The sequence below is a fragment of the Haliotis rubra genome, unplaced genomic scaffold (genome assembly GCF_003918875.1).
Source record: "Haliotis rubra isolate DU_JTF1 unplaced genomic scaffold, ASM391887v1 Scf43, whole genome shotgun sequence".
Lineage (NCBI taxonomy): Eukaryota > Metazoa > Mollusca > Gastropoda > Lepetellida > Haliotidae > Haliotis > Haliotis rubra.
Window position 1 is genome coordinate 2265037 of NW_025767113.1, and position 121896 is coordinate 2386932.

General features: G+C 40.2%; 4 protein-coding genes across 6 annotated transcripts; 3 read left to right on the forward strand and 1 right to left on the reverse strand.

The window, feature by feature from the left end:
* The first annotated feature begins 40907 nt into the window (after positions 1 to 40907).
* On the forward strand, positions 40908 to 51495 carry LOC124288954 (serine/threonine-protein kinase RIO2-like). The gene is made up of 10 exons (XM_046725546.1): positions 40908 to 41043; positions 43419 to 43563; positions 44124 to 44237; positions 44620 to 44674; positions 45040 to 45160; positions 48126 to 48214; positions 48484 to 48675; positions 48943 to 49035; positions 49526 to 49598; positions 49930 to 51495. Exons 1-10 carry the CDS (start codon positions 40978 to 40980, stop codon positions 50590 to 50592), a joined length of 1611 nt encoding a protein of 536 aa, XP_046581502.1. The 5' UTR covers positions 40908 to 40977; the 3' UTR covers positions 50593 to 51495.
* Positions 51496 to 53953: 2458 nt separating this feature from the next.
* Positions 53954 to 62210, forward strand: LOC124288955 (lysM and putative peptidoglycan-binding domain-containing protein 3-like). Its single transcript, XM_046725547.1, has 2 exons — positions 53954 to 54904; positions 58635 to 62210. The coding sequence occupies exons 1-2, from the start codon at positions 54602 to 54604 to the stop codon at positions 59196 to 59198; spliced, it is 867 nt and encodes a 288-aa protein (XP_046581503.1). The 5' UTR covers positions 53954 to 54601; the 3' UTR covers positions 59199 to 62210.
* A 5883-nt stretch (positions 62211 to 68093) lies between these two features.
* LOC124288956 (DNA-directed RNA polymerase III subunit RPC7-like) lies at positions 68094 to 93980 on the reverse strand. The gene is made up of 5 exons (XM_046725548.1): positions 93672 to 93980; positions 81191 to 81386; positions 70196 to 70326; positions 69895 to 70014; positions 68094 to 69076 (listed from the first exon to the last, which is right to left on the reverse strand). Exons 1-5 carry the CDS (start codon positions 93786 to 93788, stop codon positions 68990 to 68992), a joined length of 651 nt encoding a protein of 216 aa, XP_046581504.1. The 5' UTR covers positions 93789 to 93980; the 3' UTR covers positions 68094 to 68989.
* On the forward strand, positions 87824 to 116434 carry LOC124288953 (ATP-dependent Clp protease ATP-binding subunit clpX-like, mitochondrial). 3 transcript variants are annotated; one of them, XM_046725545.1, is made up of 12 exons: positions 87824 to 88150; positions 94360 to 94513; positions 98292 to 98525; positions 100015 to 100154; positions 101688 to 101871; positions 106286 to 106465; positions 107130 to 107294; positions 107550 to 107638; positions 108992 to 109156; positions 109874 to 110173; positions 110590 to 110682; positions 113045 to 116434. In XM_046725545.1, exons 2-12 carry the CDS (start codon positions 94453 to 94455, stop codon positions 113228 to 113230), a joined length of 1797 nt encoding a protein of 598 aa, XP_046581501.1. In that variant the 5' UTR covers positions 87824 to 88150; positions 94360 to 94452; the 3' UTR covers positions 113231 to 116434. The 3 variants fall into 3 exon arrangements, with proteins under 3 accessions (XP_046581501.1, XP_046581500.1, XP_046581499.1); XM_046725544.1 differs by lacking the exon at positions 87824 to 88150 and adding an exon at positions 94086 to 94149; XM_046725543.1 differs by lacking the exon at positions 87824 to 88150 and adding an exon at positions 94114 to 94235.
* The last annotated feature ends 5462 nt before the right edge of the window (positions 116435 to 121896 follow it).

The following is a 121896-nucleotide window of genomic DNA, read 5'->3' on the forward strand; positions in this document are numbered from 1 at the left end:
ACTTGAGTTCCACATCACAACTATCATAGCGGTATCGGATAAACCATATTCAGACGGACAGACAGTTTTTTATTCCGTATATAAGGCCATGGCCCACATTACAATACATTTGCACATTTTTGTTTGATGCTAGTTAACCAGTAGCAATCATGCAATAACAATCAGCGTTCGTAAAATACCAAACATTTTCGCACAATGTATAGGCATAATATATCCTTCTAAAGATAACATATGAATCTTAGCATGCAAAATATCGACTGACATTTATGCATTTCCGATTTCTACGAGCTTTTATCAGAAATTCAGCAATACATATCAAAACATTTACATCTGACACAAGTCTTACAAAAACTTTCCCTACACGGGTTACTGATATAGGTATGGTGAAGACATTTACATCTTTACATGACACAAGTCTTGCAAATACTTTCCCTACACGGGTTACTAATATAGGTATGGTGAAAACATTCAATTCTTGCATCTTTATAGTGTTGATAAACCATCAATAAGTGCTACTCATCTTCAACTAATTACATGCCTTTGCTATGACAATATAAACAGAGTCTATTACGATAAAGTGTGTTTTCAGGCCCGACTGCTTCAATTGCAAGATTGGCGTAATTAAATCTGAACTGGCTTAAAACATGTTTGTAATACCATGTCTAAGGAAATATTGACAGTATGTTGTGAAACAATATATATCTTGGCTCAAACAATCAAACGTTGTCTGCTTAAGAAGTGAGATAAACATTTTTACATTTCCCATTCGAAAACTGGTAATCATTTCTCGTTTTTCGTTTTCAACTTCACTTCCATCAAACATGGGTGTATACTTGTTTTGCCCTGCGGTCAATAAGTTATTATGACGGAGACAAACCTATTTCAGTATACTTTACTCAATTCTGTTTGTGATCTATCCACTTTGAACTAATGTTATAGACAGACGTGTATCCAACCTACACCAACAATCACAAACAAAGGACATACACATGGAGAACGTGTATATGTATATGCAAGCAACTAAAGGACCTGGTTGTGCTAGAAAATAAAGGATTTAGATATAAAAGCAGTAAAAATGATCTTGATACGCAAGCAAATCAAAGACCTGGATATGCAAGCATACAAAGGACCTGGATATACAATCAAAAAGAGGATCTTTACATTACAACAAATAAATGACCGGGATATACAAGCAAATAAAGGACCGGGATATACAAGCAAATAAAGGACCGGGATATACAAGCAAATAAAGGACCGGGATATACAAGCATACAAAGGACCGGGATATACAATCAAAAAGAGGATCTTTACATTACAACAAATAAATGACCGGGATATACAAGCAAATAAAGGACCGGGATATACAAGCAAATAAAGGACCGGGATATACAAGCAAATAAAGGACCGGGATATACAAGCAAATAAAGGACCGGGATATACAAGCAAATAAAGGACCGGGATATACAAACAAATAAAGGACCGGGATATACATGCAAATTTAAGACATGTATATGCAAGAAACTAAGCGAAGTGTAAATAAAAGTAATGCGGCATGCAACAACATGCATCTTGTACAGCTTGTACTCCATTCTAACATCAATGAGTTGCTATATCACATTATAAAAAATGATTGTAGAACTGTTATGTATTATACGATAAGAAAAGAACTTTCAACAAATACTTTCAGTCGTTCAGCTGTTTGAGACTGCAGGAAGACTGCGACTCCAGGGCGACTATGTCAGTGCTCGTCTCATCACACCAACGGAAACTTATTTACCAAAATAAACCCAAATATATTCTGTTACCCGGTGTATAGTACAGACTACAATTTAATGTCATGTATATTTTAGATGTTGCTATATAATCACTGACGTAGCATAGTTTTTAATTCATTTCTAATTTTTACAGCAGACAAATGAATTAGTTTGGCTCGAAAAATATTAATTTGATTCTTTAACATCGTTAAGACTTAAAGTTGAAAATTTATAAAAAAATTAATCCTGCTTAAATTTTATTATTTCATTGGTCAAAAATATTCCATGGATCGGTGTGATTCAGTCCCAGTGGGGCAGAGCGACACCAGTCTACGTGAGCGGGTATTTGCTGCAACTGTGTTGGTTCAGTTAGAAACGCCACTGTTCACCATACTGTCAGCTCACGTAACACAAACTTTGTGAATTGTCATTTTGGTGTATTTAAATGAGGATGGATATTTTTCTTCTTTGTTTCTGTTTCACCTTTCAATAAATTCTCACAGATTTAAAGACACTACAGCCAACACTACAAAAGACACTATGAAAAGCACTTTAGTGCCATTTGTTGTGTCTGTTTAATTTGTAGTGTGTTGTATGGTGAGTAGTGCTGTTCGCTGTTTTGGTTGTAGTGTTGTACCGAGTGCGGTGCTACTTGACAGATATCCTCTAGTGTTGTGTCCACTGTTTTGGTTGTAGTGTTGTACCGAGTACGGTGCTAGTTGACATATCCTCTCGTGTTGTGTCGGATATAGTACCCATCGCTATGGGGCAACGTGAGACAGCGTGCTCATGATATCACCCCGTCGCTGAGGGAAAGGCGGCTCACAGTAGCTTGAAATGAAACAAACTAACTTGTTATTCGGTGATGATGTTTTTCATACGGATATAACATGCATCATACCAATAATTATATAACATGCGTCTATTTTGCACTCTAGTAAAGTTTGTAATGCTTTTCAAATCCATTTTGATCTGGAACGTGATGCGTTATATAACATACAAGCAATACATGGGTTTAGTGGCTGGACTACATATAAAGACAGATATACAAGTACATCCAGCCTAGTGGTTTAAAGTATCTCCATGCCCCAATGGAGCCAGCTGATTACTGTTGTCACAGGTACCAACTGAAAACACTTTACGTTTCGTTTACATTTGCCGATACATGTGTGTTTAACACGTTTTTACCTCGTTAATATAGTTGTTGAACGCCATGTTAAAATTTTATATTCATAGTGAATCATGTTTTCTAACTGGTGCTTGAAAGGGCACGTTTATGTCAAGTTGTAGCACATTTCTAGAAGGAAACCCTTCTAATATGGTTTAATCTGCCTTTATCTTCGTTATCTCTGTATATGTTGCACTTACATATATACAGCTCCAGTAGAAGTACAGTTTAAGAACTAGATGAAGGAAATCATGGGCATCTGAAATCATTTTATTTGTTTGAATTGAAAACAACCCATTTGATTGCACATAATACAAAAATTAAAACAAAATTGTTTCTATATAATCTTACTAAGCTGGCAAAGCTGGGCAGCCAGGACAAAAGGTTCAGTGCATACAACCAAACTGTCTGACTACACGTGCACTTGATCGTCATAGACGTGAGATTCGATTTTTTTCTACAGACTTTTACATCGTTCAGTCCGTGTCCGCAACCTGAAATTAAAATTATTTGAGAATAGTCTTTAATGACAGTCTTTCAATGGAGTTTTAGGAAACGACAAAACCCAGACCATCTGTCACCAGGGGGACCAGAGAGGGCTACAAGAGGGTTTGCGCGCGGGGATTTTACGTCACTTCGATCAGCAGTAGCACCAAGCTATCGTCTTCAGCTGTGGTGCACACAGTACGCGAGATATGTTGATACTTTCATCTTAATGGTTATCATCATATATTTGAGGAACGAACATTAAAAAGCAGAATACATGTATAAGCCTAGCTTGCCTTCCCTCTAATAAATGATCAAATTACATAAATAGTTTCCAATGTTCGATACAGAACAGTACTAACAGTTCCTTCCATGCCCATTGTTCCCATCCTCGTTAACGTCACAATTACTTAGCAGGTACATTTTACAATTAGACCTTAAATACACCCGTAGCATAATGCATTCATTTTAAACAGTTCATAAAAATATTCAGCAGTACCTTTGAAGTAAAACAACACAACTGTGAATTTATCCTCAACACTATAGATTTATTGTTGGACACAAAACCATTCATCCACTTTCAGGACCACGGGTTGAAACGTTTATTCACTAATATTTATGCAGAACGCATATTTCTTATTAAGGTAAACAAATGGTAAATCACTTCCTTGGAAACGAAAGGCGTTGCCAACCCTGTTTTCATTTTGCTATTTCTTCATATCACGCTCACAATTGATACTGAAATATCCCATGTAAGAATGGTTCGTGTCATACATTTCCTCCAGATAAATATTTCTTAAACAATAAACACATCCAGAAACTCTCTCCATAGTTAACTATGATTGCACAGTCCTCTATTCACCATGTACGGAGGTTGTTTGGCAGGATTCTTTGTCCCTTTCCTTGCAAATGGCCTGCATCCTTTTCTACAGAAAAATCCTCTCTCGTTATACAAAAAATGTAGTCATTTAAACCAACCCAAACACCAAGAAATGTAGTCATTTAAACCAACCCAAACACCAAGAAATGTAGTCATTTAAACCAACCCAAACACCAAGAAATGTAATCATTTAAACCAACCCAAACACCAAGAAATGTAAATATAGTCATTTCAAAACCAATCATTTAAACCAACCCAAACACCAAGAAATGTAATCATTTAAACCAACCCAAACACCAAGAAATGTAATCATTTAAACCAACCCAAACACCAAGAAATGTAATCATTTAAACCGACCCAAACAACAAGAAATGTAGTCATTTAATGCAATCATTTAAACCAACCCAAACACCAAGAAATGTAATCATTTAACCCATCCCAAGCAGGAACGTGTTACATTAACACAGCGGAGATGCGTTGCTCCGTGAAGAAATCTCGCTGTGTGCCACACGATTATGAACAGAAACTGGATATTGTCATCTGGTTGTGAACTTTATAATACAACGATAAAAACACTAACGATAAAAGCTGTGACTATGCAAAATATCTGGCGAGTATGCAAATTATTTAAGTGACATTTTACTTCCAACAGATAAATTACTTCAAATTCAATTTGCTTTTTGTAAACGTTTAATTGAATTGTGAACGACATAATCGACAATCTATCTTAAAACGTGAAGCAAACTAAATTAAATTCATTTTGTTAATATCAATTTAAAATTATTGTCGTCCCTGAATCACGCCTTTGTGTATTTGTAAAGAAATTCCGCTTGCATCAGTCGTGTAATTGCCATGTCATTGTTCTGATCGTGGTGCTTGATCTGGAAAACATAGGTGTTTGTGTTCATTCTTGTATCAAAGAGGTAAATTCAACGCTCCTTGAATTCAATATTTTCATTGTCAGTCGAATTGTTGAGTGTTATTTACACCACTATATTCCCGTTCTCAGGCCAAGTCTAATTGTCGAGTGTTATTTACACCACTATATTCCCGTTCTCAGGCCAAGTCTAATTAATTTGTCCAATTATATATTGGTAATAACCCGTCAAAAATAACAGTACACATGACTGACTTCTATTTGCGTCATGCTAAAGGTCACAACATAAACCCAGTCAAAGGACAGGGTCGTTATAAACATGTAACCGATGCGGCTGGGAATACTACACTCTGATCATGTGTGATATATGATACTACCTACACAACCACATCGTACACCACACTACTGTATGTGTATGTCGGAATAATATACATACACCATAAACAGAATAAAACACAAACAATTAACATACATATCACAACATTGATCAATGTCCGAACTGTCTATCAGTTCAATGTAATGTAATTACTAAATCAGTAACGCGATCGATGCTAGTTTCCATACGACTTATTTTGATGTGACACGCTAAGAACCAATAGTTAGCTCGACCAAAGAGTGCGGTAAGTCGTGTCAAGTAGGTTTAGGCCTTCCCGAGACAACTTAATGACTGGGACACAACCCAAGTTGGATTTCTTTGTATGAATGTAACAAAATTGGCGAATAAACACCATGAGGCCGCGACTAGTCCTCCTCGTATTATTGTATTGAGGTTTAATGAGCCCTCCATGATTTGTTCAACGTATATATTGTGGGATGTGTACAAATCCCCGAACAATGGCGAGAGGTTTATGTGAACCGTCTTTCCTTCTAATAACCTCAGGTCAAGTTTATACTTGACTGGCGGAAATGGCCGCAAAACGACTTGAACTGACGGCTTAATGATAGGCTGTTCGTATCTTAAGTTTGATCACATTTAACCATCGAGCTCTATAAACACGAGTTATCTCCCCTTATATTGGATCTCATTTGCGTGTCACTATCCTCGTGCCCATATCGCCTTCTGCTCGTGAGAGGCCCGAGCGTTCCAACCCCCTCAAACTAGGAACCACCCAAGGCCCGGGGGATGAAAATGATAGGTGGACTGAGATTTCCATTGAATGGGCTGGCATAAGAAAGTCTTAAATGAAATGTTATTAAAGTTATCGGCGAGTTGAGGTGTGCTGTTTGGCAGTGCTGAAGGGGTAATGATGACTGATTAAACGCTGCGACGTGACTATAATGATCTTTTCGATAGCTCGTCCATTTTCAGGCAGCACCTTGGGAGTGGAATCGCTTTACAGACGCTATAAAACATGGACTTCGCCAGAATAAGGTGACAAAATATGACTAACAACCTTATATACAATCAGAAATTTGTTCTCAAACGCTGTAAATCAAGTGCAGCTTGACAGGCCCGCAATGAATTTGGACTCTCTTGCGAGATTCCCACCACTGATTGCAATATTGCCACACCGAGCCGAATCCAGGGCTGCATCCAGAACCAACTGCTCATATCTACAAAAGTGACAATTGCCGCAGGATAAATTGTCAAATTCTTTTTTGTTATGACTTAAGATATAAACATTATATCTTCGTGTTTTTATCGATTGGTACAACCCTTTGACAAGGTGCCATCGATGTACGTTACTCTTGTCATGTTTCCCTTTGGAAATTATATAAAAAAACGTTATGATGTTTCTTATGTTGCTGCTTCTGCTGACGACATACTGAAGGCGCGTATTTGTCTCACACAGCCTACAGGTCCTCCAACAAACACTGTTGTCCCCGAAACACACGAATAGTTCCTATAATCCCTGTGTGTGGCATTGCAATGAAGCAAAACGTACGTCAAGACCAACTCACCTCCACCATGATCAAATTAACGCAAACCTTGACTTGCCCCGACCTCCACGTGACGGCTTGGACTGAGGTCATGCTAGCATTACACCTAATCCAGGCGCTATTGCTGACATAATAGAAATAGGTCGACATAATGAAAAACAAGAGAAGAAAGAGTTGTAAAGGGTGTAATTATGATTATCATAAAATGAAAATCATGTCTTGCTCGTTTGCGAGGTCTATGCAGATCTGAATCAAATTTATCTTCACAAGAAATACTATGTACATCCCACTTCTACAAAAATATCATTTACGTATATCTGTTGATAACATTGAACATGTTAGATATAAGGGACTGTTTGGATTTTATGCAATACAGTTAGGAACAATAGCTATTATATCTAATGGGAAGAGTATGGGGTTTTAGCCGGATCGATGATGATGACGACGATGATGACGACGATGATGATGATGATGATGATGGTTTTGGTGGTGGTGGTGATAGGGTTGAGATGCCGATGCTACTTACTGCTGCGACAAAACAACAAACATATTAGCTCCCGCATCGAGCAGCAGAATGAGACAAGACAATGATCGAGAAACAGTCCAGTAATTTTACCCAACATGACACCAAGCATTTTTGACAAGCTACAACACGTGTTACTTCATCGTCTAACATCACTTCTCTCATCCTATACAATATCCATTCTCTCTACATCCACACACTATAAGCTGATAACCATATGTCCTGCTTGTTGTAGGTGTACCTTGTACAGGAACTGACATCCCACTCAAGGATTCTATCATGGACGACCCAGCCTAGAGCTAACACTAATTTCATCAGGCAATAAATCGCTTCAGAAAGTTGCATGAAGCATTTTTATAGAATTTTTTAAAATTAACTGTACAATGTTGTTAAAATGTGCAACACCATTTCGGCATATTATGGTACCTTTTAGAAGTGAAGGTGTATGCCCTTCTATCCTCAGAGTATCATACATATGTATGGATATATGTCAGGACATACTTATCGATATCGATTGATTTTCGTTCAGTATCTCTGTACAAGTCACCTTCACTCTTTAAGTCTTGGGAAATTCAAAACCCTAAACTTTACTGAATATACATTTAATGATAAGAAAATTGGCATTTCCAAATGTACCATACTGACTAAATATGTTCTATATAGACAAGGCATCCCACTTAGGGTAGGCATAACGCATTGTGTTGACGCCCTAATACTGCACGAACATTCATCACCTTAAATACCACTTAAACCAGTCTACTTCTAGTTAACATGCAAATGGGCTATGATATAATCAGGAAAACATATTCAATATATATTTAGATTTATTTTCTTTAGTATTCATATGATATGAGCACATCCAACATACAGCTGTCATACTAAACACTAGTTGGTGTATAGTAAACCTAACATAGAAATATCCATGGTGTTTTCTGCTGTAAGCTGAACGTACTCAACCCGCGTGCTCTACAGCATCTCGTATTCCTTTAAGACAAGGCTGGGGAGGCCGTATGAGTGTACATTTTACTGTATGAACGCTAACAAAGTTTACATGTGAGAAAAGGCTTGGGAATTCAGATATTTGATAATTAGTTTTTACCCAATTCACTTGGTGTTTCTGTTAATGTTATCCGGGGGAAAAAGATGACTGGAAGGAAGGATTACGGGAGTGTTCTCCCGAGATCAAAGAGCTTTTTTCTAGGTCGCGGAGATGGGCTGATTTCTCTAGGGCAGTGACCATCAACAAGACCTGTCGCCTGTATTTCGTTATTGAGACAGTGTTCTGGCGATTCCAAGCTAAATAAGCTAAAACACGCTTGAAGACCAGACAAACAGCAGCTTCAAAGATTCTGACAATTTCATTCCCAAAGAATTTTGATGAAGCTTTCATCCCGGAGTGTCTGCAAACGAAGACCAGCGTAGACAGAAAATTGCATAAGAGAGGATGATGGGTTAATTATAGCATAATTATAACTACTGGAGTTTCCCAATCTGCAAAGGGTTCGACCATATGTTGGGTGATATGGTGTGTCGTTATGAAATTGATATAATTAATTTAAACAAAACCTTATGACATGTATAAACCACAAAGCCACATTCAGCAAAATATCTTTGATCGACAACTGTCTAAAAAACTATATTAGCATGAATCCTTGCAGACTCAGAAAGGAGCTCAAAACACGTATGTGCCAACACGTGAATCTGTGACTTGGTACACCAGTATCCCATACGACAAACCAGGGAAGAAACTTCATTCTTTAATTCATGGATCACTAGTAATGATCCATATACAGATATTAGCATAATAACTGAGATCGGCAGCAAAATATCCCCACAAGCATTTGGCAGTCGGTCACTAAAAGGACACAGTGTCACTAAGATGAGATAGTACACGTGACAGTTCGTCACTAAGATATGGTAGTACACGTGACAGTTCGTCACCAAGATGAGATAGTACACGTGACAGTTCGTCACCAAGATGAGATAGTACATGTGACAGTTTGTCACTAAGGTATGGTAGTGCACGTGACAGTTTGTCACCAAGATGAGATAGTACACGTGACAGTTCGTCACAAAGATATGGTAGTACATGTGACAATTCGTCACCAAGATGGGATAGTACATGTGACAGTTCGTAACTAAGATGAGATAGTACACGTGACAGTTCGTCACTAAGATATGGTAGTACATGTGACAGTTCGACACCAAGATGAGATAGTATATGTGACAGTTTGTCACTAAGATGAGATAGTACACGTGACAGTTCGTCACTAAGATATGGTAGTACATGTGACAGTTCGTCACCAAGATGAGATAGTACACGTGACAGTTCGTCACTAAGATATGGTAGTACATGTGACAGTTCGTCACCAAGATGAGATAGTACACGTGACAGTTCGTCACTAAGATATGGTAGTACATGTGACAGGAGATGAGATAGTACACGTGACAGTTCGTCACTAAGATATGGTAGTACACGTGACAGTTCGTCACTAAGATGAGATAGTACACGTGACAGTTCGTCACTAAGATATGGTAGTACATGTGACAGGCTATCACTAAGATGAGATAGTACACGTGACAGTTCGTCACTAAGATATGGTAGTACATGTGACAGGCGTCACTAAGATAAGATAGTACAAGTGACAGTTCGTCACTAAGATATGGTAGTACATGTGACAGTTCGTCACTAAGATGAGATAGTACACGTGACAATTCGTCACTAAGATATGGTAGTACATGTGACAGCCTATCACTAAGATGAGGTAATAGACGCGATAGGCTATCACGAAGGTTAGTACATGTTACATGCTATCACTATGATGGTTTTGGTACTTCTCAAAATCGCAGCAATCCGTATTTTGTCAATAGCAAATATCAGAAGATTATTATATAAAGTCAACCAGCGCCAAGGGACGTTTCGGTCACTCCCACTCCCTGGATCGGCAAGGTGTTCTGGGAACACGATCATATGTGCGTAAGGGCAGTTTAAAGAATCGAATTTAGCTGTAATCAAACGTCATCTAGTGCACAAGGTGTTTTGTTTGACCAAGAGGACTTCATCCGATATACAGAAGATCAAGTGCATGTAATTCTATATGTAGTGTGTTCTTGCGTTAGAATGTACCGAGGACACTTCTGCAGAGAGTAAATATCATTTTTGTGTTTAGTGTTATTCTACATCAACTTGATGCTTCACAGTTCTGATCCTACCAAACTCAAGATTTGTTCCAGATGACTAGGGAAAGTGAAGGTTATTGATCGTTTCAAGGTTAATGGTTTTCCGGTCGCAAGGAGGAAGATTGACGTTTAAGTGACATGTTATAATTTTATTTACAAATTATTAATTTCGGCGTTAATTGACCCTTGTGATTACAAGTTGACATGTGGAACAATGGCTACTTCTCCATGGCACTGGTCAAGTGCATCTTGTCGAAGCATGCGTGTTGAAGGGGTTTGTTTTAAAACTTCATAGATACCTTTCTGTCATACTCAAACTTCATTAGTGACTTCGAGAAACCTTGTCCGTACCGAGAGAGCTGGTAATTGCTCGATCAAAGCTCTTTGTCCGATAATTACAGACAATAAAGCTGTTTTAGGCCCGAACAAGTGTGTCGGGGTTTTGAGTTGTTTCGTGTACACAATCAAGTGTTTCTGTCAAAGCTTACACAATGCGCAAGAAGCAAAACAACTTCCTCGCACAACACCACGCTCAGCTTTGTGGTCACGTGACGCGCGGAGGCGGTCTTTGTTTCCAGGCAACTGTAAGTTCAATACAGCCAAAATTCCAGATGAAGTTCTAATGTGCGCATTATGAAACAAATTACAGAGATTTGATTACGTTAATAAACTTTGGATTAATACGAAAAATATTGAACTATTGTAACGATGAAACAAGATACCAGAGGGAGCAGAGTTTTAAGTGAACTAATTTTAATGAAAGCATAAGCACAACACAGAACCCCTACAGACCCACAATTTCCATAGACGCACAAGTGCCACATTGCGGAACGAGACCTTTGTCATGTTTTGTTCATTTAACAAAATGGCATCGCCCGGGCTTCCAATCAAACCACATTTATCATATTAAATGAAAATACTGAAATGATCATCATACCGCGTGATAGCAACAATGTGTTGGTGTTGAATGAAATTATGTTTTTATATACCGCTGGAATTTCGGGGCACTTGATTTCTCCTGTAACCCATGTCTATCTCCAGTAACCCGTGTCTGTCTCCAGTAACCCATGTCTGTCTCCAATAACCCGTGTCTGTCTCCAGTAACCCGTGTCAGTCTCCAGTAACCCGTGTCAGTCTCCAGTAACCCGTGTCTGTCTCCAGTCTGTCCCCATGTCTGTCTGTCATGTCCCCAGCGTGTGGACTGACTGGTTTGCATGTCCATGACTCTTGTGGCCTTTGAAACGGGCCTTGACCTCCTTACTGGGACGTACAATGACTTCACACAATAGTTAGGGATATATGTAAATTTTGAACTTAATTTTGAATTTTGAATAATGATCTATTTATTCATTGACACAATGGTAACATATCAATCATAAAATACCAATATCCCTAACTTATTTTGTCTAGTATATTTAAGCCCACTGTGTAGGTCCCTATTTTTCTTAACACCACATATATACTAGTCAAAAGACTGGTCAAATAAGATCACATTACTATGCCAAAACAGATATCTTAAATATCTTAATGAAAGAATTGGGTTTTCTTTAACCTTTTTTGGAGCAGCATATGTGTACGCTTTGAAATTTGTCTCATGATTCAGTGTCCCTCATGATAAAACACAGATAGGATTCATGCTTCGATTGTTTCTGGGGAGTTATTTCCCTTGAAAACCAATCCACCGCAGCCCTGCGAATTCCCCTTTCCCTACAAATCATCTAGTTATATGGTTTGTTATTTTCCTCACAGTCCATAAAGGATATGTAAAATAATTGTGTTCTCTGTTATGGCGTGCTCCCTGTTTAGTGAGCATATATTCTTTCCTTTCAACTGTTTCTGACTAGACTAAAATGGAGCATCTCGGCATAAGCTTCTCATTGCGCCTGTACCCTAACTTGTGTCAAAACCACTCGTTTCCAAAATGTTTAAGCTGCTTTTACATGCACACATTTACTTATGGTAAGTAATCTGACCATGTAAACGTCACAAAACGAATTTATACTCCTGGAGTAAATTTACACCTGCTCCGGGGAAAAGTAAAAGTATATTTACTCCAGGAGCAAATTGATCTTGTAAATGACACTTTGATTTGCTCCTGTAACTAGATTTATTGCATCATATCTTCAAATGGGCTAGTATTTTCTAATTTTCGCAACACATCGTAAGCTGCCTCAAGTCGTTACGACAAAGGGGTTTACACGTTTCCATATAGAATTGAATCAGGTCGCTGCTACAAGTCCTTACACTTGAGGGTTCCAGTTCATCACACAATACAGCGAACGTTTCTTTAGTCATTCGAAAATACTCTACCCACTGGTCATCATCAAAGGTGCCTTGCATAATGTCTGTTCTTCAGGTTCTTGAACAGGTCTTTGCCCAATCATTCTTGTCCTTTGTTAGACCTAGGACAAGTCCTGTAGTCAAAAACAAATACTGCAGGTCTGCGTTTTAAAATCAACAGCCTACTCATTTTGTGTCTGAAGCTTAAAATTCTTCAAAACCATATGTCTGGGTGGTATGCAAATCAGATATACTCCTATTGGTTAAATATCCATGTGAACAGAAAGTAAATATACTTTTACTCCTGTGAATAAATTTACTCCATTAGTAAGTATTAGCCTCTTTTACATGCACACATTTACTCCTGTAAGTATACCAGACATCTGGTTTTGAAGAAGTTTGGTCATTTTATCTTCAGACACAAAATGAGTAGGCTGTTGATTTTAAAACGCACGGAGATCTGCAGTATTCGTTAACTACAGGACTTGTCCTAGGTCTAACAAAGGACAAGAAAGATTGGAAAAAGACCCGTTCAAGAACCTGGTGGACAGATGATGATGACCAGTAGTTAGAGAATTTTCGACTGACTAAAGAAACGTTTGCTGAACCGGGACCTTCATTAGTAAGGACTTGCAGCAGCGGCCTCAATCAGTTCAATATCGAAACGTTTAAACCCCCTTGTCGTAACGATTTGAAAAATAGCTTACGATGTGTCGCGAAAATTAGAACATACCCTATTTGTCACGACTGATCACATGCTACAAGTTCTTTACTACAGATCGTACCATGTAAAGCCACCTTTATCATTGTATCTTTACAGTGGTACTTGTTATTTTATGGCTATTATTATCCTTGTAACATCTTCAACGCAATGGTGTAGTGGATACGGCATCTGTCTTGCACATCAAAGACCCGGGTTTGACACCCGGGCTGGAATATCTGAGTGGTATCCATGAACAAGGTACCTCCGTCCCAGTCCACCCAGCTGTAAATGGATACCCATGAGACTGACAATGTGAGCCATTAGTTCTCCAAGCACCTAACACGCAGCGAGGCTGTATGGTCCCCAAAGAGTTGAAAAAGTATCGGAAGGTAAAATGGTGTCCAATGACAGGGATAGTAATGTACGTAGCACCTTGTGCGTGCATAAAGCACGGATATGACATATAAGCGACTATTTCGTACTGATGTGCGATATTTTATGCATGAATCGTGATAGATATGAATCATAACCTCTTACGGCACTAGTCGAATTGTTTTCAAACGAGGAGACTGTACAATCCACAGGGCTTTTACAAACTACATGTAGAAGAGGAAAGAAAAACAATTTGAACAATTGAGATAAAATGTAAAATCTTTAAATGAACTCCTGAAACTGACACTGCTGTCAAATTGACTTAATGCTAGGGTTACACCATGTTCCCGTCGGCCACGACAGCCCCGTTTCGCCGAAACGTCGTAAAAAAGGGGACAAAACGGGATGGACGTGAGACAGCGTAGGGAGACAGTCCGTGATTGCCGTGGATGCCGTGCCAGATTTTTAAACTGTTCAAAAATTTGCAACGGCAGTCACGGTACTAACGAGAAACCTAGTAGGCTGCTAATGAGAAACCTAGTAGGCTGCTAATGAGAAACCTAGTAGGCTGCTAATGAGAAACCTAGTAGGCTGCTAATGAGAAACCTAGTAGGCTGCTAATGAGAGACCTAGTAGGCTGCTAATGAGAAACCTAGTAGGCTGCTAATGAGAGACCTAGTAGGCTGCTAATGAGAAACCTAGTAGGCTGCTAATGTGGAACCTAATACATGGAGTAGACTGTAGTAAAACGGAGGGAACGCAACAAAACGTGACAGCACGTAATAGGCCGTAACAATATTTGTAGACGGTCCGTAGTGGGACGGGAGGCATGTGTATTCTCCGGCATCTCACGGTCCTTTAAAGTTTTGTCACGTTCGGCCACGTTTGTTTGGTGTTTTGTCACGGTTGTTTCACCCTTGCTGCCCATTTTGTTCCGGTTCTCAAGCTAGGTTCGTCCCGTTCTATCACGATGCATCCAGGCGTGTGACGGTTTACAGGGCAAGCGAGATACGGCACGTTGTGTTCTCTGGCATTCTCTCTCTGCAGCTGTTGCTGGCCTTCTTGCTGACGCAAGGACTCGATTTATGCCCCCAGCAAACATACAAACACAAAATCTTCTTCATCTTGGGGTTTCATGCTGCTCTTGTCTCTCGGGATACAATGGCTGCTATTGCTTGGGTGGCCTTACTTTTATACCGTGGGCACAACCGTGCTTCAAAGCTGATGTTCATCCGTAGAAAGTCTTGACAGAACGTGTCTAAACCTTGATTAAAACGTGAGAAACGTGACGGAACCCATCAGAACGCGACAGGCCGGAAGGAAACGTAATGGCATCCGTAGTGGACTGCGGGCCGAGCCGTTGTGCGCCTTTGAGCTTCCGGACTCTAGCAGCCCGTTATCCCAACGGCCCATCACGGATACCGTCATAGACCGCGAGAAAGCTTAGCAGGACCGAAGAAAACTTGACTTTGGAGGGAAAAGATGGCCAAACTCCCACGGCGCACTTCGTTTCGGGGAAACGGGGCTGTCGTGGCCGCCGGGAACGTAGTGTAACCCTAGCATAAATGAAGTAACATCCATGTCATGTAACATGGTCGTACAAAAAGAAATTGAAAAAAGCAACAAAGACGTATTATGAAAACATATCGATTTCAAGGAAACTTATGTCTTTTGATGAAACATTGATAAAACATAATCATAATGGAATAAAAGTACATTTGAAGATATGATGCAATTCATTTACTTACAGGAGTAAATCAAAAGTGTCATTTACAAGGTCAATTTGCTCCAGGAGTAAATATACTTTTACTTTACCTCCGGAGCAGGTGTAAATTTACTCCAGGAGTATAAATACTTACGTGAGTAAATTCGTTTTGTGACATCATTTACTTACCATAAGTAAATTTACTTACATAAGCAAATATACTCCTGTAAGTAAATGTGTGCATATAAAAGCGGTTTAAATTACACGAGCAAATGTGTGCATGTAAAAGAAGTTTAGAAGTTACTATTATGAGATCATTTAATGATGATGATGATGATAGCAATAATCCCTCACAACGCATTCAATAAGACACATTATGTATTCATAAGCGAGGTATGTTTCAAGAGCCTCCGGCCTTCCACCTGAACGATGCCGTCACTGCACCCTCCCCTTTCCCCGTTAATCAGGTGTCACTCACGGATCTCCGCCAGGATCGCCACGTGGCTCTCACTTCCAATCTTCACTTCTATTTTCGAGTGGCACGTACAATCACAGTGTGGAACCTTAGTGTACACAGCTCCTACCAATCCTGTAACAGAATTCGGTCCAGCGTTACAATTACAAAAAAGATTGCCTATTTTCATTAGAAATTTCTCCGCCCTGAACAGAATTGAGACAATCAAATTAAAGAAACACATGATTTGAAGAATATTCAAATTTCAAAGATATAATTTTGTCGACAGACAGTCTTATTGCATTAAGGACAGAAAAAGAGGACATACTTGTAAAAAGCACACGTAGCACGACCTCCAACGATTATTGCCAATTCCGTTATGTCTGATAATTATTCTGGATGAAAACGCTGCACGGGATAATCGTATAATGCGCATAGATGATGGATAGTCGCCGTAAGATATTCAATCTATTTGACCTCAGACTTGACCTGCTATCACAGACTTCCAATAACAGGAGGCGAACAACAAAAAATCAGACCCGTAGAAAAAAACGTTCCGTCGCAAGGTGCTGAGCAAAGTCGAGTAATTTTCGCATCCATGTTCCGTTTTCATGCACGGCTGAAACATGCGTAAAAATTGGAGGAGTGTTTTATAGAAGGTAGAGAATATGTCGAGCGGAGGGATATGAGTGCGTCGCCTCGGCCGGGGTGTTATTTCTCATTAAGGCAACGGTCGACGCTGCGCGCAGTAGAGGTGGCAGGCCGCGGCCAACTTGCACAAATCACTATATCAAACTCGATCAAAGTTTCGCGCCATTTCGCGCGTGAGGGACGGTGGTGAAATATTAACCAATGTTAATTGGATTATTCGGGAAAGTTTATTAAGTTTTTCCACCTTCAGTACCCCATTAATTAGGGTTTCATTACGGCATCGCGCCCTTACACGACCGTCAATTAGATTGTCCAGAATTTATAAACTGTTTAGAAATCACAGAGGGGCTATCAGGCTAGGGTGATCGATGGCTATATGTCGCTGGTGGCACCGGCGTGAGGAACGCTGCCGAAGAAATCTAATTTCATCTGCTATTGTTGTGGGAAACGAAGGCGTAAACAAAGCCGCTATGTAGAACAACGCTATGTCACAATCGGTAAATAAGACGATGGGGAAAATTGGGCCGTGGCGTCCGATCCGTGTACACGGTGGCCAGTGAGTGATAGAACTCGGGGGACCACTCGCTTACAAACAGCTCACTTTTTCCCATATCATCAGCTTGCAAAGGAAGTCTTATTAGATTTTCAAGCTTTCGAGACAAAAAGTAATATTTTTTAAATTATACTGGGAAATTCAAATAAAGTTAACTCGTATCTACCAGAGCGGCCGGGGCCTGGAGGGTTCAGAAGAGGACGGCCTGTTGTTTGAAATCACCAGCCCGATTGTCATTACCTAACGACAGCTCGCGTTTCATTGCCGCGGCGTTCGGTCACTAATGCCCGACTGTTGTTGACAAGGTTTAGCTTATGTGTGTTTTTGCCCTGACAAGTCACTTTGAATATATCCAATACTTGTCAACCTGATCTGCGGGACTGGCGTGGAGGCAAGCTTTTGTAAAACATTTAATACTGGGAATTGCAGAAAACAAGTTATTCTGTCTTGGGTGGATAAATCTTTCGTGTCTAATTTTTATAATACGATTTTAACTTGATTTTTAACTGTCAGGTCGATAGTGTTCGCTTGCGATAAGAACAAGGGGACAAAGATGAACGCCTATTACAGACACGTGTACAGCCAAGTGGTGGTAACACTTCCAACCGTGACCTAATTGTGTGAGTGGCGTTATGGGTACATGGTAATGATTCCTGTAAATGATTGTTTAGTGCGGGAAGAAGCGCCAGAGCAACTTACATTGAAAACATTCATTGTAAACCTATGCCCGCGTACGTACACACATATACACACACGCACGAGCGCGCGCGCGCACACACACACACACATACACAGTTACACGCACTTTTCAATCTAGGTTAGCTGGAATACAATGTGGCTGTTGCTAAGGTCGGTGATGTTTTATGGGATGTGTTGGTACAAGAATTGAGGTGCAATATGGCGTTGCGTCATAATGGTGATATTTTTAACATTTCAAATATACACCTTTATGTATACACAATTTCCTTTAGAAAGCGTTAAAAATACCATATGCTATATTTGGATTTACGCTATCTTATATAGTACCTGTTTGGCGGGGGTCCTTTGTTTTTTTCTTTTTTTTTCTCTTTTTTGTTTTGGTTGTTCTTTTTTATTGGTTCCCAAGATTACAATGTCATACACGCAAAACAAAACATACAGATAAAAGATGTACAGGTATTATATCTGTTTGGAGTTGGGTCCAACCCCAACCCACACTCGCAAAGTGAGCCACATTATGGCTGCACACCACTCCAAAAACGGGCTAGAATTTCGACTTTACTAAAAGAAAGTGTAAGCGCAAATATAACATATGTTGTATAGTTGTATTTTATTAATAGTTGAATAAAATCAAGTTGTCATTGTCCATCAACATTAGATCTTAAGAACCCATTGAGAGTGATTAATAAATAATTAGAGCTATGGGAAAAGAGAAAACATGTTTTTATTAAACACCGTCCTGCGTGGCATGCTCTCATCGATCGTTTCGGACGCATATACATATATACTTACTATTTGTCACCGTTCTACCACTGACGGTGTTTGGGGCTAAATAGACAATTCTGTGGAGTTGGAAGTGTAATATACCCATATCCAGGCGTAACAGTTATATGTATGTACCAAATTAAATCTGATATATGTATATAAAGACTTAGTCAAATATAAGTACCATAAATACTTATGTCAAAATACATAAATAAAAAGTAAACACATTTTAGCATATGGCATCCAAACCTTAGCATAAATACCGTTTTCTTAACAACGATATATAAATAACAACAATATTCACGTACACGTATCAATGTATAAACAGCGTTGCATGGAGAACGATATGTGACAAAAGTTGTGTATACCGGTATGTGTAAATGACGATTTGCGTATACCGGTATGTGTAAATGACGATTTGTGTATACCGGTATGTGTAAATGACGATTTATGTATACCGGTATGTGTAAATGACGATTTGTGTATACCGGTATGTGTAAATGACGATTTGTGTATACCGGTATGTGTAAATGACGATTTGTGTATACCGGTATGTGTAAATGACGATTTGTGTATACCGGTATGTGTAAACGACGATTTGTGTATACTGGTATGTGTAAATGACGATTTATGTATACCGGTATGTGTAAATGACGATTTATGAATAACGTTCGTATAACGTTATGTACATAAGTTAAATAACTATGTAAAAATAATGTTGTATAAATATGGATTCATACAAAACACTGTAAACATTGTACAAAATAACAATAAACGAATAACATTCATAAATAGTTGTATAATAATCGATGTATAATAACGATGAGTAAATAACGTTGTGTAAATGCAGTTTAAGAATCACAAGTGACGTCTACGCTCTACTGCGTTATTTTCAACCTTGAGCATCCGTCCCTAAGTTAATGGGTACACTTTTGATGCAATACAAATAATATGTCTTATATTATATAAGTCTGTCAGCAGGTTAACACAATGGGAAGATGCTTAATGAGACAAAAATTAAACTTGCTGTCTGAAGGTTCTTGCAGAATCAAGTGAACTGGGCTTCGCCTCGCAAGCTCTCTCTCCCTTCGACTGTACACCAACCTGCCTTTCTCCTCTTCTACCCCATCCTTGCCATAGAGCTACTAACATATTGGGGTCGGGGTGTTATACTGAGTGATCTGCTTGGTTCAGTGTCTTCTTGGTAAGACATGGCTAAAAAACGCTGGTTTGCCTGGCTCGATACAGCCCGCCGAGATATTGGTGGTACTGATTCACTCTTCACTAGACGGAACAGTTATAAAACGTCCAGGTATATTTTGACTAGAAGTACAGGCATAACACGCCCGGGTATATTCTGACTAGACGGAACAGTTATAAAACACCCAGGTATATTTTGACTAGATGAAACAGTTATAGGAACAGTTATAAAACATCCAGGTATATTTTGACTAGATGGAACAGTTATAAAACACCCAGGTATATTTTGACTAGATGGAACAGTTATAAAACACCCAGGTATATTTTGACTAGATGAAACAGTTATAGGAACAGTTATAAAACATCCAGGTATATTTTGACTAGATGGAACAGTTATAAAACACCCAGGTATATTTTGACTAGATGAAACAGTTATAGGAACAGTTATAAAACATCCAGGTATATTTTGACTAGATGGAACAGTTATAAAACACCCAGGTATATTTTGACTAGATGAAACAGTTATAGGAACAGTTATAAAACATCCAGGTATATTTTGACTAGATGAAACAGTTATGGAACAGTTATAAAACATCCAGGTATATTTTGACTAGATGGAACAGTTATAAAACACCCAGGTATATTTTGACTAGATGAAACAGTTATAGGAACAGTTATAAAACACCCAGGTATATTTTGACTAGATGGAACAGTTATAAAACATCCAGGTATATTTTGACTAGATGGAACAGTTATAAAACACCCAGGTATATTTTGACTAGATGAAACAGTTATAGGAACAGTTATAAAACATCCAGGTATATTTTGACTAGATGAAACAGTTATAGGAACAGTTATAAAACATCCAGGTATATTTTGACTAGATGGAACAGTTATAAAACACCCAGGTATATTTTGACTAGATGAAACAGTTATAGGAACAGTTATAAAACATCCAGGTATATTTTGACTAGATGGAACAGTTATAAAACACCCAGGTATATTTTGACTGGATGAAACAGTTATAGGAACAGTTATAAAACATCCAGGTATATTTTGACTAGATGGAACAGTTATAAAACACCCAGGTATATTTTGACTAGATGAAACAGTTATAGGAACAGTTATAAAACACCCAGGTATATTTTGACTAGATGGAACAGTTATAAAACACCCAGGTATATTTTGACTAGATGAAACAGTTATTGGAACAGTTATAAAACACCCAGGTATATTTTGACTAGATGGAACAGTTATAAAACACCCAGGTATATTTTGACTAGATGAAACAGTTATAAGAACAGTTATAAAACATCCAGGTATATTTTGACTAAATGGATCAGTTATAAAACATCCAGGTACACTTTTGATGCAATACAAATAATATGTCTTATATTATATAAGTCTGTCAGCAGGGTAACACAATGGGAAGATGCTTAATGAGACAAAAATGAAACATGCTGTCTGAAGGTTCTTGCAGAGACAAGTGAACTGAGCTTCGCCTCGCACGCTCTCTCTCCCTTCGACTGTACACCAACCTGCCTTTCTCCTCTTCTACCCCATCCTTGCCATAGAGCTACTAACATATTGGGGTCGGGTCGTTGTACTGAGTGATCTGCTTGGTTCAGTGTCTTCTTGGTAAGACATGGCTAAAAAACGCTGGTTTGCCTGGCTCGATACAGCCCGCCGAGATATTGGTGGTACTTATTCTCTCTTCACTAGGCGGAACAGTTATAAAACGTCCAGGTATATTTTGACTAGAAGTACAGGCATAACACGCCCAGGTATATTCTGACTAGATGGAACAGTTATAAAACGTCCAGGTATATTTTGACTAGAGGTACAGGCATAACACGCCCAGGTATATTTTGACTAGATGGAACATTTATATAACGTCCAGGTATATTTTGACTAGATGGAACAGTTATAAAACGTACAGGTATGCTTTGCTCAACTAACCCCACCCAAATACCATACCTGTCTTCCTCGTATATAGTCAGCCGATTTCCGTATCCCATGATATCAAGCTGCAATACCCCCGAAAATACTCACCACTGAAAACTGAATCTGCGTTTACGAACAGTTGTGAAGCTGGACGAGTATAATCTGCCAGCCTTGCCTGTTTCATGGTATGATGAAAAATGTATGGTTCGTTTGCACCAAGTCTGTGAAAAAACCGTTTGAAAACAGCCGTTGTTTGATTAAGAAAAACATCACTATGCCCCGCATAGTGAAATTTATGTGCCCTTTACTTTTAGACTGTAATGTAGTGTATAATGTGTTTAAACGATAGCTGACCTCAAACCAGTAATGTCTTTCATCGTGTTTACTGTTGGCACTGTGGTCACTCTGGGACGCTCCTTGCCCCCTCAGTATCGTCACTGAGAGGCCGCGTGTCTCCTAGGCCAGAACTAAAGCTGCGTGTTCATTAAAAGTATGTTGCTGTACATACCGGTATGACAGAATGTGTGTGTGTACATCAAACCTCAGAACCCATACACTAATTGTCATAACGGTGAAACCCCCATTCAAGGCCCCGGGCTAATGCTGACCTTCGTCACGGCATTTACCTGCACGACGCGGCGTCTTTTGACAAGCCGCAGAAGCTCAGTTACAGTAGGTCGCTGTCTGAGTTGCTGGGCCCAGTGATGGGACATGCCTTCCCTCCACATACACAGCCTGATGGAGTGCCCCCCTCAGCTTCTGTTATGACAAACATGTGTATATTGTTGTACTAGTTGTGTCTACCTGTCTGCGGGTGACATGATCACCTGATTGTCACATCACACAGCCGTCTCATCCACGCGGTTTGCTCAAGCTTTTCATTACACAGCCGCCGTTTATCATTCCCTAGATGTGAAATTGATAGATAGAACTCCAGAATTATATTTGATATGAGTTGAGATGCGAGTGATACAAGTGTCACGGTGGAGAGTCTATCGTGATATCTGGGGACGAAACTGACATATCTGCAAGTGAAATCGTCACACACCTGCCCACGTCTCGTGATGCAGCTAAGGGGTTGTCACAAATCGCTAAACGTGTTTTTTCTAAAAACTATGCACGCTGTTTGTTGTCAGTATGTCAGACCACTAAAGTTGTACACTACCATCACTAACAGGTCGTATAACCTTCATAAGGTTCCTGATACACAATCGTTGTTGGTCTACTGTTGGTTGTTGGTCTAATGTTGGTCTACTGTTAGTTGTTGGTCTAATGTTGGTCTACTGTTAGTTGTTGGTCTACTGTTGGTCTACTGTTAGTTGTTAGTCTAATGTTGGTCTACTGTTAGTCTACTGTTGGTCTACTGTTAGTTGTTAGTCTAATGTTGGTCTACTGTTAGTTGTTGGTCTACTGTTAGTTGTTAGTCTAATGTTGGTCTACTGTTAGTCTACTGTTGGTCTACTGTTAGTTGTTAGTCTAATGTTGGTCTACTGTTAGTTGTTGGTCTAATGTTGGTCTTCTGTTAGTTGTTGGTCTAATGTTGGTCTACTGTTAGTTGTTGGTCTAATGTTGGTCTACTGTTAGTTGTTGGTCTACTCGTTCGTTGTTTAACCCCTTATATGTGTTGTATATCAACATATAAACAGTGTGTTGGTGTATTATGAAAATGTCTCATATTCTAAAATATAATCGTTTTGTTCGAATTCATCTACGTATCTTAATCCTCATGTATCAAGTAATCTTTATTAACTATCTTGATAGAATCCTAATATAGTGATGACCTATACTGGACAAGGGTGGGTGGTGGTGTCTGCCACAATGGCCAGCATTCACATTATTTTCAACATTTCCTATCCTCGAGCGTCTTGGTCATCCTAAATAAAATTGATCTACATATATCCATTTACACTCGTGAATTCCCCGGGGAAGGTTTTGGTGTTATCTCAGGAATCCGTGTTTACGTCTATTCTGTAGACAACATAGTCTTGAGAAAATGGCGGTTATGTGTGAACATCAGTTTTGTGGTCATGTGACTGCTTCTCATCCGACAGAATAGACGTATATGATGTCAACGTCACAACCTCAAAATATGTAAACAAGAATGTGTAACATCAGTCAGCCTATGGGTGAGTGAGTGGGTTATGTTTTACGTCACGGTCAGCTGTATCACAGTGGTCAGTATGTGTTGTAATGACCTCTCATGCAGCCATCCGCCTTCACGTTTACTGATGCCGGACTAGCCAAGTCACTGGCTTTAACAGCGCCCATCCGAGTCAGCTCACACACCAACATTGAGGGGGGTGGGGACCTGCCTCGGAACCCCCACGGGGAACGAATCCCATATCCTAGATATCGTGGTACTTACCATCTACATGAGTATCCTCAATAATCACCATGGAAATGTTTATACGCTCCCCACAACGTACAATCAACGGCTCCTTTGATGTTGCGGTGACCTACCGCGTCTGTGCTCTATGAGCTTATATTATGATATGACTGTGTTTGTAATGAATATTATACAAATACGATGATTGAAGTCAGCTTCTATCTTCTCCTAGGGTGGCAAAGTCGCGTCAACGTGCCGACCTCTCCGCCGTGTGATTTCCTGTTAACTTGTTTTGCAAACAGAACGTTGCAGATTTTTTTTAAACCGTTCGAACTTGTTCGAAGAAAGTTATATTTGTGAAAACGATACGTTTCAAAACATTATCCTATGACAGACAGTTTTACCGAGTGTATAACAAACCAAGTTTGTTTCTTGGTGTAAGCGAACCCCGAATCAGGTCAATATGTTGGGGGTGTTGCTGACGCTGATGTACGTCCCAGATCTGAACAACCTTCTCTCGTCTCCTCGCCATTATATTCGAGGGAGGCCAGTAAAACATTCTAGTCTAACCAGCAAAGGGTGGAATCGCCTTTCAGTAGCACGAAGGTTAACCAAGGAATTGGTGCGTACAGAACCGGGCTGTGAAATCAGAGACTAACCCAACAAGATCCATAATAAACCAACCAAACAATTAAGAAAACAGACAAACGTTGTACCTTCTAGGTCCTGATCGAAGTGTCTGGAATCGCACTGTGAATCAACAACTGTAAACAGGCTCCTCACACTGGTTGTCCTCTTTACCGGGAGAGGGTCGATGGTGCCGAGTTTGGAGTTTGAGCACTCTCAACAAAGGGAAGTAATCCCAAATTATCTGCTGTTAAAGTCACTACTATTATACGAGCGCCTCAATCATTTTGCCGCCACTTAGAATCATCAGAAATTAAATCACAATATACACTATCATACAACAATATACACTATCATACAGCAACATACACTATCATACAACAATATACACTATCAATATATACTATCATACAACAATATACACTATCCTACAACAATATACACTATCCTACAACAATATACACCATCATACAACAATATACACTATCATACAACAATATACACTATCATACAGCAATATACACTATCATACAACAATATACACTATCATACAACAATATCCACTATCCTACAACAATATCCACTATCCTACAACAATATACACTATCATACAACAATATACACTATCCTACAAGTATATCCACTATCCTACAACAATATACACTATCATACAACAATATACACTGTCATACAACAATATACACTATCATACAACTATACACTATCATACAACAATATACACTATCATACAACAATATACTGACTGACTGACTGAGTTTAGTTTTACGCCGCTTTTAGCAATATTCCAGCAATATCACGGCGGGGGGCACCAGAAATGGGCTTCACACATTGTGCCCATGTGGGGATTCGAACCCGGGTCTTCGGCGTGACGAGCCAACGCTTTAACCACTAGGCTACCCCACCGCCCCTACAACAATATACACTATCATACAACAATATACACTATCATACAACTATACACTATCATACAACAATATACACTATCATACAACAATATACACTATCATACAGCAATATACACAATCATACAACAATATACACTATCATACAACAATATACACTATCATACAACAAAATCCACTATCATACAACAATATACATTATCATACAACTATACACTATCATACAACAATATACACTATCATACAACAATATACACTATCATACAACAATATACACTATCATACAACAATATACACTATCATACAACAATGCTTCAAGTTAAGAAAGAAGCAAAGGATAACAGGGTTTTTTTATCAAAAGAGTTCAGTTTCGTCAATCAACTTCTCAAGAAGAGATCAGTACACACAAAAGTGGAAACCACGTGAAGATTGCGTAATCGTATATGTTTGGATATATACGATATGAAATGCTGGTTGCGTGGACAGTTCCCCAGTTGCTCGAAAATACTTTAATAACCAAGTTTGTAACGATGTCACGTCAAACGTATGTTTTTGTTACCACAGAACACACTTCAAACAGTCGGCCGCTATTTCAGAGTGCAAATGTATTAATCTAAAGTTGATAAAAACTGCACAAACGAATCTCGGAGCTTTGAGACTCCAATGTTAGTTTGACAAAGTGTAGTCTTTTTTATCAAATAATCTGATGTACATTGTCAAATGTGATCTCACAACTCATCGAATTCCAGATGAAGAAACACCGCCTGGTTTCGTGACAGGTACGCGCCAACGCGATGCCCATTATGCAAAACTAATTCCCCCAAAAGACGATAGAATATTTTTCTATGGTGTGAATTTGGATAGGAACAAGCTTTACACAATGCAATAAAGCACATTTTACTTCTAAATGGGCACAATCGCTCCCTAGTGGCCTTACATTAATCACGGGCCATTGCAAAACTCGAGTCTAAACATAAATACGCTTTCTTATGGTATTCAAATGCGATCCAATGTAGTTCAAATCTTTACAAAACCAAATAAAATTTATTTAATGCCAAATTAACGCTCCTTGGGACATCAATCAATCGCGGCGAGTTTTTTCACCATGTGCGTGTTTGCCTGTGCTTGGCCATTACGCCTGAATCTAGAGCTGGAAAAGTCGCAACTTTTGATCGACTAGTACTGACTACAGAGGTGCCGGGCTGCTTCAACACTGTTCTCGGCATTGCTAAACGCTTTTTTAATGATATGTTTTTTAGATAGGTTTATTGTTGTCGTTGAAATATTTCGCGTTAGTCAGTGTTTTATGTAGAGTTTTTATTAACATTTGGTAAAACGGGAAAAACATGAATAGAAATTGACGTTATAGGATGAGGATATGCATCCATCTATGGGTAGTTGTAATTTACTTTGGAAGTTTGTGTGACTCGACCAGTATTTGTGTCGTGCACAGTGTACAAGTCGGTAGTACGCCGTCGACTTTCATGCGGTGACTGAGTGACGGGGTGGGGGGAGTTTGGGCAGTATTCTCAATTAGTTACATGACATCACGTCAACGTGACGTGGGCGCCGGATGCCGATAAAATGGTGACATTGAATTTCTGAGTCCATATCGACTGAAACACCTGCCCCTTGTGAGTGAGTGAGGGAATGGCGTTTAACTCTCTATTATTCTTCATCATAGTGCTTGATTTAGGTTGGGCTGCTTTCATTTAGTGAGTGAGTGAGTGAGTATGGTTTTACGCCGCATTTAGCAATATTCCAACAATATCACAGCGGGGGACACCAAAAATGGGCTTCACACATGCCGAAGATTTCACAACCATGTTCAAACACAGTAATGGGTCGACCCATATAATATCTCCAAATAGACAATCTGCTCAAATCACCTTTATGCATCAGTGACCCTGGTCCTTTGGCCAATCCTAGAAACAGTCAAGTTGTAAACGACAGTCCTCCATCCTTTTATAAGAACACTCTGAAATAGTTCAACAATCGGTTTACGTAGAGATGGGTCACATACAGAAAATTCACCGAATTGATTGACACAAATACCTTCTCGGTGCAGTGTAGGGCTGATTTGGGATTCGGTAAGCTGACCAAGACGTATAGCTCACTGTCCAACCAGCCAATCACAAATACCTATATCCTGACAGTCACATAAATTATGACGTCACTGAATGATATTCGGTCTGTAAAGTATGTTCAGTTGCCAGCAGTCATAACTTCCTGATGCCAGGACCAATCTACAACTTGATGTTCTGGGGTCAGATCATACAGGACGTGTGTTTCACAACCATCACACTCGGCGCCAGTCAAACATCATGTCTGGTCTGGATACACTCAAAACCAGAATGTTTTCAAATATGTACATATCTATATCTCTCAAACAAAACGTTTTCTCAGTTAAAACCTGTTGTACATATCCTAGCCTATGTCTGTCACTTGTGTACTTTGTTGTAAGGTGAATTGTGTAACTATCGGGAGAGGGGTTTTCTTAGTTGGATAACTTGTGCCCAATCCTTTTCTTGAATGAATAAAATGTTTATAATAACTCAAACCTTGTCTCATGCTTGTCTTCAGAACCCTTGCACGCGCAGGTCAAGTGTGTCGTTTCTTGCAAACATGTCTCATTTGGAAAACTCCTCCTTTCAATCTGTCATTCTTGTAACGCTCGGATGCCAGAATATTTTGACTTTAACCCTATTCCTGATGGAAAGCCATGTTCTCGTGATGTGATTTTGGCACACTGCCAGTACTTTTGTAAGGCAGCCAGTGCCATATCATTTATCGTCTAAACTCATGAACCCTATGTCACAGGCACGCAATACAGAGAAATGATAATCTTTGGCCCTGGCGAAATCTGGTAGAAACAGCGAACATCACCAGGTTCTTTAGTGAAGAAGTGTGGACTCGTGATGTGTGGTTCCCTGCACTGTGACATCCTGGTAAACTCAGGACGAATGACTCCTGGGGCTCCTTTCACGAAGCAACCTTTACTAAGGTTAACCTTAACTCCCATAGTTTAACATTGCACTAAGGTTACCTTAGTGACTTACGATCACCTTAGCGCTTTGTGAAAGGAGCCCCTTGGCCCCGTTCCACAAAGCGATCGTAGCGCTAAGATGATCGTAACTCCCATTCTTTAACATAGACTTACGACAGTCGTAGCGTTACGATCGCTTTGAGGAACAGGGCCCTGGACTCCAGCGAAGGTTTGACTGGGTTAGCGTCGGTCACAATCTTTCACCAGTACTGCCAGCCTTTTTCTTTATGTATTCATTCTTCAATTCCAATGGGCAAGATTGTGCAATAAGGAACTTCAAGTTTCTTCTGGTTTCACGCCTTTTACTGGAGCCTAAGCTTCCGATGCCAGATCCTCCTCACATTTGACAATTCCTCTCCATCCTGGTACTTTGATTCAAGACTTCAAACCATCTGCGTTTTGTCTCCAAGAAACCTACCTAAAAGGACCGATAAATTTGACATCCGTCGGTACAGTTCCTACCACTCCTTTCTCCTCCCCGATGTAAAAGCTACAGGAGGCACTTCTATCCTGGTGAGGGCAGGGCACCCTCCATAGCCCTGTCCCACTTAACACCAACCTACAAACTGTTGCTGTCCGCATAACGCTGAACATAGGGTTTACACTATGATCCCTCTATCTCCCTCCCACCTCAACTGTCCGCCTATCAGATCTTCAGAACTTATACGATCAACTCCCAAAGCCCTGCATAATCATGGGCGACTTCAACGGCCATAACCCCCTATGGGGGAGTAATGATACAAATAGTAAGGGAAAGATCCTTGAAGAGTTTCTCTCCAATAATGATGTATGCATCTTCAACGATGGATCAAACACCTACCTCCATCCTGCCACTGGATCATACTCTGCTCTCGATCTATCACTTACAGATTCTAATCTTTTAAATGAGTTCGAATGGTCGGTCCATGACGACCTTTGCGGAAGCGACCACTTCCCAACAATTCTTACTCCTATCAACCCCACGGATGAACCACCATCAACAAGATGGAATTTTACTAAGGCCAACTGGCCTTTATTCCAAACCCTATGTTCAGAAAAACTTAAGCCGGACAACTTCAGGAATGTTCCTGACCCCATGGAACTATTTTCAGACGTCCTAAATGCCATCGGAGACAAAACTATTCCTAAGTCCTCTGCAAACCCGCACATACGTAAACCATGGTTTGATACAAACTGCAAACAAGCTAGGAAAAATAGGAAGAAGGCGGAAAATATTTCCGACAACATCCGACAGTGCATAACCTGAATGCTGTTAAAATGACAAATGCCAGAGCAAAACGTACCTTCAAACAAACTAAACGCCGCTCATGGAGGAAAATATGTGTCCAAAATCAACTCCCCACACACCCATGTCCAAGGTGTGGAACATGATTCAAAAAGATCAAGGGCAAGGGTCAAAATCAGGAGTTCACCACCTGAAAGATGGCGACTCCCTTCTAACAAATAAATCTGAAATTGCAAACAAACTTGGCGAAACTTTGGCAAACCACTCCTCCTCATCAAATTATAACCCTCAGTTCCAGAAATATCAAACCCAACAAGAAAAGAAACCAGTCAATTTTAACTCTGATAATGGGGAGGATTACAACAAAACGTTTTCCCTCCATGAATTACGTACTGCCCTAGGACAGGCTCACGACACTGCGGCAGGAGCTGATGAAATCCATTATCAGCTTCTGAAACACCTCCCTGACATAGGCTTGGAAACACTCCTAAATATATTTGATGACATCTGGACATCCGGACACTTCCCCCCTTCGTGGCACAATGCCATCATCATCCCTATACCAAAACCAGGTCGCGACCATACTGATCCCTCAAACTACCGTCCTATATCACTAACTAGCTGTGTTTGCAAAACCATGGAGCGCATGGTCAACAATCGATTAATCTGGTACTTGGAGACCAATAACCTCCTCAGTGACCTCCAATGTGGTTTCCGAAAAAACCGAAGTACCATTGACCATCTGGTGCGTCTGGAAGCATTCATCAAAAACTCCATTGTCAACAAACAACATGCAGTATCTATCTTTTCGACTTAGAAAAGCATATGATACAACATGGAAACATGGTATCCTAAAAGATTTACACGAGTTTGGATTGAGGGGTAGACTACCTCAATTCATATCTCGGTTTCTAAATAACAGACAATTCCAAGTTCGGGTGGGTTCCACACTGTCTGACTACTTCCACCAAGATCAGGGCGTCCCCCAAGGCAGCATCCTGTCTGTCACACTTTTTAGCATCAAAATTAACAGCCTCACCAACGTTCTGAACAGTTGCGTTGATGGGTCCCTTTCGTCGATGACTTCAATATTTCATGTCGTGGTAAGAACATGCACGCAATAGAAAGGCAGCTACAACTCTGCCTTAACAAAATCCAAAAATGGGCCAATGAAAATGGTTTTAGGTTTTCAAAATCCAAAACGAATTGTATTCACTTTTGTCGTAAATACAAAACCACACAAGGATCCAGACCCTAACTTTTAGATGGTACTCCCATCAAAGTAGTAGAAGAGAGCCAAATTCCTTGGACTCATATTCGACCGCCACCTGACATTCTTACCACACATAAAATATGTGAAAACAAAGTGCCTGAAGGCTTTAGACTTGCTAAAAGTAGTTTCAAATACAGAGTGGGAGGGGATCAGACCACCCTCCCTTCACCTGTACAGATCATTAGTCCGCAGTAAACTGGATTATGGCTCCATTGTCTATGGTGGAGCCTGCAAAAGCAATTTAGAAAAATTAGACTCTATCCACCGCCAAGGACTAAGGCTCTGCCTGGGAGCTTTTAGGACCTCTCCGGTAGACAGTCTATATGCGGAGGCCAATGAACCTTCCCTTGAACAACGCCGCATTAAACTCTCACTGCAGTATATCACTAAATTACGTTCAAATGAGTCAATCCAGCATACAACTGTGTTTTCAACCCGCTCTATGAAAACTTATTTCCTAAACTGCCAAGCCTGGTTCCACCACTTGGAATAAGGATCAAACCACACATATCTGCAGCTAAAATTGATCTCAACATCATTGCGCCTTACCGACTTCTGTCCTCACCACCATGGCAAATGGGTGAAACCACAGGTCGATCTTACCCTCACCAAACTCAAAAGTCTGAAACAAATCCCTTGGTGTTCCATCAGGAATACAACCAGTTACGTTCGAAGTATAACACTCCACAGATCCATCTTCACAGACGGATCCAAGGACGATGGCCAAGTTGCCAGCGCTACAGTCATTGGAGCCAAGACTGTCTCCTCTAGGATCCCCGACAACAGTTCCATTTTCACCGCTGAAGCCAAAGCTATCTTCTCAGCTCTGACCTACATTCAACAGCAAAATCAGTCCAAAAACTTCATCGTATTTACAGATTCATTATCCTGCCTTCAAGCACTTCTAAACGTGACTTCAAGTCACCCAATCATCCTGGACATATTAGAACTGTACAACGACCTTTCTACTAGCCAATATGACATCATCCTCTGCTGGTTGCCGGGTCACGTCGGCATAGCAGGTAACACTAAGGCCGATGCTGCAGCAAAAGCAGCTCTTGAGAGCCCCTATCTCCACTGCTAATCCCGTACAGTGATTTCAAACCCACTATCAAAGCTATACTCGGGACTTGATGCAAAAGGTGGGACACCCAAGTAGGAAGAAACAAACTCCATGAATTGAAGCCAACAGTCAGTTTATACCTGCTTGGGTTTGCCAGTCAAGACGTGATGAAGTAATTTTACGACGATGTCGTATTGGCCATAGTCGGTTTTACACATGACTATCTGCTAAAACAGATGGGGATGGACCCCCATATGTCTCCTCCTGCGATGAGGCTCTCACCGTCAAGCATATTCTGCTTGACTGTGTGGATTAGCAACTATCTGTTGTAGGTAAGCAAGTATCACTGACTAGGCATGTTGAAGTCAGTACTTTGGCTAGGGCTGGATATTGCCCTGATTCTCATATTGTGATATATTGACTGGAAGGTTTCTGTCCAAGTGCGTACATCATACATTCATAATAGCTCTCTGTGTGCGACATCATCTTCTTAGTTGCTGTTACACCATCTGTTCTGGCTTCCTGTCCCCATTGTGTATGGGTGTATGCCAGTGGTGTACAGATAAATGATATAGAGCCTTAATGTGGAATGTTTCATTGAAGTAAGTGTATTGCAACAAAGTTTTGCGAACATAATGATAAAGGTAATAGTATAATATGATTTTCATGGTCAGTGTTGTTTGCTTCAACAGAATGCACTTCAATGCAGAATGTAATTATTGTTACTGTATATCAGTGATTCATTCAGATTCAACTCCAGTATAAACATGTGCTAACATGAGCTGTTGTAAAATGAAACAAAAACATGATTTAGGTGAACTACTAGAGCTTAAATCTCATGTGACCTCCAATAACTAAGATCCTTCACTAGAATGTCATTATACAGTCCTACAAAATTTATAAGACTTTGGTCTTTATCATAAATTGAAAACATATGTCCCATTATGAAACAAAACAAAAATAACAAAATAATGTGAATTGTGAAATGGTCACTCAGAGCCAGTAGCTCTACTTATAAGTCCAAATAAAAGTTTGGTCAACTTTTTGTAGGGCATTTAGAAGTGGAATGCCTAAGAAAAGCAAGATTTATGGATGTCAACTTTTTTATTGTGAATATTCATGACCTGATGAAGGAGCAAGCATACACTGCGAAACGTTGTGTTATTCACAACAATAAGTTGACATCCATAAATCTTGCTTTTCGTAAAAGATTGGTCCATTTGAGGCCACTTAATTCCTCCAAACCGTCACATATGAAACCATTCAAACCCCAAAACGTAAAGCATTTGGAAGAATATTTGGCACTTTTGCAGCCACTTATAAAGACACTTCCACTTGTAAAATGTTACATGGAACAGAATAGAAACAAAAGTATATTTGGCACTTTTAGAGCTCATTTTGTTGCTGTGGAAATCAAGGGCAGATAATTCAAAGGGAGATAACCCTGGATGACCCAATATATTGCAGAATCTGAACAACTGAGATACTTAACCGGTATATACCGGTTTACCGGTAATATTGCACAGCCCTAGACTACTGGCAGTACCGATGGTCGTGCAATAAGCCCCTGCAAAATGCAGTAGACATACACACTGAATGTCGTCTGTCACAATCTTCTTCAGAGCACATCGCCGAAGTACGATATATCGTGTCACTGCCCCTTCGCCGAAGAAACACAAGAAGTATCTCTGTTTTACTGAGAAACGGGTCTATGCGTAAGGAATAATTTGCCCATCTCTTTTTCACCCGGTAAACCAAAAACGCAGCTAGGCACACATTGAAAGCAGATCTTGAGTATATTGTGAATAGGGAAACATTATGTTTTTTGTATACGGCGTCATATCACGCGGGTCATTTGCAAAATGTATCTTAAACACAATAAACGTGTCTGACTCACAAGTGTTTATGTGATCCACAGATGCCAGAGAAACATACTCCTTCCACAGTCTTGCCAGGTGTAGTGCTCACGGGAATCTTTACATGGGATTCGAACATGTTTACATGTGAGGCTGCAGGGTAGCCTAGAGGTTGAAGCGTTCAATCTGAACCTACGTTACATTTCTCGTCGTTGTTGGAACTTTGTTTAAATAGGTCACATTAACATTCATTACTGAATAGAAGAACACACATTACTGGTATCAAACTAATGACAGCAGCGGTTGATGAGATTCATTGTGTTCTGCTTAAAGATCATTGACAAGCTCGAACAAAAACAGCGCTCTGGTCAAAGGGAGACAACCTATGAGTGACAAGGATTTCGTATATCAACGTACAGCAGCGTCTCTGTCAATCAGGGCTCGAAAATGATAATAAAAAATAGAACTGCTTACAATGAGAACAAAACAAAAAGCGGACTGCTGTAGTATAACTATATTAATATTCGCATTCATAAATCTTCCCAAGAAGAACAAGTTGTTGTAAACAATCGCATCATCAAAGAGGCAGCGCGTGGAGAAGCGTATCTCGTTACAAAGCAAAGAGCCATGACTATACACAACCGAGTAGCTGTCACCCTGCAGGCGCCATATGCAGACACGAGCAGTTTACACACCATCCCAGTCTGTTGTTGACGGGCCGAGCGTGATTTACATCGTTAACGGACATCCTAACACATCGGCCGCAGTCAGCGGAGACAGTTTGCTGTTTCAGATGTAAAATAACCTCAACACGCATGTAGGTGATGGCGAGCGTGTTTGTCCGAGACAAGAAAATTACCCCCACCCATGGGACTGAACTCCTTGATAGTAGCAGATCGATACCGCCAGTCATTGCTTTTCGCTGAATGGGAATAATGGTTTTAAATGTTTCTGATCACGTATGTGTGTATTTCAGCGGACATGCTGGATAAATATCGGGGGCGACTTAAGAAGGAGGTGGATTTAGCACTGATGACACTGAGTCGGTTCACTGGTGTCCGGAGGCGATCTCCAGTCACCTGCTTAATTGTGTAATTTGACTGTGAAATACATTGTAAAACAGTGTTGCAGTTGTATGAAATTGATACAGTAGTAGGCTAGTTGCCATGTTCAGACTGGGACTCGAGACTGGTCTGGAAGCTTCTACAGCACACGGAATATTCCAGCTTAATCTGACCCTGTGTGTTACAGAGAGTTCCAGAACAGAAACATCTGAAAATAATCATCACTGCCTTCATATCATATTGCCCTTACATATTGTTCTTCCACTGAAATCCATTTGTAGTAAGAAGTATGGGTTTGTAAATTTAGGGGGCGGTGGGGTAGCCTTATGGTTAAAGCGTTGGCTCGTCACGCCGAAGACCCGGGTTCGAATCCCCACATGGGCACAATGTGTGAAGCCCATTTCTGGTGTCCCCGCCGTGATGTTGCTGGAATATTGCTAAAAGCGGCGTAAAACCAAAACTCAGTCAGTCAGTCAGTTGTAAATTTAGGTCATTTCCGAATACAAGTATGAACTATATAACATATCTGTGTTGTGTTGGTTTCACACCTAATTCTCTTACGCTCAGATTTCCTTTTATCTTATTGTTTCAACTTGGAAATCGAAGAAGAGGTAGACAATGCAAAACCGTTCAAATTAGGCTTACCCTTATTACTGGCCACCGTCAAAATCCCGCACATGTTAGACTCATTTATGGAATATATATGGTCAATGAAATTATAATATACAAAGTAGCAAAGTTGGCAGGTTGACAGAGGAGTGGTTGGGCTGGGTATAGTGCCGCATTGAACAGTATTCCAGGTACATCAACCTGTCAGGTCAGTGTAGGAGGGAGGCGCCTAGTGGTGCACCAATATGGTTGGGCTGGGTATAGTGCCGCATTGAACAGTATTCCAGTTACATCAGCCTGTCAGGTCAGTGTAGGAGGGAGGCGCCAAGTGGTGCACCAATATGGTTGGGCTGGGTATAGTGCCGCATTGAACAGTATTCCAGTTGCATCAGCCTGTCAGTGTGCACCAATATGGTTGGGCTGTATAGTGCCGCATTGAACAGTATTCCAGGAGCCTGTCAGGTCAGTGTAGGAGGGAGGCGCCAAGTGGTGCACCAATATGGTTGGGCTGGGTATAGTGCCGCATTGAACAGTATTCCAGTTGCATCAGCCTGTCAGGTCAGTGTAGGAGGGAGGCGCCAAGTGATGCACCAATATGGTTGGGCTGGGTATAGTGCCGCATTGAACAGTATTCCAGTTGCATCAGCCTGTCAGGTCAGTGTAGGAGGGAGGCGCCTAGTGGTGCACCAATATGGTTGGGCTGGGTATAGTGCCGCATTGAACAGTATTCCAGTTGCATCAGCCTGTCAGGTCAGTGTAGGAGGGAGGCGCCTAGTGGTGCACCAATATGGTTGGGCTGGGTATAGTGCCGCATTGAACAGTATTCCAGTTGCATCAGCCTGTCAGGTCAGTGTAGGAGGGAGGCGCCTAGTGGTGCACCAATATGGTTGGGCTGGGTATAGTGCCGCATTGAACAGTATTCCAGTTGCATCAGCCTGTCAGGTCAGTGTAGGAGGGAGGCGCCTAGTGGTGCACCAATATGGTTCCTGCGTGCCCAATGTATCGCAACCATGCACAGCGAACTGCGGCGCCTCGGACACAGGGGCTTGGAACGCTAAAAACTTCGTGAGAAATCACGATTTTTTTTCGAGCTTCCGAATACCCTAGCTCCCAAAGTACTGCTTCGATTTTTGTGCTCTATGTTTTATTCTGTAGGTAAATCTATTGGCTTGAAATGTGTGCATACTTTACATGGGACAGATACAGTGAGCATTGTTGAATTCGCCCTGAAACGAACTTGGTGTGTTGACCTCGGTACATCCCTTTCCTTCCATAGTGCTGAGACCCCGTTAGTGACAGTACATACCTTGATGGCAGTTTTAGCGTTACAAGCCCCTGTGGCCTCGGGCGTGATGCCCCTGTCCCCGCAAGCAGAGGAAGTGTCATTAGCATTTGAAAAATATTGGATTCGAACCAGCCACATACAGCTTCTTATACAGGATTGAATTACCGGCAGATTGAATGGATCACGGACGGTTAAGAGTTATTTCGGGAGTCTGTGATCGGAGTTTCCTGCACTGGCGGTTTCCGTTTCCTGTCAATTGTCCCAGTTGATCTGTAGGTCACGTGGAGAGGGCGATCCGTAGCTGGTGGGAACCGACACTTTACTTTGTAAAGTACTGTAGGAAGACAATGGCTTTATGCAAATTAGTGTGCGATGATATTGTATTACAAACGACACTTTTTAAATGCCCATTTTGAAATAAGACTTAGCTTCATTATAAATGATAGCTGACGTAAAAAATAATAACTTTAATGCTGAAACTGTTGAGGATGTAGCTACCATGGAGTCTCACTATCACTATCACAACAAACAGGTAGGACGGGTCTTCTCAAAAGCAAAACCAGGACAGGTGTCCCAGACAGTGGTTGGGATCGGGATGGGGATAGAGATATCAGCGAAGATAAGATAATCCTTCAGGGGAATTAAACTGGGGAAGTAAACGGTATGTCGTAACAATTTACAAATAATATCTAGTCCTGTCGATCTTCGGGTGGTCATGTCACCTATATATTTTGAGACAATTAATGACCCCTGAAGATCCGGGGTAGAATAGGTCTTCAGCAGCCCATGCTTGCCACAAAAGGCGACTATGCTTGTCGTAAGAGTCGACTAACGGGATCGGGTGGTCAGGCTCGCTGACTTGGTTGACACATGTCATCGGTTCCCAATTGCGCAGATCGATGCTCATGCTGTTGATCACTGGATTGTCTCGTCCAGACTCGATTATTTACAGACCGCCACCATATAGCTGGAATATTGCTGAGTGCGGTGAAAAACTAGACTCACACACTGAGACATTTAATACGATGTCTGATTTAAGCTTTTTTATGGGTATAATGTTCTTTTACATATCTCAACATAAACTTTATGAAAGAAAGACACGTTAGATGTTAATCAATAGATGAGACATAGTCAAATCACATGAAAAAGCATATAATATCTTTGAGATGACCCCTTGTGCCTGTAGGCAGCACATGCATACATGCCAGGTGAGTCCACAGTCCATCGTTTTTATACCAGTTGTGCACCCATATGCAGACACGAATTTGTTGTCGGCTTTTTCAACAGATGTTTTGTGTTCTTTGAGTCGTATCAACAAAGCCGACAACAAATCAGCCCTTTCAGAGCGTATAAATAACAACCCCACCCACTCCAGTGACTGGCAACAGACTAGCATCCTGGCTACCAATGTTCACGATTGGCGCAAAAGGAAAATACTAGGAGCCATCAACATCAGGAGATTAACCCCAGAGATTAATAGAGATCAAGGTGTATACCTCCCTAGTGCCTGGAACATCACGAAAGCCGCCTCTATTGTCATTTAATTAGCTGTATATCACTCTGTTGTGTACACATCTCCTTATCATTGTTTTTTTATAACTTCTAATTGATATGTCGTCATTGATTGATTGTATAGATAGATGTACATCTCTGGCTTCCTGTAAATCTAATTATCATTTCATTAGCTGTATTCACATCTCCTTATCCTCATTGTTTGTGTCAACTGGCTTTACTTTATCCCTATTATCATTGTTTTAATAACTACTTTTCATCGGTCCTCTCATTCATTGTATATGCATGTACTTCTCTGGCTTCCTGTAAATTCTGGTATATATACTGTAGTATGTTTTGTATATAGTATGTCTTTATATCACCTGAAGAAGGGGCAAGAAGTAGCCTAGAAATGTCGTGTTATACAATAAAGAAGAAGTTGTCATCCATATACTGTAAATTATGAAATTAATGCGAAAAATGCGTCTGTACTCTACTCGCATTATTATAATGACGCATTTCAGTCTGACCATGTCTACTTTTGAGAACTTAATAAAAGACAGAAAACGTCAATCTCTTGTCGTCTTTATTGTCTTCAGGTTAGCATTGATCATAACAATACAGAATATAACAACAATTCAGACATCTCTCATAAATTAATTGACAAATGAGCACTAATGTCCGTGACACTAATTGATATCATGATTTACAGTAATCGTCTTATACCTGCACTATGGGTGCGTTATATCATCTGCAGTGAGTACCGGGCATATGATCCACGGCTGTCGATATAATCATTAGCACTGAAAATATTATACATTATTTATCCATATTGCAAGTACAAATATAAACATTTTTTTTAGATTTTGTGTTTGTACATGGGCGAGTCCATTACTAGAGGGTTTAGTAGTTCTGCTGTACACTCAAGCAGACTTCTGTTGATCACTGGATTGTCGTAAAACTAAAATTCACTCGCTCACTCACTCAACCAGACTTCATGTTATTTGTGTTTTGTATATAACTTTCTGACAACTGCCTGTCTGTCAAACGGGAGGTTATGGAAGGGACACGCATCTCCTATTGCAGAATACACAAAGCAAACTTACGACGTGTTCTTCACGGGGATATTTGGATTACGAAATAATTATCCTGACATAGTTAACAAAAGTTCATTACATTTATATCAGAGTCATCCCGAAAAGATTCAATAAGTAACAGAATCATTAGTGTCCCACATTCACATGTTCCTGGAAGATTTAGAAGACAACCAGTCACCTTACATCGAGTGAACAAAACATCTAGAGGACCTGACAAGCAGGATGTATATTTTGGGCTGTCCATTTGTGCATATAGCTTTACACTTCACCTCATTTATACTCGGATAGAATGAGTCTGAATATGTAGAAATGCGATGTGTGTGTGTGTGTGTGTGTGTGTGTGTGTGTGTGTGTGTGTTTGTACACATACACACACACATCGCATTTCTACATATTCTGACTCCTTCATTCCGAGTATAAATGAGGTGAAGTGTAAAGATATATACTCCTGTGTACCTGTCTGGTAATAAAGAAGCTAACACTCGTAAATCTCGCATGAATGTGAATGGTATTCAAAGACTTGCCCAAGTTGTTTCCAAGACACTGTATATTTTAATCTATAAGACCCCAAAATGTCTTTGTGAAGTTATGTCATGCTTGGGGAGAGAAAGTTTATTTAGGAGCTACATGAACTTGACAAAAATAGTATTGTTGTGTGATCGCGCGTTTGTTCCTGACGCTTTAAACATCATTCGAACGTTCATGTAATGACGTCTCCGGCATGATTTTATGCACGCTTTATATTTTGAACTATTTTGAAAAGTTATCGATTAGTATAGCCTTCTGGTAGACGCCACGCAAAGTACTCTGTGTTCGATATTATCGCTGAAATAATTATAAAAACCTGTAAATAAACACACGATTCCAATGTGTATTTAAAACGCATGTGACAACGTCTGGTGTAATAAATATTTGTACGAAACTGTAGCCAGGCAATGTCGTTTAGCTTTATAAGCTGTGCCTGTCACTTCCGGTAATAACACGTGTGGATGGATTGACATATTTCACAACCAAAACATGGGAAAGCTCAACGTTGCACTTCTCCGATATTTGGCTAGAGAAGACTTTCGAGTTCTTACAGCGGTGAGTATTTTATGTACCAAATAATCTGCCGACAGAACCACATCTACACTTTGTGGTGATATGTCTGATGTCCATGGCATGTAGCTTTGGTGTTCGGAAAGTCGCAGGAAAAAGGTAACGGATAAAAGTAACAATTTTGGCTAGGAAAAATTCACAGGAAAAAAAGTCACAATAACTGTTTATTATCTGTTTAATATGTTTAATTATGATCATAAATTGCAGGATCAATCACAGAATCAATCATAAGTCACAAGTCCTCACAGAGGATCAATCAAAATTCTTTGTTAAATCAAATGTTCCACCCACCCCCATACAGGAACTCTGGGATTGATTTGCACTTATTAACTTGATCCCTGCACAAGTTCTGAAGATGTGTAGTTCAGAAGATGTTTCTGCAATCTGATGTATTTGGTCTTTTTCTTCTTCTTTGGGGGATTGCCTACAGCATCTTGAGCAATCATGGTTTTCACTGTAGCCTGTTCTTTCTTGAATGATTCTACAACTCTCCACACAGAAGGGTGGTTCTTAGCAACCAAGTTGTGGAACTTGTTGTTCCAGCCTACACAAATGTTATTGGTGTGAGGACCACCTTTCACTGTAGCGTCATGGACATTCTAGAGCTGTGGAGGAAACATGGGGGAACTCATCTCAAGTTGACGGACAGACCCTGACCAGGACGTTGGCGGCAGGACCCACTGATGTACACCCGATCAAAGTATGTCACCAGGTCATTGATTGCATCAGGTCCTTCATGTTTGATGGAGCGCAGGTATTCCATGCCCTCTTTCACTTGATCTATTGGAAGGAATGCCAGGCAATCGAGCATACCACAGTAAAGTCGGAATTCTTCATTGGCTTCGTAGTGTGGCACTAATCCCAAGTCTTGTATGTGGTGCCAGGTTGCTTGAGTGAGGTGACAGAAGCATCCATGAGATTGGACATCTCGGCCGAATACTAACACTACAGAAAGCAATATGCTGTCCTCAAAGTCTGTGACAACAGTTTCAACAAATACATCCAGTCAAAGTTCTTCACATTTATCTACTACAGCCTGGAAGAGCTCTTCATATGCAGCACAGGTCTTGTTTGGTAGTAAGGCGTACACTGCAGTGACTGAAGTGTCCTTGAATGCCAGCCTCATAGTAATACAGGTTGGCAGTTACAAATGGCCTGTGCTGTTTGTGTAGTGACCATCCGAGTCTGTTCACCAGGCCCTGGTCTGTCTTCAGTATAGGCATTGTAATGGCAACAATACACTTTGGCACAACGTACAGTAGCCGTCGGTTCACAGGTCACGATCCTACGGGTTAGTTGTGTTAGGGTGGGTTACACCCAACTCTGTCCTTGGCCCATAGATCCCCTTTCTGATCATTGTCATTGATGATTGTAATTCGTGCTGAATAATTAGCTGAAACTGTGACATTGTCCAGATGTTGTTGTGGTAATCATTTGTTCGTTTCTTGTTGGAGGGATATACACATGAGTTGAACGTACTTATTGGTGGGAGAAAGGCTTGAATAAAGCTGAAGGGTCATTCTTAGTTAGGGTACTACAAATATGTACCCATGCTACGTTTAAGGGTACAGAACACCCCAACTAAAATTTGAATACAAAACAGAGCCCTAACACTGAAAACTGTTTCATGTTGTAGTTTCAGCTGATAAGCAGTGATAAGTGCATGCTGGATCATGTCATGAAGAGTATAAGAGTTACTGTGTATCTTTGGGTGTTTTAATAAAGCATGTTGGATGCATGTTATGCAATATGTCATTCATGCATGCCCTGAACCACATGCCTTCAGCTGTTTTCAGTTTGACATATTAACCCGTTCCTCACTGCTCAGTACCTTACACTAAGTTACAGATTTATTGTGACCGCTCTTAACTGTCATGAGAAACCATGCCTACCCCAACCCTCTGTAAATATCTTTGTCCCATTCTACCTTTTCTATTCACTCTTAAACTTTTGTACTAAGTTTTAGCTTAGTCAGTTAGTTGTGAGGATAAGATTTCAACAGTTGCGACTTCACGTCTCATAAGATATAGATTCTAACAAAACCACGTGCCTTGCCTTAGTGATACCTGTCCTCGGGCAAGGATCGTCTTGTGGTTTTGTATTTTAAAGGTTCCCCAGAATTAGACCTGCCTAAGGCTTGGTCCCAATTGTTTGTAAGAATCAGTTAAATAACTTAAAATGTGAAACCCAGTTATGAAAACAGTAATTATAATTTCCATCGTTTGTCAAGGTATGTATGGGCCATATTTTTTATACTTGTTGACCATGGTTGTTTTCATTGACCAAAGTATTGTACATGCAGTAAAGCATCGAACACAGTTTCAAGAAATCCACCTATAATGTTATTGTTTTAACCACAGGTTGAGATGGGGATGAAGAATCATGAGATGGTGCCGTCTCCCCTCATCGCATCCATCGCCCGTCTCCATGGGGGAGGATGTCATAAGGTCCTGCGAGAACTTTCCAAACACAAGTTGGTTGCATATGAAAGGGGAGGGAAGCGTTGTAAGTTTATCAATGAAAATGTGTTTAACATGCTTATAGCTCACAAGTGGAGATGATGTGTGAAGAATGACTAGTGAATGTTCAAGCTCTTGTGACTGCATGTATAGTCTGGGAGAGGCAAACAATCAATGGTACGTTGACAATCATCCTGCTTAAAAAACATTGCAAGCACCCAGGCATGACAAGCATGGGATAGTGCAGACATATTCTGCTCTAGAAATTGAATCTGTTGTACCTATCTGAACGTTTCCTAAAAGAAAATGTGTTTGGAATAGGAGGCTCTCAAATTATGGGTAGGTAGAAAGACACCTCAGACAGTGGTGACTGGATCAACACAACATTGATAGAAATGTGTCAGACTTTGTACAGATTGGATAAGCAACTCAAATGTTTTTGGTGGTACTTCTAGGTCGAAATATATGATCACCTGAAAATCCTCTAGAGAGATGTTTTATAATGATCAGTGCTATTGCTGTTCAAAGGTTCATTAGTTCCTCAAAGAAGCCAATGATTCATATGGTACTGTAAGATGTTAATCAGGTTCTTCTATTATATTCCAGTTGAAGGCTACAGACTGACCAACTCGGGCTATGACTACTTAGCACTAAAAGCTCTTGCAAGTCGGAACATAGTCTTCTCTCTTGGCAATCAAATCGGTGTTGGAAAAGAATCAGGTATCATCAAGCTGTTGAAACTCTAACTATTCATCAATAACTCTGTGAATGTTTGTTAATCAGCCAAGTCAAGTAAGCATGTTTACAGGTAGCATGGATATAAAACCAAGGCAGTTTTGACAACATCAGGTGTTGTCTTTGAAAGGCACTTAGAAGTCAGAAGAACATGAATACATGAGACATTTTTATGGCTTAGCTTCTTTTTCTTCCTTGTCACAATGTTTCAGAGCTTTTTGCTCCATCATCAGGTGAATGCAGTGTTAAGTTTTTTCTTGATACCCGATATAAATTAATGATCAGTGCTTTGCTGCAGAAAAGTAGTTTTGAAATAAGATGGAGAGGCTTACATGAGATGTTAAGAGGAAACTGTTATTATTGTCAGATGTGTACATTGTGGCTGATGAAGAGGAAGTACAGATGGCTTTGAAGTTTCACAGGTGGGAGTTGACATTATATATATCAGTAGCAGTCAGGGCAGAGAGAAGAGATCTTCCTTTTCCAGAAATATATCTCAAATGTTGGAAGATGGATTGTTGATGCTACTAAAGTACTGTTGTTTAAAATGTCCATAGAAGGAACTTTTTGAGGAATTTCAGAAATTGTTGACCAACTTCACTCTCCAATGAAATAGTAGTTAAATGTTGTGTCTCAGATCTATGGTAAATTGCTCTGCAGAGTTGTTGCCCTTTGTGCTGCTGTTAAGATCCTATGAGCATGGCTTCCATTTTGTGATATTGACAAGATCCACTTAATTCCATTATCAATAATAATATGCACTCTAAGAAGATTTGGTTTCTTACAGACTTGGAAGAACATCTTTCCGCCAACTGAAAAATAAACGTGATTATCATAAACATCGGAAGTTCACATCGTGGTTGTATCTTGCCAGACTGGCAGCTATGAAGGAGTTTGCCTACATGAAGGTAAGGAGCATTGTCAGTACTTCAGTCATGTAACCATCCATGCTAGTCTGCTAACATGAAACTACTACATTGTGTTGAAGACAACACATGAGTGTCGATATACACATGACCGTCTGGTGTAGTGGTTAGAGCATTCGCCCGGAGAGCAGGAGGTCGCGGGTTCGATCCCCGACCGCGTCATACCAAAAGCCGTTAAAATATGGTACTTGTTGGTAGTGCTGGGAATTGGTTAAAATCTCATAATTGATGATTGGTTCATTACAACCGATCAATCATCGAAAATAATTTGTTAGCGTCATTTATGAAAAACATGTAGTTCTTTGGTGTTTTTGCAAATTGCACAAAATGCATTTGCAAATTTCACATCTTTGAAGGATGACTAGTAGGTTAGGAACATTAATTTCTTGGAGTCTTTAAGATAAATTCAATCATGACTTGGAACGAGCTTGTAGTGGTCATTAAATGTAACAGACAAAACCATCCTTGTGAAAAATATTGTTAATGCAAACAAGTGTTCCAGAATTGTTTGTGTTCGATGATGAGATAACATGTTCGATTGTTTGGTGGTTTAGTCACTGCAACCAATCTTCGATTATTTCAATTAATCGGACCACCACTAATTGTTGGTCCTTGCCTGGCGCTCAGCATTAATGGGTACATTAAGGACTGGTCAGCTCGGAGTCAGTATAATGTGTCTGAGTGGGGTATTCATGCTTCACTGCGGCATAGTATCTCAGTGGGCTAGCACTATAAAACCAGCTTCAGTCTGGGCTAGTACAAGCAGCCGCACATACACATACACGCATGCACATCGTCATATGAGCGAAATATTCTCAAGCACAACGTTAAACCCAATTTCACCTCACCTCACCGATATTGGTCTTCAGTAACTCATGCTTGTCGTAAAATGAGCCTAATGGACTTGAGTGGTCAGACTTGCTGATTTGCTTGATGTATGTCATTGTATCCTAAATGTGTATTCTCAATGACAAGCTAAAATCAATGGAAGGCTTCATTGAATTGAAGCATTTGGGGTCTGTAATCAGATCCAGTCCTCAATGCTTCAGTTTTGCTGGAAGTGAATAAAACTGACTAAAGATATAGATATAGTACACATTTTTGTGTCATTCAAGCAGAACCAGCAACAAGGATGAGAGAAATAAGGTTTCCCATAGTCTTTGGACAAGTCTATGAAGAAATCAAACTTCTACCTGTGTATTTGTACACTGTGAGATTCTGTATATGTACATTATACACAGGGGTGCAGTTATAGCGATGACCTGGTTACAGTTAGTTCTCAGACCAATGCATACTTTACATGCTTTATGGGTCATAAAACAGTACTGTTTCTGAACTGACAGTCTGTGCCAAATGTGCCGTGGCATTGTGGTATGTGCTCCATACATTTCTTCAGTGTCAAACAGTTGTAGGGCGGGTTTTTTTATTTCGCTTTTTTCAGGTATACATACAGGTTGACATATGAAAAGTATACAGTTCAATACATATGTACATACATGTAAGGTTGATAATACTTCAGTATAACTGTCGATAACATTGTTACATGTACATCGAAATAATTTACCTACTCAACGGTTCTAAACAGCATGTGTAAACTGAACCATGGTTGTAGGAAGTAGGGTTCCTGGTCAAGATTAATGTATCCATATTTTGTGGTATTATAATATTTTATGATTTTTCTCTTGATATATGAAATATTTGGAATGAAACCTTTCTTACTACAGTTGTATATGATATTCTTGACTAAAATTGTTATCGCATTTAATGCATAGTTATGCTTTCCTTTAATCCCAAACATTACCTGGGAATTTGTAATACGACAGTTGTAGTGTTGATACACCCATCATACATGGAGAAGGGCTCATACAACTTCACAGTCTCATGACGATACCGGTGAAGGTCCAGGTTAGAATTGATCTTCAGTAACCTATGCTTGTCGTAAGAGGCAACTAACAGGATTGGGTGGTCAGGCTTGCTGACTTGGTTGACACGTCATCATATCCCAATTACGTAGATTAATGCTCATGCTATTGAACGTGGGATTATTTACAGACTGCCACCGTATAGCTGGAATATTGTTGAGTGTGACATAAAACTAAACACACTCACTCACTGGTTGATGAAAACTTGACACACACCACCACCACCACACAATGTATCAGCCCAACATATTCACGAGTGATGTTGGAATATATTGGATGTGGATCCAGGTACTCACAATGGATAAGGAGTGGCCTGTGTAACACACATCCCATCCTAGACATAAATGTTAGGCATTGTAACAGCAGTACAAATGTACGTAACTATATTGTACTTCATTGTATTGTTTGTATTGTGTTAATGATATTGTGTGTAGGGTATCTGTATTCTGCATACTAGTATATGTTAGTATTGAATGTATGATTATAATACATGTATATTTATGTGTGTGTATGTATGTATATATGTGTGTATGTATGTATGTGTGTGTGTGTATGCGTGCGTGCGTATATTGGGTGTGTGTGCATGCATGCATGCGTGTGTGTGTGTGTGTGTATACGTGTATTAGGTCTGTCTGTATGTGTGTATGTATGTATGTGTGTATGCGTATATTATGTGCGGTTGTATGCTGTTTTGTATATGTGATTATATGTTTGTTTGTATGTATGTTTGCTGTATATATGTTATGTATGTATGCATACCTGTACGTGTTAACTTTAAATGTATACGATTATACGTGTGCTGATATTTGTTGGTTCACAATGTTTTTATTGATTTAATATAGTCTCCCATAACCCAACGGGTGGTTTCTGTACTATTAACTTTTGTACAAAACGCATGCATTCTATGACAATGTACAGAAAGTGAGACTCAAATAAACATTATCTCTCTCTCTCTAATAAAGGCGTTGAACAGAAAGCTGCTGCGATGATGAACCTTCTACTAACACAAGTCCTCTATTCCACAGGCTCTGTTTGAAAGGGGATTTCCTGTACCAAAGCCTGTGGACTTCAACCGTCATGCAGTTGTAATGGAGCTGTTGGCCGCTCACCCCATGTAAGACTATTATTGAAAGCTAGTTCCATCTCGCCCTGTGGGGCTTAAATGTCATGATTTTAGTATTTGTTGATTCAGGCAACTTACAAGTATTTTGGAAAATGCAAGATAAGAAAGAGTGAATCCAGACAGTCACACTATCTTATAGTAGTTTTTATTTTTCCAAACTGACATCTGTGAAAGAAGATGCCAAGATGCTCATTAGAGGTAGTAGATGTAATTAATTCATCAGAGTGATTGTTCCCCTAATGTACTGCCATCTCCTCCAGGTGCCAGGTCCACCAGCTCCAAGACCCCGCCACGGTGTACAGTGACTGCATGGAACTCATTGTTAGGCTGGGAAACTGTGGCGTCATACATGGCGACTTCAATGAGTTTAATCTGATGGTGGACAGTGAGGATCGAGTCACAATGATCGACTTCCCGCAGATGGTATCCATCAACCATCCAAATGCTGAATGGTGAGATTGTTGATGTCAGGAAACCCTGGGCCAGAAAGTTTGTCATTTGCTTGTATCTCTTATCAAAAGTGTTGAATTTATTCAATGTTTAACCTAAGTTTGTTCATCAATAATTGATCTCTGAAAACAAATCTAACCCTATTGTCTAGACTACAAAGACACTTATTATGGTGAGGCTGGTACATGTGAGCTGTTGCAGTGGGTAGGGTATAGACATGGCTTCTTGGGTGGTCGCAATGCTGTATGTCTTCTGTGTTCCACTTTCAGGTACTTTAATCGTGATGTTCAGTGCATCCGAGACTTCTTCCTCAAAAGATTCACTTACGAGAGTGAACTTTACCCAACATTTAAAGATGTCAAGTAAGTACAATGTACCAAGCTGACAATTACTCGTGTATCGTGTGTCATGTTACGGGAGAGATGGCCCTGTTGTAGGAGAACTTTACCCAACATTTAAAGATGTCAAGTAAGTACCAAGCTGACAATTACTTGTGTATCGTGTGTCATGTTACGGGAGAGATGGCCCTGTCGTAGGAGACACAATAGCTCAGGACTTCGAATTCCAAAATTATTGCAAGTGGTGATAACAATTTCCTATATTATTATCACATACTTCACTTTGAAGAATGCACAAGTTCAGTATGTTGTGTCATCTGCAAATTTTTGTGTGGATATTTCATGATATACTGTTGTAATTTAGTGTTTGCTCCAACAGAAGCTTAGCTTTAACTTTGTCTGATACTCAGTGAGTGTATCAACCTGGCAACCAGAAGTATCTGACCTTTGTCTCTGAAGTTACTTGAGTTATAACACTCTACCAAACACAAGTACAATCCCTCATTTGTTTCAGACGGGAAGACAATTTGGATGTTGAAGTATCTGCTAGTGGCTTCACGAAAGAGATGGCTGCTTCATTTGATGAGGTACAGAAGCACATTTAAGACGAGAAGGATCAGATCAAAATAACTGAACAAATATAGGATATCAATTTTCAAAATTAAGAAAGGATGGAAATCAGACTACAGAGGGGTAGCATATGATTCAATGTACAGATATAGGGATGCCATTAGTGTAGTGAACTGGGAATATCCTGCACCTACAGCATTTGTGTCTAGTCTCAAATAATTTGATTATTGTTTTTGTCTGTTGGTTGGACAGTGCAAGTGACGTGTTTTAAGGATGATGGTTAAGTAAGCTGTTTCTTTGAAGTGTCATGTTCAAGTATTATGTTGGAGTTTGGCATTTCTTTTGCAGGCTGCAGATGACCTGGGCATTCTCGGGGGACCGGATTGTGGAAGAGCTCGAGATATGGATGGAGATGAAGACACAGAAGAGGATGTTGATGAAGAAGCAGAAACTCAAGCCCCGGTCAAGGAAGAAGGTGCTGTTGCCATGGAAACTAATCCCCGAGTTTCGGCATGGTTGGCAGGATGTTCCCAGGATGTGGGTGCAGATGATGGGAGTACTGAGGCAACAGTTTCAGAGGGCTGTGCAGACATTGTCAGCAGTATGTCAGGGACCAAGTTGAGTTGTGACCAATCTGAAGGAGCGGATCAACCAAGGACAGAACCTGCAGACTTGTGTCAGCAGGAAAGTGCAGACAGCGGCTGTGACGAAGAGGAGGATGTTGAGGATTTGAGAGAGGTCAATAGGTCATATCGGCCATTCAGAACTGAAGACAGCATGGCACACACAAACCTTCACCTGAGGCAGTCAGATCGAGATAATGTCAGTGTGGCCAGTTCCACAATACATCCTGACCTCATCAAGAGGAAGGTGAAAGGTCAGATGATGAGGAAAAAGATGAAACAGAATGCCCGACGGATAAGGAAGAGTGGCGAGTCGTCCATCATGACCAAGCTGAGGCGTGAAAACCAGGATGATGTAAAACAGAGCTTATCAGCTGAGTGGTACTGAGTGGTATGGGAGCACACAGAGATGTACCTGTGAATGTGATGGACAAGATGATGTGTGGCCAAGTGGTTATCACGGACTGTAGTAATGTTCACCATGATGAAAGTGCAGTCCAGTTGACCAGAGTTGGTTGTTGCTGGTGTTGTGTGAATAGGCTTGGGAAGACTGGTCGGAAAATGCCATGTTCCTATTTGTGTGATTGATCCCAATGGGATTCCAAGTTAGATACATCCACCATCCCCTGTGCTTGTTTAAAAAGGTTACAGAGAAGAATATATGGATGAGCTCATTGATTTATTGGTTTATTGTTGTGTCATTGTATCCACATGGCATGGATGTTTTCTGTCTGGCCTGGCTACTTGCAGGCACCTATCCCACTGGTGGAATGTTGTTATGTTAATCCACCAACAAAATAAAGCATGTGTTAGATATATTACAGTAAAAGATTTAGATGAGACCGCTCCATCAGATAATGCTAAGAACTGAGATAACTGCATGTGGTGTTTCACAAGAGGAAGAATTAAGCCTGGCCATGTGTCTATTGACTGGTTGCTCAGGGAATTCCAGGATCTTGACGCTGATGATGGATCTCCACAGACACGCCACAGGAAACATACAAGATACACAAATTGCTATACAGAGAATAAGTGTACAGGGCTACAGATCTTTCCCAGAATATTTCTAGTTTGAATTAATAGTTTCTAATATCCCACAAATATTTACAAGTAAAACTACTTGGATTTTATCAGAGCACAACATAATCACAGTAATGATAATGATCAGAAAACATCAGAAACAAGAGTGCTCGTGGGAACATTAATTTTGGTACACACGGTAGAGGGCCAAATATTTCCCCTGTATCATCCTTATAAATACACCTTCAATAAAAGCAAAATAATACAATTACATTTTTGTTCTTGAATACTTTCCATAATATCCATCACTCTTAGAGACTAAAGGTGACCCTATACCATTCTACTTCAAGTATTCTGGTGGTCATTCTCTTTGACTTGATTTATAGCATGTCATGACATGGATTATTGTTCAGATTATGAATCACTGTATTGTCTGGTTCAAACTTAATCATTTATGGACCTCCCCCCATGCAGCTAAATTATTGCCAAGAGCAGCATTAAACAAGCAACATACTCTTCTATCCATCATGTCCACAAAACTGTTTCTGGATTTTAGCCCCATTCCAAAGTGGGGCTTGCTGTGGACATAGTTACAACGAAGGACTAGTATTCTTAAGAGGTTTTATTTTACAATCGTTATTAACATGATTATAAATAAGACAAACATGTTAATATTGAAACTTAGTTCAGACATTTTCTGTATCACAGCCATCATTTTGGTCATAGGCAAACCAAGTCTGAAGCTTTACTCGCTCTAGAATGAACAATACAAGAGATATAGGAACTAGAACTCGAATTTCACACACCAACAACATTTGTTGGACAATAATAACATAATCTGCTTCAAATTTGTGACTGGGATAATCATATTTAAAATAGTTAAAACATTTAGTAATAAAACCTACCAACAATTACCATGGTTACCCCTGCAAAAAGATATCCAGAATGGCATATTAGATAATGAAAACATTACATCAATATCATGATAATGGTGAAACCAGTAAAATATACCTGATCTGAAGCAAGTTGCACAAAGCCGTCTTTGCAGTATTATTTTCTTAAGAGTGGGGACTTGAGTCTCGGCACACAGACAACAATGTGTAATTGGTTCTTGTACACAATATATATGCCTCAATTACTTGAAATGTGCCACCATGGAAGTGATGTAAAATTGTTTCATATTTCTTGTTATTAAACCAAAAGAAAGTGGTCACACCAGTCGTGTACTATGTATACAGGTAACCATTTTGAAATACAACACACCTTACATGTTAACCACATCCAAATAAACATGATAAATAAAGAAAGATGGAAATTCAATGTTTGCTATTACCATCTTGGATATTAAGATACCTGTGGTTCTAATACAAATGAAGTGTTGAACTTAAAATTGATCAGTGGAATACTAAAGATGCTGTCCTTGAACAAGCTGCACAATCAAATGTTTCAATATTCAGAATGAAAGTGTTCACTTTTGAGCAAGAGAGATTCAGTTTGACAAAGTTTTGACAAGTCTGACTCTTGTATGTTAAAATATCTGTATAAACAATGAAGGTCTTTTTTTTTTAGGAAACCATCATATCTTCTCTCTTTTTCCTCATGCCCATTCTTCTTGAAAGTAATTGTCTTGAAATATCATCTTGGGAATTCTGTCAGTCATCTTTCTTACTGGAACCACCAACTGTCACCCCTCCATTTGCAATGCCATTCTGTATACCATTTTCATGGGATTTTAAAACTCCATTTTGCTCTGTTGGTGACTGAAACAATAAGAATATAACAGATGTTTCACTGAAAACAATTAGCAGTATTTGTATTACATCTTGTTCAGAGGAAGACTAGAATTCACAATTACAGTTGAAATATCTCGAATTTCATGGTTAACAAAAGGTAAAGTTGATGATCAGTCATGAAAATGTATTCTCAAAGAGGTGTATTTGACACTTCATCTTAATCATGTCAATATGACCTAAGAGTAATCAAATGGGAAAGCAAAAGAGCAATTCATGCCTGCCACCTTTTGGTGGACAGGCTTTTAGAATTGGTGTTACCTAACCCTGATTAAATTCATAGCTAATTCTCTTTCATATTGGTTTTAGATATAATATGTATGCTTAATCGGTAAAAATATTATAGTAAGTGTAATGCTTAAAATACATGCTCTCAGCACAGACCAATCAACTTGACAGCATGAATAGAGCATGTTTCAAAGAAATTAACATGATTTGATTAACATGTTGATATGATAAGTGAGTCTTTAAGAGGGCTGAGTCTTGACCTATACATACCAGGTATCTGGTATAATGCATGTGTACCCAGCTGAATCTTAATCGTATTATTAGGATATAGTAAATCATGGTTATGCCTGTTTATGCGATGAATTTTGTTAGGATGTTAGGGGTTGGGGTTATTTTCATCTCAGTATTATATTTCTTCACCTTTCCGCGCTCGCATCACATGACCTAATTAAATATGGCAGGCAGGTATCCGGTATAATGCATGTGAACCTATGGAAGATATAAGGGCTATGGTTATGTTATAACCACAGCCCTTTTATCTTCCATATTTTCATTCATTTCATAGCACTTGATTTTAACCATTGGTGAGTGGCTGATTGTCTTAAAAATGCAGAACGTTAGTTAGACTGTGTCTTAATTCCCAAGTGAATTGTACAGGGATAGATTATGCTTCAAGCTGGTACAATCACAGAAGGGAAAACTAACCTTTTGGTTTTCGTCTTGTGCCGATTTGTCAGTTTGTGTGTCTTCTTTACCCAGTATACCGAATGGATTCCATATTTTGATAAGAACAGGTCGGATATATTTGTGGAAAACCCACAGTACAAATGGAATAACGATACAGGGAACGCACACCATCTCGGTTGAGCAATTTCTAATTCGAAATTTCCAGTAGTTTGTCTCTTTGGAACTTTAATCCGGAAGTGAGGTGTGAACTTAACTTTACCTGTAAACCAAGACGCCGATTCGTTCTTTTAGTAAGTGAATTCCAATCGATAAAGATTATTAGTATCGTGTAAAACAATAATGCGATAAAACGAATGACTGGATTGGAGTATATGTTCTTGAAATCTGATGACAGTGGTCATTTAATATTATTTTCACCAGACATTAATATTGTTTTCACATAACATGTTTCAGATTGTAGATTCTGTCAGAGTTGTCGTTCTTTAGTATTTCACATGCGCAGACTTACTACTTCCTGTTTGCCATGCAGTTCCTCTACGTGGAGACGAAACTTCTGTCAAGTTGTTGACTGATTGCAATGGCTAAAGTTATAGGTTTTATCTCCTGTCACTGAATACATAGGGAGCATGTCTGGTCCTTGGAAGTTTATTGTGGAAGAAAAAAATCGTTGTTATGAGTAGAGGGTATACGAGAGGGGCCAGCCGGGATTCACTGCTGTCAAAGAAAACTGACATCCAGTTCTCATCCGGCCAGATTCAAAATGTCAAGTCTTCGAAAGTTTATGTGTTTGGGAACGACGCAGTTGTTCAGGACGATGAGGAGGAGTATGAATTGGAAATGTCCGAAATCAGATCGAGGCGTGGAATATCACAACCTTCACGCGAAATGGTTACGGAAAGTGAACCTTCATTCTTCGACAAGGAGCTCGCTGAAGGCGACACGCTGCAGAAAATTGCCCTACAGTATTCTTGTCCAGTGAGTGCCAGTGTAGTCTGTTTTCAAACAGGAGATTAGGCAGTACTTTTTGTGTCAAATGGTGCAGTTTCTTTGAAGAGAGAGCAAGGTGGCATAGTTGTCCCAAATCCCCCAATTTGCTGCATAGTGACTAATAGTGTCACTTGGGCAAGCCAGAAGTCTATGGTGGTTTGAATCGAAGTTCACACGTTTTGTATTTCTAGGTTTGTCAGCACCACCCATTGGATTCACCACATCTGTAAATGCCAGAGACATGCATCACTCCCGCATTAAGCTGACACACCATGATTAAAACAAATGCACTCTGTCACTAATATAAAGCGAGACTAGATTCAAATTGCTGCTTCCTCAACATGCTCAATGTCAACCTGTAAACCTATCAATCCAAACAACTCAAATTGGATATGTCATTCAAGTAGTAACAGTTGTAATAGATTACTGTTGATATGTATTTGCATTTTCACAAATTCAACCAAATTTACTATCTAACCTCAACTTATATCAGCACCAATCGATCAGCTTAATCCCTCTTTGAAGTCTTTTAGCATGTTTAGAGGTGCTTAAATGACCCTGCCAAGCTGCACTTTGGAAACAAGTCGTGCTGGTATCTAATGATCATGGGTTTGATTCTGACACTGGGCCATTTAATGATCTTTGTATGCACCATATACATTTCCTGGGTTTCAACAAGATGGCATTGGTAAATCTCAATGCAATCTAACTCGAAAACTAATAAACATAAAATACTCAATGAAACACTGATCATAATCAAAACCTCAGACCAACTCTGTGAGGTTTTTGCAGAATTTATGTCCTAAAAATAAAAACGTTTAACAAACTATCATTAAAATATCGACACAATTCACTCTCTGTTACGAGTGCAGAGAAAGGGACAGCCAGGTGTGCGAGAAAGGATGGAGTTGGCACAGCACAAGTTAATGAATCAATAACGTTGTCGGCACTTGTGCACGTTCTTCTCTAACACCTGGCTGTCCCTTTCTCTGCACTCCTCACTGGTAACAAATGGTGAACTGTGTCAAAATTTTAATGATAGTTTGTTAAACAACTTTTTTAATTTTAGAACATAAATTCTGCAAACAAATCACAGAGTTGGTCTGATGTTTTGATTATGATCAGTGTTTCATTGAGTATTATATGTTTATTAGTTTTCGAGTTATATTGCAATTCATCGGTCTGCTTTTGAGCCAAACGGACTATAGGTGTTAATATTTTACAGGCTGAACCAGTGTAGCTAAGCATAACATTTACATTTTTAAAATGCTAATAGACATTTTTAGCCTAGAACAGCAAGTTAAATACTTTATAACCTGACAACTTTATAAAGAATTTGTACAACCAAACATAAACTAACCTTGTGACAACTCTGGCTTGGCCTCACATGTTTGGCACTCAGAACACAATGACAACCACCAGAAACCACGAGGTATCATCTTACTGAAACAGATGATCCAACCAGCCAATCAAATCCTCAATATTATCACAAAGATTCCCACCAACATGAAATGCATGTGATATGCATGTTCATCAACCTGGCCTAACCAGACAACAGGCAAAGAGAATATCATGAATACTATTACCCACAAAACTTAGTCTCTCGTACAGACCCTGAAGCAAATATATCCAAGAAAGCCCACGCAAGTCTAGAAAATGTGGCAAGTCTAGATTTCCTCAGCTTCAGGATGAAGAAAGTCTCAGGGCTCCTTTTCATTATATTATTTTTTTTTTTGACTATGAACATTTTTCAGTAAAATGTGTTCATTTCAGAGACTAGTTGTTAGTCTACCACAAAACTGTACAACACCAAAAAAGGAAATGTTTTTTTGTGCCGACGCCATATATGGCTGGGGGCATATAGGGTTACCCTCCGTGTCCGTCCATCCGTCCGTCCGAAACAGGGAATGTACTCTATCCACTTCTCCACAAAAAGCGCTCTGTGGAATTCAATAAACTTATACATGGGCTTTCTTGGGATTCAGATGGTGTGCATCTCATATTTTGTTTTTGTATTTTATTGTGGTTTTGCTTGTAAGATTAGAGACATTTGAACTTGGGTACATTTTGCTGAATTTCTCTCTGATGATAGTGTAATAGGGGATGAAGTCTATCCACTTCTCCACAAAAACTGCTCAACAGAATTGAATGAACTTCTACATGTCTTTCGTAGGGACTCTAAAGGTGTGCATTTCATAATTATTTATGCAATTTCTTAATTTTGTCACTTTTACAGATGTTTGAACTTAGTTGAATTTTGTTCTATTCAGTCTGTTCCATCCAACAGGGGGTGTACGTTATCCACTTCCCCTCAAAAACTACTTTATGGAATTCATTTAGATTACACATGTGCTTTATAGGGACTCTAAAGGCGTGCATTTCCTATTTTTATTTTGTATTTTATCTATTTTTCCAATTTTAATGCCGTTTGAACTTACAAATTTTTGTTGAATTTCTCTCTGAATATAGTGTTATAGCGGATGAAGTCCTATCCACTTCTCCACAAAAGCTGCTTAACAGAATTGATTAAGCTTATACATGTGTTTCATTGGGACTCGAAAGGTGTGCATCTCATAGTTGCATAGATGTTTATTGAACTTGTTCGTGAATTTTGTTCAATTATTGATCTTTATATGTCTTATGAATGTCAGCGGGGGCATCCGTCTCCCTGGACACAATTTTTTCTTGTTTTCATAACTTTTTATTGACACTAAAATAAAACATACAATATATAAAATACGTGAAAACATCACTGCTACATATATTAAAGGCAGTTTTTATCTGAATCACTGGTACTAGTGGTAGATCTGGGAGAATATACTTTTACAGATAATTGTCATTGAACCTTAGTTTAAAAGACAAGAACATTTAGTAATCTTATTCTTAGGCTTTGTGTGTAAAACAATGCTTAGTAGAACAGTAAATGAAGTTGAAATGATAAGTCTTCATGTGTAACCAGAAAACTCGAGAAGCTTTTTGTCTGCTCTGAGATATGAGTTGCAAAAAAACCCCATTAATTTAATTGTTAGCATTATTAAGAAGCACTCTTTGTTTCATTTGTTATACTTGAAAGTTTTTTGGTTTGTTTTTTATTACTGTTGTAGTGACACTGGTTTCATCATTTAGTGTTTGTACAAATTGACTAAAATATTGATTTGTTTATGGAGGTATAAACATAAAGCCTGTGTGCACAGCGGAGAACATAAGTACTGGGGAGTTTCACAAATGGTGAACATCGTTTCTTGTGTATGTAACTCCATTAACTCAAGTACCTATTGAAAAAACATCCTATGAATAAATACATAATGAATTCACAAACTGCTTGCTTAATGATTACCATACACAGAACTGTAGGCAGCAGTAAGAAATCAGTGACAATGCTACACACGCCCTACCCATTCTGTTATTAATCAGTCAGGAATGAGTAGTTTCTCTGTGAATAAGTCCTAATGTTTTTTTGTTTTTTTTCATTTTATGGAAACTTTGCAAAACTATTTTGCTTGGTTTGTCAGTCAAATGATACAGAATTGCATGCATGAAATACATACACAGAACTGACAGTAAATTTAATAGAGTGATTAGCTGGATGGTTCGATTGGGAACAGGCACAGATTGTTGCACTCACTTGTAAGGCAGCAGCCTAGACACAAGCTGTTTCAGCTATCAAATCATAATGTCATCCATATGCATCATGTATCGTATGTTTTTGTGTTGCCAGGTGTCAGAGTTGAAGAGAATAAATAATTTGATTCGGGATCAAGACTTCTATGCTCTGAGGAAAATAAAAGTGCCTATCAAGAGATTTGGACTGTTGTCAGAAGTTATTGAAGAGGAGAAAAAGAAAAGTTCAAGAGGAAAGTTTTCTATGGAACTCAACAGTACAAGTTTCTCTGAGGAAACTGGCCCCCTGCTGGATAACTACGAAGACCCTGAGTCCTCCCATGACCTCAGTGACCCCGACACACAGATGAAAATCATCCGGACTTTGAGTATACGAGATAATATAAACTCCCAAAGCAGAGAAGCTGAGAATTTTCTTAAAAGCATGGATAAAGATTTGTCTAAAATGAAACAATCTCGAGGTGATCGCAACTCTCTTGATGAAGTCATATCAGTGCTAACAAACAAAACATTCTACCCTCTTGAAAGGAAGAAATCCCAGGCGTACAACGGAGCAGACTGTGGAATGTCACACCGCACGATCATAACAACCATTGTTGTTCTCTGTATTGTGATTCCTATCATATTCGGAACTTTGTATTATTTCAACGGACATGTATGAATGATGGCGATGAGCTTTGTCAAAGCCATGATGTAGCAGAATTACCAATGGGCAGGCAAAACACAGAATGACAGTTAGTGAGTTACTACTGTGAAAGTGAAAATGCCAGGTTGTCAGGAAAGGGATGAGTGGTTCTCAGCTGTTTCCTGAGCACTGTTGGACATTTCCAGGCAAAAACATGATTATTCAAAACATGTCTGCTTATGTGAAGAAATAATAACATACAAACATATCTAAACAAAAAATCTTAGTTCAGAAAGTTTTGAGAGTCTTCCTTCAATGAATATTTGCTTGTTAGATGCTGCTACTGAAACTTCAGTGTGAATGATAAAGGCTGAATGTTGTAGCATCAGTTCTGGTAACGCTTACTTGACTTAGACTTAGGGCTAAGTTACAGTCTTTGTCAGCTGCAGTAAGTAAATTAATTCTGTTTTTGTCAGTGTTACGTCCAAGATTTATTATTCCCTGACAGAAAGTAGAATGAACTTACATCAAGACATGTTAGTTGAGTGAGCTTCTCCTAAGAAACTGCTGGAATTTCACATGTTTGTTGGCGCCAATGATGGCATCCCAATTTGTGCATCCTGTAGACTGTTCCTGTGGACTGTTCCTACACGTCCTCATGCAGTCCTCTGCATCTGTTGTTAATGTTATTCGGACCTTGCTTCTGTGTTTTTTACCTCAAGCAACTCTTTACTTCTAGCTCTATGTTTCCGCACATATTTATATACGATCTAATCACTAGTTGCCTGGGGACACTACAGTCATGCGAGACAGAGGTGAAAAATGTAATGATTTATTGTGGTCTTCATGCTTGGTTGTTGATGGTTTTGACAAAGTTGGTGGTTCTGCAACTTCTGCTGTATATAATGTACATGTTCTCTAAGTCTACACTGTATATTGTTGTAATATAGGATGGTGAAAGTTTTATGTCCATTACTGAAGAAAACAGCTGTGTATGTGCTTCATTTCAGTTTGTGTGGGAGTGTTTTAACTTGACGGGCATGTCACTAACAGCGGTGAAGAAGAAGTGTTTGAGATTAAGAATGAAAGTCTTGGTGTCCTTGTCATTTCTGTACAGTTAAAACTTAAAGGGATCCTTACATTTAAAAACAATACCAGATAGCCTTGCTTGTGGACCCAGGATTGTCCTCATATTTTAATTGTGAAGGATTATCAGTTTATGATATGAAGGTCATCAGAAGATTGAACATGGCAGTGATACCATCTGATGTATGGTCATCCTCTTCTAAAGGCTGTATATATTTTGTAATTCTTTGTTTATTGATAATTTACACATCATTGAAATGCTTGATAGCTGTGTTCAGCAGTCAGTGCCTTTAATCACTAGCCCCATCCCTCATTCTACACATTTTAGCACTGGTGATCAGACCCAATCTGTTTCCTGTGGTCACAGACAGCCCAGCCATCTGAGGTGTCACAATTTGCCATGAAGAGTTGCATGCCTTAGAGGTGCAGGTCCAGCTGTGATCATAGGTTCAGACCCCACATACTCCATTACTGATCTGTCTGCACCATGCCAATGCTTATGAGATTCACAGATTTATGTAAAATGTCTTGGACCCTACGTTACATTGTGTTTTCCTCCCTGTTAAGGCAGGTATGCTGTGATATGACTTAAATACTCTTCAAAACAAAATTAAATCCAACTCCATCATTCATAAGTTAGGCATGTTTAATATCAAAATCATTCTAAAAACTGACATTGAAAGATATTTTCCAGCTAGTACAAAGTAGGCTAAAAGTGTTTAGCACGGCCTGTTTGGAATATTTCATAGTTGGTGAAGACTTGCCTAAATATTTTGGTGACAGGCAAGTTAGTGACATGGTCTGGTACCAGTGGTGAGCTAGCTGATGATCATACATCCATGGCTGCAAAACATGCCGGTATCATTACCACCTGTACATAATTCCTGTCTGGCCGTGTTTCAGCTTCCCTGGCTGGTGTAACCAGGCATCTCATCGGAGAGAGCCATCTTGTCAATGACACTCACTGGGAAATGGCAAGGGGGGATAAAGTAAATGGCAATTACATCTGTGCTGAATATGTGACTAGTCTGTGACCGCAGCCGCTATTCCGAAGCCTGCATCTAGTTTGTTTCAGTGTTAACTCCATGTACTAACACCGAGGGCTTGCTCATTTAGTGTTCCACCATGTTATTCCTGTAAGTGAAACTTTACTAATTACATTTTGAGGACATATTTATCATGCTTGTCTGTGTATTTATTTCAAACTAATCTATAGGAGCATTTTTGAACATTTTTAATAGGCTCACAGTCTTTTTTACCTTTTGTCCATTAGAACCTATACGGTAATGATTTCATGTCTGCATTCTTGTGAATGCATCCACTAGGTTGCTTTTGGTATTGCCATTTCAGTGATTACGAAAATGCAGAATGACTGTTTTATGAACACAAAGATAGTGCTGTTTTACAGGTTTTACTTTTTCTACATTGTCTGCTGTATAACTTACATCATGTTTACCCCAGATGTGAAATCCCACAAAAGGAGCATCTAAAATATTTCTGGCTTTACAAAGTTGCACTATAAAAGTATAAATGATGTGGTTGCTCAACATTGCCCCTGTTCTATTCAATGATGACAGTTTTGTGTTGAGCAAGTTAACAGGGTCAGGTATCCTGGCTCAATAGTAATGTCAAACAGGACATAACTTGAATCCATCATTTGAATAGTGCTTCTTATTTTTCAGACAAGATAATATCAGAGTGTTTTCATCCACTTCATGTAATGAACTATGCACTTGCAGTAATGGTCAGTTGTAACCAAAGGTGTGTGGAGGTAATACTCATATGTGTGTATGCGTGTGTGAATACACGTGAGAGCAAGCCAACACATTTTGTTTACTCCATCCTAAATTATGTGTCTGTTCATATCCTGTGTGGCTCTCTCAAAGTATATAACACAACTATGTGACTTCATCAATTATCATACACCTAATGCTGTGCCAAATAAAATATTCAGGTACACAAGTCCATGTTCATCATTTTGACAATCCCAGAGAAACTTGTTTCCAGAAGTCTGCTAACAATTACATAAGAAAGTTTCTTACACAGTCACGGGTGAGAAACCCTTTTGAGATAACAGGTCACAAACATGGGAGATGAATCTCTAGGTCTGTGACTGGCTTCTCCAAGGTATGGCTAATAATCAGATTGACGGACAACTTTCCAAAGTGTAATTCGTCGACAAGTTTCCCTGTTCAAATTCACACCTGTGCCAAAACGTTGCAGTTTTAGAATGTTCTAGTTTTCTTTGTCATCATCGCCCTGATAATCCACAGATATGTCACACCAGGTATGGGAGTGAGCTAGATGACATCACTTACTTGTGCCACTGTCAGAATGTGGATACATGCCAAATATTAATCAAGTGGATGCTAAAATTGATTTTAGGGCAGATAAGACCGTCTGTCTGACAATGGCCACATGAAGGGTATTTGAAGGATTGTTTTGTGCAGTAATCTCTGTATGTCCTTTCATATTATTGATGCCAATGAAGGACATGTACCTTGTCAAGAAAACTGTGAACATTTAAAACCTCTGGGCATCAAATCCCGATAAATACACACAAATGTAAACAACAGTGTTTGGATCTATTTTACCTGTCTTACAAAGTAACGCTTGTTCTGCTTATGTTTTTGTGCATGTGTCATCAGTAAGACTATGGACAAGTGAGATCCTACACTGCTTGTACAAGGTAAATACCCATAATGTGGTATTAGCTGCTATAGAAGATCAAATATGCATAACTCGGACACCTGCCATCGCTGTCTAGACATGTTAGGTGCTGCACTACCAAAGTTACCTCAGTGAGGACATGTCTAGTGCTGCACTACCAAAGTTTTCTCACTGTGGACATGTCTAGTGCTGCACTACCAAAGTTATCTCACTGTGGACATGTCTAGTGCTGCACTACCAAAGTTATCTCACTGGACATGTCTAGTGCTGCACTACCAAAGTTATCTCAGTGTGGACATGTCTAGTGCTGTATTACCAAGGTTATCTCAGTGTGGACATGTCTAGTGCTGTATTACCAAGGTTATCTCACTGTTGACATATCTAGTGCTGTATTACCAAGGTTATCTCAGTGGGGACATGCCTTGTACTGCATCACACCACCGTCTATCACAGCCAATGGGGTAAATCTTCATGAACCATATGCTGTGTTCCCAGCTGTTGCATCTACAGGTGTTGTTTACCTACTATTAAAGTTCCAGCATCGTATTAGGATTCCAGTCTGGTACAGATACCAAACATATTAGCACAATCAACTTCTTCTGCTTTGACTCCAGCCGCGCGGAATGATTAGTTCGCCTGTGGTTATTTAGTAGATATGGTTTTGAATTTTATTGACAAGTAATGAGTAATGCTCAGTTTGTATCAGTAAGTTGGTCATGTTCTACAGGGTCAGATATGTTGACCTGACATGCCACATGCTCACATAGCTTCATGTCAATTCAAACAGGACATTTTGCTTGGCAGCTCATACTGGCATGTATGTTTCATTCTCACCAATGATCAATAAACTGTGTCACACAGATAGCAATTGACCCAGTGAGATAACAGCTGAACACAGTTCATGGTTAGTGGGGCGGCGAGTATCTGGGTTTTCTTCAGGGACAATAATAGGTCTCCAGGTTGACTACAAATGTTAGAAAAGTTGCAAATTTAGAATTAAAATACTCCAGTTAATGTTAGGTATTGTATAGTATATTTGTTTATAAAGGTTACCATTATTTCCCTGAAAACAACACCTGTCAGTGAAATATGTCATCTAGCAATATGTGCAATGATAAATATCTCCAAACTTAAAGACTTAGTTTTCATCACATGTGCACAAAACCCTTTTTCTTCAAACTTGTCTATCATAACAAAAGTTGAGTTGTTCCACAGAACACCTATTGAGGCACTGTCTATTATAGAATTGCGTCCCTCAACTGCGAGGCTCAGCTTATGAAGGGTTCAAGTCTGAGTTTGGACCCAGTTGTGGTTATTTGTCTGTTAGCACCACACCCATTGCTCATGGTTCCGTCTGAGAGGTAGATACTGGTTAAGTCTTACTCCAACATAAAGCTGACAAGCTGTGATACCCATTACAGGATACTGGTAATATTACACTCTACTTCAGTTCTCTTTTCAATGATTATGTGTAACTCATGTTTATGACATTTTGCTCTCGCACAGCAGGATCCCATTCAGGTGAAGGTTCTTGACTGTGTGATAAATAGCACATGCTGTAGCTCGGGGGCGTGGTATCTTGCTGCTTGTATAACTGTACATGCATAACCAATCTTATGATCGACATGACTGTGTGATAGGCAGCACATGCTGCAGCTCGGGGGCCTGGTATCTTGCTGCTTGTATAACTGTACATGCATCACCAATCTTATGATCGACAAGACTGTGCAGCTCGGGGGCTCGGTATCTTGCTGCTTGTATAACTGTACATACATCACCAATCTTATGATCGACATGACTGTGTGATAGGCAGCACATGCTGCAGCTCGGGGGCGTGGTATCTTGCTGCTTGTATAACTGTACATACATCACCAATCTTATGATCGACATGACTGTGCATGTATCATCGTATCAAGATGTACATAGAACTGTACATATATTCAATCTTAAAACTTAACATAGAAGTGATATATTCAAAACTTAACTGAATGCTAACATCGAAAACTCAATGGATGAATATTTATGTGGAAAAGTGTAAATAATCAAGAAATAATGAATAAAATAAATTAATCAGTGGCCAATGGATTGGTTTGTTCTGTATTGTTTTACGTGAGTGTTTGTGATTCAACCGCAAACATTCCGGATTTCTGTGACAATGTTGAAGAAGGCAACATGGACAACTTGCTACAAATCTTCCCTGAGGAATCAGTTCAACATCAACCACAACTGCTTCGAAGTTTTTATAAGTTGTGGGCAGTGTCATCCAACACAGAAAAAAAACCTGTGTTCTGCTTGAAAACTCGATTTCAATTTTTGCAACGACAGTCTGCCCTCTATATTTCATAGACTGTATTGATTTTTACTACCTCCAACGTATATGAAGAAGTGAAGATCAGACACTGCATTGTGGATGACAATTGGATCTTAGAAGTCACTGAATCCATCCTTTGATGTACGGGATATAATTGACATGTCACCAAATAATGACCAGAAATACTGATCACTTCCCTGAAAAATACCAACCAAACATGTATCAGTAATACATAGTCTTGTAAAGATATGGGGTACACATGCACCAGTAGCAGCCCTGTAAAAAAAACAGGCTAAATATACCGGTATGTCAGTAGATCATAGCCCATGAAGATCTATGATAACATGCTTAAGGAAACCGTAGCCCCATGTAGATCTTGGCTAACATGCTTCACTAAAGCATATCCCATGAAGATCTAGGCTAACATGCTTCACTAAAGCATAGCCCATGAAGATCTATGGCTAACATGCTTCACTAAAGCATAGCCCATGAAGATCTAGGCTAACATGCTTCACTAAAGCATAGCCCATGAAGATCTTGGCTAACATGGACTAACATGCTTCAGTCAGTAAAGCATAGCCCATGAAGATCTTGGCTAACATGCTTCAGTAAAGCATAGCCCATGAAGATCTTGGCTAACATGCTTCACTAAAGCATAGCCCATGAAGATCTAGGACTAACATGCTTCAGTAAAGCATAGCCCATGAAGATCTTGGCTAACATGCTTCAGTAAAGCAGAGACTAACCCCATGAAGATCTTGGCTAACATGCTTCAGTAAAGCATAGCCCATGAAGATCTTCTAACATGACTAACATGCATGCTTCAGTAAAGCATAGCCCATGAAGATCTAGGACTAACATGCTTCAGTAATGCATAGCCCATGAAGATCTAGGACTAACATGCTTCAGTAAAGCATAGCCCATGAAGATCTTGGCTAACTGTAAAGCATAGCCCATGAAGATCTAGACTAACATGCTTCAGTAAAGCATAGCCCATGAAGATCTTGGCTAACATGCATCAGTAAAGCATAGCCCATGAAGATCTTGGAAGATCTTAGTAAAGCTAACATGCTTCATGCTTCAGTAAAGCATAGCCCATGAAGATCTTGGCTAACATGCTTCAGTAAAGCAGAGCCCCATGAAGATCTTGGCTAACATGCTTCAGTAAAGCACAGCCCCATGAAGATATTGGCTAACATGCTTCAGTAAAGCATAGCCCATGAAGATCTAGACTAACATGCTTCAGTAAAGCATAGCCCATGAAGATCTTGGCTAACATGCTTCAGTAAAGCACAGCCCCATGAAGATCTAGGCTAACATGCTTCACTAAAGCATAGCCCATGAAGATCTAGACTAACATGCTTCAGTAAAGCATAGCCCATGAAGATCTAGGCTAACATGCTTCAGTAAAGCAGAGCCCTATGAAGATCTAGGCTAACATGCTTCAGTAAAGCACAGCCCTATGAAGATCTATAGGCTAACATGCTTCAGTAAAGCACAGCCCATGAAGATCTAGGCTAACATGCTTCAAGTAAAGCAGAGCCCATGAAGATCTAGGCTAACATGCTTCAGTAAAGCATAGCCCATGAAGATCTAGGCTAACATGCTTCACTAAAGCATAGCCCCATGAAGATCTAGGCTAACATGCTTCAGTAAAGCATAGCCCATGAAGATCTAGACTAACATGCTTCAGTATGCTTCTGTAAAGCATAGCCCATGAAGATCTAGACTAACATGCTTCAGTAAAGCATAGCCCATGAAGATCTAGGCTAACATGCTTCAGTAAAGCATAGCCCATGAAGATCTAGGCTAACATGCTTCAGTAAAGCAGAGCCCCATGAAGATCTAGGCTAACATGCTTCAGTAAAGCATAGCCCATGAAGATCTAGGCTAACATGCTTCAGTAAAGCATAGCCCATGAAGATCTAGGCTAACATGCTTCAGTAAAGCAGAGCCCCATGAAGATCTAGACTAACATGCTTCAGTAAAGCATAGCCCATGAAGATCTAGGCTAACATGCTTCAGTAAAGCATAGCCCATGAAGATCTAGGACTAACATGCTTCAGTAAAGCATAGCCCATGAAGATCTTGGCTAACATGCTTCAGTAAAGCATAGCCCATGAAGATCTAGACTAACATGCTTCAGTAAAGCATAGCCCATGAAGATCTAGACTAACATGCTTCAGTAAAGCATAGCCCATGAAGTTCTTGCCTAACATGCTTCAGTAAAGCATAGCCCCATGAAGATCTAGACTAACATGCTTCAGTAAAGCACAGCCCCATGAAGATCTAGGCTAACATGCTTCAGTAAAGCACAGCCCTGTAAAAATCTGGCACTGACCTTCAGCAGTCCATGCTTGTAAGAGAAGACTGTGTGGATCGATGCTTGATGAAACGTATCACTGGATCATCTTGTATAGACTTCATTATTTACAGACAACAATAAAACGTCTGGAATATTGCTGAGTGTAGCGTTAAACAACAAACAAACAGTAAAGCATAGTTTTGCACAGCAGCTTCTTGCCATTGTAGTACTGGTAATCTACAGGAACCTTTACCAGACCACCTCTCGGTCAGCTGCTTGCCATTGTAGTACCAGTAATCTACAGGAACCTTTACCAGACCACCTCTCGGTCAGCTGCTTGCCATTGTAGTACCAGTAATCTACAGGAACCTTTACCAGACCACCAGTAATCTACAGGAACCTTTACCAGATCACCTCTCTGCTTGGCCAAGCCATGCATATAATATGTTCACAATGTTATAGGTGTTTACTCAATAAATAGCCACATTTCACTAGCTAGCAAATATGCCAGCCTTGTTATATTCATAAAGATTTTAATAAAAAAATAACAACACATGAGAAAATAAAAGTATTTCATATTGATTCAGCCTGCAGCACAAGGTCGTGTGTCCCTTACACAGTCACCTACGTAGCCAAACTGTAACATGTGTCACACTGCCAGTCACTCTAAAGTGCTTGTCAGCAATTTTCTACATGAATGTAATGCATGTATTCTGTGGAAATCAATGCATGTGATACACAGCTGGTGCCACTGCTCAATATCATCTGGGCATGTACTGTCAAATCCCAGGTCAAACGTAACCACATCTTCAAGGGTTTGATATCAGTTGAAAAATAACTTGCAAATGTCAATAACAACTGGTGAAAAATTGATCCCTTAAACGTATGAATGAATCAATCCCATTGCACTCCGAACTGTACTGTGACTATATGTGAAGATCCGACAACCCTTCCATACCAGGTTGTGTCAGGAGTTCATGTGAGGGAACTGTCCAACCAACCTTATGGAAGGATGCAAGGGTTTTGGAGCCTGTCAGATTGTTGCTCATAGTCATCTCTACCACAATGACCCGTGGACACTACAATGGTTGATTCCATGACAACGGTCCTTGCTATATGCCTATTATGACACTCGCTCACCCTGGCCACACATTGAGCTGCTCACGAAGCAAAACACAGTGATCCAGAGAGAATTACCAGCCACACTCTGACACACCTGACTGTTTTCAGACTGTTATCCTCACCCATGTCTGTAGATCAATCACACTTTCCCCCCAGTCTATGCTGAGCTCTGTCTTGTCAAATCCTTTCTTCACAAAGCACACCATATGCCATTGAGGGTACTGATGTCCTAGGAACATGGAGGTATGACAGGACAACCTCAGCATCATCAGGTCGACATCAGCACTTGTTCCCGACAACAGATCCATGTAGAAACACATGGCATCCTGCATCTCAATAAATGGGTCCTTCATCCACGTCGTCATCATCGTCACCATAGCCCTCACCATTGTCAAAGTAGTTCAGGTTGTAATCAGTTTCCTGAAATATAGTACCTCTCATGAATCAAATAATGGTATGATCATTCAAGCACAGGAAGAGGATGTACAAGTATCTGGAATTATACAAGGGAGATAACTCTGTTAAGCTTCATCTGCAGACTTGGTGCAATCTGCCACCAAATTGCACTGTTCTTTACTTCCAATCCATCTGTCACCAATTCTCAGCATTAAGTGTGCCTAAGATGATCTTGTCTTAATACTTAACTGATAACTTTATCATCATCAGGTGTTACTTTATAACAAACTACACACTTCCATATTACATCCAGACACAGATTCCATGATGTAAAATATCTCCAGCAAACATCCAGAATACAATTCTGTCTTGAAACCTGATTCTTATAGAACCTCTTGTCTACCATGCTATTAATTCCAGGAGTCAGAGGTTAATCTGATTAATGAGGAATTGTGGATGACATGTAGGATTCAAAGTTGCATTTATATTTGTATATTACCAGAGGAAACAGAAGACATTGTAACATATGCTGAACCAAATGTTTACTGAAGTAACGGTAATGCTATCTAGCAGTGAGCACCAGAACAATAGATGATGTCACAACCAATAGATGATGTTGATGTCAGAGTCCTCAACAATGCAGCAGTGTGATGTCATATAACTTCAACTAACGATGAGTCAGTTTTGAAAAGTAATAGAATGTGCACAAGTTATAAACTCAATCTGTGCTAGTGCTAACCCCATCCCACCCAACCAGCCCAACCCCAGAGCCACACCTTCCAGTCAACCCCCCTGGCTACAAGTCCCAGCTCTGACAGACGGCCACCCTCACACATACACACCTCCTCCAGTTCCTCTTCCTCATACAACTCCTCAGCTTCTTCCTCCTCTCTGTCTTCTTCCTTCTGTCTCTCATTCTCCTCCTTGTTACCTTCTTCTGCATCTGGAAGTTTCTCCAGTTTCTGAAACCAAGCAAACAAATGTCCTCCGCTGATCAACCTACATCATGTCATGGTGAGCAATGTCAAGGTCAATATTGCCTTCATGGATGGATGCCTTTAGTGGTGTTGGATGGGGGAACCCAGTTCACAACCAGGTGTTGGGATTAAAATCCCCCTTCTGTGTACATAAAACTGACTGTACCTCCAACGTCTTGTCAATGTCCACTTCACTAATCTTCAGTTTCGCCTTCTTCAAGTTGGGTTTAGCACTGCTTCTGCCAGGGCGAGGCCTCTTGGTCTTAATCTTCAGCTCCCCGGGCAACCTACGCCAGTCTGTTCCCAAACACAAACAGAGTGACAGAGTTAGTTTGTTTTTAGATGCACTGAGGTACATTCCACCACTATCATAGTGAGAGACACCAGAAATGGGGCTCACAAAGATTACACAATTGGGGAATTTGATCAGGTGATCAAATACTTGAAGCTTCAACATTGCTGACATTTATCAATTGTTGGTTGTAGTTGACCAATGCTGTTATCTACATCTGCCTCTACTTGATTACCATCAGTCCTAGTTACCCACTACCCTCATGTAATTACCATCAGTCCTAGTTATCCACTGCCCTCATGTAATTACCATCAGTCCTAGTTATCCCACTACCCTCATGTAATTACCGTCAATCCTAGTCATCAAGTCCTAGTTATCCACTACCCTCATGTAATTACCATCAGTCCTAGTTATCCACTACCCTCATGTAATTACTGTCAGTCCTAGTTACCCACTACCCTCATGTAATTACCGTCAGTCCTAGTTATCCACTGCCCTCATGTAATTACCCTCAGTCCTAGTTACCCACTACCCTCATGTAATTACCATCAGTCCTAGTTATCCACTACCCTCATGTAATTACTGTCAGTCCTAGTTATCCACTACCCTCATGTAATTACCATCAGTCCTAGTTACCCACTACCCTCATGTAATTACCGCCCTCAGTCCTAGTTATCCACTGCCCTCATGTAATTACCATCAGTCCTAGTTACCCACTACCCTCATGTAATTATCATCAGTCCTAGTTACCCACTGCCCTCATGTAATTACTATCAGTCCTAGTTATCCACTGCCCTCATGTAATTACCATCAGTCCTAGTTACCCACTACCCTCATGTAATTACCATCAGTCCTAGTTACCCACTACCCTCATGTAATTACTATCAGTCCTAGTTATCCACTACCCTCATGTAATTAGTTGGCCAGTCCTAGTTATCCACTACCCTCATGCCCTCAATTACCATCAGTCCTAGTTACCCACTACCCTCATCATGTTACTATCAGTCCTAGTTATCCACTACCCTCATGTAATTACCATCAGTCCTAGTTATCCACTACCCTCATGTAATTACCATCAGTCCTAGTTATCCACTACCCTCATGTTAATTACTATCAGTCATTAGTTACCCACAGCCCTCAAGATAGGGTGGTAGTGAGTGAGTCCTAGTTACATCCACTGCACTCATGTAATTAATATTCAGTCCTATATACTCCACTGCCGTCAGTGTAATTATCTACAGTCCTAGTTACCTCACTAGTTATCCCCCTCATGTAATTACTATCAGTCCTAGTTATCCACTACCCTCATGTAATTACCATCAGTCCTAGTTATCCACTACCCTCATGTAATTACCATCAGTCCTAGTTACCCACTACCCTCATGTAATTATCATCAGTCCTAGTTACCCACTACCCTCATGTAATTACTATCAGTCCTAGTTATCCACTACCCTCATGTAATTACCATCAGTCCTAGTTATCCACTACCCTCATGTAATTACTATCAGTCCTAGTTATCCACTACCCTCATGTAATTACCATCAGTCCTAGTTATCCACTACCCTCATGTAATTACCATCAGTCCTAGTTATCCACTACCCTCATGTAATTACCATCAGTCCTAGTTATCCACTACCCTCATGTAATTACTATCAGTCCTAGTTATCCACTACCCTCATGTAATTACTATCAGTCCTAGTTATCCACTACCCTCATGTAATTACTCATCAGTCCTAGTTACCCACTACCCTCATGTAATTATCATCAGTCCTAGTTACCCACTGCCCTCATGTAATTACCATCAGTCCTAGTTATCCACTGACCCAATGTAATTACTATCAGTCCTAGTTATCCACTGCCCTCATGAAATTACTATCAGTCCTAGTTACCCACTGCCCTCATGTAATTACCGTCAGTCCTAGTTACCCACTACCCTCATGTAATTACCATCAGTCCTAGTTACCCACTACCCTCATTAATTACTATCAGTCCTAGTTATCCACTGCCCTCATGTAATTACCATCAGTCCTAGTTACCCACTGCCCTCATGTAATTACTATCAGTCCTAGTTACCCACTGCCCTCATGTAATTATCATCAGTCCTAGTTACCCACTACCCTCATGTAATTATCATCAGTCCTAGTTACCCACTACCCTCATGTAATTACCATCATTCCTAGTTACCCACTACCCTGATCTATTTACCACTAGTCCTAAAGTTCTGTCGGAAATAGAAAAAACTGTTATTTCACATTTACACCTACAATTTATGTAGACAACATGTGAAAGTGTGAAATATTTGTTAAACTAAGTTCGGCCTAACTATAGTCTCAGTGGTAGGGAGATAGGAAACGTAAAAATTGGACTTTTCTGAGGAGAGATTAGTGCAGAAATGAGCAATGTGGGTTTTTTTAAGTCCAAATCGACTTATTTGGAACAGACCATTGCTTTATGCAAATTAGAGTGCGATGATATTGTATTACAAAGGACACTTTTTAAATACCCATTTTCAAATTAAACTTAGCCTCATTATTAACGATATCTGACGTATAAAATGTTAAGGATGTAGCCACCATGGAGTCTCACTATCACTATGAAAGAAAACAGATTGGAGGGGTCGTCTCAAAGCAAAACAATGACGGGTGTTGCAGACGGTGGTTGGGGTCGGGCTGGGGGATAGAGATATCAGCTAAGATAGCATAATCCTTCAGGGGAATTTAACTGGGGCATGCCATAACAATTTACAAATAATATCCAGTCCTGTCGATCTTCATTGACATTTAATACGATGACTGATTATGCTTTTCTACGGGTATCTCTTTTACATATGTGAACATAAACTTTATGAAAGAAAGACAAGTAATACAAGAAAAAGCCTCAAATATCTTTGAGATGACCCCTTGGTCCTGTAGGCAGCACGTGCATTTCATGCCAGGTGAGTCGACAGTCCGTCGTCATACCTGGCTGACCTAATTGCCATCTACAGTCTCATCTATTGTTTTCAGCAGCTATTCGTATTTTTTGCCCGATATTACGAGTAAACATGCTTTTCTGGATATCCTACTACGCATCCCACTGAACGCCCAGTTAGGCCGATGTGGGCTATTTCGACATATGGTATTTGCAATTGTGTAAAGTTAGGGGTACAGTGTAACAGCCTAAAAACAGCTTTTTTTCTATTTCCGACAGTACTTTAGTTACCAACTGCCCTTATTCAATTACCATCAGTCCTAGTTACCCACTAACCTTATCTAATTATCGTCAGTCCTACACCATTGTTACTTGGGTGCAGAGCATTACAACACAGCTGTCAAGATAGGAGTGAGTGAGTGAGTTTAGTTTTACGCCGTACTCAGCAATATTCCAGCTATATAACTGTTTGTGCACTCAGATCGCAAACGTACTCCCCCGATATAGCGCGTGCAATGCAATCATCAAAATCACCAGAACGTCGAATTCAGCTCGTGTTGGGATATGGCACTGACCTTCAGCAGTCCATGCTTGTAAGAGAGTGAGTGAGTGAGTATAGTTTTACGCAATATTCCAGCTACATGGCGGCGGTCTGTAAATAATCGAGTCTGGACCACACAATCCAGTGATCAACAGAATGAGCACGGATCTGCGCAATTGGAAACCGTTGACATGTGTTAACCAAGTCAGCGAGCCTGACCACCCGACCACCTTAGTCGCCTCTTACGACAAGCATGGGTTACTGAAGATCAATATTCTAACCTGGACCTTCACGGGTGTCAAGATAGGAATCATAAAAGACATATACATAATAACAGATAGCATATGATATTATCATAAATATGTACTCCTCACACTTTGATAAGGATCACAAAAATTCACAACTTTACTTAAATGTAGATTTATAATTTGAAATTATATCCTTTTAAAACTGGACAAATAATGATATGGTAACCCCTCTTTAAAGGTCACATAAACCCTAGGGGGTACAAATACATAAATCACTAACTGGCATCGTTATAAATGAAACCCCGTCATTAATACTACTCATTTCGACCTTTAATTGACTTAAATCGACCTTTTTGACAACAGTGCACAATTCTCACCCGCGAACGAAATTTCAACCAATCAGAGCGGCGCGCCTCTGTGACGTCATATGAGGAATAGCTTTGAGAGCCGATGCAGAATTCATCTACATTTTAGGGGGTAAATTATCGTGTTTACAGGCTTGTATAAACCTGAAATCGTGACAATTGTTGTGGAAAATGAAAGCTATATGTTCTCACAACCTACTGTCATTTAATTGTGTCTCCTGCTTTGCCTAGTTTCCGAGTTACAACTTGTTTTCATAGACGATTCTGTCAAAATCGATTGGTGTCGTTAGGCCCTATTTGTATAATGACTGATCCAAATTGATCCCATTTCTGTGTTGTTTTACCTCGATATTTAATCATGTCATGTAAAATCTGTTTGTATTCTCAAAACAGTGTCGGCCCATAAGTTTTCACATGCAATACAGCAATTAATACTCCCTCGTTGTAACCCGTGTTAGGTGGTATAAACCTACACATGTTATTTGTCATCATTCACTTGATGGTCAGTTAATGAATTTATAACAGGTATAATTAGTGGTAACACACTTAGATTACCCGACAAAGGTTCCCATTTGGCATTTCTTGTGTCTGGAGTAAATATTCAACATTATAAACATCGATCAAAGGATTAACCGATAACACGCTGATTGATTAATTACTTTTATCTTACACAGCGGAATTGTCAAAAGGTAGTGTTTATGTATGTAGATTTACTAATCTATACTGAATACACTCTGTCGTATGTCGGTGTCTGCGTAAAACAACGTCCTTCTTTCAAAGGATTAACCGGCAATACATTGATTGATTGCCCATTATTGGCTAACTAAATTACTGTTTTAAAGAAAGGCGGACATTATGCAATTAGTTGCCAGGTGTGCTATCTTGGGTGACCAATGAGACTATACACCAATACCTGAAAAGATTTATCACTTTTTCGTATATTAAACTGTTAAAAGACACATCATTTGGAACAGTTTTGTGGATATTGATGGATACATTCCTCGAACAAGGTAATGGCCTGATATTGTTCCTATAACTTTAATCTGTTTTAATTTTAATATTTGCATTTTGTTTTTATTCATTTGTCGTAGCATTCAACAGAATCATTGTTTTCGCCGTGAAGTGTAATGAGACAGACAACATGCACTAGGGTGTGTGCGAATTATGATTCACATTGGCAAACTATAAAATGTCTAGATATTACAGTTCTGTTATAAATTCACTATAAGTATCAGCAGATCGTCTGCTTTTTATTTAGTTTCAAAATGCATACAAGTGTGATAATAAACTAATTAGGATTATAAGACCAAATATAAAGACGCACATTGAATAGTATCTACCGGTACATACTGGTGAGTGGACATTAACCATGGGAATGTAGCAAGAAATTTATCGCGCAGTATTGTGACTTCGACCCCCACCTCGCTTCCGTGGAAGAAATCGTTATGTTATAAGTTGTGTCATGCAAAATCCGTTTGGTTATGATTCCAATACATATTTAACAACGAGTAGAAAAGTAGTCTTGATTTTCTAACTTGATGAAAACAAACTATAATCTCATTAATTCTAACAGATTTTTTATTTTTAAAATGGCGGCGCCCTGTGGGAACATCCGCCAGTCTGAGGATAAATGGTATTTAGGTTTGTTTTCACCGAAAGTTACAAAATCAAAACTACTTACTGGTAGTAAAATATGTATTTTATTGATGGCCAATAGGATTTTGCATGACATAGCATATATCATAACAATTTCTCTCGTGGCAGCGAGGTGGGTGTCAATATAATACTACTTACAATATTATTGTTACTTCGACCACAACCTCACTTCCGAGGAAGAAATCGTTATGTTACAAGTTGTGTCATAGAAAATCTTTATGGTCATCAATCATATGCATATTTTACTACAACTAGTAAGTAGTTTGATTCTTTAACTTCCGTGAAGCGATCTGAACACAAGTAAGATATCGTTTCAGGCTTCCACAACGCTCGCTTCGCACTCACAAACATAACCCATTTAGCACGAACTGCGGGTCCTGTGGAAATCTGTGCATGGGGACACCATCGCCCAACCCTAGAGCAATTGACGACAAAGCAACGATTCGGCATGTCGTCGTTGATGTCGAGAAATCATCAAAATGATGAGCGTGCTACACACTTTCTATACAACTAACTGAAAATCGTTCCTCATATGACGTCACTGCAGTGCTCTGGCGACAGAGTTCCGTAACCTGTCTGTGGTTTCGTTGGCGGGCGAGAGGGAAGCAGGCGACTTTTTGGCCACTTTTAATCGCTCTGTATTAATTAACCACAAGTTTTTAAAGAATATATTTGGTGTTCCGCATAAGACTAACCACAAATCTTTCATATGTAATGGTTAAAAGAGTAACAAAAAACAAAGTTTAGTGGTTCTTTAAGCAAACAGTCACTTAAATCTAACCTTATGCACTTGATACATGAGTAACCATAAAAATGGTTTCATGACACCAATCAACCATTTTGCAAATCATGGAACGAGTCATTGACAAATAAACAACACATGTCAATAGCAGGTATGGGATCCACAAGATGCAATGACATACTGGAACCTAGGATCCATGCTAACAAGCTTAGATATTTAAACCAAATTTGACCCCCACATCATAGTTTTCTGTTGAATCCATGATTTGATCCTTAGCAAAGTGTGAATAGTATACATTAAAGATGGCAAAGGCTCCATGCATGATGAACTGAAGCATCACTGCAAACTTGGGTTTGTTTTAAAAAGGTTGAATAAGGTTACAAAGTAATCAAATATATTTTCAAGTTCTGTAGATAAAGTGCCAAGGAAAATTCATTATTTTAAAGGTCATACTTTCCTAAATTTTGAGGTACTTTAACATTGTACTCAGTGCAATAATGTAAAACCAAGCATTAAAACCTTCTTTATCGGGTTATTGTTTCATCAGCAGTGTACAAATGGTCACTAGCCTGCTAGCCCGTGGCTAGTAAAAATCCAGTCGGGACAGTAAATCTCCACAGTCACTGGCCCAACTGGCTGGTGAATTTTCATGGGGTCATTTTGTAAATATATCACTCTCTTCAACTTGTTAAGTTTGAACACACTTTTGAATCATGCAAGATCATGGCCTGATAAAAAACTAGTCTGACTGGCTATCAAAATATGGAATCTATTACGCACACTGCTTATCAGAGACAAAAGGTTACCTCTAAAAAGCCACCATTAGTTTTAACTTAACTAACATCAATTATATATCCAATATGGGAGTATTTACTGACATTGCAGTAGACATGGGTTCGGAAAAACCCTGAGTCTCGTATAGACACCACCTGTATGTGTCCTGACAATCTCCTCCAATCTGACAATCTGACGTAACACCATATCAGTGATCACTGACTTGAGTGTTATATCTTCCGAACATCACATCTAGTTGGATACGCATTAAACCAATTAAGATAGCTGTTATCGCCTGTTCTAATTTATCAATATGTACCCTTCATGAACTGTATTATATCATGGTTCATCTTCAATCTACATTCTCTGATTTGTAGGTTCTTGGCTCAGTCGAAACATTCTGGATAGATTATCTTTAGTGACTTACTGTTATTCTCGCATCAGCTAATGCTCGGTTCCACATTACAATAAGAGCTGTCTCATCTGCAATCGAACATCACCTTATCGATCAAATTTCTAAACACACCAAGTTTATCTCCTTTGCACCACGACAACCACACAACACTCAATTTCAAGATGAAAATACTCACAGCCTTGATGAGCTAAACATTTAAAAAAACATTATTTTTTTTAAATATTTCAAATAACCCTCAAGTACTAATTTCTTTGCAACCTGTTGCATTTTTGTACACAGAACTGAACCAAGTCATTTCTGCAAATCAGCATGACATTTCCCATTGCTGGGGAGGCAGGTTGTAAAAAGAGTGAAAGAAAATGATAGACAAATGTATTCCTCCAAGAAACTTTCTTAAATAACTGGATTTTAGTCACTTTGAAGTGAAACTACTGTAAGTAACAGCTGGTTAGAAATATTCCCAACAGAAATACCTATTACAAAACATTATTACCCATATGGGCTAGGATACACAGGTGATTATTTTTGTGATAATCGCACATGTGCTTTTCAGTGATTCTCAACGTTGATTGGTCAGCTAAGCAGAGAAGAAATATGATTGGTTGACGGAACTACTTTTCATGATCCAAATTCATTGACAACTTATATCGTTTCATTGATAACTAGAACGTGCTGTACTCACACATTCCGAGATTTAAAAAAGAAAACATAAAGGTTAAAGAATATGAATACTCTTTTTATAAGACATTATTATTTTGCAATAAAATTGTGCTGTAGATAGTAGTCTTTTAAAATAAATAACCTTAAAAAAAAAAAAAACTGTTTTAAAATAAATAACCTTAAAAAAAAAAAACAACTATCGTTTGCATTGTTTGTAAACAAACATGGCCGCCATCAGGCTAACCCCGATTAAGGTCAATGACCTAGTCAAAGTTGATGGTGACCTAACTGGAAGAGTGATAAGAATTTTAGAGCCCTTGAATTCCTACAACCTTATTTGTTGTTAAAACTGAATTCAGGGAAATAGAAGCAGCAAGATACCGACTAAAGGTGTGACCTGAAAGTGTGACAAGTGAGTGTGCTATGGCATCCATGCTATAGAACCAGGCACAATATTCCCGGGCACAAAAATGTTCAATCAATAAACAGTTACTCTTCAGTTAAGGAGCAACAACATCAATCCATCAATAAATTGTTGTCAAACCCTTGTAACCCCACCACTCTGCCTCCGACTGCAAACATGACGTCACAGTGTTTGTCGCAGGCCGTAAATATCATTCTGTACATACACTTGGAACTGCTGTACTCTACTTGGACCAATGACGTGACTGTAACACGCCTTAGACAGAACAAAATGTTGTCTAATCTTCTAACTTGTTGAGTTTCTTGACAGAAAACTTTTTCTAGATGTATTCTAGGGATGGTTGTCTTTTAGATTTCCCAACTTTTAACCGTTGAATTTCCCCAAAATTGACAGGTTTTTTGCCAAAGTGTGTTTCAACACTACACCGTCACCCGTCACTAGACACACGTCAGTCGTGAATGAACAATGTCCCGGAGCACTGACTTGATCAAATAACATTTTATCTGTTATTAAGTTCAATGATATTGCATTTAAAGGATCATTTTTATCATATTAACAAATGTTAATAAATGATTCCATAAAAAATATTTTTGTTGTATTTTAAAGCGATTTTACGAAGTACTATTTTCCATAGCGTAGTTATGTTATTACCGCTGCAGAAATTATCGCGCATGAATACGAATCAGCTGTTTGAGGTCATAAGTCCTGTCTCCGGGTGTTTATTATTTCATGGTTCTCCTTCTTAAACTACATTATTGGTAATAAATAGAATAACCAACTCGGTACAAGTGATTACGGGAAATATGCCCTCGTTAAAATAACGTTCAGTGCAAAACTCGGGCATATTTCCCGTAATCACTTGTACCGAGTTGGTTATTCTCTAATATCTCTCCACCGATAACTTGAAGCTGCCAGAACATTACATTAGTTACTTGTTGCTTTCTACAGATGCCAAAATAACTGTTCATGGTGACAGAGCTACTTACAGACTGCATGTACCCACAGGACACTCTCAACCTGTAGGTATGTTACCTAACACATACCTGATGTTACCTAACACATACCTGATGATGTACTGGAACAAATGAGCCTACTCACACAACCATTTGCAATACACCCTGAAGTAAAACACAGCTCCTGTAAGGTACAAGTATAAAGCAGTGGGGTGGTCCTCTACATTATTATTTATTATTTATTACAGGATATTTATATAGCGCACATATCCAGGCAACTAGTGCATGCTCAAGGAGCTGGTATTTTTCCCTCGATCATTGGATGTCAATCTCATATTCATCTCTGTATTCATGTGGCCACCATCTGGTCATATACCAACGGATTCGTGGGTTCTTTTAAGTGCACAGGGTTGTGTACTGTACACTAGGGGTTGTGACAACACTGAAAGAGTCTGCACACAAAGTTGACTCCAAGGTTTTTACACCCAGTGACAGGTGGGCTCGATCCGGACACCTCAACCTCGCTGGATTACTAGCCTGGCACCTTAGCCAGCTAGCCCACCAGCCCAGTAGGGTGATCCCCCGCAGTGGGGTGGTCCCCTACAGTGGAGTGGTCCCTACAGTGGGATGGCCCCCTACAGTGGGGTGGTCCCTACCATATGATGGCCCCTACAGTGGGGTGGTCCCCTACAGTGGAGTGGTCCCTACAGTAGGATGGCCCCCTACAGTGGGATGGTCCCTACCATATGATGCCCCCTACAGTGGGGTGGTCCCTACCATATGATGCCCCTACAGTGGGGTGGTCCCCTACAGTGGAGTGGTCCCTACAGTAGGATGGTCCCTACCATATGATGCCCCATACAGTGGGGTGGTCCCTACCATATGATGCCCCATACAGTGGGGTGGTCCCTACCATATGATGCCCCTACAGTGGGGGTGGTCCCTACCATATGATGGCCCTACAGTGGGGTGGTCATATCTACAGTGGAGTGGTCCCTCAGTACAGGGATGGTCCCTACATGTGGGATGGTCCCTACCATATGATGGCCCCTACAGTGGGGTGGTACCTACAGTGGGGTGGTACCTACAGTAGGGTGGTCCCTACCGTAGGATGGCCCCCTACAGTGGGGTGGTACCTTCAGTGGGGTGGTCCCCTACAGTCGGGTGGTCCCCAATCTCACCTGGTATCCACCCGGAGCAGTTGTCCTGCTGACCCAGCTGGTATTTGTCCGAGTACCTCTCTATGTCCTTCTTCTTCTCCATCAAGTCGAGGAAGAACGGTGACTTGCGGCTGGCACCGTGGAACTCTTGCTTCAGGGCCTGCATGTAGTCATAGTCTTCTCCTGTTGCCAGGGGAACTGCTTTGTAGTTGACTGGCTGTAACCATGACAATACATCAATAACTAGTGAGTACAATATTTGTACATCTCCATCTATTATTGTGCACGAACATGTCTGTAATCAAGCCTGAGTTAAAATGCACAAAGTTGAATTCACCTTCATATGAATACGTCTGATAATTTTCAAAATGTGTTTGAAGATTATTTCTGAAATTATGCTGAACTTTGACAGCGTAAAAACACTACCAGTGCCATCTGGGCAGACTATTCACAGTATGCCGTAAAACACTACCCAATGCTCACTGGAACACTGGGCAGGGTTGGCTGGGGCCTACAGGTCAGCAATCATTGCTGTTAGTTACAATCCATATCACAGCAGAGGACACAACATGTCAAGATGTGGACAGGTTCCACTGCCCTAGAGAGAGTACAGTCCTGACTTCAGCATTGAACTAACACTTGAGTCTTCAAGGGGTTATATTCCACTAAGTAGGAGTTTGAGTAAAAATCTGAAAATTCATAAATTTATTTGAGGACAAGAACCCTTCATTTTCATTTCATGCCTTTTAAAAAAAAATCACTTTGACTGAGAGCAAAATGATACTAGACCTATCTGTAGAAGTTGTATGGAGCACATCTATCTGGATTGTATCTACCAGACTTGAACAATTACAGGTATTGTTAGTAATTGTTAGTAAACTTACCTCTGGATTATGGTTGCCAGTTTCCTGTGGTATCACAGTGACATACAGAAATGAAAGAGAAAAAAGTTCTCTTAAAAAACCCTAAGTCATAGTTATCCTTAGTGGTATGCCTAAAGAGTGACACAGTTATCTCCCCTAGCCGTGACGTCACAGCATTGTTCTCCCCAAGCCCTCATAATTTTTTTCTAAAGAAACTGTTAATAAACCTCTTCTCATACACCTTGCGGGGGGTTCGGGAGGGACCTATATCCATTATCCAGAGGTAAGTTTACTAACAATTACTAACAATACCTGTAATTGTTCCTAATTATGTCGTAAACGTTCCCGCTGGATTATGGTTGCCAGAATCCCACATATGGACGGAGGGCCCCGTGGATGAGAGGAGAATAGGGATACCAATATCTTACTGGAAGTATATAATTCTCATAACTGAATAACTATGACTTAGATTACTTCATGTCTTCTGATACCCGCCACCATAATCCTAACAATGATTAATTGTTAGCTTCAATAACTAGGACAGGAAGTTAATGTGAGGAGAATTCTGTCCATCTAGGAGAGCTCGATAGAACATACTTAAACCTTAGAATCTTTAATAGAAATATGGTCCTAGGAATTTTATCCGAGGCAATGGAGTCAATTCCGATTTCTCTGGGTGAACAATAAGTCCCAAATGAGTGAACACATGTACAATGAACCTGGTCTGAACCACAAGCTCGTTGGTGATTACATTCATGGCCCAAAAATCGTCGAGATAGCTAAAAATCTCTATGTGTCTGTGATGGAGGAAGGCCAGTATGGGAGTTATTATTACTGTGAATAGCCAGGGGGCAAGTGATATCCCGAATGGTAGAACCCTGAACTGATATCTGCCACCGTTGGCTGCAAACCTCAGGTATCTCTGCGACAGAGGATGAATTGGCAGGAGGATCTTTAGATCGATTATCATACGCATCTCTTCCGTGTCTTTCTTGGGGACTAGAAACACGGGAGAATAAAATCCCTCTGAGGTGTCTAGGGGAGACAACTCTACTATGACCTCCTTTTCTAATAATTGTTGAATAGCTTTGTTGGCTGCTGTTAGGCGATGGCTTTGAATAAAAACCCTCCGGCCTGTCGGCTGACATGTGACTGGAGGTCGAACATGCCAGGGTAGCATGAATCCCCGATGCACCACTGAAAGAATCCACGAATCCTGTGTGATTAGTTCCCAATTCTTGTGATACCGTGCCAGACGGCCCCCTACCAGCAAAGGAATCATGTGTTGAACAAAATCAAATTCTATCTCCATGTCCCGGGGCGGTTCCAAATCGTAAGGAATAGAATTTTGTTTCTAGAGAGGAGTCAGAACCTCCTAGCCCTTGAGGGGCGAAAAGACCTAGCCCCCCTACCTCTACCTCTAGAACTTGCAAAGGAACCCCTGCTAGAGGCTGATGTACATGGTCTAGCATCCAAGGCTCTATCAAACGCTAAATGTTGTAATGGTGCCTGTCGAATTTATGGATTGAGGACGAGACCCAGATGAAGGTTGTGTGCCATCTCTTCTACCCTTAGGTGCACTTCTGAACCTATTCTGCGACAAGAGGGCCAATGCTAAACGCTGATTAAGATTCCTCGTAGTAATAGCATCCTTTGCTTCAACTGCTTGTTGACACTGCCCGTTGAAGGTAGCCTCTGAGTTCAAAGGTTGCTGAAACATCAGCTCCTTAGTGTGGATTCCGGTAGATTCTTAACTGAGTTCAACTTGTGTGTCCTATCTATAGCCGTGAGTCTGCCCAAGGAATAGACTTGATTCTGAGTAGCATCCGAAACAGCGTGATATAATACATCCAAGTAAGAATGAGCCAAGGCTATTTCATGCACCGACATAGCCATGAGAGTATTCTTCTTAATGTCTGTATAATCCTTGAATACAGGAGTGAGTAATGCCCTTACACCCGCCGCGAACCAATTAACATAAGAGAGGATATCTATGGTAGAACGTGCGGCTGTGTCCAATTCCTTAAATTCCCTGGGTTGGCATGGTAACGGAGAGTCCTTCTGATTACTAGCCCCCAGAAGACTAAAGTCCTTGTCCAGATGAGGTATCCCAGCTGGCAATTCCCGATTGTGAATAGTATACGCTGGCCTATGTGGAATCTTGGGTAAGTTTGCCAGAGAAGTAGATTTAGCCAACAATTCATTGTAATTATTCATGGCCGATCTCACTACTGATGAATGAGGCAAAGATAGTCTGGGAGTGCGCTCCGGAGGTAAACAGCCAGAAGAGCCCAATTCAATGGGTATTTCCTGTTCCATATCCTCAGCTGGCGGAGGTAAAGGACTTGGATACAACCCATATAAAAAATCCATTTTTTCCTTCAATGTCCATCCGGGAGCCTAATCATCCGCCGCCGTATCCATGGAAGGCACAGTAACACAACCCTCCTTCATAATCAATTCAGGATTAGATACCGGGTAGGCAGTATGCCCCTCTGAGTCCGATAAGTCAGGGATTACGGTAATATGGGCGGATTGTCCGTATCTATAAAGTCCTGGCAAGCCGTTGACGTAACTGTAGCCGTTGCATGACTATCCGTGGCATTCCCCGTAGGACAAGCAGCCCGTGAAGCCCGTGCTATCTGACGGCTGGTAAGGGACCGTGCCGGCGGCCTGAGCCCGACTAACGGAATCCCCCCCAAGCCGCACGGGCGACACAGATCCACCAGAGCGTGAAACGATAGCCGGCTCTGCAGACTGTCTGGCTTAGGTACTGGCACCCTAAGGGTACCCCGCACGTGGCGGTGTCCCTCCTGCACAAAGCCTTAGCGCCCCGCCGTGGGGATCGGCAACCCAGCTTCAAAACGGTGGTGGTACACGGCCGAAACAAGCATAGCACCGTGCCGCCCTACGGGAAATGACTGTTGATTCAAGGGCCTAGTGCGCCCGTCATCATCATTGTCATTTATATATGGAGCCCTCTGGGTTAACGATTCCGTGAAATCTAACTGCCTCTGCAATTCTGATATTTTCCCATCATTACGCTTTTCAAACTCATGGAAAGATTGCCGCATGGAAGCCTGAATAGCTGACTTAAAATCCAACAATAGGGACGTAATGGCCGACATGTCCACTTTGCTGGACAAAGAACTAGATTTGGATCTTGACCTAGACTTAGTCTCTGATTTAATGGAATTTGGCTGAGGTTGAGAAGCAGATTTCTTAATTCAAGATGAATCTGATGAATCCGATAATTTCCTTTTCCTGGAATTACTGCGAGCCTTGTCCATAATAAACCAGTCCTCTTTCGATAATTCTGAGCACAGCAAACAACGATTATCTAAAGAGCAAGGCGATCCCACAAAACATGAGGCACATAATGAATGAGGGTACGATTCAGCCATGAATCTCTGGCATTGCAAGCACTTGTTTTGCGACATTGTGATAAGTTCTAATGGTGGGAAAATCTAACTCCTCACAAGTAAAGCAATTGCAAAATATACAGTTCACAATATAATGCGATGGTCAGAACAGACCAACTGTGATCTCACTAACCAGTACACTTGCAACATTCACTTGTGAAGACTTCATTGATAATTCTCTTCCACTTCTGTGAACGTCTGCACGTGAACCATACAGAAAAATTATGAGGGCTTGGGGAGAACAATGCTGTGACGTCACGGCTAGGGGAGATAACTGTGTCACTCTTTAGGCATACCACTAAGGATAACTATGACTTAGGGTTTTTAAGATAACTTTTCTCTCTTTCATTTCTGTATGTCACTGTGATACCACAGGAAACTGGCAACCATAATCCAGAGGGAACGTTTACGACATAATTGCCTGTCATGCTGAAGACTGGTGTCCCCCGCCGTGATATTGCTGGAATAATGCTTAAAGCGGCATAAAACTAAACTCACTCACTCACTAACATTAAAGTACAACATTACAGTACATTCATGAATATCACCGGTGCATCCATAGCAAAATGTTTTTTATCAGGAATTCCAAATGTCACTTGACAAAAATCAGTATGTGACAGACAACCGTCTATGAATATGCATGACTCATCCATGACACTGCAAACACAACAGCTGCTTATGCAAACCACTAGTGCTGTGAATGTATTATCGCAAGTTGATTCACACTCACAATGTGTAATGTTACGGTTATATTCAGTTCAGCATGAATCCCACAAACAACATTGAGGAGTTTTTGTGGCAGGTGGTGTTTGGAGTTCAACAGTTACCAGCAGAACATGGAGGTGCCACGCACTAGTGTGCATGTACAACAACTCCTTACAGTGATCACAATGGGTATTGTACTCCATTCATGACTTGAACAAGAGCTGCATCACTGATAACTGCTTGTCCAAGTTGGAATCTCTACAACAAACTGCACTAATTGTAGCCTGACAGCGATGGGATGATGTGTTGTACTATAACACAACAGGGAAGAGTTCAAGGTCAAAACATGTCTCTTTACTGTATACACTTGAAAATCCTCATGAAATTTTCCAGTGTTAACAAATGCTTACTATGTTATAAATATCATGTAGCTTTAACCACTGACAACATGAGAGCTGAACATTGGGAGATTATAGATAGAACATCAAAACAGGTAACTATGGTGACACAATACACAATAAATAACAAACATCCAGTACAGCTCAACTTTCTACATATACCTATATATGCAACAGTGAGATTTGTTTCTGTAAAATACTGAGTAAATTATTCATCAAGTAATAGGTGATGTAATTGCACATACTGCAATTATATTCAGTGTACTGTAGGATACATGATACTTCGACATACATTGTGCAGACATTACCCTAGTACAAGGAAAAACAAATATACTTATGTTAACCAGATCAACCCATAACGCTTGAAATCCAAAAATATTAATCACCTCTGTCGTTATTTGTCAAGAGAACTCATCAAAGAAACTCATATGAAAGCTGTTGTTACAATTGTCCCACTATATCCAGGCAAAGTATCTTATCGTTCTTTGTTTCACGCAAATCTGTGGGTTTTCACTGGCAGTCACTGCAAGCACACCCACTGACACACAAGATTTTATAAATGTTTCAAACTTCCTCTGTCCAGCCAGCAGTGAATGGGTACTCGGAAAGATGAGACTGTTAATGTTAGACCCATGCTTGTCGTAAGAGGAGACTAACAGGATCGGGTGGTCAAGCTCACTCACTTGGTTGACACATGTCATCGCTCCCAAATTGGGTAGACGGATGCTCATGCTTTTGATCACTGGATTGTCTGGTCCAGACTTGATTATTTACAGACTGCCCTCATATAGCTGGAATATTCCTGAGTGCGGTGTTAAAACGTTGACTGCCACCACGAGTGTACTCGTAGTATCAATTCTGGCAGAATTTGCCACTACGAGTTATCTCGTAGCTATATCAGTGTTATTTTAAAACAAGTTTCACATGTTGGCAAAATAGGCTCAAGTAGCAATCGTCTCCTGGCTGTAACAAAGAATGCCAGGAGACGCTTGTTTCCTGTGCCTACAACAAACCAACGACTGTTACTATTCTACCACCTCCCTGTAGGGAGCTGGGAATGAGAGTCCCACTGATACAGTGATGGGGTAATGTTAACATCAAAGGCATTCATGGATGTATTATCATCAGATGCAGTACACAGGACCTCAAGTGACATATGGTTCATCAGTGTACACTGCGGGATGCTTACAAACAGATACTAAAACTGTAGAGACTAACATACATTATATGCCTTATAAAGTCAAACTACAACTTGAAGTAAATTTCTGTAAATCACTGAGGCACAGAAGAGTTAAATAATATAGTTAGAACATTTTGGGAGCGCCCAACGAAAGTTCAAAATAGTTTCCTTCTGGCTGGTGTGACCAAACTTCAGAATGTTCGATAACAGTGCCAAGTGTGGATTTTGTCTACACTTACTGATGGCCGCTGGGTAGAGAGGTCAAGTACTGTTCTGACCAACAATGGGTGGACAAACAGAAGGGGGTCCAGGTTATGCACCATTAGACAGACCACTCAGTTTATCCCCAGCAGCAGTCAGCAGCTGTGAGAAGGCCTCCATCATCATCTGGGTTCAGCACCTGACAGGGCAGAGTAAGTAGTGTCATCTGTATTACCTGCTGCAAGGTGACATATACACCTGTGTTAATAGTATATATTTGCAAATCATCAATCGTAAGTATAGTGGCACATTCTGGACCTGCTCGGAGTCCTAGATTCCTCTCCAAGTCTGCAGTGACAGACTAAATCTGTCACCACTCACAGTCTAGAGTACAGCGTACTCCAATGTCGCACACTGCCATACAAAGATGACTGTTTCAAATGAATGAATTAGTAATTAGATTAGGTCAGATCTATTTTTGATTATTGTGTTCTATGGAAAATACAACCCTTAACTTTATGAAATACTTAGAAATAAAGTACTGTTTTGCTTTTCCAAACATTGTTTTGTTTATAAGTTGTTTTGACCGTAATACTAAGATTTCATTTCTTGAAAGGAACTTCAACATCATTGCTCAAATCAACATTGATATCATTTCTAATTCTTTTATTTTGCCATTTATCCTGTTGACCGAGACAACCCATGAAACAAGAAAGAAACTGGCATTGCTTAAAGCTACTGATCCTGAAGATAGATCATCCTCCACTCTACCATATGCACAGTTAACACAGAAATATACTGTGTATAGGTCAGCCTTTCATGACGGTCTATGTACCACCTATCCTTGCCTTGGCCTAATACAGTCTTTGCTTCAGCCTATCAACTGCATGCTGAACCTTTCCTTCACAGAGGTCATGAAAATGATACTTGCAGGACTTGATCAGTAATTTTGTCATTGAAAAGGAATTTTGTTACAAATCATTCTGTACAAGATAATTTATCAAAAGGTTGCTGACATTGGATGTAGTCTTGACATGGAGTCTCAAGAAAGTTTGCTATGTAATGCATCAAGGCTTCATACTTCACAACCTTGACCCCTGACTGACCGCAACTATAGCTGTAACTGACTGCCCACATCCTAGGTCAGGTTGACCTAGATGACACATACATTGTTGACAATAACTTTGTTTACATAAGTTCTACCCTAACACAGTGTTTATTTGTTATACAGATTTATCTAAATTCATAACAATTCTATCTCCTATTTTAATTATTGAGAAGACATAACTTATCATTTAGTGCAAAACTTGGCTTGTCGTGGATTTCTAACCCTGAATACTCAATAAGGATTATTTTGATTACATATTCAAACATTTGTTTCTTAAAACAGTTTAACAGTAAGAGAAGCCTGTTCTGGAATAATGATCAAAATTATTTTTGCAAAAACTGTTTCATTGATTTCAAATGTTCATACTCAAAGTGTAAGACTCTGTGTCAGTAAATACAGGTACATTTCAATTAACCCTTGTATTGGGATATACTGATAAAATATCATTTTCTTATTAGACTCTCTTCACTTGTCATCATCATAAAAATAAATAAAATGTTGAAAGACGTACAATATTTGTCAAGTAATCACTCTGGCACTTGCAAGCACATTTTGCCCTCAAGGAGAAGTTTAGAAATGAGGGAGCAGTTACTGAGTGTTCCGCATTCTATGATTCATTAATTCAAACCAAGGTATTGGTAAGTTATTTGCTTGATACATTAACATTTTTGTTGTTATGTAACAAGCTATAGATCATATTTTTACTTTCTCTCAGACTTTAGAAAAACAAAGATCCCAATCAATAACAACCTTTACTTCCTAGAAGGCCCTCAAACTTTGGGGAATTCTTGACATCATATACATTGTCCAATGAATGGAGACGAGGATGACAAGGAACCTTTTGTTTTCTGAAGTTTGACTTTGCCCTGAGTAAACAGTTGGTGATATCAAGTTGTCTCAGTTCATTTACTGACCTAGCATAAGCTAATTCTGGCATATCTGCATGTATTACAACACATCACAATGCATTATCACCCAGAGATGGGTTGGTCTAACTAGGATAGTGATCTCAAGCAAACAACACATTTGGACAACTCCAAATGACAATGTTTTGGTCCCATACCTGAAACAGGACTGGTGGCCTGTCCAATCACTTCACAGAGACAGAAGAAACAACGTGCAGTGGCCAGTACACATCATTTTAAAATACATGTTGGTTTTCAATTCATATTTACAGATTTCAACTGGCACCACACTGAGTACCAGGCTCATGTTGCTAGTTAAACTAGGTAATAACTTACTGTAATAAACCACCACTTTACCACAGGTGCTCTAACAGATAATCAGTTTTCCTAATGATCAGCATCCTATGCACATGCACTGGTAGCCATTTAAAAAACAAAAACTTGATATTTCCCAGATATATTTCAATTTACATTGGATTAAGTCATCAAAAGATGTGTGACGTATAATAACATCAATCCTTACCCACAACCAACCATAGTCACACCTATGGTTGTAAAGTGTTGACTGTTATGATGTACGGGGCTGCCTAACAATATTTAAGGATATTTCAATCTTATGACTGTAAAGGGCTGTTGGGAATAATCCAATTTACTAATTGCACTTTTTTCAGACTTCAATTATCATGCCACAGAGTACCAAGATGACTTTTAAACTTCAAGGTTACCTTGGCTTATCAGTATGTTCAGTTAGCCAGCATTTTACCACAGGTGCTGTCACAAATAATATACATGTCATCAGCACCTATGTGTTTATGGAAATGAATGGAAAGAGTGGAATAGGTTATTGTTGGTTTGTTTGTTGTTTAAAGCTGCACTCAGCAATATTCCAGCTATAATAACAATAATAATAAAGGATTTGTGTAGTGCCAAGTTTCCACCATACAGTGCTCAACGGTGCTATGAGAAAGAGTCTTGAATAGGAGAAAACACACAGAGTTGGAAATAATAGCTATATGGTGCCGGTGTGTAAATAATCGAATCTGGACCAGACAATCCAGTGATGAACATTATGAGCATCGATCTACGCAATTTGGATACGATGACGTCAACCAAGTCAGTGAGGACGTCAACCAAGTCAGTGAGTCTGACCACACGATCCCGTTAGTCGCCTCTTACGACAAACACGGAATTGCTGAAGACCAATTTTAACTGGCATCTTCAAGGGTTAAGAATGGTCATTGGACAATTACTAAGGTTAAGGGTAAACATGTGTTTCATAACTTTAGTTTTCAGACACTTACAAATGAGCCCAATGCCATTAGGCACACTTGTCCCATTCCTAAAATACAAGATACTGAGTGGTGTGGAATGAGCTGATTATGGCCTGAACTGAAAACAGCTGCAGACATGTGTCAACTGCAAAGTACATATGAATAACATGTTTTTCAATAAATTGTTGGGTGATTTTGTCACAGAGTTGTTGGGAATGATGTTGTCACAGAGTTGTTGGGAATGATGTTATCACAGAGTTGTTGGGAATGATGTTGTCACTGAGTTGTTGGGAATGATGTTGTCACAGAGTTGTTGGGAACACAGGATAATGTGGATCATACCGAGGAGCAAGGTAGGATATAAGCATAACTGGTAACACCACAACATCCGAATCCTTACTGAACAAATATAGCGGGTGAAAGTGGCTAAAATGAAAGTTCAAGGACAGTTTATTGCAGACAAAATTCTTGATACTAAACCATTTAATCATGGTTTGGTGAAAAATATTACAAATGCAACAGAAAATTAAAAGCAATATCAGACAAAAGTTACACGGGAAGAGGGTACAAACCCCTTTGATCCCAAGCATGCCTTACTCATTGTCTTCATTAAAAAAATAGCCTGAAGAAATAACTGATTTACTGCTAAAGATGTCCCACTATAGAGGAACTGGAAGATGTCCGAACGGTGCTCGGACTGGCAATATTTGGATGTGTACAGCTCCTGTATAATATATTTACTAATTCAAGAAATACAGAATCAAAAAGAACAAGACAGAGTTATCAATATCCCCCGCAATGGCAAAATACTCTTCATGAATATGTCAACTAGTTATGATTATGTCAAATGATTGGTGTGTATATAGCAAAGTGGAAGGTGAGTATTGAAAGGTTTTAAGTTCTGCTCCAGAAAGGAGCACTACCACCAAATTCAGTTGAAGCCAAACTTGTTGCCATGGAAATGCACAAATATTTTACTCAGAATTCCAGAACTATCAAAGGGCACCAGTTCTCCACTAGACCTATCTATGTGCCAAGTTTGATGAAAAAATAGTGAACGGTTTTTAAGTTCTGCTCTAGAAAAGAGCACTACCACCAATTTCAATCAAAGTTAAATTTGTTGCCATGGAAACGCAAAAAATATTTTATTCAGAAATCTAAATCTGTCAAAAGGCACCAGTACACCACCAGATCTATGTGCCAAGTTTGGTGAAGAAATACTGAATGGTTTTAAAGTTCTGCTCCGGAAAAGACGAATGTGCACGGACGGACGGACAGACAGACGCAAGGACAGAGTCCATTTTAATACTGCAAAAGGCATTGAGGGGGATAAAAATATAAAAATATATGGATATTAGTTCCCATTCATACTACTTTTAATGCATGAAGTTAGTAGGAACTGAAATCTGTCATTTATTTAGAATAAAATTGGTTTCATAAACAATGCGTCACTGCATGCAGTACTCAGTACTCTCAATACTTGCAGTGCGTAAAGCGATCATAAATCACTGAAAGGAGTTTAAGCATACTTGATAATATCGCCAACAGCATAGTGGGTTTTTTTCACAACGTTTCACATGTTTTGTGTGTGTGAATGTGGTCCTGTTGATCTAATACATGTGGTATCACCTTAGGCAAGTTCATAACATGCCTCTGTTGTAATAGCAATGAATGGGTACCTGGTGGGATGAGATGATCATTTGACTGTTAACCTGATTGCACCTCACAGGCAGCTTGGGCTGTTGTGCACACTGATCCATTGACTGGGTAATAATGTTAGCACTTTCAGCATACACCTTGTGTTAGGAAGTTATCGTGTTATTGTGAAGTCATTATAATGAGTGTGGTTCTGAAATCTAATGGTAGGCCAATAAAAGAAATGTCTAATCCATACCCTTCCATAAAAATCCAAAAAGGGGTACCTAATCCTGGTCCCTCCTTTCAAAATTCCTGGATCTGCCCATGCTTCGATTGTTGTTGTCTTGGTTTTCAAATGGGAAAGAGTTCCGCCCGTAACCCCCGCTTGAAATGTTTTCTATTTATTAAGATTATTTCGAGGTTTTAGGGTTAGGTTTAGGGTCTTAGGGTAGGGTTAGGGTGTGGTTCAGATTTAGGGTAAGGGTTAGTGTTAAGGTTTTTTGATAAAACACCCAACAACATTTGTTCTTAGGTATAGAATGATAAAATGAAACGGGGGTTACGGGAGGAAATCTTTCCGAAATTTCAGTCTCTGTTTGACGTAACACCCCTCGTGTGACGACCGAAAACATATGATCCGAAGTAAATGCATGATCGTAAAGGGGAACTTGATTAGAAAGGTGATCAGGAGCCAATGAGCTGAGGGTGATCAATCTTGCCTAGGGCATTTTGACCAAACCGGTTGGTGACTAGCTCCCGTTAGACAAAATAAGTAGTATCTATATATTGACATTTAGGTGACGAAACTCACTGGAAACAGCGGTGGTGGTTGTTGTACTGCCCCGGGAAGTGTTTCGCCTCGTCCAAACCCAAGAGCTTCGATATTGAAGGACATCCCCCTGCCCCTTCCTCTCCCCCGACCTGCCATCTTATAATTATCTAATAACGTATCCTTAAGTAGGTTGCATTGTTACACAACTTAGAAGCATCGTCTACATGCGCGCAGCCATCTTGGCAGGAGCCTTCATTACTGTTCAACACACCCTGTCCTCAGCTAGGGTTGCCATGCATTCATGTTTGTGTGTAGCTACATAAACCACTGAATGGTTTGAATCTTAGTTGCAATACTTCCTTCTTCGTCAGAAGAAATGGGTTTAACACAGAATACAAAAGAACACGAATAGCCAAAAACCTCGCAATTATCCCTCCCCATTAAGTGTCGTTTGCAACCTTGACCTTCAAACACGGCCATGCGCAAAACGGGATCACAACAAGAATACGTGATTGTGGTCAGTTGGTAGCATACAAATTGTTCCTCTAACTTTTTCATGTCATTCAGAGGCTTGTTGTTTCCCTGAATTGTAGCGTGAGCACTGTAAGTCTTCGTATTTCTTTAAAGATACATTCTCAATCTACTTTATGGAAAATAATGACTGATAATTGATGTACTAGCTAGACTGTCACGTAAAATCCGGACGTTGTTTTATATCTATTCTTAGATTCACATCAGGGTGGACAGTGAATGACTTGACGTCGGGCCAGTGGAATTTGTGTTTCATGACAGCTGTGTCTTTGACTCTCTACAATCCAAAATGTCAAATGCAGCTAGATGTGGAAGGATCGCACTTGGACGTGTGAGAGCCAAGACATCTGGTAAGAATTCTTGTCAAGGACATGTTTCTAGGTGTGTTTGGCAAAGGGATTTGGTATCAGTTTGACTTGGGATTAAGTCAAATAACATTGAATTTTCTCTTTCTGTTTATTTGTTATTTTTGTGGGTGATGATAAATAAATGATGAGTTTCCACAAGAGGAAAGATAATATGATGTGTATATACTGAGCGTGACATATCAACATGATAAATCAGAGGTATTCAATATCAAGTATGAGTTCATGAAGTTATTTCACATGAGAATTTTCATACATCCATTGAGGTTAATTTGCACCATAGTGAACAGTCAAATGATAAAATCATCACAAATCTGTCTGATAGTGATATCATCATCTGCGTCAAATACACAAATCATTATTCACAACCAATATACGCAAATGTCCTTTTAATTACCTTCTGAGACTGTCACCTATTGTGTTGTACAATTTTCTTGTATTTTTTAAAAAAAATTGTAAAGAAATGTGTGTGCCATTGTATACTGAAATATCTGATATCTCTATCTTATATTAGGCCAATGACTTTTGAATACATGGAAATAACTATTAGGGATGAAACAGTATACTGCGGTATTAGTAGAACCGCTGTATTTTGCCTTCAGTTCGGTATACCATAATGCAATCCAGACATGCAGTATTTTCGTTTTTCGTACCGTCATTCCTATCTTGTCATAAACTGACAGTTTTGTTCATTCAAAATAACACAGATTATCGGTATTTTCCCCGATGTTATTACACGATGTAAGGTTTGGCTCTTGTTGTCAATTCTCTGCATTATGATAATCATATATCAAACCAAACTAAAACGGACCGAACCGAAGGCCTTGTACTGCAATATGTACCATATTGTGGTAAGAGCATACCGTTTCACCCCTAATAACTATTTGTCTTTTCTTACATGTACAATATTGTTTGCAGATCGAGTAATTCTTATGATCAAATTCATTCATCAAGTTTAGGAAAAAATCAAACATCAAACTGTATCTGTGTATTGCATGTAATTTTGATGTCAGTATTTATGGACAGATCTTCAATCAGTACGACTATTTAGAACAGTTTTGAGGGAAATACAATACTCACTAACTGACAAAAGGCAGCTTTGGGCATTTCACAACTAGAATTTTATGTGTGTTAGTACTTGGTTGTTTTAGAGCTAACATTTGTGTAATGTCTTATAGTTAAAACTAATAACTATAGACTAATGGTATATTGTGATATCTATTATTTGTTCTATTTTCATATCTTTTGTGTGATAATGGTCTATTTAATGTCTAGGGCTATGAACTTAGTGATATATGATTTTAATTTTACAGCTGCTGTAACTTGAAACAGTGCATTTTTTCTCTTAAAGTTAAATACGTTTTGTTTGAATTAATACCTGAACTATATTTATGTGGACTGAGGTCTGTCCTTCGGTGTTCAATGTTAATGCATTCTCCATTACTGGGACAGGATCAGTCGCCATGTTGTCAACCATATCTGATAAAATTGAATATGGAAATATTGTGACAGTTAATAGCTTAATCTATTTTGGCATGACATGGAATTTATGTAAACATATCTGTTCTTCTGAATATTTCTTCGGAAAGCGAATAAATATCTTTTTTTTTTATACTTGTGAAGTAATTTGTATGTATGATGACTTGTTCCCACAATTTGTGCAAGTAACTAGTTGAGCTCATCATCACTGAAACACAGATGTGTAATTTCAAACAACAAAATCGCTATAATCCATTGATGTATCAGTATAGGTAATGCTGAAAGGTTTTATCATATGTGTCTGTATTTTAAACATTCATAATATTTGATGATGATTACATAATTTAATAAACATGGTATATTTAAGAAAGCATCATATATTTCGTGCCACAAAACTCTACATTACTGGTATGTAAATCTACAAAACTGTGGCAGAGATCATTTAAAAATTCATCATTCTTTTAAGCAGTGATTATATTTTCATCTGTCATAATCTCAATAACACATTTAAAATAGATATATATAAAGTATTGCCCACTGGTCTGAGACATGGAAATACATTGTTCGATTACAAGTGTTTACCCTATATTACCGTCTATAAGCCGAATTGTGAGGCCCAAAAAAATATGTCTGTAGAAGGGGGGTCGTCTTATCTATGAGATACAATTTCACAGAAATATTTTTTAGCTCGCCAGTGCCCTGCCAGGATGATGTTACAGGTTACCGGTACATCTGCCTGGATGTTTGCCACGATTACAGCGTTTATGTTGTGAATGATGAATAAAATACATATTAACCTGTACGTTTTCATTATTTCAACACTTTATTACATATTAGTCATTATGACATTTATCGTACAATCAGCTGTGCACACGTTTCCCGACTATCAAGTTCAAACATGCACAATAATATCGCGGGATGAATTCTGGCGCAGTCATCAGTAAAATATAATACAGAATACTATTATTTAACCCACAGAAATATATCCTACCATTGTGTAATTTTAATTACAGTTTTTGCTCTATAAATTAATTAAGAATAAGATTACCGTGTGTATTTGAGCCGGAAATAGCAATCAGCTGTGCACACGTTTCCCGGTGATCAAGTTCAAACATGCACAATAATATAACGGGATGAACTCTGGTGCAGTCATCAGTAAAATATAATACAGAATACTATTATTTAACCCAAAGAAATATATCCTAGCATTGTGTAATGTTAATTACAGTTTTTGCACTATAAATGTAAAATATATAATCAACACTAAGGTTATACGGACCCTCATGAACGTGGTAAGTTGTACGCACATGGAATGGGGTAAAATAAGCAAGCCATTTAAATTCACACATTTTTACCGATGTTACTGTAAAATAGCAGTCCATGGAAAACAAGGCGGTAATAAGCAAGCCAGTTTGTTGACAAGTTATCGTCTAACTACAATATGTATGATATCTAGCTAAACAAAATATATTATCCATTTTCTGTCAACTACACTTCATTTCGATGCGTGAGTAGATACAATATGATGGTGAATTTTTTTAATAATGTGGACCAAAGTTATAATTATTGGTAACTGCCAGTTGTCTGTGGTCTGTGTTTTTTGCAGAGGGTCGGCTTATGCATGAAACATACCATTTTGACACTGATTTTAAGAGTCAAGTTTGGGAGTCGGCTTATCTATGGGGTCGGCTTATAGACGGTAATATACGGTACATCATTAGCAGACCATGGATCCTGAGTGCTCTTGTTATCTCTTGAGTAAATAGACTAATTAGGCCATTTATTACATGTTTACTAAATGGTTGGATTACCAGACAGAGTTCTTTATTAGGTCAAAGATGTGATCATTTGCAATAAAACAGAAGTTGGAAAAGTATGAAAAGAAATTAAATGAATAGTGAGACAACACTGCCCAAATATGGATGTACTTGTGTACCAAATGTTGACTTGACACTATAGCTGGTGACAAGAGGTGTTCATTGACACTACTAAATACACCGTCCAAATTTCTTCGTTGCATGACAATTACTCATGAGTGAGTCTAGTTTTACGCTGCTTTTAGCAATATTCCAGTAATATCACGTCGGGGGACACCAGAAATGGGCTTCACACATTATACCCATGTGGGAAATCGAAACCGGGCCTTCGGCGTGAGGAGCAAACGCTTTAACCACTAGGCTACCCACCGGCCCCCATTACTCATGATGTGTCACAAACTGATATTTCGGTCAAACCTGACCAAACCTATCAATACCAGTGCCTGTATATGTAAACTCTGTTGCAGGCACCAGCATTCAGAGGCTACAGAGGTACCTTGCCTCATCCCAGGAGTCTAGCAGGTGCCTGTCCACTTCACCATGTCTGGGTTGCTACGTCTCCGGAACTGGGGATGGTGACAAGACCCCAACATCAGGGAGCACCACAGGGGGTGGGGACAAAGGTGGGGACAAGAAGGGTTCTGGCCAGCTGAGATGTCCCAAGTGTGGGGATCCTTGCACACATGTGGAGACGTTTGTCTGTAAGTTGCCCAGCTCGGTCCTTTCATGAAAAATAGGGCGGAAACCATGACATAATCTAATGTAGAAAATATATAACTAGATCATACCTACACCCACACCTCACTCACTACCACTCACACCCACAGCCACACCCCCACACACCCCACACACACACACCCACAGAGAGAGCTACACCCAACCACACCTACACCCACAGCTACACCCACACACACAGCTGACACACACACACAGCTACAGCTACACCCACTCACACCCACACCCACAGCCCACAGCTATGCCACACCCACACCCACACCCACAGCTATACCAACAGCTATGCCCACACCCACACCCACACCCACCTAACACCCACAGCTAAACCCACACCCACACCTACACCCACAGCTACACCCACACACACAGCTGACACACACACTGAGCTACAGCTACACCCACTCACACCCACACCCACACCCACAGCTACACCCACACCCACAGATACACCCACACCCACAGATACACCCACACCCACAGATACACCAACAGCTACACCCACTCCCACAGATACACCCACGTTCACAGCTACACCCACAACCACAGCTACACCCACACCCACAGATACACCCACACCCACAGATACACCCACACCCACAGATACACCAACAGCTACACCCACTCCCACAGATACACCCACGTTCACAGCTACACCCACACCCACAGCTACACCCACACCCACAGCTCCGTCCACAACCACACCCATACCCACAGATACACCAACAGATACATCCACACCCACAGATACACCAACAGCTACACCACACCCACACCCACACCCACAGCTACACCAACACCCACAGATACACCCACACCCACAGCTACACCCACACCCACAGATACACCCACACCCACAGATACACCCACACCCACAGCTACACCCACACCCACAGATACACCCACAGATACACCCACACCCACAGCTACACCCTCACCCACAGATACACCCACACCCACAGCTACACCCACACCCACAGCTACACCCACACCCACAGATACACCCACACCCACAGACACCAACAGCTACACCCACTCCCACAGATACACCCACGTTCACAGCTACACCCACAACCACAGCTACACCCACACCCACAGCTACACCCACACCCACAGCTACAGCTACACCCACAGCTACACCCACAGCTACATCCACACCCACACTCACAGCTACGTCCACACTCACACCTACACCCACAGCTAAACCCAGACCCACAGCTACATCCACACTCACACCCATAGCCACACCCACAGCTACACCCACAGCTACGTCCACACTCACACTTACACCTACACCCACAGCTACATCCACACTGTCAGCTAGACCCCCCACACCCACACCCACACCCACAATTTGTAGAATTATGCAATCCAACCGATACCATTGCAGTTTGACTGTATTTGTACATGTGTTCATACTGACAAGTGCTGACGTTCTGACCCTATTTGTTTGTCTAGCTTCTACCCGGTTCGTCAAGTGTGAGAAGTGTCATCATTTCTTTGTGGTGCTCTCAGAAACAGATTCAAAGAAAAGCTTTAAAGATAACAAAGATGAGCGACTTGGTCAGAAACGGAAACCCCCACCTCCACCCAGGAAGGTAGGCCCCTAGTCTTTACAAAGATGTGCTGACTGATAAGTTCTTTATTTCTATGGTAGTAGTGTTCACTGGTAGTAGTAGAGATCTCTGGTATCAGGCCCCACACTAGCAGTAGAGATACCTAGTTCCAGGCCCATAGTGAGAGGCTATCCATCAGGTGAGAGGCTATCTCAGTAGAGATATCTCAGGTATCAGGCCCCACAGTGACAGTAGAGATACCTAGTTCCAGGCCCATAGTGAGAGGCTATCTCTGGTATCAGGCCCCACAGTGACAGTAGAGATACCTAGTTCCAGGCCCATAGTGAGAGGGGTTATCTCTGGTATCAGGCCCCACAGTGACAGTCTAGGTATCAGGCCCCACAGTGATAGTAGAGAGGTTATCTCTGGTTCCAGGCCCATGATAGTAGAGTGAGAGGCCCATAGTGAGAGAGGTTATCTCTGGTATATCTCTGGTATCAGGCCCCACAGTGACAGTAGAGATACCTAGTTCCAGGCCCATAGTGAGAGAGGCTATCTCTGGTATCAGGCCCCACAGTGACAGTAGAGATACCTAGTTCCAGGCCCAGTAGAGAGGCTATCTCCTAGTTCCAGGCCCATAGTGAGAGAGGCTATCTCTGGTATCAGGCCCCACAGTGACAGTAGAGATACCTAGTTCCAGGCCCATAGTGAGAGAGGCTATCTCTGGTATCAGGCCCCACACTGACAGTAGAGATACCTAGTTCCAGGCCCATAGTGAGAGGCTATCTCTGGTATCAGGCCCCACAATGACAGTAGAGACACCTAGTTCCAGGCCCATAGTGAGAGAGGCTCATCTCTGGTATAGAGGCCTAGTTCCAGGCCCACAGCAGTAGAGATACCTAGTATCAGTCCCCCCCACCAGGCCCAGGCCCATAGTGAGAGGGCTATCTCTGGTATCAGGCCCCACAGGCTATCTCTGACAGTAGAGATACCTAGTTCCAGGCCCATAGTGAGAGAGGCTATCTCTGGTATCAGGCCCCACAGTGACAGTAGAGATACCTAGTTCCAGGCCCATAGTGAGAGAGGTTATCTCTGGTATCAGGCCCCACAATGACAGTAGAGATACCTAGTTCCAGGCCCATAGTGAGAGAGGTTATCTCTGGTATCAGGCCCCACAATGACAGTAGAGATACCTAGTTCCAGGCCCATAGTGAGAAGTTATCTCTGGTATCAGGCCCCACAGTGACAGTAGAGATACCTAGTTCCAGGCCCATAGTGAGAGAGGTTATCTCTGGTATCAGGCCCCACACTAGCAGTAGAGATACCTAGTTCCAGGCCCATAGTGAGAGGTTATCTCTGGTATCAGGCCCCACAGTGACAGTAGAGATACCTAGTTCCAGGCCCATAGTGAGAGAGTTTATCTCTGGTATCAGGCCCCACAGTGACAGTAGAGATACCTAGTTCCAGGCCCATAGTGAGAGGCTATCTCTGGTATCAGGCCAGGTAGAGATACCTGATAGTTTACTGTGTCACATTTCCATTCTGAGATGAGTTGTATGAGTGTGTCTATTTCAGATATTTGAGTTCCTCGACCGGTTTGTGGTAGGCCAGGATTATGCAAAGAAAGTGCTGTCTGTGGCAGTGTACAACCACTACAAGAGGATCTACCACAACCTCCCGGTGAACACCAGCAACAAGCAGAACACTGAGGTGACTGTGCATGACCCAACACGATACCCAAACACATTTTCCCCAAGAGGTGAGTACTACTTGCTGAATGTTAGAGTATCTTCCATGCTACTGATATTGCAGTATGTGACACTGATATTATACAATTATAGACTGGTGATGAAGTCAATACCTGTTTTTATGGAACCTGCGAAAAGCAAAATTGACCGAGGACAAAGTCCGCGAAAAGCGGGTCCATAAAAACAGGTATTGACCGAATTCGCCAGTCTATAATTGTTTTATTATGTAATTACCGAAAAAAACTTCTAAAATCCAAACATGTCCTTTTAGTCAAGAAAAGTAATTTTATTTTCACTACAAACCAATAACGTTATGTCAACAATACTGTGACATGTAAACAATAAAATGACGTCATAGTAACGCAAGTCAATATGACTTTTGGTCGGACCTGTGTTGGAGTCAATATGCTTTTCTGTCGACGGTCATGTGACCGCCTCTAGACCAATCAGGTAGCCGGAAAAATATGCTTGCATAATAATGCAGCATGTCACACTGTTACTTGTATAAATGACAAGTCTTCATGGAGGATCAACTTCTTGATTATACAATAGCAATGTTTCGGTATAGATACATATACCGTTTTCAAGCATGGGGTAGTGAATGGTTACAGCAAGATATATATAAGGTACATGAGGGCTAACAAAGACAATGGATGATAAACAAGATGATTACCAATGAAAACACACATAATTATACATGATTCAAGCCGAGGCAAGATACAATCATGATGACTAGGATTATCAATGAGAGTAGGGATGACCAATTGGGGGAAGGGGCTAGTGAGAGAAGCCAGAGAGGAAGATTGAGTTAATTAGTTTTGGATTAGGTGGTGGTAAGCTGATGGGATGAAATAGCCCTGGTCCCTATTAAGTTTTGGGCGGTGTCTTCTTATGCCTCTCAAACAGTTCGTGTTGTAAAATAGGATGAGACAGCTGCAGGTAACCAGAAAAAAAAGTTACTCTCCTTCTGTGTGTATGGTTTTAGATGCTTAAACATTGAAACACTCTCTCCTTTTTCGAATTTCTAAATATAAAAAAATATAGTGGAGAGTGGGGATGGTTGGGGTTAGTTTAATGTATAAGTCAGGATACGTATGAAATAACATCCAGGGCTCCAGATAAAGGCCGTGTCGGGGTATGTACAGATAAAAAAAAAGCATGATACAGTAGGAAATAATTTAGGAAACGTAGCAGATACGCACCACAGCAATGGTGAACGGTCTTAGAATCTTTTACTGACGTATTTATCTGAAAAAGTATTGTTTTATTGTTTATTGACCTGTTTACGCAAGAGTAGCAATGTTGTGGTGCATATATGAAACGAAACACACGATTACTGATACTCCATTAAATTCCATTCAGTTCTCTAAATGTACTCTTAAGTTATTCCAGTACTTCTAGAAGGGCAACCATCTTCTTTTGGAACAAAGATTTTTGTAAAGATTTTGTGAATTTGTAAGACTTGCATAGAGTATAACTCTTGCTTGACTTAAGACAATCGATATGTTAAGAATAGGTCATGAACTTTGGTAATATTTTAACTCTAAAAATACATTTTTACTTACAAATAAAGTTACTTCTAGTGATGCAGTCCCACCACCCCACAACCAACACCCCCACCCCACAACCAACATCCCCACCCCACAACCAACATCCCCACCCCACCAAACATCCCATCCCACAACCAACACGCCCACAACCAACACCCAATTCACCCACAACCAACATCCCACCCCACAACCAACATCCCCACCCCACCACCAACATCCCATCCCACAACCAACATCCCCACCCCACCACCAACATCCCCACCACCAACATCCCATCCCACAACCAACACGCCCACAACCAACACGCTGTTAGTTTCAGCTATAAATGATGTTGGAGAAAGTTAAAGATCATTACTAAGAGCTTCTGTGAATTCCTTACCAACACAGTGGACAATGTGTAATGAACTCACTTATCATTACTAAGGGGGTATTAAAATGGACTCCGTCCGTGCGTCCGTGCACATTTGTCTTTTCCGGATCAGAACTCTAAAACCGTTCAATATTTCTTCACCAAACTTGGCACATACATGGATCTGGTGGTGTACTGGTGCCTTTTGGTAGTTTTGGAATTCTGAATAAAATATTTTTGGCGTTTCCATGGCAACAAGTTTGACTTAGCCTGAAATTGGTGGTAGTACACTTTTCCGGAGCAGAACTCTAAAACTGTTCACTATTTCTTCACCAAACTTGGCACATAGATAGATCTGGTGGTGTACTGATGCTTTTTGGTAGTTTTGGAATTCTGAATAAAATATTTTTGGCGTTTCCATGGCAACAAGTTTGACTTAGCCTGAAATTGTAGTAGTGCTCTTTTCCGGAGCAGAACTCTAAAACCTTTCAATGTTTCTTCACCAAACTTGGCACAGAGATTGGTCTGGTGGTGTACTGATGTCTTTTGGTAGTTTGGGAATTCTGAATAAAATATTTTTGGCATTTCCATGGCAACAAGTTTGACTGAAATTGGTGATAGTGCTGCTTTCTGGAGCAGAACTTTAAAAACCTTTCAATACTCTCCTTCCACTTTTCTATATACACACCTAAATATTTGACATAATCATAACTCGTAGACATAATCATGAAGAGTATTTTGCCATTGCGGGGGATATTGATGACTTTGTCTTCTTGTATGTTACTCCTGTAGGGATTATGGTGAAGAAGACTCCCAAATACCCAATACTGGTCATATGAGAAACTTAGATAAGAAACGGTGGTGTATATCATGTGGCTAATGGTATTTGTTACTCACGTTGTGGTATGAATAATAATTTGCTGTTGTGATATTGACCATTTGTTTGCCCAGAATAGGTTCCATTTTCACAGGATATAATGTCTTGAATAATTCTGTGGCATAAAACAACATTGATTCATTCAGTATTATGTTTGATTAGATATATTGTTGGTTTAAACAGACAAAACATATTTCTCTCATCACATCTGTATTGTGTGCAGTATACAAGTCATCATCACAATGATGTAGAGAGTTAGCTCCCTTTTATTTGCACTTCAATAAAGTAACAATGCAGTGCGACCATGTGACTGAGACATTGTAGTAGGACTGTTTGACTGAGGGATTGTTGTAGGACTGTTTGACAGAGAGATTGTTGTAGGACTGTTTGACTGAGGGATTGTTGTAGGACTGTTTGACTGAGGGATTGTTGTAGGACTGTTTGACTGAGGGATTGTTGTAGGACTGTTTGACAGAGATTGTTGTAGGACTGTTTGACTGAGGGATTGTTGTAGGACTGTTTGACAGAGGGATTCTTGTAGGACTGTTTGACTGAGGGATTCTTGTAGGACTGTTTGACTGAGGGATTGTTGTAGGACTGTTTGACTGAAACATTGGTGTAGGACTGTTTGACTGAGGGATTGTTGTAGACTGTTTGACTGAGGGATTGTTGTAGGACTGTTTGACTGAGACATTGTTGTAGGACTGTTTGACAGAGAGATTGTTGTAGGACTGTTTGACTGAGGGATTGTTGTAGGACTGTTTGACAGAGAGATTGTTGTAGGACTGTTTGACTGAGGGATTCTTGTAGGACTGTTTGACTGAGGGATTGTTTGACTGTTTGACTGAGGGATTCTTGTAGGACTGTTTGACTTTGAGAGGATTGTTGTAGGACTGTTTGACTGAGGATTGTTGTAGGACTGTTTGACTGAGGGATTGTTGTAGGACTGTTTGACTGAGGGATTGTTGTAGGACTGTTTGACTGAGGGATTGTTGTAGGACTGTTTGACTGAGGGATTGTTGTAGGACTGTTTGACTGAGGGATTGTTGTAGGACTGTTTGACTGAGGGATTGTTGTAGGACTGTTTGACAGAGACATTATTTGTAGTTGTTGTGACTGTTTGACTGAGGGATTGTTTGTAGGACTGTTTGACTGAGGGATTGTTGTAGGACTGTTTGACTGAGGGATTGTTGTAGGACTGTTTGACTGAGGGATTGTTGTAGGACTGTTTGACTGAGAGGATTGTTGTAGGACTGTTTGACTGTTTGGAGGGATTGTTGTAGGACTGTTTGACTGAGAGAGATTGTTGTAGACTGTTTGACTGAGACATTGTTGTGACTGTTTGAGGGATTGTTGTAGGACTGTTTGACTGAGGGATTGTTCTATGACTGTTTGACTGAGGGATTGTTGTAGACTGTTTGACTGAGGGATTGTTGTAGGACTCTTTGACTGAGGGATTGTTGTAGACTGTTTGACTGAGGGATTGTTGTAGGACTGTTTGACTGAGGGATTGTTCTATGACTGTTTGACTGAGAGATTATTGTAGACTGTTTGACTGAGGGATTGTTGTAGGACTGTTTGACTGAGGGATTGTTGTAGGACTGTTTGACTGAGGGATTGTTCTATGACTGTTTGACTGTATTACCCAGACATGTTACACATTGCTGTGAGCGGCCCTGGAAACCCGCTTGGCCCAAGTCTACAACAGCAACAGCAGCAGCAACAGCAACAAGAGGAGACAGCCCGCCGATCTGACATCCTGGAGTCGACGAGTCATGAGCTGAGGCTGGAGAAGAGCAACATCCTGATGCTCGGACCAACCGGGTCAGGTGAGTTCCCCCACAACAAAATACGGGTATCAATGTTTCATAGCCAGCATGGAGGGGTCAGGTGAGTTCCCCCACCACGAAATAAGGGTATCAGTGTTTCCTAGCCAGCATGGAGGGGTCAGGTGAGTTCCCCCACAACAAAATAAGGGTATCAATGTTTCATAGCCAGCATGGAGGGGTCAGGTGAGTTCCCCCACAACGAAATAAGGGTATCAATGTTTTATAGCCAGGGAATGTGGATAGGTCCCCAGTACCCAGCTCTTTCAAACCACCACTGAGGAGGGTCATGTTGCCACCATGTGTGAAATGGCTGACTTTGTGTCTGTGTACCCTACAACGTGTAGTGTTGTTCATGCTTTCAAACGCTGACTTGAGCATGGCAGTCACAATTATCCACTGGCTGCCATGGTATTGCACAGATATTGCCAACTGTTGCATGCTGAAAAGTTGTAAAGGCTCATTGTCTCAAAGATTACTTTGGCCATGCTTTTGCCAAAACATTTTGCTAGAATTGTGTGTGCGTGGAAAACTCTTACTGAACTAAACATCTATCTTTCTTGCATGTGAAATATAATATTACACTTTTGAACATCATTTGCAAACTGATAATCTAGGAAACTGTGTGATTTAGTGTTTGATGCCTATGTTGTTGCCATGTGTCCAGGGAAAACACTACTAGCCCAGACACTGGCCCGGTGCCTGGATGTGCCTTTCGCCATCTGCGACTGTACTACCCTCACCCAGGCCGGCTACGTCGGAGAGGACATCGAGTCCGTCATCGCCAAACTGCTGCAAGATGCCAACTACAACGTTGACAAAGCTCAACAAGGTATGCTGCTGCACCAAGTGACAAGAGAAGGACAATAAGTCATGAGTAGAACTCTACTTAAGGATGGTTCATAATTGTCTTAATGAAATACCCACCACTAATGAGGAAGGGTTTAGGTCAGGAAATTAGGAAGAAAATCTTTTAAATGTTCTGTATGTGTTATGTTTAATCTGACAGTCTGTGTTGAATAATATTAAGAGTATCAGCTACCTTCACTTGTGTGTCTTTATGACTTGAGTGATTGTTTGTCAACAGGCATTGTGTTCCTGGATGAGGTGGACAAGATTGGCAGTGTCCCTGGGATCCACCAGCTACGAGATGTCGGGGGAGAGGGTGTACAGCAGGTGAGAAATATTAGGGGGAGAGGGTGTACAGCAGGTGTGAGGTAAAGGGGAGTGGTGTTCAGCAGGTGTGAGGTAAAGGGGAAGGGTGTTCACCAGGTGTGAGGTAAAGGGGAGGGGTGTTCACCAGGTGTGAGGTAAAGGGGAGGGGTGTTCACCAGGTGTGAGGTAAAGGGGAGGGGTGTTCATGAGGTGTGAGGTAAAGAGGAGTGGTGTTCAGCAGGTGTGATGTAAAGGGAGGGTGTTCAGCAGGTGTGATGTAAAAGGGAGGGTGTTCAGCAGGTGTCAGGTAAAGGGAGGGTGTTCTGCAGGTGTGATGTAAAGGGGAGGGTGTGATGTAAAGGGGAGGGATGTTCAGCAGGTGTGATGTAAAGGGAGGGTGTTCAGCAGGTGTGATGTAAAGGGAGGGTGTTCAGCAGGTGTGATGTAAAGGGGAGGGTGTTCAGCAGGTGTGATGCAAAGGGGAGGGGTGTTCAGCAGGTGTGATGTAAAAGGGTGGTGTTCAGCAGGTGTGATGCAAAGGGGAGTGGTGTTCTGCAGGTGTGATTTAAAGGGGAGGGTGTTCTGCAGGTGTGATGCTTAAAAGGGAGGGGTGGGTGTGATGTGAAAGGAGGGTGTTCTGCAGGTGTGATGCAAAGGGAGGGGTGTTCTGCAGGTGTGATGTAAAGGAGGGAGGTGTGTTCTGCAGGTGTGATGTGATGTAAAGGAGAGGGTGTTCAGCAGGTGTGATGTAAAGGGGAGGGGTGTTCAGCAGGTGTGATGTAAAGGGGAGGGGTGTTCAGCAGGTGTGATGTAAAGGGGAGGGTGTTCAGCAGGTGTGATGTAAAGGGAGGGTGTTCAGCAGGTGTGATGTAAAGGGGATGGGTGTTCTGCAGGTGTGATGTAAAGGGGAGGGTGTTCTGCAGGTGTGATGCAAAGGGGAGGGGTGTGATGTAAAAGGGAGGGGTGTTCAGCAGGTGTGATGTAAAGGGGAGGGTGTTGTAAAGGAGGTGTGAGGTGTGATAAAGGGGAGGGTGTTCTGCAGGTGTGATGTAAAGGGAGAGGTGTGATGTAAAGGGATGGGGTGTTCAGCAGGTGTGATGTAAAGGGGAGGGGTGTTCAGCAGGTGTGATGTAAAGGGGAAGGGTGTTCTGCAGGTGTGATGTAAAGGGGAGTGGTGTTCAGCAGGTGTGATGTAAATGGGAGGGGTGTTCTGCAGGTGTGATGTAAAGAGGGTTAGAGGGGGTGAGAAGGTGAAAACAGCAACCATAGGTATCACAACATTCTCACCCGAGAAGCATGTCTAGATACTTCTGTACCCTACATTATTTAACCATCTGTGTTGTGGTGTCTAGTACCTGAATCTGTCTCCTGTAGGGCATGTTGAAGATGCTGGAAGGGACTGTGGTCAACGTCCCAGAGCGGAATTCGCGGAAGCTGCGTGGGGAGACAGTGCAGGTGGACACCACCAACATCCTGTTTGTCGCGTCAGGCGCCTTCAACGGCCTGGACAGAATCATCAGCAGGAGGAAAACAGAAAAGGTCAGCTTCTCAGCCGATCATCTAGACTACCTGACTAGATCTAGAATCTCCAACATATAGCCACTCAGGGCCAGCTATCAGTGTTACACACATCCCAGTGTTTCCGCTGACTTCATTATTTATCGGACACTGTGTCTGGTGACCTAAAATTTTACCGGTCATGAATGAAATTTGCCTGTCATATCCTATTACCATATTGTAAGTACTCATTTTAAAGTTATTTTTAGCCTGGGTATTTCCAAAGCGTAACAGTTTTTGTGACCATGAAAGCACAGCCAAGACTGTCATTTCACTTACCCATGATGTTTTTATTTTAATACATGATTATTTACCGGACACGGTGTCCTGCTGGCTTTCAATTTACCGGTCCCCAACAAATTTTACCGGCGATTTTCAGGTATATACCGGAGAACGGAAACACTGCATCCACACGGCCACTTGGTGTTACAGTGTTTGAGAAATAGCCTGTATTTAGGACCATTTGGAGTCATGTCATGGTGTTTTCCCAGACAATGACTGCATGCAGTATTGCAGTATTAGTGACAATGCTGGTGAGCTGTCTGAGCAGATCTTTATGATCCTGAGTACATTTACAATATCATATGGTAAATGTGAAGAAGGCTATGACCCCTAAATGATGTGCTGTTCAGGCGTTATTATGTACCACAAAATGGGTTGTGAATTATTTCACACTTGAATGCTTGATATTTTTTTCAGTATTTGGGTTTTGGCGCCATGTCCAACACCAACCAGGGCCGCCGTGCTGCTACTGTCGCAGACTTCAAGAACCAGGCTGATGGTGCCACGGCTGTTGCAGAGAATGAAGAGAAAGATGTACTGTTACGCCAGGTAGAGGCAAGAGACATGATAGAGTTTGGCATGATTCCTGAATTCGTTGGTCGACTCCCGGTGATCGTGCCCTTCCACAGTCTGTCGGAGGAGATGTTGGTAGAGATCCTGACCAAGCCACACAATGCCCTGGTGCCACAGTACCAGGCTCTCTTCAGCATGGACAAGGTGAGAGGCACAAGGCCACTGGCTGGCTGATTAACATCCAAACATCCATTGTAAAAATCATCATATTTATGTCAGGCCAACATAATTCTGTTTTGTCTGAATGAAAATGACACTGATAAATTTACTGCAATGAAAGTAGTAGTACAGCATTATCTCATCTGGGAAAGAACAATTTGTAGTGTTTCATGAAATAACAGTATCATCAATGTCCCTCAAACACAGTGAAGGAGACAATAGTCCAGAGTCCAACTTGACTTATGTTTGAGGTACACTTTCAGCAACATCAGTTCTGCATTGGTAAGAGAGAATACTCTTGACAGTGTTAGAAAACATGCATCATATCCTTTCATTATCACTCACCAAATATGTAAATCTGCCTGACCATCTTTACCCCAAAGAGTATGTGGATGTTTCAGGCACACCTTGATGTGAAGCCTGAGGCTATGAAGGCTATAGCTGCCCTGGCCCTCGAGAGGAAGACTGGAGCCCGTGGGCTGCGCTCCATCATGGTAGGGACCCTGTGTCCTCGTCCTCACACAGGGGACTCCTGCCTGTCCCTTATTCAGTTCGTCACAGATGCTGTAATGGCATGGGAGTAGGGGGGGGGGACAAGTGTCTTGTGTGGCACTGATGGGATGTTTGCACTGAACATGTGGGTCATATGGTGATGAGATCGTACTCACTAGCTGATACTTCTATGAGGTGACTTCTCTACAGAGATCCCAGAGATTAGTTTGCCCCTTTGCAGTGCTATTTTCTAACAATGTTTTTTGTAGGGGGCTAGGGATGATAATCTAAAGGTGACAACCTGAAGACATGCTATCTGGTTTTTGAAGGGTCTAGTTTCTTGAAGATCAGGGTGCAGGGCTCGAAAATTCCACTCGTCCGCTCGTATTGACGAGTAAAATTTGTTTTGGGTAAGTGAAAAACACGATTTGCTCGCCCTAGAGGACTAGTATGTTTTCTTTGAAGTTCAGCTATCTTAAATGGTGAACGAATTCAATTTTGTCAAAAATTTTGTACAGAAGACAAAGTAAGTTATGTTTCTTGTAGTTTTATTCCAAGCAAACATTTTGAAATAAAATAATTTAAATTTATATTCATTCATACATAGGGTGTGGATTCGAATCCTGCATAGGACTCAACCCAACAAAAGTACTAGAATCTGTACTTCACTAAGAAAGTGTAATCCCAAATATAACATATGTTACATTTGACCACTTTCTAAAATGGCATTGTGTATTTCATAGCTTTCGGCCATGGGAGCCGTGCCAATTTACACTTATCAGATGGGGTACACAAAGTCCGCAGTCTAGACTACCAGTTGTCCGACTTCCATTTTGTGGAAGCCGCAGTGACTGAGCGGTCTAGGCGTCTGACTTTGTCTGCTGGCGATTAGGTGCCTGACTCTGAGGGTGTGGGTTCGAATCCCGGGACTCAACCCAACAACAGTACAGTCGAGCACCGTTGTCTCGATATTAATGGGACCAAGAAAAAATATCAAGTTAACCGAACTTCGAGACATCCGACCAGGGCATATCATCACATATCACTATAAAAGAAAACAAAACGTTTCTCGGTATGTTTGGATTCGAAACTATAATCTGTTATCAGTAGTGTTTATTTGTAACAGTGAGTACTTCCGGATTAATTCCTTCTTAATTAATCCTAATTAAATAACAAACAAGTGACATCTTCAACTCAATTAGCCCTAATTAGTGTACACTACCGCATCCCTTTGATTCATGCCGCACCGTGTGTAAACGTGTGGAAACAACCTCAGTTCAGAGGGATACTTGCCCTTGATAGGTAGGCGAATATCGAGTTTCTTTGCAAATATCGAGTTAAAAGGGTAATTTTGCTTCTTGGGACCATCACATTATATCGAGATATCCGAAATATCGAGACATCCGTATCGAGTTAAAAGAGCTTGAATAATGATAAATTATGAAGGATTTTGCCGGGACCGAGATGTTACGTCGAGACAACCGAGATATCGAGTTATCAGAGTTCAACACAACGATGCTCGACTGTACTAGAATCTGTACTTTACTAAGAAAGTGTAATCCATAATGTAACAGATGTTTCATTGTGATGCATGATCTATAGGGAAAGTACAATTTAAGGACGAGTGGAAAGTTCATATTACTCACCCTGCAGATTTTAACATTTTTCGAGCCCTGGGGTGTATTGCGGTAGCCCGATTGAGGTTAATAATCTCTCTGAACTGATGGCTTAACTTTGCCAGTCAATCACAATGTGCAGGTCACATATGGGAGGAGGTGGGGCATGCTCGAGCTGATGTTAGACTGTGAAATATAGAAGTATATTTTTGAACCATCACCTAAGCAGTTGAGTAAAAATGTCCTTACTTTGTTGCATATGATCTGGTGTAGAATAAGTACCCAGGGACTGCTCCGTGTTTGGTGTAAGGCAGCTAGAAATGAGGATGTGATAGGGCATCATACTATGTTGAGCTGTCCTCTTTAGGATTCTAGCTTCATCTGCTCCAGTTGTGTCCCGGAGATCCTCATCCTCTCACATTGATTTTTCACACTTAAAACTTTACTAGTCGCTTCGATTACCCACAAAGTCGCTTCGGTTCGATTTCAGTGTCTGTTACCCACAAGGTATATCTAACTAGTGTACATCTGTTACCCACAAGGTATATCTAACTAGTGTACATCTGTTACCCACAAGGTATTTCTAACTAGTGTACATCTGTTACCCACAAGGTATTTCTAACTAGTGTACATCTGTTACCCACAAGGTATTTCTAACTAGTGTACATCTGTTACCCACAAGGTATTTCTAACTAGTGTACATCTGTTACCCACAAGGTATATCTAACTAGTGTACATCTGTTTTCAGGAGTCCATCCTTCTGGAACCAATGTTTGATGTTCCTGGTTCTGACATTTCAACTGTGATTCTCACTGATGAGGTTGTCCGTGGAGAGAAACCAGCCTCGTATGTGAGATCCCAGCGCGCCCCGACACCTGACATCGAAGAGGACAGTGGGTATGAAGAGGAAGAACTCAAAGTGCAGAACAGTTGATAACAAGGGAACTGCATGTAACTGTTATCAGACATGAAATTGAGATCAGATTAATGTCTGCTCCTTGAAAATCTCAAACAATCATATTATCTGAAGTTTGTGAGAAATTCTGGTTCATTCAACATCACATTCTTTAACATGGGAAGTGGGAACTTTAGATCATCTCTTGGGTATCAGTGAAAATAATTCTGTACATTGTTGTGAATTTGGCCAAGCTGTATTATATGAATTCATGGTATTTCGGAGCTGTGACACTTGACCTGCTCAAGTGTTCTTGTCGGTCCGGGTCAAGGGTAGATCTCCTAACTGAGATATACATGTGGTCTGTGATTCATCTGTACAACTCAACTCTTTATAGGGATATTATCTTTCCATGATATTCACAACTGATTATCATTATATGTCAAGTGTATATTTAAATATAATGGCATATCTGATTATCCCTGCCAAAAGGTGAATAGTATATATTATAGAGGACCTGTCCCCATATGATAGGGCATTACTGACCGGTCTGTCCGACTCCAACGACGACATGTTGAACATATCTGACACTCAGAATGATATTTATATCTATTGGCACAGTGCAGGGTGTTCTCCATCTAAAGAAACAGCATAGTGCAGGGTGTTCTCCATCTAAAGAAACAGCATAGTGCAGGGTGTTCTCCATCTAAAGAAACATTTTGTTGGTACTCTGACTGCAAATTTCTGTAAAATTGTGGATGCTGAAAATATTCACTCAGGAAACACACCGGCGAAGCGCTAACAAACTGAAGCACTACCATTGCTTCTCCTTAAAAACCTGCCCATAACTAACAGTCGCTTGTTAAAGTTTATGTACAAGCCTGAGTCCCATACAGTGGCTTCCCATTACTATAGTTAATCCAACACAGCAGATTATATGTAGAAATAGGAAACAATCTGGTTTTCATGAACTTCTTTGAGCAGCATATATTGAAGAACCATTATGCTTCATGTGGAGATGAAGCTTGACGTGATACTGGCGTGTTCCGGAGTAGCGAAGCGATGGCAATCTGTGTACAATATATTTCCTACATTGAGGAAACAATAATGGGACGTTTCATTTCTTTGCCTATCTCTGAAATAGTTTTTCTTTGATTTTCATTTTGTACATGTCTTGTAATTAATTGTTTTTTATAAATGCTTACATGAAAGTACATATTTCAGAATTAGTGTGTTCATATTCTAAAGTCTGTTTTAAAGATCAGTAGCAAACTGGTCTCCGTATTACTGGAAGTATGAATGTAATTTACCTCCTCGCTGCAGTCTGTCTTCATGAGAATGTTGTCTTCTAGGGAACAGCAATAATAACATTTTATTACCTAACTGCCTGCTTTGATGTGTAGTGAGAGTAAGGACATTGATTGATGGACCCGTTGAAAGAGTCATCGGTTCCCTCTACTGTGATGGTCTTGCTATGTGGTGTGGCCATGTATTATAGTCATATATCCAAATTATATCACTGCCACAATATTATCCTAGCAGTTCCTTAGCAGTTCATTGCTCACGCACGGATGTCAGAATCTTGGATGCATTTCAATACTATTGTTTTTTCAAAGTCTTCAAATTGTTGTGATGAAGTTGACATAGATTGAAGAGAGAGCGAGCGAGAAAGCAGCTGTATGTGCAGGTACCAAGATGGTTTGTTTGTTCATTTGATGAAATGTTTATGAAAAGTCTAATTCCTGTGTGATCAGCTTTGAGATTCCTTAGTTTGATTATCTCAGATTGTGTGTGACCAGTGTGGGAGATTTCACTTGCACTCATTTATTGCATGCTGTAGTATCTGGGAAGGGGGTAGAACTTGTCACGCTAAACAAAACCTAACATTATCCTCTTTTGTTTCTTTGAGTATCAAGACCTGTAAAGTGGTATTCCAACTGTTGGAGCACAGTAAGCTGGATGTCATGAAATCTTCATCTGGTTCACAGATAACAATATTTCTGTGTGGAAATTTGTTGTTGTTTTGTTTTTGTTTCAAAGAATGACAAAACAATCAAATATTGATCTGAAAGTCTGTGAGCATCAAAGTGATACATTCTATGTGATACATTCTATGTCCCAGTGGTTTACTGGGATCAGATGTGTACACGGATAACTTGGATGTCAAGACAAGGTGGTATGACAATGTCAGGAGAAGGGAGATGGCATCAATTTGGTTAACATCAGCACCATTTATCATGATATATTATACAGTTCCCAACAAAAACCTGTACCTTTGTCTCTACTGTACATGACAGCAGCAGTATGACAGGTCAGCCATGTGCAGGGATGTGTGATCAGAGGGACTGGAGTCCTCAAACCTCAGGTTGAACACCAGGCTTTACAATAAACAGAAATTAATATTCTTTAATGTTAGCCAGTACTGAATATAATACTTTCAGTATTACCGTGAATGTCTCTTGTATCTTGTACTGACAAGCATACTTCATGTACTTAACCCATCAAGTTTACACGTGAGTATTCTGATTACAATACATACAAAGAAATCACACAGTTGGTTGATATTCTTGTAGGACAGTCTCCCACATCTCAATTCAGAACACTGCTACTCTAGGAACATGTTTACAATTTTTAAAGAGATTGATAGATCTTGGTTTTGTAAAATTGGACCCTTGACTCAAAATGACTTTCCATTTCTTTCAGTTATTGTAGTAAATAACCAACTTTTGAAATGAACATTTTATGCACTTATATTTTAAAGTTTTGTTGATATATACAACAGTTTTGTGTTTTAATATTGTTTCCGACTTGGTTTAACAAATGATTTCTGGAGGGGACAGGGGTATCCCTTGTGTGAAAGTATTATCCAACGTGTTCTGTAGTCTGTGCTAATCTCTGCACACTTCGACATGCATCAACTTACTGTCATATTTCCCCTTTCTTTAATATTTGTGTTCATTTATTATACTATCTAGGTCTTACCAAAACGACACAAACTGTTTCATTCTACAAATTTAGTTCAACTATTTAGTTCTATTAGTTGACTTAATCTTCATGTGGTGTATGACTTTTTATTTTATGTATTACTGGTGTTTGTAATCAGAGTAGTGTAATCTATTTGTAAATAGTTTAATGGAAAGTACATTGATGAGTGTACACAGCTGTGTGATGTACATGCTGTTAATCTTCTGTACATATACAATGACAGTGCACCACACTGTTTTCATTAAAAGTTGAATACTATCTCTTTTGGGTGTCGTCTTTACCTGTGGGTGTGGAGTCAGTATAGAATCTAAGCATCGTGCATGGGGGACGTGCTGTTTTGGGTCTTCAGTCTGGACGCATGGCCAAGGTTAGAACCACTGACCTTCCACTGTGGGCACGTGCCTTGTCCACTGGACCACAGAAAAATAGGCACCTAGCAGTGACAGTATCACCTGCCTGTGTGTTTTGTAACCTGGCGGCTTGAATCTCAACAAGTCTCAACAAGTGGTCTGTCTGATCCAGACTTGGTACCTAACACTGTAGTTGTAATATTGTCAACTTCAGTATGAACCAGTCTTCATTACTCAATAAAAACAAAGAGAGTAGAATTGTTTATGTTTTACTGAGGGTGCTCCAGCTTCCATAGCTAGACAGAACATAATCCAGAGACCAGGCATTAAGTTATTCAAGTGCACATATCTGATATAACTGTGTGTGTCAAACCATTGCACCAGTACTTCAACCAGTCCCAACACAACTTGGCTGCCTCCAATATTGCAACCGGTTGATGACACCACCATGATCAGGTAATAACAAGCTACCTTAAATCTATGAAATTTAAAAAAAAATACTTGGAATTTTAAACTATGCTATGAAGGGTTCGTAATGGACTTCAGATCCAATGTATACATACAAATAACAACATTGTTTTTGGTTGGTCATAATTTTTGTAACAGTTGGTCTCAGCTATGAGTTTGTTAGATAATGGAGTATGTAAACCACTGCAGTGTGTAATGTACAGGATAAGGCTGAAGATGTGGAATGCATGAACGACGTAATGTGACATAGCATGACAGCACAGGAGGAACAAGGTTTCTAAAACAGCAACATTTTCCTGGTCACAACATTGAAATATACAAGAGGTGTATAAACATACTTTTCTGATCAAACAGAACTCTAAAACATCCCCTCCCTCCCTTCCTTCCTCCCTACCTTCCTAACTGACACAATCAGGTGCAATTCCAAACTTGTCTATTTTGAAACTGCTTTCCTGACAAAGTCTTTAATCCCAATATATGAATCAAGACTCAAGAGTCTTTAAGCCATCATGTATTTTCTCCCACATGACAGGAGTAGGAATGAGACAAAAGCCTAATAAGGAAATAACACAAACTGTAAATACTGAATAAAGAACACAAGGTAATATTGTTCACACTGAATACTTCATGGAGGGACTTGACTTGTATATCTGACATTTTTACATTGGACAAGGTACTCAAGCAACCACAACAAGTTACACATTTCAATAACATATATATACTAAGGTAGACCTTACAAAAGATAAGTCTTAGATTGTCTTAACCAACATTGAAAGAAAAACAAAATAATAATTGAAGAAAAATACTAACAACAATGAAGAATACTGATGCCAAGGGGATCATTCCGTGTCTGATGTCCGGCATTGTCCTCCAATACATCAACAATAATATGACAGGAATTATTTCAGTTGGTCAGTAATCCCACCTCTTAGAGTTATTGTTGATGTGAATTCATTATTACATGGACAAAGCCATCACTCGCTTTTTTACAAATAATCACAGATGACACATATTTGAACAAGCATACAGATTGTTGTTTGAAAGGAATTTCACTCATCCAGACTTTCACATTAAACAATACTGGTTGGAATTTTGGCTTATGGCCCAAAGTTTCAGATTGATACCAAACTTCCTGTTTTATAACATGGTTCCAGAGTTTCGGTATCATCCAGATTGATAAAAAACTTCCTGTTTTATAACATGGTTCCAGAGTTTCAGTATCATCCAGATTGATAAAAAACTTCCTGTTTTATAACATGGTTCCAGAGTTTCGGTATCATCCAGATTGATAAAAAACTTCCTGTTTTATAACATGGTTCCAGAGTTTCGGTATCATCCAGATTGATAAAAAACTTCCTGTTTTATAACATGGTTCCAGAGTTTCGGTATCATCCAGATTGATAAAAAACTTCCTGTTTTATAACATGGTTCCAGACTTTCGGTATCATCCAGATTGATACAAAACTTCCTGTTTTATAACATGGTTCCAGAGTTTCGGTATCATCAAACAACGATAAAGGAAGCTCATGGGTTTGAAATAAGTCAAAACAAGAAGACAAAGTCATCAATATCCCCCGCAATGGCAAAATACTCTTCATGATTATGTCTACGAGTTATGATTATGTCAAATATTTAGGTGTGTATATAGAAAAGTGGAAGGAGAGCATTGAAAGGTTTCTAAAGTTCTGCTCCAGAAAGGAGCACTATCACCAATTTCAGTCTAAGTCAAACTTGTTGCCATGGAAATGCCAAACATATTTTATTCAGAATTCCAAAACTACCAAAAGGCACCAGTACACCACCAGATCTATGTATGCGCCAAGTTTGGTGAAGAAACATTGAACAGTTTTAGAGTTCTGCTCTGGAAAAGACAAATGTGCACGGACGGACGCACGCACGGACAGAGTCCATTTTAATTACCCCCCTCAACACGCGTCACAGGGGATAACAATGTTAATTTCCGTGACAAAACCCCCATACAACCAACCAAGAATTGTTTTTATTGTGTTATCAATGCTTGTCTCTTCCTACACACATCAGTCTTGAAGTAGCAATAAACTCCACAGATTGTAACAATATCCAAACTATTGTGAAGCTGTTGTATGAATAAAGTCTCCATGGTTGCAGGGCAGATAACTCTGTAAGGCAATTCCAAACACCACCCAAATCCTGAATGAAGCATCATAAAACTACTAGTCATCATTAATCTAACAGGCACTGTCATTGTAACCAGTCACAAGTACATAAACATGACGGATGTTCAAAGATGAACGAAACAAAAACCTCATAGAACATTATTATGACTGGATTAATGGAATACTTAAGAAAACAACCAATTAACATGGCAATGAAAAATAAAACCATAACAAAACAAGCATAGGGACTAAATATTCTCTGGTGTTACAGTAACCAGGATAAGCACTGCAGATCTGCAAACAAAACAATAGGTCATTTTAACACTACAAGATGAATGGGACTATGAGTTGATGTAAAACTGCTAAAGCTTTGATAACTGGAGTCATTTAAGAAGGGAAATTCTTCAAAAACACTCATTTCATTTGTACAATCTTGAGTATCATTAAGTAGCATTTTGGAAGCTGAATATCAAAGAAGACCAAGTTCTTTATACACTGTGATTGATACGGTGCCAGTACCATGTGTCAAATAGTCTCCAGAGGATAAGAATATTCACATAAAAACATATTAGAAAGTACCTTGGAAGGAATTACAGTGGACATGTACACCTTTAACCTTTAACTTATTGAGTTAATGGTACACCTCAACCAACAGAACAATCATCATTGGAGTAGCAGCTATTAACAGTTTGCGTACAAACAGGTGTCTTTTAGAGCTGGTTTTCAAAAACAAACTTCTCCCTGCCTCACACAGTGGAAAATGTTGGAAAAATGAACTCATTGTGGCCTAAAGAATAAAATGTGTACTGCAGTCAGAAGTTTGGCAAAAGAGATAACCTCACCCTGCCGACACTTGTCACCAGCTGATGTATATTGCAACATTATCTCACTGCCAACAGTCACCAGCTGAAGTTTGGCAACAATCTCACCCTGATAACACTCACCAGCATTGCAACATTATCTCACCCTGCCCACACTTGTCACCAGCTGATGTATATTGCAACATTATCTCACCCTGCCAACACTTGTCACCAGCTGATGTATATTGCAACATTATCTCACCCTGCCCACACTTGTCACCAGCTGATGTATATTGCAACATTATCTATCTCACCAGCTGATGTATATTGCCCACCCTGCCCACACTTGTCACCAGCTGATGTATATTGCAACATTATCTCACCCTGCCCACACTTGTCACCAGCTGATGTATATTGCAACATTATCTCACCCTGCCCACACTTGTCACCAGCTGATGTATATTGCAACATTATCTCACCCTGCCCACACTTGTCACCAGCTGATGTACTTGTCACCAGCTGACACTGATGTATATTGCAACATTATCACACTTGTCACCAGCTGATGTATATTGCAACATTACTATTATTATGAATACTTGTCACCAGCTGATGTATATTGCAACATTATCTTGATTTTAATTAGACTATATTGCAGAATATGCATCATGACAGAAAGCACACATAAACTCTTCAAATCATCATCATAATCATCATCATCTTATTATTACCATCATCTACCTCTACATAGACAGTAACAACTGATCTACATGTATACATCACATCCAACACTCAAAGCACCTGCCCCATGAGTGTCCTTGCGGTCTGTCCTTGCGGTCTGTCCTCTTATCATTGTAATATTGTACTGGAGCATTCAATATATGAACCTGGTCCAACCAGCCAAAGTGTCCGTCTATAAAGGGCACTGCCACCTGTCCGTAACAGCTTCTAGACTCCACACCTAGCAACAACTCTTATAAATCAAGTGGTGTTGGGTATTACCTAACAAAATGATATTACTCAACAAAGTTTCATTTCTGAAATCTATTTCCTACACTGCCTGTCTAAAACGCTGTTACCATGAACACACTGCTCACACAAACCTCCACTACTGGAAGATATACTGTCGCAGACAGACTCAATAAAGATATGAAGGTGTAAAAACAACTCACATTAGACAATGGGATTTAGGTTCTTGCATGCGAATTCTATTACTGTGAATTAAGATAATAATTCTGGTTAAAACAGGGACATCCTTTCTTAAACCACAAGGGAAAGTTCTGTCCATTGTTCTTGGAAGTGTTTTATCAGCATAACTGAATAACTGCCCTAGGGCAATTATTTCTATTTAAAAACAATTTTTTTTTACTAATTTTGACAATCTTCATCATGCCTAATACATTACACGCGTATTAAATAAGTATGCCCTCGTGGTATAAATCGTTTAATCACCCTCACTTCAGTAGTTATTTAAATAAACTTATTTAAATAACTACCTTGTAATGATGATTAACCTATACATATCAGTAAAATAACATACCACTATATAATATCAACCTGTAACGAGTGAGCCAGATAGCAGGATCTTATCTTCATGTATAAGTAAAATAAGTTACCAATTTAAAATATCAATCTGTAACGAGTAAGCCAGATAGCAGGATCTTATCTTCACATATCAGTAAAATAACATACCACTATAAAATATCAACCTGTAATGTGTGAGCCAAATGGCAGGATCTTATCTTCATGTATCAGTGAAATACATGTGTAAATGTTCGTTGTTGGCACTCACTGTTTTCTCATGTAATGACTAGACTGTTTACATTAAGCAGGATATAGTGTGAGCTTTCACGTACTACCACAACACCACACTACAACAGAAAACTGACAACTGGATACTGTAAACATGATACAAAGACTTAAGGCAAGGTCTCATAGGGACGCAGACAAATAATTCTAGAAGAGCA

Coding starts and splice junctions, on each gene's coding strand:
- LOC124288954 (XM_046725546.1), top strand. CDS start 40,978: ATGGGAAAGCTCAACGTTGCACTTCTCCGATATTTGGCTAGAGAAGAC. Junction 43,564..44,123: donor TGAAAGGGGAGGGAAGCGTT/GTAAGTTTATCA, acceptor ATTATATTCCAG/TTGAAGGCTACAGACTGACC. Junction 49,599..49,929: donor TGGCTGCTTCATTTGATGAG/GTACAGAAGCAC, acceptor TTTCTTTTGCAG/GCTGCAGATGACCTGGGCAT.
- LOC124288955 (XM_046725547.1), top strand. CDS start 54,602: ATGAGTAGAGGGTATACGAGAGGGGCCAGCCGGGATTCACTGCTGTCA. Junction 54,905..58,634: donor CCCTACAGTATTCTTGTCCA/GTGAGTGCCAGT, acceptor TTGTGTTGCCAG/GTGTCAGAGTTGAAGAGAAT.
- LOC124288956 (XM_046725548.1), bottom strand. CDS start 93,788: ATGGCAGGTCGGGGGAGAGGAAGGGGCAGGGGGATGTCCTTCAATATC. Junction 81,387..93,671: donor AACCACCACCGCTGTTTCCA/GTGAGTTTCGTC, acceptor TCATGGTTACAG/CCAGTCAACTACAAAGCAGT. Junction 70,327..81,190: donor CTGCTCCGGGTGGATACCAG/GTGAGATTGGGG, acceptor GTTTGGGAACAG/ACTGGCGTAGGTTGCCCGGG.
- LOC124288953 (XM_046725545.1), top strand. CDS start 94,453: ATGTCAAATGCAGCTAGATGTGGAAGGATCGCACTTGGACGTGTGAGA. Junction 98,526..100,014: donor ACATGTGGAGACGTTTGTCT/GTAAGTTGCCCA, acceptor TTGTTTGTCTAG/CTTCTACCCGGTTCGTCAAG. Junction 107,295..107,549: donor CGTTGACAAAGCTCAACAAG/GTATGCTGCTGC, acceptor GTTTGTCAACAG/GCATTGTGTTCCTGGATGAG.